This window comes from Nerophis lumbriciformis, linkage group LG36, assembly GCF_033978685.3.
Source record: "Nerophis lumbriciformis linkage group LG36, RoL_Nlum_v2.1, whole genome shotgun sequence".
Taxonomy (NCBI): Eukaryota; Metazoa; Chordata; class Actinopteri; order Syngnathiformes; family Syngnathidae; genus Nerophis; species Nerophis lumbriciformis.
In genome coordinates, this window is record NC_084583.2 from 20,407,726 (window position 1) to 20,511,023 (window position 103,298).

Here is a 103,298-nt window from a genome sequence, read left to right on the forward strand (position 1 = left end):
AGGGCCAAGAACCGAACCCTGGGGAACTCCACACGTTACCTTAACATAGTCCGAGGTCACATTGTTATGGGAGAGATTTTTATGACTTGATGGGGTCCCTGGGACCCCATTTTGGAAAATTCCTAGCGCCAACACTGATTCTGTTCACCGCGTGCGCTGACATGCATCCCTACCCCGCGCCACCGTCGCCTGCTCGATGAGGTCAAATGTGGAATCAAATCAAATCAAATCAACTTTATTTATAGAGCACATTTAAAATTGACCACAGGGGTAGCCAAAGTGCTGTACAATGAGCAGGTTAAAAGATAAAACGAGTACCGAGCAAACACAACACAACACAAACAGAACACGATAAAAAATAAATAATTAAAAGAGAATTAATAAAAACATAAAAACAGGATCACAGCAGGTGTATTATGGGGCGCCATTGCAGGATGGATATCACTCAGTGTTAAAAGCCATGGAATAAAAGTATGTTTTTAAGAGAGATTTAAAAACAGGAAGAGAGGAGGCTTGTCTAACACTCAGGGGTAGGTCGTTCTAGAGCTTGGGAGCAGCAACGGCGAAAGCTCTGTCACCTCTAAGCTTCAGCCTTGTGTCAGGGACCGTCAACAGCAGCTGATCGGCTGATCTTAAGGATCGGGTGGGGCAGTAAGGCTGAAGGAGGTCGGAGAGATAGGTTGGCGCGAGGTTGTTTAGACATTTAAAAACAAATAAAAGGAGTTTAAAATGTATTCGGTAACGCACAGGGAGCCAGTGAAGGGACGCTAAAATAGGGGTGATGTGCTCACGTCTGCGGGTCTGTGTTAGCAGACGAGCAGCAGAGTTCTGCACGAGCTGCAGGCGGGCGAGGGAGGCCTGGCTAATGCCAACATACAGGGCATTACAGTAATCAAGACGAGTCGAGATAAAAGCGTGGATTAATTTCTGAAGATCATGTCTTGATAGAAGCGGTTTCACTTTCGCTATTTGGCGTAATTGATAAAAGCTTTTTTGAACGACGCTGCTGATTTGTTTTTCGAATTTAAAATCTGAGTCAAACTTTACCCCCAGGTTTGTGACAGAGTCGCTGAGATACGGGGTCAGAGTGCCGAGGTCAACGTTGGGGGAGGGAGAGCGACTTGGACCGAACAACATAACTTCTGTTTTATCTTCATTTAGGCTCAGGAAGTTAGCTGAAAGCCAGACTTTGATGTCGTGCAGGCAGTCAATAAGACGTTGAACCGTGTTATTTTGTGCCATGGGAAAATAAATCTGGCAATCATCGGCATAAAAATGAAATGCAATACTGTACTTCCTAAAAATAGAACCAAGGGGGAGAAGGTAAAGCGCAAATAAAATTGGGGCAAGGATTGAGCCCTGGGGGACCCCATGTGGTAAAGGAGCTGTGGACGACATAAAACTGTCTACTTTTACACAAAAACTCCTGTCGGTTAGGTACGACCGGAACCAGTTGAGGGCGGCGCCCTTAATGCCCACACAGTGCTCAAGACGAGTGATTAAGGTGGCGTGGTCGACGGTGTCGAACGCAGCAGACAGATCTAAAAGCACCAGGACAACATATTTACCAGAATCAGTGGACAGGAGGATATCGTTAAAAACTTTTAGAAGCGCTGACTCTGTGCTGTGGAGGGCTTTAAAACCGGACTGGAACAGCTCAGTGATACCATTATCCTCTAAGAAGGGCAACAACTGACTGTAGACAACCTTCTCTAATATTTTGGAAATGTATGGAAGATTAGAGATAGGTCTGAGGTTAGAGAGGAGAGAGGGGTCGAGGCTGGGTTTTTTAAGTAGAGGTCGTACCACTGCATGTTTAAACTCTACTGGAACTATTCCAGAAGAGAGGCTACTATTGATAATGTTATCCATGAATCCATGCGAACAAGCAGGGCCGGCCCGTGGCATAGGCCGTATAGGCAAATGCTAAGGGCGCCGTCCATCAGGGGGCGCCACGCCAGTGCCACAAATGTTGGAGGGAAAAAAAAAAAAAAAAAAAGTTGGTACTATTATTTCTAAATACAAAAAAATAATCCCACGTTAATTAAAATGCAAAGTAAAGCCTATTTAATAGAAATATTATTTGTTACAACATTGCGCCCCCCCCCTCCTCCCCCCGCACGGTGCGCCCTCTCCCTTCCCGTATCATGACTCTTTTAGGACGTCACCACATCAAAAAATCAACACAAGATGCCAAAACTGTCAGGTGCCCAGGGAAGAAAAAAGAGAAAAGAAGAGGAGGAGAAACGAGAAAAGACAGAGGTAGCAGGTAGGTAACGTTAGCCTACATGAAATGATTTGTCTGTTACAGAATGTGATAGTAACCTGGCTTTTTAGCATTAAGCTAATGTTACATGATTCGGCAATTGCTAATCAATAAATCGCTAGTTCTGTTTTAACGTCGGGTTAATATTGTGGAGGGGGCTAAATTGTTTTGGAAAATAATAATGTAACGTTAGGTAATTACAGTACTCCCACCTTACATTCCTCAGGGACATTTCTTTCTTTCTTTAGTTTATTTGGAACATGAACACACTTACATCATAATACATCACACAATTTCATATCATTTCATTTTACATCACGCCCGAAAAGGAGTAGGAAGAAGCAAAGCTTATTTAATCCTACCCCTTTCCCACTTCAAAGCGTTTACAAATATATAGAATCATTTACTGACCTTTTTATATAATAAAATAACATCTATGAATTAGTATACAACAGTTTTGTAATATGTAATTAATTAATTAATTCAGTCATTATTAACATACTGAGATGAAGAATATCTTATTTTCAATAAGGTTGAAAGTATTTCTCATAATTCTTCTTCTTTGTACTCTGTAAGCACTATTATTTTGAACAACCTCTTAAACTGGATCATATCAGTACAATTTTTAACTTCTTTACTTAATCCATTCCATCATTTAATTCCACATACTGATATGCTAAAAGTTCTAAGTGTTGTACGTGCATATAAATGTTTGTATTAGATCTTTTAAGCAGGTGTTTTTTGTTTACATTGTTATATTGCCTTCTGGTTAGCTAATGTTTGCCCTGCAGTTAATCGTCACTTTTCCACCCCTTTATATACAGGTAAAAGCCAGTAAATTAGAATATTTTGAAAAACTTGATTTATTTCAGTAATTGCATTCAAAAGGTGTAACTTGTACATTATATTTATTCATTGGACACAGACTGATGCATTCAAATGTTTATTTCATGTAATTTTGATGATTTGAAGTGGCAACAAATGAAAATCCAGAATTCCGTGTGTCACAAAATTAGAATATTACTTAAGGCTAATACAAAAAAGGGATTTTTAGAAATGTTGGCCAACTGAAAAGTATGAAAATGAAAAATATGAGCATGTACAATACTCAATACTTGGTTGGAGCTCCTTTTGCCTCAATTACTGCGTTAATGCGGCGTGGCATGGAGTCGAAGAGTTTCTGGCACTGCTCAGGTGTTATGAGAGCCCAGGTTGCTCTGATAGTGGCCTTCAACTCTTCTGCGTTTTTGGGTCTGGCATTCTGCATCTTCCTTTTCACAATACCCCACAGATTTTCTATGGGGCTAAGGTCAGGGGAGTTGGCGGGCCAATTTAGAACAGAAATACCATAGTCCGTAAACCAGGCACGGGTAGATTTTGCGCTGTGTGCAGGCGCCAAGTCCTGTTGGAACTTGAAATCTCCATCTCCATAGAGCAGGTCAGCAGCAGGAAGCATGAAGTGCTCTAAAACTTGCTGGTAGACGGCTGCGTTGACCCTGGATCTCAGGAAACAGAGTGGACCGACACCAGCAGATGACATGGCACCCCAAACCATCACTGATGGTGGAAACTTTACACTAGACTTCAGGCAACGTGGATCCCGTGCCTCTCCTGTCCTCCTCCAGACTCTGGGACCTCGATTTCCAAAGGAAATGCAAAATTTGCATGGTTGGGTGATGGTTTGGGGTGCCATGTCATCTGCTGGTGTCGGTCCACTCTGTTTCCTGAGATCCAGGGTCAACGCAGCCGTCTACCAGCAAGTTTTAGAGCACTTCATGCTTCCTGCTGCTGACCTGCTCTATGGAGATGGAGATTTCAAGTTCCAACAGGACTTGGCGCCTGCACACAGCGCAAAATCTACCCGTGCCTGGTTTACGGACCATGGTATTTCTGTTCTAAATTGGCCCGCCAACTCCCCTGACCTTAGCCCCATAGAAAATCTGTGGGGTATTGTGAAAAGGAAGATGCAGAATGCCAGACCCAAAAACGCAGAAGAGTTGAAGGCCACTATCAGAGCAACCTGGGCTCTCATAACACCTGAGCAGTGCCAGAAACTCATCGACTCCATGCCACGCCGCATTAACGCAGTAATTGAGGCAAAAGGAGCTCCAACCAAGTATTGAGTATTGTACATGCTCATATTTTTCATACTTTTCAGTTGGCCAACATTTCTAAAAATCCCTTTTTTGTATTAGCCTTAAGTAATATTCTAATTTTGTGACACACGGAATTTTGGATTTTCATTTGTTGCCACTTCAAATCATCAAAATTAAATGAAATAAACATTTGAATGCATCAGTCTGTGTGCAATGAATAAATATAATGTACAAGTTACACCTTTTGAATGCAATTACTGAAATAAATCAAGTTTTTCAAAATATTCTAATTTACTGGCTTTTACCTGTATTAGGTATAGTTGTAAGTAAAAAAAAAAAAAAAAGGTCAAAGACAAAGCTATTCGGGTTCTTGTGAGTATATACACTTCACTGCCGATGTGGGGGTGCGCCACCTAAAATCTTGCCTAGGGCGCCAGATTGGTTAGGGCCGGGCCTGCGAACAAGCACGGTCCAAGAAGGCGCGGCGCGCTCTGCAGGAAGGCGGGTGAACAGGCGGGGGTGTGACGGGGAAAATGACAGGACGACGCTGAAAGCAAACGTGGGAGTGAATGTGTTGATCAGCCTCCTGTACGGCAGGAAAAAGACATGTATGAAATCCCGCACACCGACCAATGAACGCCCTGTCACACTCAATAGGAACACATCAGTGTCCTTTTAACTTCTCCTTGTGAGCAGTTTCCTGCAGCTGCAGCAGCGCCAGCCTTTCAGGGACTCTCCTCCACCCTCTGGCTTTCATTTGGAAACGACAGCCATTTCTCCTCCTTTTCATGTCTGCCACTTTGCCATATTTCGGGGACACCGGCGCGGGGAGGATGAGGGGGAGGGCGCGAGCGTGTCTCTGTAAAGAGAGGATGCAAGCCAGTTGAGTCATTACAGCGGGCGGAATTACAGTAATTACAGTCAGCGGCGTCATTATCCCGCTATGTGGCATCCTGGCTGCACAGCGAGGCCCTGACAAGCGTGCGTACTCTCGCTTCTCATTACCTGGATGCCTCTCTTTGGCTACAAGTTTCTCTGAAAAGTTCATTTTCATGCAAAAACATCCTCGAGGGTGCACGAGTGTTTCTGATTTCGTCCCCATTCATGCTCATGCATGCAAATGGGATGACGGTGCCCTTGTGAGGCGTTCAGGTGCAGGTGTAAGTTTCACCATCAGCCAGGCTCAACACTTGCTTGTTTGTCTCCTTTCAAGATAACTTATTGTTAATCAATAACAACATGATGAGGACCAGTGGATCATATTGATTTGAATGCAGATCTGAGAGGAGGGAAGAGCCTGACATCTAGTGGCACATGTGGGAAGTACTCTCTCTTTAATATACAGTGGGGCAAAAAAGTATTTAGTCAGAATCAGAATCAGAATCAGCTTTATTGTCATTACGCAAGGTAACGAGGTTGAGGCCATTCCATACAGTGCGATGTGTGCATGCTAGAAAAAGAAAAACAATGTGCAAATATATAGAAATATAAAAAATGTAGAAGTGAATGTGAATGAATATATACATGAAAAAACAAAACAAAAACAGGGTGGTTGGTGGAATGGGTTATTGCACCGAAGAGAAGGCAGTTATGAGGGACAATGGGGCAGTCCGTTCAGGATGGTTATGGCCCTGGGGAAGAAGCTGTTCTTTAGCCTGTTTGTTTTGGTTTTAATGCACCTGTAGCGCTTCCCAGAGGGCAGCAGGTGGAACAGGTCAGAGCCAGGGTGGGTGCTGTCCTTGATGATGGCACTGGCTCTGTTGAGGCAGCGGGAGGTGTAGATGTCCGTCAGAGAGGGGAGAGGGCGGCCGATGATCTTCTGAGCCGTCTTGACCACTCTTTGCAGCCTCTCCCTGTCTGCTGCAGTGCAGCTGCCGTACCATACTGTAATGCAGTAGGTCAGCAGGCTCTCGATGGACGAGCGGTAGAAGGTCAGCAGCAGGTCAGGCTTCAGGTTGTACTTCCCGAGGACTCTAAGGAAGTGTAGCCGCTGCTGAGCCTTCTTGATGATTGATGTGGTGTTGACTGTCCAGGAGAAGTCATTAGAGATGTGGACTCCAAGGTACCTGAAGGTGTGGACCCTCTCTACACGCTCGCCGTTGATGTAGAGGGGGGCAGGGTCGGTGCTGCTCCTCCTGAAGTCGACGATGATCTCTCTGGTCTTGCTGGTGTTGAGAGCGAGGTTGTTCTCCGAAGACCAGGCCGTCAGCTTCAGGACCTCCTCTCTGTAGGCAGCCTCGTCACCCCTGGAGATGAGCCCGACCACTGTGGTATCGTCGGCGAACTTGACGGTAAGGTTGTCACTGTGGGCCGGACTGCAGTCATGGGTGTAAAGGCAGTAGAGGAGGGGGCTCAGCACACAGCCACCGATTGTGCAAGTTCTCTAACTTAAAATGATGACAGAGGTCTGTAATTTTCATCATAGGTACACTTCAACTGTGAGAGACAGAATGTGAAAAAAAAATCCAGGAATTCACATTGTAGGATTTATTTGTAAATCATGGTGGAAAATAAGTATTTGGTCACTTCAAACAAGGAAGATCTCTGGCTCTCACAGACCTGTAACTTCTTCTTTAAGAAGCTCTTCTGTCCTCCACTTGTTACCTGTGTTAATGGCACCTGTTTGAACTTGTTATCTGTATAAAAGACACCTGTCCACAGCCTCAAACAGTCAGACTCCAAACTCCACTATGGCCAAGACCAAAGAGCTGTCAAAGGACACTAGGAAAAGAATTGTAGACCTGCACCAGACTGTGAAGAGTGAATCTACAATAGGCAAGCAGCTTGGTGTGAAAAAATCAACTGTGGGAGCAATTATCAGAAAATGGAAGACATACAAGACCACTGATAATCTCCCTCGATCTGGGGCTCCACGCAAGATCTCATCCCGTGGGTTCAAAATGATCATGAGAACGGTGAGCAAAAATCCCAGAACCACACGGGGGGACCTGGTGAATGACCTGCAGAGAGCTGGGACCAAAGTAACAAAGGTTACCATCAGTAACACACTACGCCGACAGGGAATCAAATCCTGCAGTGCCAGACGTGTCCCCCTGCTTAAGCCAGTGCATGTCGAGGCCCGTCTGAAGTTTGCCAGAGAGCACATGGACGATTGGGAGAATGTCATGTGGTCAGATGAAACCAGAATATAACTTTTTGGTATAAACTCAACTCGTCGTGTTTGGAGGAAGAAGAATACTGAGTTGCATCCCAAGAACACCATGCCTACTGTGAAGCATGGAGGTGGAAACATCATGCTTTGGGGCTGTTTTTCTGCTAAGGGGACAGGCCGACTGATCCGTGTTAAGGAAAGAATGAACGGGGCCATGTATCGTGAGATTTTGAGCCAAAACCTCCTTCCATCAGTGAGAGCTTTGAAGATGAAACGTGGCTGGGTCTTCCAGCATGACAATGATCCCGAACACACCGCCCGGGCAACGAAGGAGTGGCTCCGTAAGAAGCATTTGAAAGTCCTGGAGTGGCCTAGCCAGTCTCCAGACCTCAACCCCATAGAAAATCTGTGGAGGGAGTTGAAAGTCCGTGTTGCTCGGCGACAGCCCCAAAACATCACTGCTCTCGAGAAGATCTGCATGGAGGAATGGGCCAAAATACCAGCTACTGTGTGTGCAAACCTGGTAAAGACCTATAGTAATCATTTGACCTCTGTAATATAACCTTTGTTGGCAATAACAAAGTATTGAGTTGAATTTTTGTTATTGACCAAATACTTATTTTCCACCATAATTTACAAATAAATTCTTTAAAATTCCTACAATGTGAATTCCTGGATTTTTTTTTTCACATTCTGTCTCTCACAGTTGAAGTGTACCTATGATGAAAATTACAAACCTCTGTCATCATTTTAAGTGGGAGAACTTGCACAATTGGTGGCTGACTAAATACTTTTTTGCCCCACTTGTATTTCATGTACAATTAAAACCTTTAAAAAAAGTATTGATTTGAATCTGCAATCATCACATTAAACCTAAATATTTATTTGTATTAAATATTTCATAAATGACTTCGAGTTGTATTATTCGATTTCACCACCAAATTACGTATTCAAGTTTTTTCTTTAAAATATTACATTAAATATTACATTTGAAACCATTTAATACATGCAATATCCGTGAAATAAATCGATAAACCCATTAATTTCATGGGTTATTCTTTTAATTAATTTCCGACCCAGAGGGATGCATATGACAGAGGAAAAACATACAAACCCCGTTTCCATATGAGTTGGGAAATTGTGTTGGATGTAAATATAAACAGAATACAATGATTTGCAAATCATTTTCAAGCCATATTCAGTTGAATATGCTACAAAGACAACATATTTGATGTTCAAACTCATAAACATTTTTTTTTTTGCAAATAATCATTAACTTTAGAATTTGATGCCAGCAACACGTGACAAAGAAGTTGGGAAAGGTGGCAATAAATACTGATAAAGTTGAGGAATGCTCATCAAACACTTATTTGGAACATCCCACAGGTGTGCAGACTAATTGGGAACAGGTGGGTGCCATGATTGGGTATAAAAACAGCTTCAGTCTTTCCCAAGAAAGGATGGGGCGAGGTACACCCCTTTGTCCACAACTGCGTGAGCAAATAGTCGAACAGTTTAAGAACAACGTTTCTCAAAGTGCAATTGCAAGAAATTGAGGGATTTCAACATCTACGCTCCATAATATCATCAAAAGGTTCAGAGAATCTGGAGAAATCACTCCACGTAAGCGGCATGGCCGGAAACCAACATTGAATGACCGTGACCTTCCATCCCTCAGACGGCACTGTATCAAAAACCGACATCAATCTCTAAAGGATATCACCGCATGGGCTCAGGAACACTTCAGAAAACCACTGTAGCTAAATACAGTTGGTCGCTACATCTGTAAGTGCAAGTTAAAGCTCTACTATGCAAAGCGAAAGCCATTTATCAACAACACCCAGAAACGCCGCCGGCTTCTCTGGGCCCGAGATCATCTAAGATGGACTCATGCAAAGTGGAAAAGTGTCACAAAAGAGTCCACATTTCAAATTGTTTTTGGAAATATTCGACATCGTGTCATCCGGACCAAAGGGGAAGCGAACCATCCAGACTGTTATCGACACAAAGTTGAAAAGCCAGCATCTGTGATGGTATGGGGGTGCATTAGTGCCCAAGACATGGGTAACTTACACATCTGTGAAGGCGCCATTAATGCTGTAAGGTACATACAGGTTTTGGAACAACATATGCTGCCATCTAAGCGCCGCCTTTTTCATGGACGCCCCTGCTTATTTCAGCAAGACAATGCCAAGCCACATTCAGCACGTGTTACAACAGCTTCGTAAAAAAAAGAGTGCGGGTACTTTCCTGGCCCCACCTGCAGTCCAGACTTGTCTCCCATTGAAAATGTGTGGCGCATTATGAAGCGTAAAATACGACAGCGGAGACCCCGGACTGTTGAACGACTGAAGCTCTACATAAAACAAGAATGGGAAAGAATTCCACTTTCAAAGCTTCAACAATTAGTTTCCTCAGTTCCCAAATGTTTACTGAGTGTTGTTAAAAGGAAAGGCCATGTAACACAGTGGTGAACATGCCCTTTCCCAACTACTTTGGCACGTGTTGCAGCCATGAAATTCTAAGTTAATGATTATTTGCAAAAGAAAAAATAAAGTTTATGAGTTTGAACATCAAATATGTTGTCTTTGTAGCATATTCAACTGAATATGGGTTGAAAATGATTTGCAAATCATTGTATTCCGTTTATATTTACATCTAACACAATTTCCCAACTCATATGGAAACGGGATTTGTACAATAACAATAAAACAAATATAAGAAATACAAGAAGCAGAATAAAATAAAATATGTTATGTAAGCATTTAAGTCCCATCTTAAAACTCATTTGTATACTCTAGCCTTTAAATAGCCCCCCTGTTAGACCAGTTGATCTGCCGTTTCTTTTCTTTTCTCCTCTGCTCCCCTATTCCTTGTGGAGGGGGGGGGGCACAGGTCCGGTGGCCATGGATGAAGTGCTGGCTGTCCAGAGTCGGGACCCGGGGTGGACCGCTCGCCTGTGCATCAACTGGGAACATCTCTGCGCTGCTGACCCGTCTCCGCTTGGGATGGTGTCCTGCTGGCCCCACTATGGACTGGACTCTCACTATTATGTTAGATCCACTATGGACTGGACTTTCACACTATTATGTTAGATCCACTATGGACTGGACTCTTACTATTATGTTGGATCCACTATGGACTGGACTCTCACTATTATGTTAGATCCACTATGGACTGGACTCTCACTATTATGTTAGATCCACTATGGACTGGACTCTCACACTATTATGTTAGATCCACTATGGACTGGACTCTCACACTATTATGTTAGATCCACTATGGACTGTACTCTTACTATTATGTTAGATCCACTATGGACTGGACTCTCACACTATTATATTAGATCCACTATGGACTGGACTCTCACTATTATGTTAGATCCACTATGGACTGGACTCTCACTATTATGTTAGATCCACTATGGACTGGACTCTTACTATTATGTTAGATCCACTATGGACTGGACTCTCACACTATTATGTTAGATCCACTATGGACTGGACTCTTACTATTATGTTGGATCCACTATGGACTGGACTCTCACTATTATGTTAGATCCACTATGGACTGGACTTTCACACTATTATGTTAGATCCACTATGGACTGGACTCTTACTATTATGTTGGATCCACTATGGACTGGACTCTCACTATTATGTTAGATCCACTATGGACTGGACTCTCACTATTATGTTAGATCCACTATGGACTGGACTCTCACACTATTATGTTAGATCCACTATGGACTGTACTCTTACTATTATGTCAGATCCACTATGGACTGGACTCTCTCACTATTATGTTAGATCCACTATGGACTGGACTCTCACTATTATGTTAGATCCACTATGGACTGGACTCTCACACTATTATGTTAGATCCACTATGGACTGTACTCTTACTATTATGTCAGATCCACTATGGACTGGACTCTCACACTATTATGTTAGATCCACTATGGACTGGACTCTCACACTATTATTTTAGATCCACTATGGACTGGACTCTCACACTATTATGTTAGATCCACTAAGGACCGGACTCTCACACTATTATGTTAGATCCACTATGGACTAGACTCTCACTATTATGTTAGATCCACTATGGACTGGACTCTCACACTATTATTTTAGATCCACTATGGACTGGACTCTCACACTATTATGTTAGATCCACTATGGACTGGACTCTCACACTATTATGTTAGATCCACTATGGACTGTACTCTTACTATTATGTTAGATCCACTATGGACTGGACTCTCACACTATTATGTTAGATCCACTATGGACTGGACTCTCACTATTATGTTAGATCCACTATGGACTGGACTTTCACACTATTATGTTAGATCCACTATGGACTGTACTCTTACTATTATGTTAGATCCACTATGGACTGGACTCTCACACTATTATGTTAGATCCACTATGGACTGTACTCTTACTATTATGTTAGATCCACTATGGACTGGACTCTCACACTATTATATTAGATCCACTATGGACTGGACTCTCACTATTATGTTAGATCCACTATGGACTGGGCTCTCACTATTATGTTAGATCCACTATGGACTGGACTCTCACACTATTATGTTAGATCCACTATGGACTGGACTCTCACACTATTATGTTAGATCCACTATGGACTGTACTCTTACTATTATGTTAGATCCACTATGGACTGGACTCTCACACTATTATGTTAGATCCACTATGGACTGTACTCTCACACTATTATATTAGATCCACTATGGACTGGACTCTCACACTATTATGTTAGATCCACTATGGACTGGACTCTCACTATTATGTTAGATCCACTATGGACTAGACTCTCACTATTATGTTAGATCCACTATGGACTGGACTCTTACTATTATGTTAGATCCACTATGGACTGGACTCTCACACTATTATGTTAGATCCACTATGGACTGGACTCTCACTATTATGTTAGATCCACTATGGACTGGACTCTCACACTATTATGTTAGATCCACTATGGACTGTACTCTTACTATTATGTTAGATCCACTATGGACTGGACTTTCACACTATTATGTTAGATCCACTATGGACTGGACTCTTACTATTATGTCAGATCCACTATGGACTGGACTCTCACACTATTATGTTAGATCCACTATGGACTAGACTCTCACTATTATGTTAGATCCACTATGGACTGGACTCTCACACTATTATGTTGGATCCACTATGGACTAGACTCTCACTATTATGTTAGATCCACTATGGACTGGACTCTCACACTATTATTTTAGATCCACTATGGACTGGACTCTCACTATTATGTTAGATCCACTATGGACTGGACTCTCACACTATTATGTTAGATCCACTATGGACTGGACTCTCACTATTATGTTAGATCCACTATGGACTAGACTCTCACTATTATGTTAGATCCACTATGGACTGGACTCTCACACTATTATGTTAGATCCACTATGGACTAGACTCTCACTATTATGTTAGATCCACTATGGACTGGACTTTCACACTATTATGTTAGATCCACTATGGACTGGACTCTTACTATTATGTTGGATCCACTATGGACTGGACTCTCACTATTATGTTAGATCCACTATGGACTGGACTCTCACTATTATGTTAGATCCACTATGGACTGGACTCTCACACTATTATGTTAGATCCACTATGGACTAGACTCTCACTATTATGTTAGATCCACTATGGACTGGACTCTCACACTATTATGTTAGATCCACTATGGACTGGACTCTCACACTATTACGTTAGATCCACTATGGACTGTACTCTTACTATTATGTCGGATCCACTATGGACTGGACTCTCACTATTATGTTAGATCCACTATGGACTGGACTCACACTATTATATTAGATCCACTATGGACTGGACTCTCACACTATTATGTTAGATCCACTATGGACTGGACTCTCACTATTATGTTAGATCCACTATGGACTGGACTTTCACACTATTATGTTAGATCCACTATGGACTGTACTCTTACTATTATGTTAGATCCACTATGGACTGGACTCTCACACTATTATATTAGATCCACTATGGACTGGACTCTCACTATTATGTTAGATCCACTATGGACTGGACTCTCACTATTATGTTAGATCCACTATGGACTGGACTCTCACACTATTATGTTAGATCCACTATGGACTGGACTCTTACTATTATGTTGGATCCACTATGGACTGGACTCTCACTATTATGTTAGATCCACTATGGACTGGACTCTCACTATTATGTTAGATCCACTATGGACTGGACTCTTACTATTATGTTAGATCCACTATGGACTGGACTCTCACACTATTATGTTAGATCCACTATGGACTGGACTCTTACTATTATGTTGGATCCACTATGGACTGGACTCTCACAATATTATGTCAGACCCACTCGACATCCATTGCTTTCGGTCTCCCCTAGAGGTGGGGGGGGGTTACCCACATATGCGGTCCTCTCCAAGGTTTCTCATAGTCATTCACATCGACGTCCCACTGGGGTGAGTTTTTCCTTGCCCTTATGTGGGCTTTGTACCGAGGATGTGGTTGTGGCTTGTGCAGCCCTTTGAGACACTTGTGATTTAGGGCTATATAAATAAACATTGATTGATTGATTGATTGATTGTTTTTCTTCGAAATGTAAATTGTATTACCACTCCAGTTGTGTTTATAAAGCCCTTTAATGACAGCCACTGTTGGAGAAAAGGGGCTTTAGGTCAAAAAATAAGTACCGTATAGAAACACAAACATAAAAACACACATTAAACCAAGCCTGGGCAATTATTTTGACTCAGGGGGCCAAATCTGGGGGGAAAAAATTTAACATTTTGGTGTCGTTTACTTGAGTCATATTGCAGTCTACACGCATCTCTTAAGTGTGACTGCCATCATATTGCAGTCGACGCGTATCTCTTATGTGTGACTGCCATCGTATTGCAGTCGACACGTATCTCTTATGTGTGACTGCCATCTACTGGTCACACTTATCATTTCACCATGTCCCAATTAAAATAGCTTCGAGGTCGGTAAGCAAAACCAGAATTATTCCATACATTAGGCGCACCGGGTTATAAGGCGCACTGTCGAGTTTTGAGGAATAAAAAATTATTTTAAATGCGCTTTATAATCTGGAATATGCAGTATGTATATATATATATATATATATATATATATATATATATATATATATATATATATAAATATATATATATATATATATATATATATATATATATATATATTTGGAAAATGATGCCTTGAAAGGTGAAGTGTCACTCGTAACGTGAGGAGTTTGACCCGGCGGTAAAACGAGACATGCGCTAATTATTTTGCAAAACAAGTTTGACCCGGCAGTAATTCTAAGCATGTGCTAATTCTAAGCATGCGCTAATTATTTTGCGGAACGAGTTTGACTTGGCGGTAAAACGAGGCATGCGGACAATATATACCCGGCGGCAATTCAAGGAAATACGGTATGCGCCACACTGTGAACCCACACCAAACAAGAATGACAAACACATTTCGGGAGAACATCCGCGCCATAGCACAACATAAACACAACAGAACAAATACCCAGAATCCCATATATCCCTAACTCTTCCGGGCTACATTATAAAACCCCCGCTACCACCAAATCCCCCCGCCCCCTCCGTGCGTCGATTGAGGTGGGTGGGGGGGGCTTTAGTGAGCCAAATTTAGAGGAAAATATTGTGTCTGGGGGCCGGTATATCTTTTTTTAGGAACACTAATACAAAACCTCACAATAATGTCTGATTGAATGCTAAAAACATTATGACAGACCACCTTAAAAAACGGAATGGAATTTTATATTTTTTTACTGAATGAGACACCCAGAATGTACATGAAAATAAAGAATGTGGGATTTACAATATTAACTATGAACTATAAAACACTGAATATTGACAACATATGAACGTCACACCCCCTCTCCATCCACATATTTTACAATCAACCGAAATGCAACAAAACAGTGAAATATGAATGCGAAGGGTACAAATAAACCCAAATACCATCTGATATATGTGATATATCACTAAGCTTTACAACTTTGTTGTAAAAATCTCCTTCCACGTCTGTCCCTGACACCCACATTTCAGGCTCTGGAAACACTCTGTGGAAACGCTCCCCACCCACACTGCTTGGTGCCTGGTCTGAGTTGTTACTGTATATATATTATATATATATACATATATTACAAACGTTTGTAATACTCCTATGTTGAAGCACAGTACAATCCATCAAGCGGTGTGGCTTCATAGCTTACCAAAGTCGTACTTAAAACATGTTGATCGGTTTTTGAGCGCCGTGTGTAATGTTCTATATTTTCAATGGAACATGTAACATTTTGGTGTCGTTTACTTGAGTCATATTGCAGTCTACACTAGTGATGGGTCCGGCAACACCGATGCATCGGCGCATGCGTCGAGTTCATAGAGCAAAACCCTGTGTCGGTGCGCGTACCGCTTTTAGAAAGTCACGTGACCGATCATGAGCTGTTTTGGTCACGTGACCGATACGCCAACTGTGTCGCACTGACGCCTCCTCTGTGCCCTGTGAGCGGGTCTTTTCTACAGCCGGAGAAATAATAACTAAGAAGAGAAATCGTCTAAAATGTAATACGTCGGAAAAACTTTTTTTTATTTTTTTTTATAAAAATGTATAAAAAAATAAAATTAAAAAAATTCCCAGTCCACAATCATCCACAACACGTTCTCTTAGATTTCCATGTTATGATACATGTTCACATTATTTATTGACTGTATCTAAAAAAGATAAAAATATATTTTTATTTAAATGAAGATATGAAATAATCCTAAATGAAATACAATGACTTGGTTTATATTATTGTATATACTAGGGCAGGGGTCACCAACGCGGTGCCCGCGGGCACCAGGTAGCCCGTAAGGACCAGATCAGTCGCCCGCTGGCCTGTTCTAAAAATAGCTCAAAGAGCAGCACTTACCAGTGAGCTGCCTCTATTTTTTAAATTGTATTTATTTACTAGCAAGCTGGTCTCGCTTTGCTCGACATTTTTAATTCTAAAAGAGACAAAACTCAAATAGAATTTGAAAATCCAAGAAAATATTTGAAAGACTTGGTCTTCACTTGGAATAAGCGGTAGAAAATGGATGGATGGATGGGTCTTCACTTGTTTAAATAAATTCATTTATTTTTTACTTTGCTTCTTATTACTTTTAGAAATACACTTTTAGAGAAAAAATACAACCTTAAAAATGATTTTAGGATTTTTAAACAAATATACCTTTTTACCTTTTAAATTTCTTCCTCTTCTTTCCTGACAATTTAAATCAATGTTCAAGTAATTTTTTATTTTTTTTATTGTAAAGAATAATAAATATTTTAGCTTCTGGTTTTTCGACGAAGAATATTTGTGAACTATTTCTTCAAACTTACTATGATTAAAATTCAAAAAAATTATTCTGGCAAATCTAGAAAATCTGTAGAATCAAATTTAAATCTTATTTCAAATTATTTTGAATTTCTTTTAACATTTTTGTTCTGGAAAATCTAGAAGAAATACTGATTTGTCTTTGTTAGAAATATAGCTTGGTCCAATTTGTTAAATATTCTAACAAAGTGCAGATTGGATTTTAACCAATTTAAAACATGTCATCAAAATTCTAAAATGTATCTTAATCAGGAAAAATTACTAATGATGTTCCATAAATTCTTTTTTTAATTTTTTCAAAAAGATTCAAATAAGCTAGTTTTTCTCTTCTTTTTGTCGGTTGAATTTAGAATTTTAAAGAGTCGAAATTGAAGATAAACTCTGTTTCAAAATTTTATTTTAATTTTTTTCGTGTTTTCTCCTAAACCGTTCAATTAAGTGTTTTTTTTCATCATATATTCTCTACAAAAAACCTTCCGTAAAAAGGAAAAAAAAATGTACGACGGAATGACAGACAGAAATACCCATTTTTTTATATATATACATTTATTTATTTAGCTATTCTTGTTTAAATCACACTTACGTGTAACTTACAAATGACAATATATTTATTTATTTAAGTGTGTATCAAACTGGTAACCCTTCGCATTAATCAGTACCCAAGAAGTAGTTTTTGGTTTCAAAAAGGTTGGTGACCCCTGTACTAGGGCATCAAATCAGTGTCAGTTGAGTCGGTCCATAGGTTGCCTGTAGGGATTTTTAATGTCCAGCAGATGTCAGTATTTAGTGACACAGTATCGACACAGTATCAGTACAGTTTTGCAATGTGTCGAAACGCTTCATGACGCCTCATCAACCCATCACTAGTCGACGCGTATCTCTTATGCGTGACTGCCATCATATTGCAGTCGACACGTATCTCTTATGTGTGACTGCCATCTTCTGGTCACACTTATCATTTCACCATGTCCCAATTAAAATAGCTTCGAGGTCGGTAAGCAAAACCAGAATTATTCCATACATTAGGCGCACCGGGTCATAAGGCGCACTGTCGAGTTTTGAGGAATAAAAAAATATTTTAAATGCGCTTTATAGTCTGGAATATGCAGTGTATATATATATATATATATATATATACATTTTGGAAAATGATGCCTTGAAAGGTGAAGTGTCACTCGTAACGTGACGAGTTTGACCCGGCGGTAAAACGAGACATGCGCTAATTATTTTGCAAAACAAGTTTGACCCGGCAATAATTCTAAGCATGTGCTAATTCTAAGCATGCGCTAATTATTTTGCGAAACGAGTTTGACTTGGCGGTAAAACGAGGCATGCGGACAATATATACCCGGCGGCAATTCAAGGAAATACGGTATGCGCCACACTGTGAAGCCACACCAAACAAGAATGACAAACACATTTCAGGAGAACATCCGCGCCATAGCACAACATAAACACAACAGAACAAATACCCAGAATCCCATATATCCCTAACTCTTCCGGGCTACATTATAAAACCCCCGCTACCACCAACCCCCCCCGGGCGGTTGAAATAAAAAAAAATTAGATTTTATCCGCGGGTCGGGTCGGGCGGTTGAAATAAAAAAAAATTAGATTTTAAATAGATTCAGGCGGGTGGCAGTTAAATCAATTCGGAAATATATATACATAGTTAAATGTTGTTACCCACATACGAAAAACGAGCAGGCACCTGCAGCATATGCCACAACAGAAGAAGAAAAAAAAAAAAGAGATGGACACTTTTACGGAGCGGAGAAGGGACGCCTCGCCGGGGTCCGGGACCGAGGCCCCTTCCCCCGAGAGGGCCCCACCGGGAGCCGTAGCTGAGGCGATCCGCGAGAAGGGCCCGACGCACGTCCAGGGTCACCACCGCGCCCACCGCACCGACACCCCGCCTCGTCCGCCTTCGCCGCGGCCGGCGTCACGCGCAGCAGGTAAGCAGCTTACCTGCCCGCCACCCCCGTGGCCGGGGGCTCGTAACAGGGGTCACTCCGCGCGCTCCGCCCGCGCAGCTTACCTGCCCGCCACCCCTGTTGCCGGGGGCGCGTAACAGGGGTCACTCCGCGCGCAGTGCGCTCACGAAAGGGGTGGGGCTCACCCTGGTTGATATAGACAGCAGGACGGTGGCCATGGAAGTCGGAACCCGCTAAGGAGCGTGTAACAACCCACCTGCCGAATCAACTAGCCCTGAAAATGGATGGCGCTGGAGCGTCGGGCCCATACCCGGCCGTCGCCGGCAGCGAGACGCGCTTGGAGGTGCGCTCAGCGCGGCTCCCATATGATTGCGCACTGGTGTGCGTCTGGGTCGTGACAGCGTGGCACGCGAATGTATGTGCTGCATTGGATCAGTCTCCTTTCTTTAACAGGCAAAAGCTTTATAACCTCACTAATGCCTTGCATCGTCGATATTAGATATATAACAACGGGCGGGTGCGGTTCTGATTAAATGTTACATCGGGTGGATGGCGGATGGTTGACGACTTTCTGATGCGGTTGCGGATGAAATAATTGCCTATCCGCGCATCTCTACTGGTTGGCCAGATTAAAAAGCTTAAACGGGCCGCATGTGCGCAGCCTTAATTTGCCCAGGTCTGATGTATATCATACCTCACAAGAATCCTGTTGAATTGAATGGATCTGTGAGGTGCCCAGGTTCCCACCTCTAGTAAACCGTACTAAAACTGTGTTGATGGAAACAGCGTCCACTACATGAAGAATTAAGTAGCATGCTCTTGAGACAGTTTGTTTCACTACAGTTGTGTCCCGTCAGCGTTATATCAGTGTTCAAGCAAATAAAGCCGACGTGCTGACCTCAGAGAAATACTTCATAATAACCCGCTCTTCCTCCCCAAACATGTTTTCCAAGCAGTGATGAGAGCAGGGACTCTGAGATGCACAATAAAAGCTTGGCAGAATTGTGTGCACACAGCTGAACTGATACTGCTGCCTCTACAGTTTTTTTTTTTTACATAAGGCACGGCCAAACACCCTCTTCTGACAATGTGTGCGCTTCCCTTTCTTGTACACATCAATGTGTCCTCCAATATATTAAAAAATGCATTTTCCCCATACAGCCTGCAAACATGCTGATAGTTGCATCATTTGTTGGGTAGTTTAATAAAAGACCAGCGGCGCCTCCAGAAATGTTTCATAGGAGCGGCCAGGTGGGACCAACGTTCCCTCTAATTGTTCATGTGTGTGAGCAAAGGCAAAAAGTCCCTGAGCATTGAGTTGGTTGCATCAGCTGCATTCGGGCGGAAGGCAAGGTACACCCTGGACAAGTCCCCCACCTCATCGCAGGGCCAACACAGATAGACAGACAACATTCTCTTATTATTATAATCAAATGACAGCAGTCATTTCCATTTCTAATATAAGTGTTTAGGCCCACTTACAATGACAATAACAACAAATATTGTTTTTCAAGAACTGTGTACTTGTATTGTTTGTCTGGGTGGAGGTCCTGCTTTGGAAATAATTTGTACCCCTTTCAGACATTGCATTTAGTTCCCATTAAAACATTCACATGTTGCACAATGAGATGTAAGCAGGGGATCATGTGTACATTCCTGCAACTTCCTGTTTGTAAAAAATATATTTTTATTAGAATGTATTTAATATACTAACAGCATTTCATGATTAATATTTATAAATAAACCCGGGAAGTCCTGGGGGAGTGCTCAGAGAGTATGGGGTAACGGACTGTCTTATTGTGGCAGTTCGCTCCCTGTATGATCAGTGTCAGAGCTTGGTCCGCATTGCCGGCAGTAAGTCGGACACGTTTCCAGTGAGGGTTGGACTCCGCCAAGGCTGCCCTTTGTCACCCATTCTGTTCATAACTTTTATGGACAGAATTTCTAGGCGCAGTCAAGGCGTTGAGGGGATCTGGTTTGGTGGCTGCAGGATTAGGTCTCTGCTATTTGCAGATGATGTGGTCCTGATGGCTTCCTCCGGCCAAGATCTTCAGCTCTCACTGGATCGGTTCGCAGCCGAGTGTGAAGCGACTGGGATGAGAATCAGCACCTCCAAGTCCGAGTCCATGGTTCTCTCCCGGAAAAGGGTGGAGTGCCATCTCCGGGTTGGGGAGGAGATCTTGCCCCAAGTGGAGGAGTTCAAGTACCTCGGAGTCTTGTTCACGAGTGAGGGAAGAGTGGATCGTGAGATCGACAGGCGGATCGGTGCGGCGTCTTCAGTAATGCGGACGCTGTATCGATCCGTTGTGGTGAAGAAGGAGCTGAGCCGGAAGGCAAAGCTCTCGATTTACCGGTCGATCTACGTTCCTATCCTCACCTATGGTCAAGAGCTTTGGGTCATGACCGAAAGGACAAGATCACGGGTACAAGCGGCCGAAATGAGTTTCCTCCACCGGGTGGCGGGGCTCTCCCTTAGAGATAGGGTGAGAAGCTCTGTCATTCGGGGGGAGCTCAAAGTAAAGCCGCTGCTCCTCCACATCGAGAGGAGCCAGATGAGGTGGTTCGGGCATCTGGTCAGGATGCCACCCGAACGCCTCCCTAGGAAGGTGTTTCGGGCACGTCCGACCGGTAGGAGGCCACGGGGAAGACCCAGGACACGCTGGGAAGACTATCTCTCCCGGCTGGCCTGGGAACGCCTCGGGATCCCCCGGGAGGAGCTGGACGAAGTGGCTGGGGAGAGGGAAGTCTGGGCTTCCCTGCTTAAGCTGCTGCCCCCGCGACCTGACCTCGGATAAGCGGAAGAAGATGGATGGATGGATGGATGGATGTGCGCGCGCGCACACACACACACACACACACACACACACACACACACACACACACACACACACACACACACACACACACACACACACACACACACACACACACACACACACACACACACACACACACACACACACACACACACACACACACACACACACAGCAGGCCTAGACAGGAGGAGGACAGAGTGTAGGTACACAGAACATCAGAGGGTCAAATGTGCGAGAAAATGAGAGCAGACAGTGTTGACAAACAATGTTGCAACCTTGTGTGGGAAGCGCAGGTGCAGAAACACAAAAGAAGAATCCCTGTGGGATGCAGAAACTGGCAGAGAAATTTTCCGTGCAACATTCATATTGTTGTTACACAGCCAGCGTTTGTGGGTCTGATGGACCCGTTGCATTTTGTGGCTTTTAATGCCTCACAATCAAACACTTTTATGTTAAAATATTGAACAAATGTTTATTGGGATAAGGTAAACATCTGTTCAGTATTTTAACACAAAAGTGTTTGATTGTGAGGCATTAAAAGCCACAAAATGCAACGGGTCCATCAGACCCACAAACTCTATGAACATTACACAAGAATACTGAACTAATGCTGCTTTTGACTGCAATATGTATTAGTTTACCGTATTTTCCGCACTATAAGGCGCACCCTAAAAACCTCAAATGTCCTCAAAAGCTGACAGTGCGCCTTATAATCCGGTGCGCCTTATATATGGGCCAATATTGAGCCACAACAGGTCTCGCAACTACGGTTACTACGCCGACTTCATTATCCCCAGCGCTTCTTCTTCTACGGGGGGAAATGAAGTTGGCGGTGCTTACCGCAGTTGCGAGACCTAAACTTTATGTAAAGACCCAAAAATGGCTCCTATTAAGAGACACGCTTACGACTCAGAGTTTAAAGTCAAGGCGATCGGTCGGACAGTAGAACACGGGAATAGAGCAGCAGCGAGAGAATTTAACATTAACGAATGAATGGTGCGGAAGTGGAGGAAGCAACACGATGACCCGCGCCAAGTAAAGAAGACTAAAACAGAGTTTCCGAGGGAACAAAGCGAGATGGCTACAGTTGGAGGACAAACTGGAACAGTGGCTTGTTGAACAGAGAGCAGTGTCAGTACAATTTGTATTGTTGACATTCCCTTTAGCGCAGCTCCATCTAATGGATGCACAACGTAACCCCAGCCTCTACTGTAGCGTCTATTCCATGCGCCTTATAATGCGGTGCGCCTTATATATGAACAACGTTTTAAAATAGGCCATTCATTGAAGGTGCGCCTTATAATCCGGTGCGCCTTATAGTGCGGAAAATACGGTAGTTTAAATTATTGGTGAGTAGGACTGGACAATTAATCGATTATGGTTTCTCACGGTTATGAAAATATAATAAATCGGGGAAAATAACGATCAATGGGCCGCGCAACATGCATGCAATTTCCTGAGCTTGAAACGGTGAAACAAATAAGGAGCAAATGAGTGGGAAAAAAAGACCACATCTATAAACCCCGTTTCCATATAAGTTGGGAAATTGTGTTAGATGTAAATATAAACAAATAAATATAAGCAAATCCTTTTCAACCCATATTCAGTTGAATATGCTACAAAGACAACATATTTGATGTTCAAACTCATAAACATTTTTTTTTTTTTTGCAAATAATCATTAACTTTAGAATTTGATGCCAGCAACACGTGACAAAGAAGTTGGGAAAGGAGGCAATAAATACTGATAAAGTTGAGGAATGCTCATCAAACACTTATTTGGAACATCCCACAGGTGAGCAGGCAAATTGGGAACAGGTGGGTGCCATGATTGGGTATAAAAATTGATTCCATGAAATGCTCAGTCATTCACAAACAAGAATGGGGCGAGGGTCACCACTCTGTCAACAAATGCGTGAGCAAATTGTTGAACAGTTTAAGAAAAACCTTTCTCAACCAGCTATTGCAAGGAATTTAGGGATTTCACCATCTACGCTCCGTAATATCATCAAAGGGTTCAGAGAATCTGGAGAAAACACTGCACGTAAGCAGCTAAGCCCGTGACCTTCCATCCCTCAGGCTGTACTGCATTAACAAGCGACATCAGTGTGTAAAGGATATCACCACATGGGCTCAGGAACACTTCAGAAACCCACTGTCAGTAACTACAGTTGGTCGCTACATCTGTAAGTGCAAGTTAAAACTCTCCTATGCAAGGCAAAAACTGTTTATCAACAACACCCAGAAACGCCGTCGGCTTCGCTGGGCCTGAGCTCATCTAAGATGGACTGATACAAAGTGGAAAAGTGTTCTGTGGCCTGACGAGTCCACATTTCAAATTGTTTTTGGAAACTGTGGACGTCGTGTCCTCCGGACCAAAGAGGAAAAGAACCATCCGGATTGTTATAGGCGCAAAGTGTAAAAGCCAGCATGTGTGATGGTATGGGGGTGTATTAGTGCCCAAGACATGGGTAACTTACACATCTGTGAAGGCGCCATTAATGCTGAAAGGTACATACAGGTTTTGGAGCAACATATGTTGCCATCCAAGCAACGTTACCATGGACGCCCCTGCTTATTTCAGCAAGACAATGCCAAGCCACGTGTTACATCAACGTGGCTTCATAGTAAAAGAGTGCGGGTACTAGACTGGCCTGCCTCTAGTCCAGCCCTGTCTCCCATTGAAAATGTGTGGCGCATTATGAAGCCAAAAATAGCACAACGGAGACCCCCGGACTGTTGAACAACTTAAGCTGTACATCAAGCAAGAATGGGAAAGAATTCCACCTGAGAAGCTTAAAAAATGTGTCTCCTCAGTTCCCAAACGTTTACTGAGTGTTGTTAAAAGGAAAGGCCATGTAACACAGTGGTGAACATGCCCTTTCCCAACTACTTTGGCACGTGTTGCAGCCATGAAATTCTAAGTTAATTATTATTTGCAAAAAAATAAATAAAGTTTGAGTTTGAACATCAAATATGTTGTCTTTGTAGTGCATTCAACTGAATATGGGTTGAAAAGGATTCGCAAATCATTGTATTCCGTTTATATTTACATCTAACACAATTTCCCAACTCATATGGAAACGGGGTTTGTAGTAGAAGTTTGGGATCTGACCATAGTTGCTACTCTTTATTTGACACAGCACTAATAGGCCTAATCAATAAAGTCAACAAAAAAAGTAAGGAAATATGATTTTCACATTTACATAACCACAGACAGTCACATTATTGGCCAATAAAACAGAATCCGCTGTTAAATGCAGAATATCCGGGAAATTGACATAAATGTGAGTGAAATGTCATTGTGAGGAAAATAACATGTCCATCATCCCAACACCAGTCGCCCTGCCCTAAACTAATCAATGTTGAGGCAGTCACTTGAAACAGCAACTAAACTAGGAAGTGAAAGCCAGCAAGAACGATCCATTCGCCTACGACACCTCATCTCATCTTGTGTCATACCTGCCAACTTTTGAAATCAGAAAAACCTAGTAGCCAGGGTCCAGGGGCCCCCCGACGCAAAATGATTATTAGCATTCAGACAGGTTAAAATGTTGCTAAAACCATCACTTTTCTATCAGTCACAGTGACTTTTCAAAACAAAAATATTACAGCAAAAATCATATGGGTTGATTGACATGTTTATTCTGTAAGCTAACTTCAATAGTTTGAAATTATTTTGCCAGTTAATGCCAGTTATCCTGTCAACCTTTCACAAGACTTCAATTTGTTAATTGAAAGTATAAACAGTATAAACACTTTTAACAGTAAACAAATGGTAAAACAGTACTAAACAATTCCATTAAAAAAAAAATTGGTGTCATTATTAACTTTCTGTCCAAGCTTGTATAATCTACTGCCTTGTTCAATTGTAAAAAATATTCTGTGCCTAAAATTCACATTTCTATCACAATTATCATACTGTAAACATGGTAAGCTAACTTCATTAAAATTAATAGTCCTGTCAATAGCATGGAATTACAATTCAAATGTAGTTTTTTTGGAAGCCTTTCAAAAGAATTCAAAATATGAAAAATTAATGAAAATGAATTTAAGCCATCAGACACTTGAAAAGTGGCACATCACATCTCTAATGTAATCATTTTTAACTTTTCAACAGAAATAGCACTGCAAAAATATTAAGGACATACTTCTGTATTTTGGTAGTTATGCTGTCAACATTTAACAAGATTTCTTCAACTTGGACTTGAAAGCATAAATAGTATAAACACTTTTAACAGTATAACAGTACTAAACAATTCCAATAGATAACATTGGTGTCATTACCTTTTTGTGGCTAAAATCCGAAAAACGTTGAAAGTTTTCCACTTGTATCGCTAGCAACGGCATTAGACTTGTGTTTTTTTGTCCCAACGTGGTCTTTTACATCGCTAATTCCTCCGTGTCCGATCGAAAAATCTTGTCTGCACAAGGTGCAATTCGCGTAGTTTTCACCCTTTTTGGAACGGATAATTATTCCCGGATAGGCTTTTGAATATTCTTTACGGAATGACTGCAGTTTTCTTTTCGGTTTAAGACTCGTTTGCGATGTTTCTCCGGCTGATTCCATGCTCGTTTGGAAACAATGGCAACTGGTGCCTCGTGCTTGGCAGCGGTGCTATAAATAGCCTCGCGCATTTTTAAAAAAAAATTTTTTTTAATTAATGAAAAACCGTATTTTTTATCACTGCAACCGTAACCCGGAATAGGTTGATGAAAACCCTACTAATTACGGGAAAACCGGAGTAGTTGGCAGGTATGTTGTGTTGTTGTGAACGACATCATCGGTGTACGACGCCAGGCTGGCTGTGAATTTGGAATGAAATGCCTAACTGATGCCACGACAACTTATTGGCCGACCTCTAATGTTCTTTGTTGTCATGGATACATAGTCATTATCATCACTTTATTGTATTCGAATGTTAACAATAAAAAACACTGTTTTTGTTCTGCATGCAATTGTCGTAAAAGCACATAACGTTACATCATGTCACATTTCTTTTTACTTTCTACTTTTTACTTAGTGATCTTACTTGTTGAGTGTTCCGAGTATACAAATGTACATTTATAGGGTTATGTTGGTGACGTCATTCATCAGTTGGTTGATCACTTAAGTTCCTCAGTGGAGGATGATGGCGTCTCCGAACCATCAAGGCACTCCTGCAATACAGGAAACGGTGTATAAGCTGCCATTTTGCAAATAGAACACAACATGTGCAAAGCTTACCTTCACCCTGTCCAGCTGTGGTCTGCCTGGGAGAGATTTTTGTGAGGAAAAAGCCTGCAAAAAAACAAACATATGATTATTAAATCAAGTTAGATTCGATGGCAGTTTGGTTCTCACCCTTTTGGTCTGTTGCGTCTCGTCTGTAGATTTGGATCTGTTCTTCATGTGTTTCTGGGGAGAGGTGCTGGTTGTGCACTTGAGAAAAAAAGAAGAGTAGTATTGCAAAATAGAGTTATAGAAATATGTATTATTCCCATACCTCATTTGTCTTCTGCTCCATGGCTGACTTCAGAGCTGAAGGATCACTTCTGATTGAAAACTCGGGCTTCAGACGGATGCAAAAACACAAATATAAAAGTTATCGGATGAAGTTTAAGCCTTTTCATACGAGCTTCAGCACTTCGTAACAGGGAAGAAACCATAACCCGAGATGTTGGGCATATATCATGTATCAACCACAGTTACATGTGATTATAATTGATCATATTACGCCTATACTGGCTCACCTGCACTGGCTTCCTGTGCACTTAAGATGTGACTTTAAGGTTTTACTACTTACGTATAAAATACTGCACGGTCTAGCTCCGTCCTATCTTGTCGATTGCATTGTACCATATGTCCCGGCAAGAAATCTGCGTTCAAAGAACTCCGGCTTATTAGTGATTCCCAGAGCCCAAAAAAAGTCTGCAGGCTATAGAGCGTTTTCTATTGGGGCTCCAGTACTATGGAATGCCCTCCCGGTAACAATTAGAGATGCTACCTCAGTAGAAGCATTTAAGTCCCATCTTAAAACTCATTTGTATACTCTAGCCTTTAAATAGACCCCCTGTTAGACCAGTTGATCTGCCGTTTCTTTTCTTTTCTCCTCTGCTCCCCTGTTCCTTGTGGAGGGGGGGGTGGGGGGGGGGGGGCACAGGTCCGGTGGCCATGGATGAAGTGCTGGCTGTCCAGAGTCAGTCGGGACCCGGGGTGGACCGCTCGCCTGTGCATTGGCTGGGAACATCTCTGCGCTGCTGACCCGTCTCCGCTCGGGATGGTGTCCTGCTGGCCCCACTATGGACTGGACTCTTACTATTATGTTGGATCCACTATGGACTGGACTCTCACAATATTATGTCAGACCCACTCGACATCCATTGCTTTCGGTCTCCCCTAGAGGGGGGGGGGGGTTACCCACATATGCGGTCCTCTCCAAGGTTTCTCATAGTCATTCACATCGACATCCCACTGGGGTGAGTTTTTCCTTGCCCTTATGTGGGCTTTGTACCGAGGATGTCGTTGTGGCTTGTGCAGCCCTTTGAGACACTTGTGATTTAGGGCTATATAAATAAACATTGATTGATTGATTGATTGATAATTATTCTTGCTCATCTGTGCAGACTGGTCGATGGCCAAGAGCAACTGGGCCTAGAATTTGTTGGGTCTCTTCCAGTCTCTGACTGCTCGCCCCCCTACCCCAACAGTCGATGGGCTGGGGCCGTTTTGTCTATGCAATTGTACGCGTACAATATGCATTATTGTTCACTCATTTGTTGGCTTTTCATTGTGTTTTTCTTTTGTAGCTGTATGTAGAAATGGCCTTTGGTTGCATCAGCTCTGTACTCTTAAAAGGACAGGTTGGGTAAATTACATTGTTGCAGTGCAGGTTTTTACATACAGTAACAGAAGCAAAGCGTGATGAAAAACATCAGTAAAATAAATACTACACAGTGACGTGCAGTCACTAGGAAAGAAAAAAAATGTAAAAAGAAAAAAAAAATTAAATTGTTATATGTATCCAGTGATTATACTATAAAGTTATTTTCCATTTAACTTCACCAGTTTTAGATTATTTTTATTTAAAATCGCTGAATTTTCACATTTGCCGTTCAAATACTGAGAAGAGACGGTGCGGTGAACAGCAGCCAGTTGAGGCACGTCACTCAGTGCCTCAACATGGATTGCGCAATGACTCGGCTAACTACTGGCCTGCTGTGCAGTGAGACCGTATTGCTATATGAACTATATTATATATTTCCATAGTTTAGTTAGCTGAGGTATATAATGTACAGTGTATTTTGTCAACAACTGTATGTGTGTAAAGTATTTCTTGTGCAGAGCGATCATAAAACGGCTGCAAAAGACGCACTGGCTGAGGCTCGCCTCCTGCACCCCCGCCGTAGAATTGTTATATCAACTAAAGCCCACACTTAAACTTTCCACGTGCAAGATTGAATCTATTTTTAAAAATTATTTCATAAGAAGCCAAAAAGTGCAAAAACAATCATGTTGGTGTTGGAGGAATTGTGAATGACTGCAGGGACACAACATTAGGTACACCTGCAGACTGCAGGTGTACCTAATTCACAACTCCTCCAACACGAACATTACTGTTTTTGCACTTTTTGGCTTCTTATTAAATAACTTTTGTAACCTATTTTCATGGGCTTTCCTCTTTGTGATGTTAAGTTCCTGTTATGCGCTGTTATACAGTATATGCCTAGAGCTCTTATTTTGAAGGCGCTAAGAGCGGAAGTGATGTCACGTTGCGGAGGTTTTTGAAAGAAGGTAAATAAAGTGGTCCTCGTGTAAACTGGAGCCTCCGTGTTTGTTATTTTGTAGTTTCATACAGTATAGGCGACATTTATAAACCCTCGGTTACACTTTTTTAAATAGATTCAATCTTGCACGTGGAAAGTTTAAGTGAGGGCTTTAGTTGCGGCGCATGGACTTAATTTCTAAGTAAAGGTAAGACCATAATAACGTTTTTTTTTATTAAATGTGCTTTTTTGTGTGCTACAGTTTGTATGTGTAAAGTTAAAGTTAAGTTAAAGTACCAATGATTGTCACACACACACTAGGTGTAATGAAATTTGTCGTCTGCATTTGACCCATCCCCTTGAACACCCCCTGGGAGGTGAGGGGAGCAGTGGGCAGCAGCGGCGCAGCGCCTGGGAATAATTTTTGGTGATTTAACCCCCAATTCCAAGCCTTGATGCTGAGTGCCAAGCAGGGAAGAATGCTGGTATGAGCTTTTAAACATAACCCGTTAACTGCTGCCAATCAAATGGTGAATAAGATACTCTTTAGGGTTCATATGTTTGTAAATCTGACTGTGATGAAGTCAGTGCCTCACCAGCCATCAACCTCACCGCACGTCACTGATACTACATATTGCTCACCAATATGTATCTTATGTCCTTTGATTCCCTCTTGTTGCCATGTGTTTGACAACATTTTTATGTGGACTTTTTACATCTGTAGTGCAACCACATAATTTCCCCGTTGTGAGATAAACGAAGTTCTCAAACTTGTCTTTGCAAGTTCCCCCCTAATGAACATGTATATTTATTATTTTGGCCACTCTGACACTACACACTTTATCTGCAGGCAAGCTACTTTTCAATTGACCAAGTCGAGGGGATCTACCTCATTCATATATATCATTTATATTTATTTGTGAGTGTGAATGTTGTCTGTCTATCCGTGTTGGCCCTGTGATGAGGTGGCGACTTGTCCAGGATTGTAGCTGAGATAGGCTCCAGCGCCCCCCGCGAGCCCGAAGGGAATAAGCGGTAGAAAATGGATGGATTTGTTTATGAAAGAGACGTTTTTGTTAACAAGTTAAAGGCGTTTAATGATAATACATGCATGTTTAACACATATAGATTCCTTTCTTTCAAGAAGACAAGAATATAAGTTGGTGTATTACCTGATTCTGATGACTTGCATTGATTGTAATCAGACAGTAGTGATGATAATGTCCGCATTTTCAAATGGAGCACGCGTCTAATACCACATGAAAGAGGTTGGTTTTTTGCATCTTATTTGTCCAGCTTCCATACTCCTTTTTATACACTTTACAAAAAATACATTGGCGGCAAACTCCGTAGTTTGCTAGCTTTCTGAGACTCTTATTTTGTTAGCACAAGCAGGATGAAGCAGTGCTTTTATTGTGAAGATATGAACTGTCCGGTCGTTCTTTGGAGTTTTAACGGAAAAAGTGTTTCTCGCCTTCCTCCATCCATCCATCCATCCATCTTCTTCCGCTTATCCAAGGTCGGGTCGCGGGGGCAGCAGCTTAAGCAGGGAAGCCCAGACTTCCCTCTCCCCAGCCACTTCGTCCAGCTCCTCCCGGGGGATCCCGAGGCGTTCCCAGGCCAGCCGGGAGACATAGTCTTCCCAGCGTGTCCTGGGTCTTCCCCGTGGCCTCCTACCGGTCGGACGTGCCCTAAACACCTCCCTAGGGAGGCGTTCGGGTGGCATCCTGACCAGATGCACGAACCACCTCATCTGGCTCCTCTCCATGTGGAGGAGCAGCGGCTTTACTTTGAGCTCCCCCCGGATGGCAGAGCTTCTCACCCACTCGGCGGAGGAAACTCATTTCGGCCGCTTGTACCCGTGATCTTGTCCTTTCGGTCATGACCCAAAGCTCATGACCATAGGTGAGGATGGGAACGTAGATCGACCGGTAAATCGAGAGCTTTGCCTTCCGGCTCAGCTCCTTCTTCACCACAACGGATCGATACAGCGTCCGCATTACTGAAGATGCCGCACCGATCCGCCTGTCGATCTCACGATCCACTCTTCCCCCACTCGTGAACAAGACTCCGAGGTACTTGAACTCCTCCACTTGGGGCAAGATCTCCTCCCCAACCCGGAGATGGCACTCCACCCTTTTCCGGGCGAGAACCATGGACTCGGACTTGGAGGTGCTGATTCTCATCCCAGTCGCTTCACACTCGGCTGCGAACCGGTCCAGTGAGAGCTGAAGATCTTGGCCGTAGGAAGCCATCAGGACCACATCATCTGCAAATAGCAGTGACCTAATCCTGCAGCCACCAAACCAGATCCCCTCAACGCCCTGACTGCGCCTAGAAATTCTGTCCATAAAGGTTATGAACAGAATCGGTGACAAAGGGCAGCCTTGGCGGAGTCCAACCCTGACTGGAAACGTGTCCGACTTACTGCCGGCAATGCGGTCCAAGCTCTGACACTGATCATACAGGGAGCGAACTGCCACAATAAGACAGTCCGATACCCCATACTCTCTGAGCACTCACCACAGGACTTCCCGGGGTACACTGTCGAATGCCTTCTCCAAGTCCACAAAACACATGTAGACGGGTTGGGCAAACTCCCATGCACCCTCAAGGACCCTGCCGAGAGTATAGAGCTGGTCCACAGTTCCACGACCAGGACGAAAACCACACTGTTCCTCCTGAAATCGAGGTTCGACTATCTGGCGTAGCCTCCTCTCCCGTACACCTGAATAGACCTTACCGGGAAGGCTGAGGAGTGATAATGATAATACAAGCATGTTTAACACATATAGATTCCTTTCTTTCAAGAAGACAAGAATATAAGTTGGCGTATTACCTGATTCTGATGACTTGCATTGATTGGAATCAGACAGTAGTGATGATAATGTCCGCATTTTCAAATGGAGCACGTGTCTAATACCACATGAAAGAGGTTGGTTTTTTGCATCTTATTTGTCCAGCTGCCATACTCCTTTTTATACACTTTACAAAAAATACATTGGCGGCAAACTCCGTAGTTTGCTAGCTTTCTGAGACTCTTATTTTGTTAGCACAAGCAGGATGAAGCAGTGCTTTTATTGTGAAGATAGGAACTGTCCGGTCGTTCTTTGGAGTTTTAACGGAAAAAGTGTTTCTCGCCTTCCTCCACCCATCCATCCATCCATCTTCTTCCGCTTATCCGAGGTCGGGTCGCGGGGGCAGCAGCCTAAGCAGGGAAGCCCATACTTCCCTCTCCCCAGCCACTTCGTCCAGCTCCTCCCGGGGGATCCCGAGGCGTTCCCAGGCCAGCCGGGAGAGATAGTCTTCCCAGCGTGTCCTGGGTCTTCCCCGTGGCCTCCTACCGGTCGGACGTGCCCTAAACACCTCCCTAGGGAGGCGTTCGGGTGGCATCCTGACCAGATGCCCGAACCACCTCATCTGGCTCCTCTCCATGTGGAGGAGCAGCGGCTTTACTTTGAGCTCCCCCCGGATGACAGAGCTTCTCACCCTATCTCTAAGGGAGAGCCCCGCCACTCGGCGGAGGAAACTCATTTCGGCCGCTTGTACCCGTGATCTTGTCCTTTCGGTCATGACCCAAAGCTCATGACCATAGGTGAGGATGGGAACGTAGATCGACCGGTAAATCGAGAGCTTTGCCTTACGGCTCAGCTCCTTCTTCACCACAACGGATCGATACAGCGTCCGCATTACTGAAGATGCCGCACCGATCCGCCTGTCGATCTCACGATCCACTCTTCCCCCACTCGTGAACAAGACTCCGAGGTACTTGAACTCCTCCACTTGGGGCAAGATCTCCTCCCCAACCCGGAGATGGCACTCCACCCTTTTCCGGGCGAGAACCATGGACTCGGACTTGGAGGTGCTGATTCTCATCCCAGTCGCTTCACACTCGGCTGCGAACCGGTCCAGTGAGAGCTGAAGATCTTGGCCGTAGGAAGCCATCAGGACCACATCATCTGCAAATAGTAGAGACCTAATCCTGCAGCCACCAAACCAGATCCCCTCAACGCCTTGACTGCGCCTAGAAATTCTGTCCATAAAGGTTATGAACAGAATCGGTGACAAAGGGCAGCCTTGGCGGAGTCCAACCCTGACTGGAAACGTGTCCGACTTACTGCCGGCAATGCGGACCAAGCTCTGACACTGATCATACAGGGAGCGAACTGCCACAATAAGACAGTCCGATACCCCATACTCTCTGAGCACTCCCCACAGGACTTCCCGGGGCACACGGTCGAATGCCTTCTCCAAGTCCACAAAACACATGTAGACGGGTTGGGCAAACTCCCATGCACCCTCAATGACCCTGCCGAGAGTATAGAGCTGGTCCACAGTTCCACGACCAGGATGAAAACCACACTGTTCCTCCTGAATCCGAGGTTCGACTATCCGGCGTAGCCTCCTCTCCAGTACACCTGAATAGACCTTACCGGGAAGGCTCTCGCCTTCCTGTCGGTCATTTTTTCTTAATAATGATCTCGCAGCAGCGAGCGTAATCTCACAAGACCCTCGGGTGCCGTGAATGTCAATCAAGTGACGAAAGTGACGTCTTGGTGAAGATTGATGATCGCTTATTTTTAGGTTTATTTTTTTTAATGCCTGGCTGGCGATCGACTGACACACCCTCCACCACCAACCCGTAGCTCATGATCGACGTAATGTGCACCCCTGCTATACACAGTAACAATATTTGAATATTCAATTAAGTGATTCTTCAGCATACCCCTAGATCAGGGGTCGGCAACCTTTACCAGTCAAAGAGCCATTTTTACCAGTTTCACAAATTATAGTAAACAATGGGAGCCGCAAATTTTTTTCGAAATTTTAAATGAAATAACACTGCATACTAAGTTTTTTTTTTACTTTGTGCTATGTATAAGCAGGGGTCTCAGACACGCTGCCCACACCTTTATGTGAAATTTGAAAGCTGGTGCGGCACACAGGTTCTTAATGGATGGCGCTTGTCGGCGTCATGCGTGCCGTGATGGTACAGCATATAGCACCCACTACAGTCAGCGTGCCCGATCAGCCACACGTTGTATGGGGCTTTCGCTTACTCACGTAGGCAACAGCAAGGCATACTTGGTCAACAACCACACAGGTCACACTGACGGTGGCGGTATAAAAAAAAACTTTAACACTCAGACAATTGTGTGGGCATGTTGGTGCTTCCTGCTTTTAAGCAGCCATCTTACAAAAACAGCAGCGCAGCAGCATCAGCGCAGCGATTCTTTGAAGGCTCATAAAAGCAAAACCGGAGCAGTTATAAAAAAAGCGCTTCTGTTGTTGTAATCACAAGGGTTCAATCTCTCTCCTGTGTTAGTTTGAAGGCGAAACGACAAACGCGCTCAGAGGAGTTCGTTTTTGAAGGAAGGTGACCGGTTTTTACAAGAAAATTGTTTTGAAGGGGGAATAGCAAACTTCCTGTTGATTTTTGCTGGGGGTTGTCAATTTATGAAATGTAGGTCTAAGTGAGACCTACATTGAAGTTTTTGTTTCATGTCTCTTCGACCTTCCCAGTGGGAGTTACAGGCAGTTTTGTCAATTTTTTCTTCCGAGGAGCAGTTTTTTCTCCGTTTTATTAAAAAATTGCTCTAGAGCGCAATTTTTAAATTTGGGGTTAGGTTTTTTTATTAGATCGCAATTTCTGCTAGTCCTGATGTGTGTGTTCAGTTCGGTGAGTTTTGAAGCATGTTAAGGGGGTCAAATTACAGCTCAAAGAGGCAAAAGTGACTGTTTTTAGTACTTTTTTGTCTTGAAGGGGGAATTGCCAACTTCCTGTTGATTTTAGCCCGAGGATGTACAATTATGAGAACTAGGTCTAAGTCAGACCTACATAGAGGATTTTGTTTCATGTTTTTCCGACCTTCCTAGTGGGAGTTACAGGCAGTCTAGTTTTTGTTTTTTCCTAGGGGGCGCTAGAGCGCAATTTTGAGTTTTGAGGTTTGGTTTTTTGATAAAAAGTTTTGCCGTATATTACTGATGTGTGTGTAAAATTTGGTGAGTTTTGAAGCATGTTAAGGGGGTCAAAAGTTCTCCCTAACTCTTCCGCTACCAAACCCCGCCCACCTCAACCGACGCACAGAGAGGGGGGTGGGGAAGAGTCAGGGCTGCATGGGATTCTGGGTGTTTGTTCTGTTGTGTTTATGTTGTGTTAAGGTGCAGATGTTCTCCCGAAATGTGTTTGTCATTCTTGTTTGGTTTTGGTTCAAAGTGTGGCGCATTATTAGTAAGAGTGTTAAAGTTAATTTATATGACCACCGTCAGTGTAACCTGTGTGGCTGTTGACCAAGTATGCATTGCTGTCGCGAATGTGTGCAAGGAGAAGATGTATTTTGTATTAAAGTGATAGGCTGGCATGCTGTTAATACAGATTGTAGGGGGCGCTAAATGTTGTACCATCATGGCAAGCCCTTATTATAGGCTCTTATTATAGCCGTAAGGGTGAAAGTCAGTGAATATTAATCCCGGGAGATTTCTGCGAGAGGCACTGAAATCCGGAAGTTTCACGGGAAAATTGGGGGGGTTCAGCAAGTAAGCTGCTGAGCCGCATCAGAGTGATCAAAGAGCCGCATGCGGCTCCGGAGCCGCGGGTTGCCGACCCCTGCCCTAGATGGATCCTGCGTACCACAATTTGAGAATCCCTGGTCTATCCTATCTTATTAAAGTTACTATGTACTATGATAGTGTTGCATTTCAATGAGTGACTTACAGAGGGTTAATTAGGACTGCTGCCCATTTGCTGGCTTGCAAACAATCAATTCTACCATCAATGTACCCTGGAGTGTTACTAAATGTGGACAGCTGACAAATTAAACAAAAATCCTGAATAAAAGAGTGAGGAAATGTGATGGAATGTCCACATTATTGAAAGAGTGGAGTTAGACTTTAGTATGGAAATGTCATTGGAGTGAAAAATTGCTCTTCACCATCATAATCGTCAAGATCCCAAATGATATCCTTATTTTTAGCGGAATCTTTGCACAGGAGTTCAGACTACAGTAAGTTTTCCTGAATTGTAACAATAGGATGCAACTAAATTCCCCCCCTGAGGGCTTAGCCAGCTGCTGTACAGGAAACAATCAGCTCAGAGCTCATTAAGAGTAAATGGAATGCTGATCGACCACCGCAACTCACCCTCTGTGACAGCTGACGTCAAGGCAACATCACATTGGTGGTACCGGGAAGTCAATAAAAAGGTTCCAGGTCGATGTCTCCATACAAAGCATTGAATGATTGGGACGTGCGAGAACGAGCCAGTGGAACACTCCCTGCGGCGCTCATGCATCAGACCCATCATGGCCGTGTAGTGAGCTGGTTCACTTGGCACACTCTGGGGTGTGCACTTAGGACGAAATGGACGTTATGGAGCTTCAAGAGCCTCTGGAGGAGGATCTCGGCAGGACGGTTGAGTGCATTTCTCACCAACTCACTGAGGGAACATGACCTAAATCAGGAAGGTCTTCCCATGACTGTAAATTCCTAAGTTGTCATGACATGGCCAAAACGATGGAGGGTGGTACACATTTGATATATGCACGCACAAACGTGTCTTGTATTATTGTGTGCACATGGGCACACTAAAGCAAGAGACTTGAGTTTTAAAAGTTACTTTACAACTCCTTATGCAAGGCTGAGCAAACACAATGTTGCCTCAGTCTTTTTTTTTCACGCTTTTCTTCGAGCCGTCACCAGTGAGAGGAGACGAAGGTGAAATCAGAGATGCAAAAACAAAAATTGTATAGCTGTACAGTAGAGATGCGCGGATAGGCAATTATTTCATCCGCAACCGCATCAGAAAGTCGTCAACCATCCGCCATCCACCCGATCTAACATTTGATCAGAACCGCACCCGCCCGTTGTTATATATCTAATATAGACGATGCAAGGCATTAGTGAGGTTATAAAGCTTTTGCCTGTTAAAGAAAGGAGACTGATCCAATGCAGCACAGACATTCGCGTGCCACGCTGTCACGGCCCAGACGCACACCAGTGCGCAATCATATGGGAGCCGCGCTGAGCGCACCTCCAAGCGTGTCTCGCTGCCGGCGACGGCCGGGTATGGGCCCGACGCTCCAGCGCCATCCATTTTCAGGGCTGGTTGATTCGGCAGGTGGGTTGTTACACACTCCTTAGCGGGTTCCAACTTCCATGGCCACCGTCCTGCTGTCTATATCAACCAGGGTGAGCCCCACCCCTTTCGTGAGCGCACTGCGCGCGGAGTGACCCCTGTTACGTGCCCCCGGCAACAGGGGTGGCGGGCAGGAAAGCTGCGCGGGCAGGAAAGCTGCGCGGGCGGAGCGCGCGGAGTGACCTCTGTTACGAGCCCCCGGCCACGGGGGTGGCGGGCAGGTAAGCTGCTTACCTGCTGCGCGTGACGCCGGCCGCGGCGAAGGCGGACGAGGCGGGGTGTGGTGGGCGCGGTGGTGACCCTGGACGTGCGTCGGGCCCTTCTCGCGGATCGCCTCAGCTACGGCTCCCGGTGGGGCCCTCTCAGGGGAAGGGGCCTCGGTCCCGGACCCCCGGCGAGGTGTCCCTTCTCCGCTCCGTAAAAGTGTCCATCTCTTTTTTTTTTTTTCTTCTGTTGTGGCATATGCAGCAGGTACCTGCTCGTTTTTCGTATGTGGGTAACAACATTTAACTATGTATATATATTTCCGAATTGGTTTAACTGCCACCCGCCTGAATCTATTTAAAATCTAATTTTTTTTTATTTCAACCGCCCGACCCGACCCGCGGATAAAATCTAATTTTTTTTTTATTTCATCCGCCCGATCCGCGGATAATCCGCGGACTCCGCGGTTGTGCCCGCAAACCGCGCATCTCTACTGTACAGTGTAGTTAGTAGTAAAATGCAGAATAGACTGAAATCTATGAGGTTCTGAACCAATTAATTTGTGAGAAGCACAACCTGACAAGCATTTACAACACGGGTGTCAAACTGGCCAGATCTAGCCAGCCTTATAGTTTGACACGGCCTGTGAAAGGATAGAAATAAAGAACTTTCTAGCAAAATGTATCTGTTCTTTCAAATTTGACAGAAAAATTTTACGGCACGCCATTGCGCAATTTCTAGGCGCAGTCAAGGCGTTGAGGGGATCCGGTTTGGTGGCTGCAGGATTAGGTCTCTGCTTTTTGCAGATGATGTGGTCCTGATGGCTTCATCTGGCCAGGATCTTCAGCTCTCACTGGATCGGTTCGCAGCTGAGTGTGAAGCGACTGGGATGAGAATCAGCACCTCCAAGTCCGAGTCCATGGTTCTCGCCCGGAAAAGGGTGGAGTGCCATCTCCGGGTTGGGGAGGAGATCTTGCCCCAAGTGGAGGCGTTCAAGTACCTCGGAGTCTTGTTCACGAGTGAGGGAAGAGTGGATCGTGAGATCGACAGGCGGATCGGTGCGGCATCTTCAGTAATGCGGACGCTGTATCGATCCGTTGTGGTGAAGAAGGAGCTGAGCCGGAAGGCAAAGCTCTCAATTTACCGGTCGATCTACGTTCCCATCCTCACCTATGGTCATGAGCTTTGGGTTATGACCGAAAGGACAAGATCACGGGTACAAGCGGCCGAAATGAGTTTCCTCCGCCGGGTGGCGGGTCTCTCCCTTAGAGATAGGGTGAGAAGCTCTGTCATCCGGGGGGAGCTCAAAGTAAAGCCGCTGCTCCTCCACATGGAGAGGAGCCAGATGAGGTGGTTCGGGCATCTGGTCAGGATGCCACCCGAACGCCTCCCTAGGGAGGTGTTTAGGGCACGTCCCACCGGTAGGAGGCCGCGGGGAAGACCCAGGACACGTTGGGAAGACTATGTCTCCCGGCTGGCCTGGGAACGCCTCGGGATCCCCCGGGAGGAGCTGGACGAAGTGGCTGGGGAGAGGGAAGTCTGGGCTTCCCTGCTTAGGCTGCTGCCCCCGCGACCCGACCTCGGATAAGCGGAAGAAGATGGATGGATGGATGGCCATTGCACATGTTCTACACTTTAATGCAGACCTGGGCAAATTAAGGCCCGGGGGCCGCATGCGGCCCGTTAAGCTTTTCAATCTGGCCCGCCGGACATTCCCACATACATTTTTTTATATCTTTAAGATGTAAAGTGTAGCTGCCATTATGATGTGCAGTGATGTTTTGAAATTACCTTAAGTCTTGAACTATACTAAGTATTTCAATGGTTCGAATCTGCACGTTTGCATGATATACTAGATACTAGTTACTAGAGATGCGCAGTTTGCGGACACAACCGCGGAGTCCGCGGATTATCCGCGGATCGGGCGGTTGAAATTAAAAAAAAAAAAATAGATTTTATCCGCGGGTCGGGTCAGGCGGTTGAAATTAAAAAAAATTAGATTTTAAATAGATTCAGGCGGGTGGCAGTTAAACCAATTCGGAAATATATATACATAGTTAAATGTTGTTACCCACATACGAAAAACGAGCAGGCACCTGCTGCATATGCCACAACAGAAGAAGGAAAAAAAAAAAGAGATGGACACTTTTACGGAGCGGAGAAGGGACGCCTCGCCGGGGTCCGGGACCGAGGCCCCTTCCCCCGAGAGGGCCCCACCGGGAGCCGTAGCTGAGGTGATCCGCGAGAAGGGCCCGACGCACCGACACCCCGCCTCGTCCGCCTTCTGCCCGCCACCCCCGTTGCCGGGGGCGCGTAACAGGGGTCACTCCGCGGTGGACAGTGGAAGTCGGAACCCGCTAAGGAGTGTGTAACAACCCACCTGCCGAATCAACTAGCCCTGAAAATGGATGGCGCTGGAGCGTCGGGCCCATACCCGGCCGTCGACGGCAGCGAGAGCCGCGAGGGCTAGGCCGCGACGAGTAGGATGGCCGCCGCGGTGCGCGCTGAAGCCTCGGGCGCGAGCCCGGGTGGATCCGCCGCGGGTGCGAGGGACATCGCACCTCCACGCGGCTCCCAGATGATTGCGCACTGGTGTCTCCTTTCTTTAACAGGCAAAAGCTTTATAACCTCACTAATGCCTTGCATCGTCTATATTAGATATATAACAACGGGCGGGTGCGGGCGGGTGCAGTTCTGATTAAATGTTAGATCGGGTGGATGGCGGATGGTTGACGACTTTTGTGATGCGGTTGCGGATGAAATAATTGCCTATCCGCGCATCTCTACTAGTTACTATGGTAATCTAATTAGTTACTATGGTAATCAAATTAATTACTATGGTAATCTAATTAGTTACTATGGTCATCTAATTAGTTACTATGGTAATGTAAGTCACAGCAGCTCAGACGAGGCACCAAGCAGTGTGGGTGGGGAGCGTTTCCACAGAGTGTTTCCAGAGCCTGAAATGTGGGTGTCAGGGACAGACGCGGAAGGAGATTTTTACAACAAAGTTCTAAAGCTTAGTGATATATCACATATATCAGATTGTAGGTGGGTTTTTTTACCCTTGGCGTTCATATTTCGCTGTGTTTGTTGCATTTTGCTTAATTGTAAAATACGTCGATTGAGAAGGAGTGTGACGTTCATATGTTGTCAATATTCAGTGTTTTACCCTTCATAGTTAATATTGTAAATCCCGCATTCTTTATTTTCAGGTACATTCTGGGTGTCTCGTTCAGTAAAAAAAAATTTAAAATTACGTTCCGTTTTTTAAAGCGTTTTTAGCATTCAATCAGACATTATTGTGAGGTTTTGTATTAGTGATCCTAAAAATAGATATACCGGCTCCCAGAAACATTCTTTCTCTAAATTTAGCAATGAGATAACCGTCAATGTTGTGGTCATAAAGAAATCTTGCATGCATGACCACCAAGGTGAGCATGTTAGTAACACCCTGTAAAAATAAAGCTCACATGTAGTCACATTATGCACTGTTTCGTCATATTTTCACACAATATGATGGGGACTGACCCCGACAACTAAGCACATGCTTACACAGAAAATGCATGCATTAAAATAAATACAATTGAGGGCTTCTTTCCTCTGCAGGTGTATGAAAGGTCAGAACTACTGAAGCCTTCCAAAATGCTTGGCTATACGGCATAGGAGTAAGCATAAATGGGAAATAATAAGACCATTTCAGCTCAAAACTGACACTAAAACGAGGGGAAATGATTTACTTCAATACATCAAGAAGCAGGGTGTGACAAGAGGACGGAATCAATGAATACAAAGCAGGCAGATGCATCTTCTAAAAAGGGTGCAGGTGACAAAAAAAATGCAAATACTGTAGCAAATGTTCAGACACTCACCACTTTGTCCTTCCTCTTCTTCCTCGCTCAGTGCAGACGTCCAGCCGAGGAGATGTTCCTCATGTCACTGCTGCCGCTACGGAGTCTGTGAGAGCACACCCCTCTGTGCCCATTCAGCGCTCCGCCGACGCACCATTCATGCATGGATGGATGGATGGACACACGCACAGAATGAGAGTACAGACACCTGGTATGCCCATCATGATCCTGCATGCTAATGTAAGCATCTCGGCAGGAGGAGGTGGGCATGTGACAGACCGACAATGACGCACATAACTATTTTCCCTATTACTGATTACCGGTACTCTGCTGCAAATTGTCTACTTGTAGTTACAGGGTTGAATACAATGCTTAGCAACTCAAACCCCATATGCAAAAGCTCACTTATGGTTCTGCAGTTTTTGCAACTCTCCTAATACAAAGCCAAGATCTTCGGCTACAAAACAAGCCGGTGATCAGATAAAGGATGCAGTAGACAGCAATGAGGTGACAATCACAGCTCGACTAGCGCAGATTCCATCACTACCAGAATACATGGTCACATTATAATTCCAATCCAGGCAACACATGGGGATGTTATGTTATAATAAGTCATGTTTCAAGATTCTACCAAAATACATACCTGCCAACTTTTGAAATCAGAAAAACCTAGTAGCCAGGGTCCAGGGGCCGCAGGCAAAGTCCTGGTGGGGGGTTCCTTCGCCCCCCGACGCAAAATGATTATTAGCATTCAGACAGGTTAAAATGTTGCTAAAACCATCACTTTTCTATCAGTCACAGTGACTTTTCAAAACAGAAATATTACAGCAAAAATCATATGGGTTGATTGACATGTTTATTCTGTAAGCTAACTTCAATAGTTTGAAATTATCTTGACAGTTAATGCCAGTTATCCTGTCAACCTTTCAAAAGACTTCAATTTGTTAATTGAAAGTATAAACACTTTTTACAGTAAACAAATGGTAAAACAGTACTAAACAATTCCATTAAAAAAAATTGGTGTCATTATTAACTTTCTGTCCAAGCTTGTATAATCTACTGCCTTGTTCAATTGTAAAAAATATTCTGTGCCTAAAATTCACATTTCTATCACAATTATCATACTGTAAACATGGTAAGCTAACTTCACTAAAATTAATAGTCCTGTCAATAGCATGGAATTACAATTCAAATGTAGTTTTTTTGTAAGCCTTTCAAAAGAATTCAAAATATGAAAAATTAATGAAAATGAATTTAAGCCATCAGACACTTGAAAAGTGGCACATCACATCTCTAATGTAATAATTTTTAACTTTTCAACAGAAATAGCACTGCAAAAATATTAAGGACATACTTCTGTATTTTGGTAGTTATGCTGTCAACATTTAACAAGATTTCTTCAACTTGGACTTGAAAGCATAAATAGTATAAACACTTTTAACAGTATAACAGTACTAAACAATTCCAATAGATAACATTGGTGTCATTACCTTTTTGTGGCTAAAATCCGAAAAACGTTGAAAGTTTTCCACTTGTATCGCTAGCAACGGCATTAGACTTGTGTTTTTTTGTCCCAACGTGGTCTTTTACATCGCTAATTCCTCCGTGTCCGATCGAAAAATCTTGTCTGCACAAGGTGCAATTCGCGTAGTTTTCACCCTTTTTGGAACGGATCATTATTCCCGGATAGGCTTTTGAATATTCTTCACGGAATGACTGCAGTTTTATTTTCGGTTTAAGACTCGTTTGCCATTTTTCTCCGGCTGATTCCATGTTCGTTCGCTCGTTTGGAAACAATGGCAACTGGTGCCTCGTGCTTGGCAGCGGTGCTATAAATAGCCTCGCGCATGGCATTCGGAATGGCTCGATAGGAAGTTACGGGAAGCAGTGTCGATTGTCATTGTTGTTACGCGATTTCGTGGATAAAACTTTTTTTTTTAAATGTTTTTTTAATGAATGAAAAACCGTATTTTTTTATCACTGCAACCGTAACCCGGAATAGGTTGATGAAAACCGTACTAATTACGGGAAAACCGGAGTAGTTGGCAGGTATGAAAATACAACTAGAAGACGGTAAGGATCACATTTGACAAAATGTTTAATTGTTGATTACCCTTTAACTATTTTGAATATCATACCAACAACCTGAGTCCCAACAGTAGCAAATCATGTCAACTGAAATTGAGTGATAGCAAAACAGGACTTATCCAGCATTTTTGAAAAACGCCATTACAGGAAAATAAAATACATTCTGAAAGAAGAAATCAGGCATTTTTGAAAAATGCCATTACAGCAAATAAAATACATTCTGAAAGAAGAAATCACACAAATTAGAAAACACATTATGAAAACATTCCTAAAAACCACCACAAAACATTCAATAAACTCAAACTGTGCAATATTCTTCAAAAATGGGGGAAGTCCTGTGCAGATATTTTTGTTACATTGCATAATTAAGCATTGACAAATGAAATTTCAAGGAACAAAAGTTAGGTTAACTACAGCCTATCCGTAAGGGCAGTAAAACATTTAGACTTGACTGCTAAGATGTAGGTTGTTTTTAACATTTTGGCTACATTAAAACTATTCATATTGAAAACAATCCTCATAAGGAAGTGTAGTGTTTTCAAACGTATCCTTATGTCTTTCAATTCTTTTTTGTGCCTGAAACTTTAGTAGCAGAGGTGTTGGCAAACTCTGCCATAGAGCTTATTTGCTAGTGACTAAAAAGTGCTGTAAAAAATGTTTTCTTTTTGGAAAAGACTGAATGGTTGTTGGGGATGTTGTTTATCCAACACACTATCAAAGTCTTTCAGACTGACGTTTCCCTAAAGTCTTTGCTTTCTGAGTCACCCAAACTAGAACATGGCTTAATGTTCTCAGAAACCTTGGAGTGTTCAGTAGATGATGTGTCTGTGTTGGACTCCTCTGAGTCTAGGTCCTGTCCCTGGTCTGGGGGACGCTGTAGGAACAGAGGAACCTCCAACTGTTCTCTTGTGAGAAGACCTCGCTGGTCATCGACTCTGCAGCATTGAGCCCTCGACAGCAAGTCCAGGAGCCCTGAGATGATCAGCACAACCTGGTATTTACTTAACATTGTCTTAATTACTGGTAAACAAAGGCTGATTAAGAGGACCAATAATAATGTAATAAAACAAATATACTGTTCCAACAGTCCTAACTGTCCTACATACTGCTCTGTAGTCCTACCATCTATGTCGCGGTTCTTACTGGGCTTTGGTGGAGTCTTGACCTTGTTGGTCTGAGGGGACAACAACCGTGCTTCTGGACCACCTGGTCCTGCCTGGATTCAACAGATACATTTTGTGATGAAAGCAACTGCTGGCAGATTTGAATTCCACAGCATAAAACATTTAGTGTTTTTCTGTAGAGGTAGAAATCCACTTTTCAAATGATTCAAATTGCTGCTTAAATTTTTCCCGATTTTTAAAAGCAATCTCTGTTATCACATAGCAATTTTTTCATTGGAATAGAGTGCACTAATAAAATAATACCAGGCGTTGGCGATTCAGTCTGCACTTTTTTTCCTTCTTCTTCTTTTTTTTTTTAAATAAGTACAGTTGCAAAATAACCCACCGTGGGGCAAAAGAAAGTTGCGAGTTGAAGCTGTTGCGACGTCACGCCAGTGTAATGTGTTGTGCCGTAACACGTGGTATTGCACATGGGCAATTTAATGTAAAATTTGTGTGAGCACAGTTGCCAGTGCAGTCGTTGACAACTTCAGGGCCAGCACTTTGATGAATGTGAGAAACACTATTGAATTCAAGAAAAAACTCAAAGTACAAAGTGGTTCTTCAGTCCCCTCCTTCCTCTCTACTCATTGTCTTCACAAACAAGCTTCAATTTAAAAAAAAAAAAGGTAAAAGTAATATTAAATGTTCATCATTTCAATTTGGTTCTCTATTTGTAGACATTTTTGGGGGTTTTGCATTATTTATGTTCATGTCCAATTTAGTGTAGTTCTTTTTATGTAGACATTTTTGGGTGTTTTGCATTATTAATTTTTACGTTTGTTTTAGTTGCGTTCTTTTTATGCAGACATTTTTGAAAAGTTTTGCATTATTTATGTTCACGTTCAATTTAGTTGTGTTCTTTTTATGTAGACATTAGTGATGGGTCCGGCAACACCGATGCATCGGCGCATGCGTCGAGCTCATAGAGCAAAACCCTGTGTCGGTGCGCGTACCGCTTTTAGAAAGTCACGTGACCGAGCATGAGCTGTTTTGGTCACGTGACCGATACGCGAACTGTGTCGCACTGACGCCTCCTCTGTGCCCTGTGAGCCGGTCTTTTCTACAGCCCGAGAAATAATAACTAAGAAGAGAAATCGTCTAAAATGTAATACGTCGGAAAAACTTTTTTTTTTTTTTTTTTTTATAAAAATGTGTAAAAAAATAAAATTAAAAAAATTCCCAGTCCACAATCATCCACAACACGTTCTCTTAGATGTCCATGTTATGATACATGTTCACATTATTTATTGACTATCTAAAAAAGATACAAATATATTTTTATTTAAATGAAGATATGAAATAATCCTAAATGAAATACAATGACTTGGTTTATATTATTGTATATACTAGGGCAGGGGTCACCAACGCGGTGCCCGCGGTCACCAGGTAGCCCGTAAGGACCAGATCAGTCGCCCGCTGGCCTGTTCTAAAAATAGCTCAAAGAGCAGCACTTACCAGTGAGCTGCCTCTATTTTTTAAATGTCATTTATTTATTAGCAAGCTGGTCTCGCTTTGCTTGACATTTTTGATTCTAAAAGAGACAAAACTCAAATAGAATTTGAAAATCCAAGAAAATATTTTAAAGACTTGGTCTTCACTTGTTTAAATCAATTCATTTATTTTTTTTACTTTGCTTCTTATTACTTTTAGAAATACAATTTTAGAAAAAAAATACCTTAAAAATGATTTTAGGATTTTTAAACACATATACCTTTTTACCTTTTAAATGTCTTCCTCTTCTTTCCTGACAATTTAAATCAATGTTCAAGTAAATTTATTTTTTTTTCATTGTAAAGAATAATAAATATTTTAGCTTCTGTTTTTTCGACAAAGAACATTTGTGAAATATTTCTTCAAACTTACTATGATTAAAATTCAAAAAAATGATTCTGGCAAATCTAGAAAATCTGTAGAATCAAATTTAAATCTAATTTCAAAGTATTTTGAATTTCTTTTCAAATTTTTGTTCTGGAAAATCTAGAAGAAATATTGATTTGTCTTTGTTAGAAATATAGCTTGGTCCAATTTGTTAAATATTCTGACAAAGTGCAGATTGGATTTTAACCAATTTAAAACATGTCATCAAAATTCTAAAATGTATCTTAATCAGGAAAAATTACTAATGATGTTCCATAAATTATTTTTGTTATTTTTTCAAAAAGATTCAAATTAGCTAGTTTTTCTCTTCTTTTTGTCGGTTGAATTTTGAATTTTAAAGAGTCGAAATTAAAGATAAACTATGTTTCAAAATTTGATTTGATTTTTTTTCGTGTTTTCTCCTCTTTTAAACCGTTCAATTAAGTGTTTTTTTTCATCATTTATTCTCTAGAAAAAACCTTCCGTAAAAGGAAAAAAAAATGTACAACGGAATGACAGACAGAAATACCCATTTTTTTTTATATATATAAATTTATTTATTTAGCTATTCTTGTTTGAATCACACTTATGTGTAACTTACAAATGACAATATATTTATTTATTTAAGTGTGTATCAAACTGGTAGCCCTTCGCATTAATCAGTACCCAAGAAGTAGTTTTTGGTTTCAAAAAGGTTGGTGACCCCTGTACTAGGGCATAAAATCAGTGTCAGTTGAGTCGGTCCATAGGTTGCCTGTAGGGATTTTTAATGTCCAGCAGATTTCAGTATTTAGTGACACAGTACATCAATACAGTTTTGCAATGTGTCGAAACGCTTCATGACGCCTCATCAACCCATCACTAGTAGACATTTTTGGGTGTTTTGCATTATTTATGTTTACGTTCCGTTTAGTTTTTAGCTGACCATTTGGAACGGATTATTAATGAAAACCTCACCTGTGTGGCTGCAGCAGTTCCACTAGATCTGGGAATGTTGCTTTGGTCTTTTCCTGCTCAAACAAAACAGTTAAGTCACTTCCTGCTGTGGTAACACACAATATCAAACTCCAATATGCATCTGTGGAGGGGGGCGTGGCCTGCGGGCCTGCCGCGGAACAATGTGTGCCAGGACCGGCCTTGACGACAGGGACAGGTGAGTAGATGGCCCAGGTGGGCCTTGTTATCTAATCACCTGTCGCCTTTATTAGCAGCAGCCGGGAAGAGACACGCGGTTTAAGTTGGAGTGGGAGCCAGAGAGAGAGAGAGACACGAACAAAGAGAAAGACATTTTGCTGGAAAGCAAAAGCCTCTCCACATTTCTGAAAATAAAACAGTGTTGTACCCTGAAATCCGGGCTCTCGTGGCAGTGTGTGGTGGTCCGAGGAACCCACTAGAGGGCAACCTCTACAGCATCATACACTAAAAAGCTAAAATAAAAATATGACTGTCAGAGGTGGGTAGTAAAGCGCTACATTTACTCAGTTACATCTACTTGAGTAACTTTTGGGATAAATTGTACTTCTAAGAGTAGTTTTAATGCAACATACTTTTACTTTTACTTGAGTATATTTATAGAGAAGAAACGCTACTTTTACTCCGCTACTTTTATCTACATTCAGCTCGCTACTCGCTACTAATTTTTATCGATCTGTTAATGCACGCTTTGTTTGTTTTGGTCTGTCATAGTGCCTGCGTTTCAACAAATACAGTCACTGGTGACGTTTACTCTGTTCCACCAATCAGATGCAGTCACTGGTGACGTTGGACCAATCAAACAGAGCCAGGCGGTCACATGACCTGACTTAAACAAGTTGAAAAACTTATTGGGGTGTTACCATTTAGTGGTCAATTGTACGGAATATATACTGTACTGTGCAATCTACTAATAAAAGTTTCAATCAATCAATCAAAAGTGTTAAGTAAAAAAAGACCCTTTTTTATTTCAACCGTACATCCCGTCAAAAGCCTAAAGACTGACTGCACAGTTCCTGTCTTCACAATAAAAGTGCCGCTCCATCGCGCCTGCGCTTTCAAAACAAGAGTCTCCGAAAGCCAGCGCAAACAATGTATTTCTTGTAAAGTGTATAAAAACGAATATGGTAGCTGGACGAATAAGATGCCAAAAACCAACCACTTTCATGTGGTATTAGACAGAAAGGAGGAACTTTTTTTCTCCTCCATTTGAAAACGTGGACGCTATCATCACTACTGTCTGATTACAATCAATGCAAGTCATCAGAATCAGGTAATACACCAACTTATATTCTTGTCTTCATGAAAGAAAGGAATCTATATGTGTTAAACATGCATGTATATTCATTAAAACACCTTTAACATGTAAACAAAAACGGCAAAATAAATAAATATAAATTATATACTGTATATATACAGGTAAAAGCCAGTAAATTAGAATATTTTGAAAAACTTGATTTATTTCAGTAATTGCATTCAAAAGGTGTAACTTGTACATTATATTTATTCATTGCACACAGACTGATGCATTCAAATGTTTATTTCATTTAATTTTGATGATTTGAAGTGGCAACAAATGAAAATCCAAAATTCCGTGTGTCACAAAATTAGAATATTACTTAAGGCTAATACAAAAAAGGGATTTTTAGAAATGTTGGCCAACTGAAAAGTATGAAAATGAAAAATATGAGCATGTACAATACTCAATACTTGGTTGGAGCTCCTTTTGCCTCAATTACTGCGTTAATGCGGCGTGGCATGGAGTCGATGAGTTTCTGGCACTGCTCAGGTGTTATGAGAGCCCAGGTTGCTCTGATAGTGGCCTTCAACTCTTCTGCGTTTTTGGGTCTGGCATTCTGCATCTTCCTTTTCACAATACCCCACAGATTTTCTATGGGGCTAAGGTCAGGGGAGTTGGCGGGCCAATTTAGAACAGAAATACCATGGTCCGTAAACCAGACACGGGTAGATTTTGCGCTGTGTGCAGGCGCCAAGTCCTGTTGGAACTTGAAATCTCCATCTCCATAGGGCAGGTCAGCAGCAGGAAGCATGAAGTGCTCTAAAACTTGCTGGTAGACGGCTGCGTTGACCCTGGATCTCAGGAAACAGAGTGGACCGACACCAGCAGATGACATGGCACCCCAAACCATCACTGATGGTGGAAACTTTACACTAGACTTCAGGCAACGTGGATCCTGTGCCTCTTCCTCCAGACTCTGGGACCTCGATTTCCAAAGGAAATGCAAAATTTGCATGGTTGGGTGATGGTTTGGGGTGCCATGTCATCTGCTGGTGTCGGTCCACTCTGTTTCCTGAGATCCAGGGTCAACGCAGCCGTCTACCAGCAAGTTTTAGAGCACTTCATGCTTCCTGCTGCTGACCTGCTCTATGGAGATGGAGATTTCAAGTTCCAACAGGACTTGGCGCCTGCACACAGCGCAAAATCTACCCGTGCCTGGTTTACGGACCATGGTATTTCTGTTCTAAATTGGCCCGCCAACTCCCCTGACCTTAGCCCCATAGAAAATCTGTGGGGTATTGTGAAAAGGAAGATGCAGAATGCCAGACCCAAAAACGCAGAAGAGTTGAAGGCCACTATCAGAGCAACCTGGGCTCTCATAACACCTGAGCAGTGCCAGAAACTCATCGACTCCATGCCACGCCGCATTAACGCAGTAATTGAGGCAAAAGGAGCTCCAACCAAGTATTGAGTATTGTACATGCTCATATTTTTCATTTTCATACTTTTCAGTTGGCCAACATTTCTAAAAATCCCTTTTTTGTATTAGCCTTAAGTACTGTAATATTCTAATTTTGTGACACACGGAATTTTGGATTTTCATTTGTTGCCACTTCAAATCATCAAAATTAAATGAAATAAACATTTGAATGCATCAGTCTGTGTGCAATGAATAAATATAATGTACAAGTTACACCTTTTGAATGCAATTACTGAAATAAATCAAGTTTTTCAAAATATTCTAATTTACTGGCTTTTACCTGTATATGTGTATATATATATGTATATGTATATAAATGTGTGTATATATATATATATATATATATATATATGATATGTGTGTGTATGTTACTCATCAGTTACTCAGTACTTGAGTAGTTTTTTCACAACATACTTTTTACTTTTACTCAAGTAAATATTTGGGTGACTACTCCTTACTTTTACTTGAGTAATAAATCTCTAAAGTAACAGTACTCTTACTTGAGTACAATTTCTGGCTACTCTACCCACCTCTGATGACTGTGCAGCATGTGCTTGAGGCACAGCACTCTGGGTAAAATAACAAATGTTTCTATGTGAACAATACCCAATTTGTAGTATAGCATTTATTAATTCAGTTAAAAAGCACATTTTGGGAACTAAATTGCAGTCATTTCTTCGACTGAATGAAACTGAACGAAACAAAAGAGGCACTCTCTATTACAGTATACACAAATATTGAGTCTGCCGCTGATTTTCAAAAGCCCTATTTGATAGGTTGATTGGCAACACTAAATTGGCCCTAATGTGTGAATGTGAGTGTTGTCTGTGTTAGTCCAGCAAAAAGGTGGCCACTTGTTTAGGGTGTACCTAACGAAACGGACAAGCGGTAGAAAATGGATAGACATTCTCAGTTTTTTTCAAATGAGTTCTTTTGGGTTACAGCGACGCTATATCCAGATAAGCGTCTCTTCCTATAGACAGTGTGTGAAACTGAGGTGAGGATCACTGATTTGAAGTGAAGTTTGTTCTGGTGTCTTAGCAGTAGGCAAATGAGGTGTGTGATCTTGACATGGCATTCCATTCAACAAAGCAAATGCAACCAGACACTTCAGTATCACAGAGAAGAAACACAAGAGTAAAACAAAGATAAATGCACAGACAGTAATGTGAGAAAAACTAGGACACTGAAAAGACTTTCTTGCCTCGCAGCCAAGAAATGCTGTTATAGTTTTTAAGATCCAATATACAAACAATGCACAGAAAGCCATGGCCACAATACTAGTTGCATACCTGCCAACTTTTGAAATCAGAAAAACCTAGTAGCCAGGGTCCAGGGGCCGCAGGCCCCGGTAGGTCCAGGACAAAGTCCTGGTGGGGGGTTCAGGCTTCGCCCCCCGACGCAAAATGATTATTAGCATTCAGACAGGTTAAAATGTTGCTAAAACCATCACTTTTCTATCAGTCACAGTGACTTTTCAAAACAAAAATATTACAGCAAAAATCATATGGGTTGATTGACATGTTTATTCTGTAAGCTAACTTCAATAGTTTGAAATTATTTTGACAGTTAATGCCAGTTATCCTGTCAACCTTTCACAAGACTTCAATTTGTTAATTGAAAGTATAAACAGTATAAACACTTTTTACAGTAAACAAATGGTAAAACAGTACTAAACAATTCCATTAAAAAAAAAATTGGTGTCATTATTAACTTTCTGTCCAAGCTTGTATAATCTACTGCCTTGTTCAATTGTAAAAAATATTCTGTGCCTAAAATTCACATTTCTATCACAATTATCATACTGTAAACATGGTAAGCTAACTTCATTAAAATTAATAGTCCTGTCAATAGCATGGAATTACAATTCAAATGTAGTTTTTTTGTAAGCCTTTCAAAAGAATTCAAAATATGAAAAATTAATGAAAATGAATTTAAGCCATCAGACACTTGAAAAGTGGCACATCACATCTCTAATGTAATCATTTTAACTTTTCAACAGAAATAGCACTGCAAAAATATTAAGGACATACTTCTGTATTTTGGTAGTTATGCTGTCAACATTTAACAAGATTTCTTCAACTTGGACTTGAAAGCATAAATAGTATAAACACTTTTAACAGTACTAAACAATTCCAATAGATAACATTGGTGTCATTACCTTTTTGTGGCTAAAATCCGAAAAACGTTGAAAGTTTTCCACTTGTATCGCTAGCAACGGCATTAGACTTGTGTTTTTTTGTCCCAACGTGGTCTTTTACATCGCTAATTCCTCCGTGTCCGATCGAAAAATCTTGTCTGCACAAGGTGCAATTCGCGTAGTTTTCACCCTTTTTGGAACGGATAATTATTCCCTGATAGGCTTTTGAATATTCTTCACGGAATGACTGCAGTTTTCTTTTCGGTTTAAGACTCGTTTGCGATTTTTCTCCGGCTGATTCCATGATGGTTCGCTCGTTTGGAAACAATGGCAACAGGTGCCTCGTGCTTGGCAGCGGTGCTATAAATAGCCTCGCGCATTTTTAAAAACTTTTTTGTTTTAATTAATGAAAACCCGTATTTTTTATCACTGCAACCGTAACCCGGAATAGGTTGATGAAAACCGTACTAATTACGGGAAAACCGGAGTAGTTGGCAGGTATGTAGTTGCATTAAAACAGAAGAAAAACAACATACCATACACATTATGGATATGGTACGTTCTTTTATCAGCCATTTATTGCTTTCTTTTTACCATGTTGTTGTGTTGGCAAAAATTATCAACAGTCAAACTCCTCCAGCTAACAAAAGTCAAAGAAGCCTAAAAACATTTATAGAATTGTCAATATACCTTTGACTTTTTCAAGCCTTAGCATCTTATTGGCCAGTCTGAACACAGTAGTGTTCATGTTCACAGCCTCATCACTTCCAACCTACAACAACAAAATGACAAAGCAGTTTCAGTGGAATGACAGCTTTATGATGATCATCAACAGGCACACTGCTGACTTACAAGGTTCAGTTAGCAAAGATACTGTATATACACCAGGGCTGGGCGCTTATAAAAAAAAATCTAAATCATGATTAAGTGAAACTCTTACCTCTATTTCAGTTTATGCACCATAATCCCACTCTCAATTACTCTACTTTTAAATCGATGTTAAAAACAATGTGTTTAAACTAGAGATGTCTGATAATGGCTTTTTTGCCGATATCCGATATTCCGATATTGTCCAACTCTTAATTACCGATTCCGATATCAACCGATACCGATATATATGGTCGTGGAATTAACACATTATTATGCCTAATTTTGTTGTGATGCATTAAACCTGGGGTGCTCATTACGTCGATCGCGATCTACCGGTCGATCTCGGAGGGTGTGTCAGTCGATCACCAGCCAGGCATTAAAAAAATAGTCCTAAAAATGAGCGATCATAAATCTTCACTATGACGTCACTTTCGTCACTTGATTGACATTCACGGCACCCGAGGGTCTTCTGAGATGACGCTGGCTGCTGCCAGCTCATTAAAATGACCGACTGGAAGGCGAGAAACACTTTATTTCAACAGACTCTGGCGCCGTACCTGTCGTCAAAACTCCAAAGACCGACTGCACAGTTGCACAATAAAAGCTCTGCTTCATCCTGCCTGCGCTACCAAAATAAGAATCTCAGAAAGCTGGCGTGCACAAGCTAGCAAGCTACGGAGTTTGCCGACAATGTATTTCTTGTAAAGTGTATACAAAGGAGTACGGAAGCTGGACAAATAAGATGCCAAAAACCAACCACTTTCATGTGGTATTGGACAGAAAGGAGGACTTTTTTTCTCCTCCATTCGAAAATGCGGACGTTATCATCACTACTGTCTGATTCTTATCAATACAAGTCATCAGAATCAGGTAATACACCAACGTATATTATTGTCTTCATGAAAGAAAGGAATCTATATGTGTTAAACATGCTTGTATTATCTTTAACCACCTTTAAGTTGTTAACAATATTAACTATACGTGTTAAACATGCTTGTTTTATCTTTAACCACCTTTAAGTTGTTAACAATATTAACTATTTGTGTTAAACATGCTTGCATTATCTTTAAACACCTTTAACTTGTTAACAATATTAACTATATGTGTTAAACATGCTTGCATTATCTTTAAACACCTTTAACTTGTTAACAATATTAACTATATGTATTAAACATACTTGTATTATCATTAAACACCTTTAATGTATTAACAATATTAACTATATGTGTTAAACATGCTTGCATTATCATTAAACACCTTTAACTTGTTAACAAAAACATATATTTCATAAATAAGTACGACTTGATCAATTGAAAAGTAGCTCGCCTGCAGAAAAAGTGTGAGCACCCCTGCATTAAACAATGTAACAAGGTTTTCCAAAATAAGAGAACAACTTCAACTCAAGTTATGGAAAAAAGTGTCAACATGGCACTGCCATATTTATTATTGAAGTCACAAAGTGCATTATTTTTTTTAACATGCCTCAACGAGCAGCTTGGAATTTGGGACATGCTCTCCCTGAGATAATCCTGATACCCACTACAACTATGGGAAATACTATACTTTGACTTTCACAAAGTCTAAGTCTAAGAAAGTGCATTATTCTTCTTTTTTTTTTAAACATGCCTCAAAACAACAGCTACAAAAACAATGAAGGCACACAGCTTCAGTCCAGAGTATACTAGAGTAATAAAGTAAACAATAACATAGTCCTCATTTAGTGCAAAACTGCCTGGCATACTGTATAACAGGAAATTATCAACTGGGCTCAATCTGCCCTGCTCTAACGTATTTGTATGAGTGTAACAAATGTGCTGCAAGCTAGTGGTGAGTGCTTGAAGTGGCCTAGCAGCTTCTGAAATGCTGCGTTGAAACAGGGCACCTCCATTCACTGCGAGCTGCCAGGTGTGCGCCATGCAGGGCAGACTAGCCACACCAAACTCCACCGTCGTGTGTTGTCCCTGACCACAACGTGACCTTTCGCCTTGGAGTGGTTTTTGTTGTATTTTTGTTTTTTCTCGGCGGAGTCTTTAAGCGACAACTGGGAGATCAAATTGCTCATATTAAAGGAAGACGTCTTGGTTCCTCCTCGCATAACCAACTTTTTGCAGTCATTGCAAATTGCCAGTTTTTTATCCGTCAGACACACTTTAAAATAATCCAAAATCATAGACATGGTGTCGTTAGTCAGTCATCGAGCGAGCTCGCTTGTTAGCCACGGCTACAGCACCGGCAACAACACACTCTTGTTGTTGTTATGCTTCGCTCGCGGCAGTTTGATGAGGTCATCAAGCGTCGTCAGTAAACCTCTCATACTGCAGTCGTCAACTCCTGTGTTGTGTGTGGGAGAGGGGAGAGGGGAGGGGCTGCTGACTGGGTTTATATCCGTGTTTTACCGGATATGTACCGCTGCGTACAACGGCGTTTTAAAAAGTCATTCATTTTACCTTTTGAAACCGATATATTCCGATATCACATTTTAAAGCATTTATCGGACATCTCTCGTTTAAACAACTGGGACATAATTCCTTCAAGGAATATATTTATTGTCAGCTCGGCATTTGAGTAGTGGACACTGGATGGGCTAGTGCAGGGTGTCGGCAACCTTTTGGACCAAAGAGCCATTTGGGCCCGTTTCCACAAAATCAAAAGTGTTGTATGTTATCGTTATATTGAAGTTAATACTACATATAACCTGCTCAGTGGCCTTGTGGTTAGAGTGTCCGCTAGTGATGGGTCCGGCAACACCGATGCATCGGCGCATGCGTCGAGCTCATAGAGCGAAACCCTGTGTCGATGCGCGTACCGCTTTTAGAAAGTCACGTGACCGATCATGAGCTGTTTTGGTCACGTGACCGATACGCGAACTGTGTCGCACTGACGCCTCCTCTGTGCCCTGTGAGTGTGTCTTTTCTACAGCCGGAGAAATATTAACTAAGAAGAGAAATCGTCTAAAATGTAATACGTCGGAAAAACTTTTTTTTTTTTTTTATAAAAATGTGTAAAAAAATAAAATAAAATAAATTCCCAGTCCACAATCATTCACAACACGTTCTCTTAGATTTCCATGTTATGATACATGTTCACATTATTTATTGACTGTATCTAAAAAAGATAAACATATATTTTTATTTAAATGAAGATATGAAATAATCCTAAATGAAATACAATGACTTGGTTTATATTATTGTATATACTAGGGCAGGGGTCACCAATGCGGTGCCCGCGGGCACCAGGTAGCCCGTAAGGACCAGATGAGTCGCCCGCTCGCCTGTTCTAAAAATAGCTCAAAGAGCAGCACTTACCAGTGAGCTGCCTCTATTTTTTACATTTTATTTATTTACTAGCAAGCTGGTCTCGCTTTGCTCGACATTTTTAATTTTAAAAGAGACAAAACTCAAATAGAATTTGAAAATCCAAGAAAATATTTTAAAGACTTGGTCTTCACTTGGAATAAGCGGTAGAAAATGGATGGATGGATGGGTCTTCACTTGTTTACATAAATTCATTTATTTTTTTACTTTGCTTCTTATTACTTTTAGAAATACAATTTTAGAGAAAAAAATACAACCTTAAAAATGATTTTAGGATTTTTAAACAAATATACCTTTTTACCTTTTAAATTTCTTCCTCTTCTTTCCTGACAATTTAAGTCAATGTTCAAGTAAAAAAAATTTTTTTATTGTAAAGAATAATAAATATTTTAGCTTCTGGTTTTTCGACGAAGAATATTTGTGAAATATTTCTTCAAACTAACTATGATTAAAATTCAAAAAAAATATTCTGGCAAATCTAGAAAATCTGTAGAATCAAATTTAAATCTTATTTCAAAGTATTTTGAATTTCTTTTTAAAATTGTTGTTCTGGAAAATCTAGAAGAAATACTGATTTGTCTTTGTTAGAAATATAGCTTGGTCCAATTTGTTAAATATTCTAACAAAGTGCAGATTGGATTTTAACCAATTTAAAACATGTCATCAAAATTCTAAAATGTATCTTAATCAGGAAAAATTACTAATGATGTTCCATAAATTATTTTTTTAATTTTTTCAAAAAGATTCAAATTAGCTAGTTTTTCTCTTCTTTTTGTCGGTTGAATTTTGAATTTTAAAGAGTCGAAATTGAAGATAAACTATGTTTCAAAATGTTATTTTAATTTTTTTCGTGTTTTCTCCTCTTAAACCGTTCAATTAAGTGTTTTTTTCATCATTTATTCTCTACAAAAAACCTTCCGTAAAAGGAAAAAAAAATGTACGACGGAATGACAGACAGAAATACCCATTTTTTTATATATATAAATGTATTTATTTAGCTATTCTTGTTTAAATCACACTTATGTGTAACTTACAAATGACAATATATTTATTTATTTAAGTGTGTATCAAACTGGTAGCCCTTCGCATTAATCAGTACCCAAGAAGTAGTTTTTGGTTTCAAAAAGGTTGGTGACCCCTGTACTAGGGCATCAAATCAGTGTCAGTTGAGTCGGTCCATAGGTTGCCTGTAGGGATTTTTCATGTCCAGCAGATGTCAGTATTTAGTGACACAGTATCGACGCAGTATCAATACAGTTTTGCAATGTGTCGAAACGCTTCATGACGCCTCATCAACCCATCACTAGTGTCCGCCCTGAGATCGGTAGGTCGTGAGTTCAAACCCCCCAGTCTTACAAAGTTCTGCAACAGACATTCAATTCTAGGTGCAGTGTTTCCTGGTGAGAAACCATGACCCTTAACTTGTCATGATTTAGCTTCTTAACTTTGTTGCTAATAAATAATGGTAACTAGAGAGGGATTACGTGGTATTGTAACTGGTGCTGTGTTACAATACTCTAATTGCAAACAAAGAAGGCATTTATGCAAAGGTGGGCAGTATGCCTCATGACTGAATCACATCAACACAGGACAAATACTGCAAGCCAACCAATTGCAGCCTTTGTCACGCCACTGGTACACAAAGTTAGACTTTAAGGGGTACGTCACGCTATACAAGAGGATTTGGAGGAAGACGACAGAGCTCGCCTTAACGCTAGGCCTTATTTCTCACAATGAAACACTGACCAAAGTTAGCGTCTGTCTACAATCTGCAGTCTGAGTGCAATGAGCTGGCGACATGATCTAGATCACCCCAAAAATCGAATCACTTGTTCCTTATCGCATTTCGACATTCCCTGAATGTTGCATCAAAATCCACCCATACCGTTGTGAGCTATGAGACTAAACAATTGACAGAAACCCCAGCAAATACATAACCTCCAGGAGGAGATAAATCTGCAAGAACGAACACAAATAGCCTGCTGAGAAAGTTATAATTAGTAATGTTACTATTTGCCGGTAAGGTCTATTCAGGTGTACTGGAGAGGAGGCTACGCCGGATAGTCGAACTTCGGATTCAGGAGGAACAGTGTGGTTTTCGTCCTGGTCGTGGAACTGTGGACCAGCTCTATACTCTCGGCAGGGTCCTTGAGGGTGCATGGGAGTTTGCCCAACCAGTCTACATGTGTTTTGTGGACTTGGAGAAGGCATTCGATCGTGTCCCTCCGGAAGTCCTGTGGGGAGTGCTCAGAGAGTATGGGGTATCGGACTGTCTGATTGTGGCAGTCCGCTCCCTGTATGATCAGTGTCAGAGCTTGGTCCGCATTGCCGGTAGTAAGTCGGACACGTTTCCAGTGAGGGTTGGACTCCGCCAAGGCTGCCCTTTGTCACCGATTCTGTTCATAACTTTTATGGACATAATTTCTAGGCGCAGTCAAGGCGTTGAGGGGATCTGGTTTGGTGGCTGCAGGATTAGGTCTCTGCTTTTTGCAGATGATGTGGTCCTGATGGCTTCATCTGGCCAGGATCTTCAGCTCTCACTGGATCGGTTCGCAGCTGAGTGTGAAGCGACTGGGATGAGAATCAGCACCTCCAAGTCCGAGTCCATGGTTCTCGCCCGGAAAAGGGTGGAGTGCCATCTCCGGGTTGGGGAGGAGATCTTGCCCCAAGTGGAGGAGTTCAAGTACCTCGGAGTCTTGTTCACGAGTGAGGGAAGAGTGAATCGTGAGATCGACAGGCGGATCGGTGCGGCGTCTTCAGTAATGCGGACGCTGTATCGGTCCGTTGTGGTGAAGAAGGAGCTGAGCCGGAAGGCAAAGCTCTCAATTTACCGGTCGATCTACGTTCCCATCCTCACCTATGGTCATGAGCTTTGGGTCATGACCGAAAGGACAAGATCACGGGTACAAGCGGCCGAAATGAGTTTCCTCCGCCGGGTGGCGGGGCTCCCCCTTAGAGATAGGGTGAGAAGCTCTGCCATCCGGGAGGAGCTCAAAGTAAAGCCGCTGCTACTCCACATGGAGAGGAGCCAGATGAGGTGGTTCGGGCATCTGGTCAGGATGCCACCCGAACGCCTCCCTAGGGAGGTGTTTAGGGCACGTCCGACCGGTAGGAGGCCACGGGGAAGACCCAGGACACGTTGGGAAGACCATGTCTCCCGGCTGGCCTGGGAACGCCTCGGGGTCCCACAGGAAGAGCTGGACGAAGTGGCTGGGGAGAGGGAAGTCTGGGCTTCCCTGCTTAGGCTGCTGCCCCCGCGACCCGACCTCGGATAAGCGGAAGAAGATGGATGGATGGATGGACTATTTGCCACCAAGACTAAGAAGCTCTCTAACAATAACCTGCTATCCAAGAATGTACAACACTTTTTCTCAACAAGAGGAGAAACATAACCTTAGAGGAAAATGAAGTGAAGTGAATTATATTTATATAGCGCTTTTCTCTAGTGACTCAACGTGCTTTACATAGCGAAACCCAATATCTAAGTTACATTTAAACCAGTGTGGGTAGCACTGGGAGCAGGTGGGTAAAGAGTCTTGCCCAAGGACACAACAGCAGTGACTAGGGTGGCGGAAGCGGGGATCGAACCTGCAACCCTCAAGTTGCTGGCACAGCCGCTCTACCAACCGAGCTATACCGCCCCTAAAAAAACAACTAATTTAAAACATTTGTATGCTCGTACAACACTTAAAACCTTTAGCATATCTGTATGTGGAATTAAGTTATGGAATGGATTAACCAAAGAAATCAAACAAAGCAGCAATATGATTCAGTTTAAGAGACTGTTCAAACTACAAGTGTTCACAAAGAACTATTATGATGAACATCTCGAACCCTTTTTTTTTTTTAGATAAATTATTTATGTACTTAATATTTGTTAACTATGTTATATTATTTATCAATTATTTATTTATTCACTGTTCTGTTACAGAGAACAAGGAAATGGGATAAAATTGCTATGGTGTGAAAAGGGGTAGGATTAAATAAGCTCAGCTTCTTCCTACTCTTCGGGCGTGCTGTAATGAAACAACTGAAAATATGTGATGCTTTACATTGTATCGTATGCATGTTCCAAATAAACTGAAACTGAACATCAGTTAATCATAGATACATAGATATAAAAATACTTACAATAGTGACGTGGGCCTCGTGAGGCTTTAGACTATGTTTCTGTAAGACAGTTGAGAGGGCATCTTGCAGTGTCTTACTGGACTTTGCCATTATACCCCCAGTCTTACCCGTAAAGGCATTTTCCAGCCTGAAACACACAAGCAAAGGCTAAAGAAACTAAAACATGTGTGACAGCAACATAATATTCAAATCAGTCACAGAATCAGTGTTTCCCACACATTCATTTATTTGTGGCGGCCCGAAAAGGGCTCGACTTGGAGAGGAGGTAGGCCTACAGTCCGGACCACAGGAGGTTTTATCAAAACGGTGTAGACACTTAGAAATCTCATAAGGAAAGTGAACAGACGTCCATCAGTGTGAAAATTAATTTGCTTCCAATACTTCCAGGCAGGGGCGCCGAAAAGGGGGGGTAAAGGAGACGGATTCTAGGGGCCCATGATGGAGGGGGGCCCAGAGAGGCCCCTAATGATGATGAAATTATTATACAAAAACAATAATGACACTGTGTTGGGGGCCCTGTAAAGATTCTTTTCATGCGGCCCAAAATCCCTAGCGGCGCCCCTGCTTCCAGGCTTCAACTAGTGCCGCAGCTGTGGCAGCTGGCGCAGCTGAGGCAGTAAGAGAGGGTGAGGAGGAAGGGATAGTAAGTACGCAGGGAGATGTTGTAGGAAAGGAGGAAGACAGGCAGCATGTAGAGCCAGCTAGGGCGGAGGGAACAGGTGAGACTCAGCAAACACTGAAAAATAAAGCAGGGGCAGATCAGAAATGTATATTCTTATGTGCCTTATAGACAGGACCACGACAAAACATAGAGCGACTAGCTCCAGTGCGACCTGTTCAGCAGCAGCAGGAGGAGGAGGAGGAGGTTGACTGACTGTGGCAGGACACCTCTGCCTCTGTTTCACTTTATGTTGCTGGTAAATAATATGGTTGTAGTAGTAGGCTAAAGTTAAATTATTTAGTATGCACTAATTAAAGGGGCAGAGCTTTAAGAGACATTTTAGCTTTTATATTTTATAAGATATATTTTTTGTAAGAACCACAATTAATAAATATATTTCAGTGAATAACTAATTGTTAAAATCTGTATATAAATATGTACATAAAGTGTTGTAATTATATTCCAACTCCGCGTTCTTCTTGGTCATCGCCGCTGCCGCCGCCACCCCCGCCCACACCACCACAAATAGATGCCTGTCTGCAGAATAATCAAAATAATTCACATTTACTACATTGCAAATTACGGAAGTCCTTACTGAATCAATGTCAGGTGTTAAAACATGGACTTCCCCCCCAAAAGTAAGGGGTGCCATGTTAAAGTGTCTGCACAAACCTTCTCGGGTGAGCAAGAGTCAATGAAAAAATATATGTGTGTGAATGTTGTCTGTGTTGACCCTGCGATGAGGTGGCAACTTGTCCAGGGTGTACCCCGCCTTCCACCCGAGTGCAGCTGGGATAGACTCCAGCACCCCCCGCGGCCCCGAGAGGGGCAAGCGGTATAAAATGGATGGAAGGATACATAAAAAAAAAAGTGCCAAGGAAGCTGACTCACACAAACGTCACCCGAAGCTCAAGCAAGACCTGCTGATCTCTCAGCACAGAGCAGTCCTGATCCAGAGATAATGGTTGCTGCGGCAGAGACAGAATTTGACTTTCAGAGATGGCGTCATTCACTAAGGCTTAATTTCAAGTTAGTGACGCATGGAGAAGGAAGTCGTCGCATAACGGCTGTTGCTGAGCAAATTTGGGAAAAAGTTAAAAGGACACCATCACCCTGAATGACGTAGTCATGTGTATAAGGCAGCGTGGCCAAGCACTCACTTTGTCCTTGCCATGAAGGTAAATGATGACATCTTTCAACGAGAAGCCTCTCTTCTCACAAAGGCCAGACAGCATGTCTCTGATGGGCACGCCATTATGCGTTGGCGCCAGCGAGGCACTACCATCAGGCAGGTAGACGCAGCAGTAGCCACCTTCCATCCCACAGCGTCCTCCAAGGACACCAGCCTGCTCTGGGGAGCGAGGACTTGCTTGGCCATTCTTAATTGTACATACAAAATAGTTTTAAACAACCAATATTCATTCTCAAAATGCCTTTACGATTAAACATCTTAAGATGCACTGACCTCTATCGTCCTGTAGAGGGAGTCAAGCTCCACATTACTGCTCGACTTCACAGCCTTTCTGACAGAAGGGGAAACATTGCTTTGGGACATATCTGTGGAGATGAGGCAAAGAAAAAAAACAATGAATGATTTCCAAAAGGGCTGACTTGGATGCACAAGCTCTACAAAAAGCAGGCCACACCTCCCCAGGATCCTCTTTTCTGTTGTTTATCCAAGGAGAGCTTGCCACCTGGAAAACTGCCGCAGTGTGACTTGCCCTGTTTGAGAATGTAATATTATTACATACCTGCCAACTTTTGAAATCAGAAAAACCTAGTAGCCAGGGTCCAAGCTCCCCGACGCAAAATGATTATTAGCATTCAGACAGGTTAAAATGTTGCTAAAACCATCACTTTTCTATCAGTCACAGTGACTTTTCAAAACAAAAATATTACAGCAAAAATCATATGGGTTGATTGACATGTTTATTCTGTAAGCTAACTTCAATAGTTTGAAATTATTTTGACAGTTAATGCCAGTTATCCTGTCAACCTTTCACAAGACTTCAATTTGTTAATTGAAAGTATAAACACTTTTTACAGTAAACAAATGGTAAAACAGTACTAAACAATTCCATTAAGAAAAAAATTGGTGTCATTATTAACTTTCTGTCCAAGCTTGTATAATCTACTGCCTTGTTCAATTGTAAAAAATATTCTGTGCCTAAAATTCACATTTCTATCACAATTATCATACTGTGAACATGGTAAGCTAACTTCATTAAAATTAATAGTGCTGTCAATAGCATGGAATTACAATTCAAATGTAGTTTTTTTGTAAGCCTTTCAAAAGAATTCAAAATATGAAAAATGAATGAAAATGAATTTAAGCCATCAGACACTTGAAAAGTGGCACATCACATCTCTAATGTAATCATTTTAACTTTTCAACAGAAATAGCACTGCAAAAATATTAAGGACATACTTCTGTATTTTGGTAGTTATGCTGTCAACATTTAACAAGATTTCTTCAACTTGGACTTGAAAGCATAAATAGTATAAACACTTTTAACAGTATAACAGTACTAAACAATTCCAATAGACAGAGGTGGGTAGTAACGCGCTACATTTACTCCGTTACATCTACTTGAGTAACTTTTGGGATAAATTGTACTTCTAAGAGTAGTTTTAATGCAACTTACTTTTACTTTTACTTGAGTATATTTATAGAGAAGAAACGCTACTTTTACTCCGCTACTTTTATCTACATTCAGCTCGCTACTCGCTACTAATTTTTATCGATCTGTTAATGCACGCTTTGTTTGTTTTGGTCTGTCAGACAGACCTTCAAAGTGCCTGCCTTACTGGTGACGTTTCACTCCGTTCCACCAATAAAATGCAGTCACTAGTGACGTTTGACTCCGTTCCACCAATCAAATGCAGTCACTGGTGACGTTGGACCAATCAAACAGAGCCAGGCGGTCACATGACCTGACTTAAACAAGTTGAAAAACTTATTGGGGTGTTACCATTTAGTGGTCAATTGTACAGAATAAGTACTGTACTGTGCAATCTACTAATACAAGTTTCAATCAATCAATCAAAAGTGTGAAGGAAAAAATACACTTTTTTTATTTCAACCGTACATCCCGTCAAAAGCCTAAAGACTGACAGCACAGTTCCTGTCTTCACAATAAAAGTGCCGCTCCATCGCGCTTGCACTTACAAAATAAGAGTCTCCGAAAGCCAGCGCAAACAAGCTAGCAAGCTACAAAATTTGCCGCCAATGTATTTCTTGTAAAGTGTGTGAAAACGAATATGGAAGCTGGACAAATAAAATGCCAAAAACCAACCACTTTCATGTGGTATTAGACAGAAAGGAGGAACTTTTCTTCTCCTCCATTTGAAAACGTGGACGTTATCATCACTACTGTCTGATTACAATCAATGCAAGTCATCAGAATCAGGTAACACACCAACTTATATTCTTGTCTTCATGAAAGAAAGGAATCCGTATGTTAAACATGCATGTATATTCATTAAAACACCTTTAACATGTAAACAAAAACGGCAAACTAAATAAATATAAATGATATACTGTATATATCAATTTATGTGTATATAAATATATATATATATATACATACATATATAAATATATATATATAAGTATATATATATATATATATATATGATATGTGTGTGTATGTTACTCATCAGTTACTCAGTACTTGAGTAGTTTTTTCACAACATACTTTTTACTTTTACTCAAGTAAATATTTGGGTGACTACTCATTACTTTTACTTGAGTAATAAATCTCTAAAGTAACAGTACTCTTACTTGAGTACAATTTCTGGCTACTCTACCCACCTCTGCCAATAGATAACATTGGTGTCATTACCTTTTTGTGGCTAAAACGTTGAAAGTTTTCCACTTGTATCGCTAGCAACGGCATTAGACTTGTGTTTTTTTGTCCCAACGTGGTCTTTTACATCGCTAATTCCTCCGTGTCCGATCGAAAAATATTGTCTGCACAAGGTGCAATTCGCATAGTTTTCACCCTTTTTGGAACGGATAATTATTCCCGGATAGGCTTTTGAATATTCTTCACGGAATGACTGCAGTTTTCTTTTCGGTTTAAGACTCGTTTGCGATTTTTCTCCGGCTGATTCCATGATCGTTCGCTCGTTTGGAAACAATGGCAACTGGTGCCTCGTGCTTGGCAGCGGTGCTATAAATAGCCTCGCGCATGGCATTCGGAATGGCTCGATAGGAAGTTATGGGAAGCAGTGTCGATTGTGATTGTTGTTACGCGATTTCGTGAATAAAACTTTAAAAAATATATATATTTTAATTAATGAAAAACCGTATTTTTTATCACTGCAACCGTAACCCGGAATAGGTTGATGAAAACCGTACTAATTACGGGAAAACCGGAGTAGTTGGCAGGTATGTTATTACAAGACCATTAAAACTCATATCTTAAAATCAGTTATGTAAACAAAATCACTGACATTCTTTAATTCATTTTCCTTTCCTGCCTGATGCTACCTTTTTATCGCTTAAATTTGGGCTTCTGGAGGCCACATCTTCCCAGGATATTGTGCGGAAAGGTTGTGCAGAGTGCTGAGGAAAACGTTTGCCTTCTACGCTTGCCAAGGTGCAGCTTTGGTAGAGGGACGAGCACACAAAGCGTCTGTAGCTGTCCATCTTCATCAACTTAAAGATCTGGGAAACACGAGGGGGAAATTTAAAAAAACAAAACAATTTGAGTCCTTGTCGGCTTTTGGGAGTGTGTCCAAACAGACCTGTGCTTGAGCCTTGTTAAACATCTCAGGCGTGGGTTGTTCCAAGTCTTTTTTGTCTGTCCTGGCTGTGTCATCAATGTTGACCGAGTGGGGAGCCTTCTCAGACAAGTACATTTCATAGATGGAGCGAGCTTCTGCCTTGAGCTGGAAATACCACCCTTTCATCTTAAAGTGTGAATATAACTTGAAACACGATTCACGTTTAATCTGAATGAAATCATAGAAATTGTAAATTCTCAGAAAAACAAGAAGTCAACAGACTGCTGTGACTTGGATTTTTCTCTGATTAAAGAAATTGTTGATTTTATAGCTGTTCCCTTCACTTATATATGTAATATTTCTTTTATAAAAGGAGTTTTCCCAAAGAAAATGAAAACGGCAAAAGTTATTCCCATCTTCAAAAGTGGAGATAAGCATCAGTTCACCAATTATAGGCCTATTTCTCTACTCTCACAATTTTCAAAAGTCCTTGAAAAATTATTTGTGTCAAGATTAGACAGTTTTATTGATAAGCATCACTTGCTAAGTGAACACCAATACGGTTTTCGACCAAACAGGTCCACTTCCACGGCAGTGATGGAACTAGTTGAGGAGGTAACCACTGCTATTGATAAGAGGGAGTTTGTTGTTGGCGTTTTTATTGACCTGAGCAAGGCCTTTGACACCATCGATCACACATTACTTTTAAACAAAATGCAGAGGTATGGTTTTAGAGGTCTTGCTCATGATTGGTTGAAAAGTTATCTTGGTGGTAGAGAACAGTATGTGCATATGAACAATGTAGATTCAGATAAAAAGATTATAACACATGGAGTGCCCCAAGGTTCTGTACTGGGACCAACATTGTTTTTATTGTATATTAATGATATCCGCAAAATCTTTAAAAAACTCAATTGTATTCTCTTTGCTGACGAAACAAGTCTGTACTGTTCTGGGCAAGACCTTGGCCAACTCTTAGAGACTGTAGAGAGCGAACTCCACATACTAAAGCAATGGTTTGATGCCAATAAACTGTCAATCAACCTAAATAAAACAAAATATATAATTTTTGGAAATAGGAAAAATAACATACAGTGTCATATAAGAATTGATATGGAGATAGAAAGGGTGTATTCAACAAAATTTTTGGGAATCTATATAGATGATAAATTAAATTGGAAACTGTACATAAATATACTTAAGACAAAGATGGCAAAAAATATTGCTATGTTACATAAAATCAAAAACTCCGTAAATCAAAAGGCTCTTAATATGTTATATAATTCTTTCGTACTCCCTTATCTTAATTATTGTGTTGAAATCTGGGGTAACAATTACAAAACAAACATCAACTCTATATTCTTACTTCAAAAGAAAGTGATTAGAATTGTAAATTATGCAGATTATCATGACCATACCAATGCTCTGTTTATTAAATTAAAAACATTAAAACTGCATGATCTTGTTGACCTCAACACTGCTATTGTGACGTACAAAGCTCATAACCACATGCTGCCTCGGTGTCTACAGGAGAGGTTCATACCCAGAGATAATCCCTATGACCTCAGAGGTTCAGATGTCTTCCAGAAAGCTAAGATAAGAACGAGCTTAAAAAGTATATGTGTTTCTGTCAGGGGGGTTCAACTGTGGAACAGCTTGGATGATTCCGTAAAATGTTCCAGGTCCATTCACACATTTAAAAAACACTTTAAGACCAATGTCTTGGAAAAATATATCACTCTTGAATCAACACAGTAGTTAATACTATGATCAATGGTAATTAAAATACTAAATGTGGGATATAAATAATAATGGAAGTATAATTGTTTGTATATAGTATATAAAATGGTACAAAGGTTTAACACGCGTATAAGGATATTTCACATGCCTTTACTGTGTATATAACTGAACAGTGTTCATATTGTGTATAATGTGTATTTATAATATGTTGTACAAAAGACATTTCATAATTTTCGGAAGTTCATCTTGTACTTGACATTGTTTATAGGGTTAGGCGCTATAAGTGTTCAACTTCAGCCTAAACCCTTTCGGTCTGCAACATTTTCATTTTCAATCTATGAATGTACAACTGTTTGTTTATTTTGTTGACCATTGACCGAAGAATAAAACTTTACTTACTTACTATCTGATGACATTTTCTTGACTATAATTAGGGTTATCCAATTTGCTTACTGCAACTACATCATCACACCCGAGTTAAATATCAAAAAAGGAGGGAAATCAGTCATACCTCCTCCAGTGACGTGGCTGAGATCTTCCTGAACTTTTCACATGACTGCCAGAATAAAATGTTCTCCACACTCACCTCAGATCTCAGAAAGGCCTGCAGAGAAATACATTATAGGCACACCTACCAAGTGAAAAGTAAAAAAAAAAAAAGTCTGTTTTAATATATTATCTTACAGTAAAATAGCTGACTCCACAGGGGTCTTCCAGGAGCTTTTCAAAAGAGACAGCCCAGCTTAACACACTGTTAGCTGGGCTGGTCTCTCCGCCTGGGGTCGCAGGGAGGCTGGAGCTGCTGCCTGCACTGCTCCTTGCAGACATATTCAACTCTGCACATAGCCAGAAAACACTCACCTATTTACCCGCACAGCTGAGCGTGACCAAGAATGAGACTGCGATATGATTTTGTTGCATGCATGGGCTTGTTCCACTCCAATGTTGGTAGACATTTCATGCTCACCTCCATCTGACATGGCGAGGCTCTGTTAAGAGAAAGTCAAATATATAAAAATCATTATCTATGTCACAGAGATTCTCAAACTTTTTTCACCAAGTACCCTCCTAATGACCAACATTAAAATACAGTAGCGTAGTAGGTCTAAATATTCATAAAAACAACGCAGAGACTTTTTTAACAAGTATATTTAATATGTTTGGCCACTGTAACATTATACACAATAGTTTGAATATTTAATTAAGTGATTATTTGGTGTACCAAAAGATAGAGTGGTATGCATACTACAGTTTGTGAATCAATAATCTAGAAAATTACTGGGGTGGTACAACAAAATAACGGAGTCATTCGAATTTAATAGCCATTTCAGAAAATGAGAATAAAGGACCCATTGATTTTAGGCCCATCTCTATTGTTTGCAGTAGCACAGTTACACAAAAATCAAAGGCCCTTGAATTTGTACAATTTGATCAAAATTACACTTATCAATCAATCAAAATTTACTTGTTTAGCCCTTTATCACAAATGTCTCAAAGGGCTGCACAAGCCACAACGACATCCTCGGCTCAGATCCCAAATCAGGGCAATAAAAAAACTCAACCCAATGGGAACAACAAGAAACCTTGTAAGGGACCACAGATGTGGGGACCCGCCCCTGGGTGACCAGAGCAATAGATGCAGAGTGGCTACGGTTAATAATGTGAGAGTCCAGTCCATAGTGGGGCCAGCAGGGGATCCTCTTGCATGTAGGCACCAAGGGGCTCAGAGACGTCACGGACTGATGCATAAGGAGTGGTCCAACTTCATAATGTGAAAGACCAGTCCATCCACCAGCAGGGGATAATCTTCAATGGAGACAAGTCAGCAGCGCGGAGACGTCACCAACTGATGCAAAGAGCAGTGGTCCATCCTGGATTCCAACTTTGAACAGCTAGAGGACTCATCCGTGGAGGCTGATCCGTGGTCACCTGATAACTTCTCTACGCAGGAGAGGGAGGCAGAGCAGAAATAGACAGCAGATCAACTGGTCTAAAACGGGTCTATTTAAAGGCTAGAGTATACAGATGAGTTTTAATGGGACTTAAATGCTTCGACTGAGGTAACATCACTAACTGTTACCGGCAGAAAACGCTCTATAGCCTGTAGACTTATTTTGGGCTCTGGGAATCACTAGTAAGCCGGAGTTCTTAGAACGCAAATTTCTGGCCGGGACATATGGTACAATACAATCAGCAAGATAGGCTGGAGCTAGACCGTGTAGTATTTTATACATAAGTAGTAAAACCTTAAAGTCGCATCTTAAGTGCACAGGAAGCCAGTGCAGGTGAGCCAGTATAGGTACATATAAAGGTATATACAGTATAGGCGTAACATGATCAAACTTTCTTGTTCTTGTCAAAAGTCTAGCAGCCGCATTTTCTACCAACTGTAATCTTTTAATGCTAGACATAGGGAGACGCGAAAATAATATTTTAAAGTAATCGAGACGAGATGTAACGAACGCATGAATAATGATAGCATCGACTTATGGAGCATTGCACCCTTCTCTGTGATTGCTGGCAGTCTGGCACTCGACAAGACAGCAGCGGTGCGTGCACACACACACAAACATCTTTCTGTACTATTATCCTCTCTAGACTTTGAAGTCTGTTGAAGTGAACTTAGCACTTATTCTTCTGTTGTTTCAAGCTGCTTACTTGTGCGATGTGCTGCATTTTCAGTCTCTTTCTCCAATTCCACAGGTATATTAAAACACATGGGGTCACCCAGGGCTCAATCCTTGCCTCAATTTTATTTGCGCTTTACCTTCTCCCCCTTGGTTCTATTTTTAGGAAGTACAGTATTGCATTTCATTTTTACGCCGATGATTGCCAGACTTATTTTCCCATGGCACAAAATAACACGGTTCAACGTCTTATTGACTGCCTGCACGACATCAAAGTCTGGCTTTCAGCTAACTTCCTGAGCCTAAATGAAGATAAAACAGAAGTTATGTTGTTCGGTCCAAGTCGCTCTCCCTCCCCCAACGTTGACCTCGGCACTCTGACCCCGTATCTCAGCGACTGTGTCACAAACCTGGGGGTAAAGTTCGACTCAGATTTTAAATTCGAAAAACAAATCAGCAGCGTCGTACAAAAAAGCTTTTATCAATTACGCCAAATAGCGAAAGTGAAACCGCTTCTATCAAGACATGATCTTGAGAAATTAATCCACGCCTTTATCTCGACTCGTCTTGATTACTGCAATGCCCTGTATGTTGGCATTAGCCAGGCCTCCCTCGCCCGCCTGCAGCTCGTGCAGAACTCTGCTGCTCGTCTGCTAACACAGACCCGCAGACGTGAGCACATCACCCCTATTTTAGCGTCCCTTCACTGGCTCCCTGTGCGTTATCGAATCAATTTTAAACTCCTTTTATTTGTTTTTAAATGTCTTAACAACCTCGCGCCAACCTATCTCCCAGACCTCCTTCAGCCTTACTGCCCCACCCGATCCTTAAGATCAGCCAATCAGCTGCTGTTGACGGTCCCTGACACAAGGCTGAAGCTTAGAGGTGACAGAGCTTTCGCCGTTGCTGCTCCCAAGCTCTGGAACGACCTACCTCTGAGTGTTAGACAAGCATCCTCTCTTCCTGTTTTTAAATCTCTCTTAAAAACATACTTTTATTCCATGGCTTTTAACACTGAGTGATATCCATCCTGCAATGGCGCCCCATAATACACCTGCTGTGAACCTGTTTTTATGTTTTTATTTATTCTATTTTATTTATTTATTTTTTATCGTGTTCTGTTTGTGTTGTGTTGTGTTTGCTCGGTACTCGTTTTATCTTTTAACCTGTCCATTGTACAGCACTTTGGCTACCCCTGTGGTAAATTTTAAATGTGCTTTATAAATAAAGTTGATTTGATTTGATTTGATTTGTAAGAAATGTAGTTTATTCGCCACAATTGTGGTGATATTAATTTAAAGCGACCACTATTTATTGAGTATGGACGTACACAAACAGCGGTATTGCAGCTAATAGCAGTCATACTACCGTTTAAGTAGCCTCGCCTGTCAACAAACGGACCAAGCTGCAAAGTATGAGCCATAAATGATGATTTTTGTGATCAGCAGTGAAAAGTATTGATTGGCATCTGGCATCATAAACTTTTCAACAGAAATTGGCCAACAATGATCGGTGGTTGATCAATTAGAACACAGTGGCATCTTTTTCTTTGTGCGCGCTCATCTTCTCTCGACGCATCAATGCAAGGTACATGTCAACGCACCACTGCAGCCCTGTTACTTATATTCTTTACACACACACACACACACACACACACACACACACACACACAATTATAGAATCGACGGCAGCTCTATTGAATCGTTCACTGGTTTGGGTTACCTCTGCTTAATAAATAGATTTAATGCGTTTCCATGGCTTTATGTTCTAGTCGACAAACGGGGTATTGTTGGGATGGCAAGTTTGTCACTTCGATCGTTGATTTGTTGTTCAATATTCCCTCCAACCCTCGTTGTTACTAGTGCACAGTGCAGTTTGTGTTAAGTTTTAAAGAGGTTGAAAATGTTTTATTTTGCTGACCAGTTCCTTTAACTGAGGCCTTGTTTCTTCCGTGTTGGAAGACTTGGGTGTGTGAGCTAGGAGCCCCGCTCCCCTCTGTGCATGGCACAGGAGGGAGGGACACACAGAGTGACACTTCCTCGTGAATCACTTGTCCATTTGGTTATGGTTTAAGTTTATTTCAAACATGCTATACAGATGGGTGAAAACTTTACTCGAGAATGATCAAATTTAGATGGATTTATTTTAGGAGCAAAATGCGACGAAAGGGTTTGAAATCCCAAGTTTTTTTTTCCAAGTTGCAGCCTTTTAGGCGCATTTGCGAGTAAATGTTTTGCACCCCACAGCCCTGATAAGTTAGAACTATATGATACTTTCTACTAGAAATGGCAAAAGCGAAAAATGCATGTGCATGTATGGACCAGTCTGCCCAACAAAGATAGACAAAAAGAAGGAACTAATTGACTACAATGGAAGCCCAGCGCAAAGCTCCTTGGATAAAACTTGACCGTAACCAATGGGAAAAACATCACAAACTGGGAAAATTCCAAACGGCTCATTTAGAGAAAGGATGAAAAAAGGCAAGAATGTTTTATAAATATCTCTGTCACTCCTCCATGGTTTAATTTCTATTTTTTATTTGTTTATGCAGATTTCAAATAAACAAAAACAGGTACCAATAGGTAAGAAAAGTTGGTTTGACCTAATAGGTGATCCCCTTTAAATTGGTGCTTCAAATGCTGGAAACCTATAAATGTTTAACAGGAGATCGGCATAGTTTTTTTTTTTTTTGCTTTTAACAAACAACTTGTGCAAGCATGGGTGCATGCTTGAAAAGACCAAAGATAGGAATATTACAAGATACAAAATGAAGTGGCAATTTCTATAAATAAAAACAAAACACATTGAAGTCTATTAGATAAGCCCCCACTCCCCCACCAGCTTGAACAGAGTGTGCGTTAAAGAAAAGCTTTTATCACACTCGCTGAGTAGAGCCAAGTCGCATACATCCTACACATGACAGGTTGGCAAACAGGCCTCGCTTGGTTTCTAGCGGTTTGTTTTTAGCAGTGTTGAGATACAGCTTGTTTGCTTTTGGCACTGCTGAGAAGGCTGACAGAACAAGATAAAACAAGAAACCACTCGACAGATGCCTTGACGCTATAAGCAAATATGTCATCTTAACATCTCAAAATGGAGACTGTAGGCCAATTTACTTGACCCTTTAAGTAAATCATCCCTGAAAGTCTTACAAACTTACCATATGGCCAACGGGAGACCGAAAAGAATTGCAATTCTTTGCCATGGTAGCCAAGACACCACAGTTGGATGTCAAAGTCTAACACGATGTGGTCCACGCGGCCTGGAAACAGAATGGCGTACTCCACCCAAATACTGATACACACTTCTACAAACCGTCTAAAAACCTCATCACTTGAGTTACTCGGTCACTTCCTGTGTGACGAGGAAGTTTCGCCATAGCAACAAGCCACAAAAGAGGAAGTAAAATTACAGTAATGACACGGTTCTCAACCAAAATCTTGAGAAACAAAAACACAAATAGTGTATAGTACGTATATAAAAAGCATGTTTCTAATGAATCACTATTTAGCTTGTGTACCTGTGATTGCCTCCTGTTTACAATTGACATCATTAAAAGCCTCTTGAATTATATGGGTTTTTTTTCATAATGTTTACTATTGACATCATTAAAAGTCTCTTAAATTATATGGGGTTTTTCATAATGAACAGGTGACAGTCACAAGTGCCTATGTAATATGTATTTTGTAATGTACAGTCAGTTTGTACGTGACAATCGGCCACTGGCCTACTTACCTCCCTTGCAGGGATAGCTTGCGCCTGCTCAGATCAAGGTGGTTGGGGTTGTATTTGGACTAATTGAAGAGCAGAGAAGTTGATAAACGTAATAAACATAGTTTGTATACAGTATATCTGTCCGTATAATCCTAAAATATGGAGTCAATCTAAGCACTGAAATATGTTTTTTGTGCGAGCTAAAACTGAGGCAAGTCCGCCGACATGAAAATTGTGTAATATTACGTCGAGAAAAACTCCACTATGGTCAGATAGTATCAAACAAATGCACAAGTATTCGCTCTAAATAGCGTTTTATTATGTTTTTAAACCATTCAGTTTGTATTTAAAACGTTATGGTTATACCGCAAGTGTGCTTTTGCCGCTAATTAACTAAATAAAATAAACTTAATCAAGTTTTTATCTTTTTCATTGTTATTTTTTTTTAGGTGGGGTGGTTACTGAACTAAGCTATTTGCTTTTTATTTCATGCATTTATGCCAAAAAAGGGAGCTATGATGGTATGAAATTATTTTCCAAAATATAAGTCGTACATTTTTCTATTGTGAATGGATAATTCATACCTGCCAACTTTTGAAATCAGAAAAACCTAGTAGCCAGGGTCCAGGGGCCGGAGGCCCCGGTAGGTCCAGGACAAAGTCCTGGTGGGGGGTTCAGGCTTCGCCCCCCGACGCAAAATGATTATTAGCATTCAGACAGGTTAAAATGTTGCTAAAACCATCACTTTTCTATCAGTCACAGTGACTTTTCAAAACAAAAATATTACAGCAAAAATCATATGGGTTGATTGACATGTTTATTCTGTAAGCTAACTTCAATAGTTTGAAATTATTTTGACAGTTAATGCCAGTTATCCTGTCAACCTTTCACAAGACTTCAATTTGTTAATTGAAAGTATATACAGAATAAACACTTTTTACAGTAAACAAATGGTAAAACAGTACTAAACAATTCCATTAAAAAAAAAATTGGTGTCATTATTAACTTTCTGTCCAAGCTTGTATAATCTACTGCCTTGTTCAATTGTAAAAAATATTCTGTGCCTAAAATTCACATTTCTATCACAATTATCATACTGTAAACATGGTAAGCTAACTTCACTAAAATTAATAGTCCTGTCAATAGCATGGAATTACAATTCAAATGTAGTTTTTTTGTAAGCCTTTCAAAAGAATTCAAAATATGAAAAATGAATGAAAATGAATTTAAGCCATCAGACACTTGAAAAGTGGCACATCACATCTCTAATGTAATCATTTTAACTTTTCAACAGAAATAGCACTGCAAAAATATTAAGGACATACTTCTGTATTTTGGTAGTTATGCTGTCAACATTTAACAAGATTTCTTCAACTTGGACTTGAAAGCATAAATAGTATAAACACTTTTAACAGTATAACAGTACTAAACATTTCCAATAGATAACATTGGTGTCATTACCTTTTTGTTTGCTCAATTATTGCCTCCGTAAATAAAACTTCGGCATTTATCACATCCAAAGAATCTGTTTGGGCGACGAAAAACGTTGAAAGTTTTCCACTTGTATCGCTAGCAACGGCATTAGACTTGTGTTTTTTTGTCCCAACGTGGTCTTTTACATCGCTAATTCCTCCGTGTCCGATCGAAAAATCTTGTCTGCACAAGGTGCAATTCGCGTAGTTTTCACCCTTTTTGGAACGGATCATTATTCCCGGATAGGCTTTTGAATATTCTTCACGGAATGACTGCAGTTTTCTTTTCGGTTTAAGACTCGTATGCGATTTTTCTCCGGCTGATTCCATGATCGTTCGCTCGTTTGGAAACAATGGCCTCGTGCTTGGCAGCGGTGCTATAAATAGCCTCGCGCATGGCTTTCGGAATGGCTCGATAGGAAGTTACGGGAAGCAGTGTCGATTGTCATTGTTGTTACGCGATTTCGTGAATAAAACTTTTTTTTTAAATATATTTTTTTAATTAATGAAAAACCGTATTTTTTTATCACTGCAACCGTAACCCGGAATAGGTTGATGAAAACCGCACTAATTACGGGAAAACCGGAGTAGTTGGCAGGTATGAAAATTGAAGATAAAAAAGCGACTTCAAAAATTTGCAGCGCCCTTAAACTTTGTCCTATCACAATGGTTCAAGTGTCATTGGAAAGTTTTTTCCAAGGTCTTTACAACAGTATGTATTTCTTTGACATATTTTGCATTTAACATTTTTAGCCACATACCTACAGTCAGCGTTTATAGTACATCTGCATAACACAGTATTCATTTTGTAATGCATACATAGCATGTATTATTTGTGCTACGTACACTGTTGCTGCCTTTTCCATAGCCTGGTTCTTAGATATTCTGGAGCATGGATTATTATTAGAACTCTCAACATTGATGCATATGATTAATAAAGAAATGATTGTGTGACCATGGATGAATGAAGACTAATCACAGTGTTTGTTTTGACCGCTGAAAGGTGGTGCGCATTGCACAGGCAGTGATCACGTCGCATGCCAACGTGACGTTAGTTAAAGCGATGTCCTCTGAGCCCTTCAAAACAAACTCTGATGTAACTTTAGATAAAACTGGAGTAGTTAGTTGGTATTGCAGCTAAAAACTTGATCATCTGCACACTTCAAATTCAATTTAATTTAATGAAATTAAACAATGGATGTCCGCTAACTTCTTGCAACTCAACGCCAAGAAAACGGAAATGCTGATTATTGGTCCTGCTAAACACCGACATTTATTTAATAATACCACCTTAACATTTGACAACCAAACAATTACACAAGGCGAATCAGTAAAGAATCTGGGTATTATTTTCGACCCAACTCTCTCCTTTGAGTCACACATTAAGAGTGTTACTAAAACGGCCTTCTTTCATCTCCGTAATATCGCTAAAATTTGTTCTATTTTATCCACTAGCGACGCTGAGATCATTATTCATGCGTTCGTTACGTCTCGACTCCTGTAACGTATTATTTTCGGGTCTCCCTATGTCTAGCATTAAAAGATTACAGTTGGTACAAAATGCGGCTGGTAGACTTTTGACAAGAACAAGAAAGTTTGATCATATTACGCCTATACTGTATATACCTTTATATACATATATATATATATATATATATATATACCTATACTGGCTCACCTGCACTGGCTTCCTGTGCACTTAAGATGTGACTTTAAGGTTTTACTACTTACGTATAAAATACTACACGGTCTAGCTCCGTCCTATCTTGTCGATTGCATTGTACCATATGTCCCGGCAAGAAATCTGCGTTCAAAGAACTCCGGCTTATTAGTGATTCCCAGAGCCCAAAAAAAGTCTGCGGGCTATAGAGCGTTTTCTATTCGGGCTCCAGTACTATGGAATGCCCTCCCGGTAACAATTAGAGATGCTACCTCAGTAGAAGCATTTAAGTCCCATCTTAAAACTCATTTGTATACTCTAGCCTTTAAATAGCCCCCCTGTTAGACCAGTTGATCTGCCGTTTCTTTTCTTCTCTCCTCTGCTACCCTCTATCCCTTGTGGAGGTGGGGTGGACACAGGTCCGGTGGCCATGGATGAAGTGCTGGCTGTCCAGAGTCGGGACCCGGGGTGGACCGCTCGCCTGTGCATTGGCTGGGAACATCTCTGCGCTGCTGACCCGTCTCCGCTCGGGATGATGTCCTGCTGGCCCCACTATGGACTGGACTCTTACTATTATGTTGGATCCACTATGGACTGGACTCTCACAATATTATGTCAGACCCACTCGACATCCATTGCTTTCGGTCTCCCCTAGAGGGGGGGGGGGTTACCCACATATGCGGTCCTCTCCAAGGTTTCTCATAGTCATTCACATCGACGTCCCACTGGGGTGAGTTTTTCCTTGCCCTTATGTGGGCTTTGTACAGAGGATGTCGTTGTGGCTTGTGCAGCCCTTTGAGACACTTGTGATTTAGGGCTATATAAAATAAACATTGAAAATAGTATCTTAAAGCGAAACATGATTGTGATGAATGCTACGATGAATGCTACATGGGCAGCAAACAGAGGACAACAAACTATGTTGGCTGAGTTTACCAATGTTTAGCACAGATAAGTTTAACAATATGCCTTTTCTAATTGGACAGCCACGCATGTAGGACACCTAACATCTGCGAATGGTAAATGGATTATACTTGTATAGCGCTTTTCTATGACGCTATTTCCACATTCACACACTGATGGCGGGAGCTGCCATTCAAGTCCCTAACCACAACCCATCAGGAGCAAGGGTGAATGAAGTGTCTTGCCCAAGGGCACAACGGATGTGATGAGGATGGCGGAAGCTGGGATCGAACCTGGAACCCTCAAGTTGCTGGCGCGGCTGCTCTACCACCCGAGCCACACCACCCTGACCTATAGTGCTGCAAGATGTCGATGTCGCCAACTACTGCGAACAAACTACCCATGGTGTCTTGGAGGGAGTTTGTACAAAAAAAGAGATCAGCGCGGTCATCTGTAAAGGTAAATAGGCTTGCTTGTTTAAAAATCTGATTAAATTAAAAGAGTAAATGCAGATGTAAAGTTGTTTATGGACGACTTTATTACATTATCTATTAATATAATGTACATTTGTATCTAGTTTGCTATATTATTGCAAATACTAGCAAAATGTGCACTTAATTTTTACTACCGTATTTTCCGGACTATAAAGGCGCACTTAAAATTATTTTTTTTCCTTAAAACTCGACTGTGCGCTTTATAACCCGGTGCGCCTAATGTAAGGAATAAGTTTGGTTGAGCTTACTCACCTCGAAGCAATTTTATTTGGTACATGGTGTAATGATAAGTGTGACCAGTAGAGGGCAGTCAAACAGAAGAGATAAGTGTAGACAGCACTATGATTGCAATATGACTCAAGTAAACAACACCAACGTTTTTATATGTTCCATTGAAAATATAGAACATTACACACGGCACTCAAAAATCCATCAAAATGTTTTTCTACGACTTTGGTAAGCTATGAATGTCGGCGCATTAAACATAGGAGTATTATTATGGTGTGTGTGTGTGTATAAGGTAAGCCATTATCTGCCGTTTTGTTTCACAATATTATGCAAAACACGTCTTCCTATGAGGAAGCAGTGCCTGGGGAGTCTGTGGTGGGCTCTCTTATTTCTGGGGCTGAGATTGCTGAGGTAGTTAAAAAGCTCCTCGGTGGAAAGGCCCCGGGGGTAGATGAGATCCGCCCGGAGTTCCTTAAGGCTCTGGATGCTGTGGGGCTGTCTTGGTTGACAAGACTCTGCAGCATCGCGTGGACATCGGGGGCGGTACCACTGGATTGGCAAACCGGGGTGGTGGTTCCTCTCTTTAAGAAGGGGAACCGGAGGGTGTGTTCTAACTATCGTGGGATCACACTCCTCAGCCTTCCCGGTAAGGTCTATTCAGGTGTACTGGAGAGGAGGCTACGCCGGATAGTCGAACCTCGGATTCAGGAGGAACAGTGTGGTTTTCGTCCTGGTCGTGGAACTGTGGACCAGCTCTATACTCTCGGCAGGGTCCTTGAGGGTGCATGGGAGTTTGCCCAACCAGTCTACATGTGTTTTGTGGACTTGGAGAAGGCATTCGACCGTGTCCCTCGGGAAGTCCTGTGGGGAGTGCTCAGAGAGTACGGGGACTGTCTGATTGTGGCAGTCCGCTCCCTGTATGATCAGTACCAGAGCTTGGTCCGCATTGCCGGTAGTAAGTCGGACACGTTTCCAGTGAGGGTTGGACTCCGCCAAGGCTGCCCTTTGTCACCGATTCTGTTCATAACTTTTATGGACAGAATTTCTAGGCGCAGTCAAGGCGTTGAGGGGATCTGGTTTGGTGGCTGCAGGATTAGGTCTCTGCTTTTTGCAGATGATGTGGTCCTGATGGCTTCATCTGGCCAGGATCTTCAGCTCTCACTGGATCGGTTCGCAGCTGAGTGTGAAGCGACTGGGATGAGAATCAGCACCTCCAAGTCCGAGTCAATGGTTCTCGCCCGGAAAAGGGTGGAGTGCCATCTCCGGGTTGGGGAGGAGATCTTGCCCCAAGTGGAGGAGTTCAAGTACCTCGGAGTCTTGTTCACGAGTGAGGGAAGAGTGGATCGTGAGATCGACAGGCGGATCGGTGCGGCGTCTTCAGTAATGCGGACGCTGTATCGATCCGTTGTGGTGAAGAAGGAGCTGAGCCGGAAGGCAAAGCTCTTAATTTACCGGTCGATCTACGTTCCCATCCTCACCTATGGTCATGAGCTTTGGGTTATGACCGAAAGGACAGCATCACGGGTACAAGCGGCCGAAATGAGTTTCCTCCGCCGTGTGGCGGGGCTCTCCCTTAGAGATAGGGTGAGAAGCTCTGCCATCCGGGAGGAGCTCAAAGTAAAGCCGCTGCTCCTCCACATCGAGAGGAGCCAGATGAGGTGGTTCGGGCATCTGGTCAGGATGCCACCCGAACGCCTCCCTAGGACGGTGTTTAGGGCACGTCCGACCGGTAGGAGGCCGCGGGGAAGACCCAGGACACGTTGGGAAGACTATGTCTCCCGGCTGGCCTGGGAACACCTCGGGGTCCCACAGGAAGAGCTGGACGAAGTGGCTGGGGAGAGGGAAGTCTGGGCTTCCCTGCTTAGGCTGCTGCCCCCGCGACCCGACCTCGGATAAGCGGAAGAAGATGGATGGATGGATGGAATATTATGCAAAAGCAACTTTTCTTACCTTCTGGTACCTGCTGATCTGTATTTGGGATCTGTAGAAGTCCTGACAAATTGTGAGCGTCCGCGAGTTGATAAACTTCTTCTTTTTCCCTCTGTCTTCTTGTTATGGGATATTTATCCTCCGCTGTTGCCATTTCTAATATAAAGTAATGTAAAGTTCTTACTTATATCTGTCAGTAAACTCGCCATGAAAGAGCTAAAATATACCGGAGTAGTGAGTTCACATGATTCACCCAAAGAACGTTAGTTATTAAGAGTTCCGGTCGGACAGTTTTTCACGGTACACATTTCCTGTGTTGTTGTTTCCGGATGAGGAGATGCTGCTCCGTTATTGATTGAAGTAAAGTGTGAATGTCATTAAAACAGTTAGCTCCATCTTTTGACACGTCTTCCACTCCCGTCCTTGCACGCTACACCGCTACAACAAAGATGACAGGGAGAAGACGCTGTCGAAGGTGAGGCACGTAAATAAGACCGCCCACAAATCGGCGCATCCTAAAGCGACTGTCAGAAAGCAGCTTGAAGATGATCTGTAAAACATAGTTTATGCAACATTTTGACCAAATAACCACCATTACATGTTATGTAGCCCACAAGGAAGTGTTTAACATTTAGAAAAAAAAAAAGAATATGACTCCATTATCTATAATCCAGTGCGTATAATATATGAAAAAAGATAAAATATAGACCATTCATTGGCAGTGCGCCTTATAATCCGGTGCACCCTATGGTCCGGAAAATACGGCATACTCATACCTGCCAACTTTTGAAATCAGAAAAACCTAGTAGCCAGGGTCAAGGGGCCGCAGGCCTCGGTAGGTCCAGGACAAAGTCCTGGTGGGGGGTTCAGGCTTCGCCCCCCGACGCAAAATGATTATTAGCATTCAGACAGGTTAAAATGTTGCTAAAACTATCACTTTTCTATCAGTCACAGTGGCTTTTGAAAACAAAAATATTACAGCAAAAATCATATGGGTTGATTGACATGTTTATTCTGTAAGCTAACTTCAATAGTTTGAAATTATTTTGACAGTTAATGCCAGTTATCCTGTCAACCTTTCACAAGACTTCAATTTGTTAATTGAAAGTATAAACAGTATAAACACTTTTTACAGTAAACAAATGGTAAAACAGTACTAAACAATTCCATAAAAAAAAAAAATTGGTGTCATTATTAACTTTCTGTCCAAGCTTGTATAATCTACTGCCTTGTTCAATTGTAAAAAATATTCTGTGCCTAAAATTCACATTTCTATCACAATTATCATACTGTAAACATGGTAGGCTAACTTCGTTAAAATTAATAGTCCTGTCAATAGCATGGAATTACAATTCAAATGTAGTTTTTTTGTAAGCCTTTCAAAAGAATTCAAAATATGAAAAATTAATGAAAATTAATTTAAGCCATCAGACACTTGAAAAGTGGCACATCACATCTCTAATGTAATCATTTTAACTTTTCAACAGAAATAGCACTGCAAAAATATTAAGGACATACTTCTGTATTTTGGTAGTTATGCTGTCAACATTTAACAAGATTTCTTCAACTTGGACTTGAAAGCATAAATAGTACAAACACTTTTAACAGTATAACAGTACTAAACAATTCCAATAGATAACATTGGTGTCATTACCTTTTTGTGGCTAAAATCCAAATTGTATCGCTAGCAACGGCATTAGACTTGTGTTTTTTTGTCCCAACGTGGTCTTTTACATCGCTAATTCCTCCGTGTCCGATCGAAAAATCTTGTCTGCACAAGGTGCGATTCGCGTAGTTTTCACCCTTTTTGGAACGGATAATTATTCCCAGATAGGCTTTTGAATATTCTTCACGGAATGACTGCAGTTTTCTTTTCGGTTTAAGACTCGTTTGCGATTTTTCTCCGGCTGATTCCATGATCGTTCGCTCGTTTGGAAACAATGGCAACAGGTGCCTCGTGCTTGGCAGCGGTGCTATAAATAGCCTCGCGCATCGCATTCGGAATGGCTCGATAGGAAGTTACGGGAAGCAGTGTCGATTGTCATTGTTGTTACGCGATTTCCTGAATAAAACTTTTTTTTAAATATTTTTTTTTAATTAATGAAAAACCGTATTTTTTATCACTGCAACCGTAACCCGGAATAGGTTGATGAAAACCGTACTAATTACGGGAAAACCGGAGTAGTTGGCAGGTATGCATACTTACTATTATCATGTGTTGAGCTAATCAATGATTTGCAGTTCAGTAAAACGTTTAAAAAGCATTCCTGTATGACATTCAGACTACGAAATTGCATTTGGATCCAAATAATGGGGTATTTTCTGAAAAAAAAGTTATTCATGCAAGCAATATCTTGTGTGTGTAAAAGGTAGCACAGGTCGCTTGTAAGAAGATGACACTTGTTAAAAGTAGCATCAAACTGTTATTATTAGCATTGGAAAAAAATTATTACTTGACAGCCCTAATTATTATATATCTAGTATTAACGGGTAAGCATGAGGCTTAAGGCTCTTTTTAAAAGTAAATGACTTTACTTATTAAAAAAATAATTATTTCATGGTTCGGTCCACAGTTTTAGAATAGCTTCATCCACATAGTAGAGGTCATAGACATCTTATAAGTAGACACAGCATTGGCTGCTGTGACCCGAGAAATTCGGCCGCCATCTTGAAGTGGTGACGAGGAGCGGGCAAGTAGCCTAAACTGACAGTTGACAGGTAGAAAACAAAGATGGTGTTCAGCGTTTTCTTGCTCAAATGAGCGGACTGTTGAGAATAGGAATCGGGGGATTACTTTTCACAAGTAAGATTTAACATTAATGTATTATTGGTTGTATTTTGTGAAAAGAATATTACCACAGAGTTGAGAAGGAGCAAAGATCTTCAATAGTACTGAAATCGTAGCCACCACTGATTATGATGCATTCTCATTTTAGGCAAAGAATAAGACAATACTTTCTTAACAGTATAATTGTAACCAGGAATAAGTCTTCAAGTAACAATATTCAAATCATTGTATTCCGTTTATATTTACATCTAACACAATTCCCCAACTCATATGGAAACGGGGTTTGTATAACCTAATCATATTGTTTCTTGAATTTAAAAATAGCTGACTGTTTTTTTCCCCTTTCTCTGGGATGTTATTCCCAGTTTTGATCTCGGACGTCTGGTCACTTATAGCAGTGGTCCCCAACCACTGAGCCGCGGCCCGGTACCGGTCCGTGGCTCGATTGGTACCGGGCCGCACAAGAATTAAAAAAATTTAAAATAAATAAATGAAATTTTTATTTTTATTAAATCAACATAAAAAACACAAGATACACTTACAATTAGTGCACCAACCCAAAAAACCTCCCTCCCCCATTTAAACTCATTCACACTCATTAGCACAAAGGGTTGTTTCTTTCTGTTATTAATATTTCTGGTTCCTACATTATGTATCAATATAGATCAATACAGTCTGCAGGGATAGTCCTTAAGCACACATGATTGTATTTTTTTATGACAAAAAATTAATTAATAAATAAAAAAAATCCCTCCCGGTCCGTGGGACAAATTTTCAAGCGTTGACCGCAGTTACAAAAAGGTTGGGGACCACTGTCTTATGGCCAGAGGTGGGTAGTAACGCGCTACATTTACTCCGTTACATCTACTTGAGTAACTTTTGGGATAAATTGTACTTCTAAGAGTAGTTTTAATGCAACATACTTTTACTTTTACTTGAGTATATTTATAGAGAAGAAACGCTACTTTTACTCCGCTACTTTTATCTACATTCAGCTCGCTACTCGCTACTAATTTTTATCGATCTGTTAATGCACGCTTTGTTTGTTTTGGTCTGTCAGACAGACCTTCATAGTGCCTGCGTTTCAACAAATACAGTCACTGGTGACGTTCACTCCGTTGCACCAATCAGATGCAGTCACTGGTGACGTTGGACCAATCAAACAGAGCCAGGGGTCACATGACCTGACTTAAACAAGTTGAAAAACGTATTCGGGTGTTACCATTTAGTGGTCAATCGTACGGAATATGTACTGTACTGTGCAATCTACTAATAAAAGTTCCAATCAATCAATCAAAAGTGTGAAGGAAAAAAGACCCTTTTTTATTTCAACCGTACATCCCGTCAAAAGCCTAAAGACTGACTGCACAGTTCCTGTCTTCACAATAAAAGTGGCGCTCCATCGCGCTTGCGCTTTCAAAATAAGAGTCTCCGAAAGCCAGCGCAAACAAGCTAGCAAGCTATGGAGTTTGCCGCCAATGTATTTCTTGTAAAGTGTATAAAAACGAATATGGAAGCTGGACGAATAAGAAGCCAAAAACCAACCACTTTCATGTGGTATTAGACAGAAAGGAGGAACTTTTTTTCTCCTCCATTTGAAAACGTGGACGTTATCATCACTACTGTCTGATTACAATCAATGCAAGTCATCAGAATCAGGTAATACACCAACTTATATTCTTGTCTTCATGAAAGAAAGGAATCTATATATGTTAAACATGCATGTATATTCATTAAAACACCTTTAACATGTAAACAAAAACGGCAAAATAAATGAATATAAATTATATACTGTATATATCAATGTACCGTATTTTCCGCACTATTAGCCGCACCTAAAAACCACAAATTTACTCAAAAGCTGACAGTGCGGCTTTTAACCCGGTGCGCTTTATATATGGATTAATATTAAGATTCATTTTCATAAAGTTTCGGTCTCGCAACTACGGTAAACAGCCGCCATCTTTTTTCCCCGTAGAAGAGGAAGTGCTTCTTCTTCTACGCAAGCAACCGCCAAGGTAAGCACCCGCCCCCATAGAACAGGAAGCGCTTCTTCTTCTACTGTAAGCAACCACCCGCCCGCGTAGAAGAAGAAAAAGCGCGCGGATATTACCGTACGTTTCATTTCCTTTGTGTGTTTACATCTGTAAAGACCACAAAATGGCTCCTACTAAGCGACAGGGATCCGGTTCATGAAAAGACGCAATCTCTCCATCCGCACACGGATTACTATTTCACAGCAACTGCCTAAAGACTTTCAAGAAAAGCTGGCTACTTTCCGTGCATATTGTAAAAACAAGATAGCTGAAAAAAAGATCCGGCCAGAGAACATTATCAACATGGACGAGGTTCCACTGACTTTTGATATTCCTGTGAACCGCACTGTGGATACAACGGGAGCACGTACGGTGAATATTCGCACCACAGGGAATGAGAAGTCATCCTTCACTGTGGTTCTAGCTTGCCATGCTAATGGCCAGAAACTTCCACCCATGGTGATATTCAAAAGGAAGACCTTGCCAAAAGAGACCTTTCCAGCCGGCGTCATCATAAAAGCTAACTCGAAGGGATGGATGAAGAAAAGATGAGCGAGTGGTTAAGGTAAGTTTACGCGAAGAGGCCGGGTGGCTTTTTTCACGCAGCTCCGTCCATGTTGATATACGATTCCATGCGCGCCCACATCACGCTGGTTTTAATATATTATTAAAGTTTGACTGACCTATTTGACTGTTTTTTTGACATTCCTTTAGCGCAGTTAGATGCGGCTTACAACACGGGGCGGCTTATAGGTGGACAAAGTTTTGAAATATGCCGTTCATTGAAGGCGCGGCTTATAACCCAGGGCGCCTTGTGGTGCGGAAAATACGGTATGTATATATATGTGTATGTATGTATGTATATATATATATGTGTGTGTGTGTGTGTGTATATGTTACTCATCAGTTACTCAGTACTTGAGTAGTTTTTTCACAATATACTTTTTACTTTTACTCAAGTAAATATTTGGGTGACTACTCCTTACTTTTACTTGAGTAATACATCTCTAAAGTAACAGTACTCTTACTTGAGTACAATTTCTGGCTACTCTACCCACCTCTGCTTATGGCATATAAGAATATTCTATTACTGTTAAGCAAACTATGAATAATAAAACACGCCAAAACATGTGTCCTTTATCATAGCTACACATCTAACAAATCAGTGGTATTCAGTGAGGTAAGATGAATTAAATGCGCTGACAGTTCATTGCTCCTGCCAAATGAATTGCACTGAGTGGAGCGGATCACCACTCCAAGATGGCGGCCCCGCGTCTCGTCAGCGCCAGTAGGCAGTAGCGCTCCATGCTAACCCATAAGATGTCTATGGTAGAGGTAGCCTAGCCAGCAATTAGACTACACCACACCTAACGGTTACTTTGTGTATGTATACTTAATTGAAACTACCTTTTCACTTGGCAATTCCCTCGCTCTCGAACGCCATTCATCACATTTTCTCAGCTGCTTGGATGCCGTCACCTTCGCCAGGCGGGAGAAGCGATGGCAGAGAACCTTGAAAGCGACCATGTTGCGTCGTTCAAAACCCGAAGAGACGCGGGCCGGAAGTGATTGATTACCGGCTTTGATTGGCGCCAATCAGTCGGGACATGCGCAGTCGTCTGCTGCGCAGGTGCCATAGAATTGCTGGTGAGCTTGCAACATTAGCTTTAGGATAATGTCAAATGTTGTGTGTGGAACAAAATACTGAAGCCTACTTGGTAAGTACTATAGTTTACACTAAGATGCATCAACAATAAGATGGATGTGGTTGTGGGTACGGTACTCAACTAACACTGTTTATTATTCATTTACGATTTTTTATCTTTTTGTCCTGTCCAGCTTCTCAGGCAAATCATATATATTTGATGTAGATGCCCATATCGGCTGTACAAATGTACTTTACAAAAGAGAAGTGTGGGATACTTCCAGGGGCGCCGCTAGGGATTTTGGGCCCAATGAAAATAATCTTTACAGGGCCCCCTACACAGTGTCATTATTTTTTCTATATTATAATTTCATCATCATTAGCCCCCTCCATCATGGGCCCCTAGAATCCGTCTTCTTTACCCCCCCTTTTCGGCGCCCCTGGATACTTCTCTTGTTGCCTTATTTGTACAAACCCCGTTTCCATATGAGTTGGGAAATTGTGTTAGATGTAAATATAAACGGAATACAATGATTTGCAAATCCTTTTCAACCCATATTCAGTTGAATGCACTACAAAGACAAGATATTTGATGTTCAAATTCATAAACTTTATTTATTTTTTTGCAAATAATAATTAACTTAGAATTTCATGGCTGCAACACGTGACAAAGTAGTTGGGAAAGGGCATGTTCACCACTGTGTTACATGGCCTTTCCTTTTAACAACACTCAGTAAACGTTTGGGAATTGAGGAGACACATTTTTGAAGCTTCTCAGGTGGAATTCTTTCCCATTCTTGCTTGATGTACAGCTTAAGTTGTTCAACAGTCCGGGGGTCTCCGTTGTGCTATTTTAGGCTTCATAATGCGCCACACATTTTCAATGGGAGACAGGTCTGGACTACAGGCAGGCCAGTCTAGTACCCGCACTCTTTTACTATGAAGCCACGTTGATGTAACACATGGCTTGGCATTGTCTTGCTGAAATAAGCAGGGGCGTCCATGGCAACGTTGCTTGGATGGCAACATATGTTGCTCCAAAACCTGTATGTACCTTTCAGCATTAATGGCGCCTTCACAGATGTGTAAGTTACCCATGTCTTGGGCACTAATACACCCCCATACTATCACACATGCTGGCTTTTCAACTTTGCGCCTATAACAATCCGGATGGTTCTTTTCCTCTTTGGTCCGGAGGACACGCCGTCCACAGTTTCCAAAAACAATTTGAAATGTAGATTCGTCAGAACACAGAATACTTTTCCACTTTGTATCAGTCCATCTTAGATGAGCTCAGGCCCAGCGAAGCCGACGGCGTTTCTGGGTGTTGTTGATGAACGGTTTTCGCCTTGCATAGGAGAGTTTTAACTTGCACTTACAGATGTAGCGACCAACTGTAGTTACTGACAGTGGGTTTCTGAAGTGTTCCTGAGCCCATGTGGTGATATCCTTTACACACTGATGTCGCTTGTTGATGCAGTACAGCCTGAGGGATGGAAGGTCACGGGCTTAGCTGCTTACGTGCAGTGATTTCTCCAGATTCTCTGAACCCTTTGATGATATTACGGACCGTAGATGGTGAAATCCCTAAATTCCTTGCAGTAGCTGGTTGAGAAAGGTTTTTCTTAAACTGTTCAACAATTTGCTCACGCATTTGTTGACAAAGTGGTGACCCTCGCCCCATCCTTGTTTGTGAATGACTGAGCATTTCATGGAATCTACTTTCATACCCAATCATGGCACCCACCTGTTCCCAATTTGCCTGTTCACCTGTGGGATGTTCCAAATAAGTGTTTGATGAGTATTCCTCAACTTTATCAGTATTTATTGCCACCTTTCCCAACTTCTTTGTCACGTTTTGCTGGCATCAAATTCTAAAGTTAATGATTATTTGCAACAACAAAAAAATGTTTATCAGTTTCAACATCAAATATGTTTTCTTTGTAGCATATTCAACTGAATATGGGTTGAAAAGGATTTGCAAATCATTGTGTTCCGTTTAGGGCAGCACGGTGGAAGAGGGGTTAGTGCGTCTGCCTCACAATACGAAGGTCCTGAGTAGTCCTGGGTTCAATCCCGGGCTCGGGATCTTTCCGTGTGGAGTTTGCATGTCCTCCCCGTGACTGCGTGGGTTCCCTCCAGGTACTCCGGCTTCCTCCCACCTCCAAAGACATGCACCTGGGGATAGGTTGATTGTCAACACTAAATTGGCCCTATTGTGTGAATGTGAGGTTGAATGTTGTCTGTCTATCTGTGTTGGCCCTGTGATGAGGTGGCGACTTGTCCGGGGTGTACCCCGCCTTCCGCCCGATTGTAGCTGAGATAGGCTCCAGCGACCCCGAAGGGAATAAGCGGTAGAAAATGGATTGATGGATGGATGTATTCCGTTTATATTTCCATCTAACACAATTTCCCAACTCTTATGGAAACGGGGTTTGTTTGTCTAATTATGCAAAAATATATTATCAAACATTCAAACCTTTTTTAAATATAAATAAATACTAATAATAATGATTTCAAAGCAAGTTATCCATCAAAGTGTGCAATGTAAAAGTAGCAATAGATTAAATGGTAAAATTGTGAAATTTACTGTGATTTGTATAGCATTTTTCTCTAACTGAAAAAAAACTTCACCTTCTATACTCTACTAAACTGTGGTGCCATTTTTGGCATTTACATTAATGCCCCCAAAAATCTACAGTTGTTGATTTGCGGTAAAAAAAAAAAGAAAGAAAAAAAAAACTGGCAGCTCAGGTGCCAAAATTTTACTGTAAAATTGCATTTTTTTTTCATTTACAGTAAAAAAAACAAATGTACATTTCACAGTAAAATTCTGGCAACTTTTTACCATAAAAACAGCAGTACTGTTTTTCCATTTACAGTAATATACACTACATTTTGAGATTAAATTATTGCAACTTACCTTTTTTTTTTCTCTTTTTTTTACATTTTAGTTTAAAAAAAAAATCAACTAATAAAATACATTAAAAAAAACTGTGTAATAATATTATTCACTGCTCTGGGGCCAAACATGGTGGCCCTCGGTGAAAACGATTTTTACGCCTCTGTTGTAGGTGATGGGAGTAACAGACATGACCGCACACATTTCCTGTGGCAGTTTTAAGTCTTGGCCACAAGATGTCGCTGTAAACAGTAAGTAGAGCACCCTGTGTTTATTACACATTTTAACACGTCCTGTACACTGACACACTCCTTCATTATGAGCAGAGGTGTGGACTCGAGTCACATGACTTGGACTCGAGTCAGACTCGAGTCATGAATTTGATGACTTTAGACTCGACTTGACAAAATGTAAAAAGACTTGCAACTCGACTTAGACTTTAACATCAATGACTTGTGACTTCACTTGGACTTGAGCCTTTTGAATTGACATGACTTGACATGACTTGCTACTTTCCCCAAAACCCAAAGATGAAAAAGTTATTCGGGAGCGCTCCGTATTTTTCATTGTGTACTTGTCTATCAGCGTTGCGTGTGTCAGCTGGTGTGCTCTCAGTACAACAGCCAATCAAATTAGATCTACTTTGTTTTCATCACACAGCATTCATCCAATCAAATTGCAGGACAACCAACGAAGAAGACATGTCCAAACCACACGCCAGTGAACAAAAAATGATACCTAAAATAATTTTGTTTGGGTATAAAAATTACGAGGTGGTCAACACAAAACGGTTTGCAGTATGCAACACATGCGGTTCGAAAATGACTGATGGAGAGGCAACAACTTCCAACTTCGTCCGGCATTTGAAGTTGCACAAAGAACGGTAAGTTTTGAATGTAAGATAACGTTTATTGGCTAAGTAACGTGACTTTTATTTGCTGTGTAGTTAAATCAGTGAGGCTGTAAACTCACTGCTAACGTTATAACGTTATTGCAAACACGGGAATCTGTTGCAGTTCACTACCTTATTCATACTTTTTGTTCAGTGATTTTTTTTTAAGCAGGGTTACGTTAGTCAATATATCACACGTAACGTTAGACGGCGGTCAGCAGCACCGCGTATTTTAGCCACCTAAAAAAAGACAAAAATAGTCAAATAAAGGTCAGTTAAAATATATACTATATTATGAATAAGTGTACCGTTTTAGCTAGCTTTCTGACATACTGTTGGTTGTTTACCTCAGTGGTCCCCAACCACCGGGCCGCGGCCCGCTACTGGTCCGTGGATCGATTGGTATCGGGCCGCACAAGAATTTTTTTTTTTTTTTTTTTTTTTTAATTAAATCAACATAAAAAACACAAGATACACTTACAAGTAGTGCACCAACCCAAAAAAACTCTCTCCCCCCTTTTGTTCTGGGCATTGAACATGAAGACTCTTCCTTCACTGTTACGAGTGGCCATGAGAGTCTTGGCAGTGCCTGCCTCCAGTGCTCCAGTGGAGCGAGTTTTCAGCCATGGTGGCATCATACTACGCCCCCATCGTGCACAAATGACTGACAGACTCTTGGCTAATTTGGTCTTTTGCAAATGCAATGCAGCATAGGGCCCTGACATATAAAAAGTACAACTTTTTTGTTACGTTCACGTATATGTCATGTTTTTTCAATGTTAACACTTTTGTACAAATAAGTACATTTGCACTTTATTTTTCAATGTGTTTGTTCTGTAAAGGAATGAGTTAATGTTTAAAATGACTGGTTAATAGTGCTATTATAAAGTGCAATGTCAGCACAATTTTCTTTCCTGCAATTTAAAATGCACTTGTTTTAATAAATAAATACAGCGTTTGAAAAGCATACACAATCTGTGTTAATATATTAGTCTGTGGTTAAAAGGACTTGAAAGGACTCGAAACTCAAAATGCAGGACTTAGGACTTGACTTGAGACTTTCCAGTCTTGACTTTGGACTTGACTCGGGGCTTGCCTGTCTTGACTCGGGACTTGACTCGGACTTGAGGGCAAAGACTTGAGACTTACTTGTGACTTGCAAAACAATGACTTGGTCCCACCTCTGATTATGAGCACAATAATACATGCAGAAGTGATATCTGACGGTGGCTACATCTGCACAGTGCAATACAAACAATCCAATATCTACTTCTTTTTTCATCTGGATTGCACCAATATTTAATGGCTTTTGCTTAGTATGACAATTGAAACATTCCATTTGTGTTCATAAAACATTGAAATGCATAGATAGCATGGATATTACATACCAGGGATGTTCATATCAGGGTTTTATGATTCTGATACCCATCATCCATGACTGATACCATGCAATCACGTGTATTAACTGTACATTTTTAAAATGTATTTATGGTCAGTGCTTTTGACAGATTTAACAATATCAACACAATATTTAAACTACTCTTTTACAGTGCATCCAGAGAGTAATCACAGCGCTTCACTTTTTCCACATTTTCTTATGTTACAGCCTGATTCCAAAATGGAATAAATACATTTTTGGCCTCAAAATTCTATAATCCATATGACAATGTGAAACTGTTTTAAAAAAGAAACATCACATGTACGCAAGTATTCGCAGCCTTTGCTCAATACTTCATACCTGCCAACTACTCCGGTTTTCCCGTAATTAGTACGGTTTTCATCAACCTATTCCGGGTTACGGTTGCAGTGATAAAAAATACGGTTTTTCATTAATTAAAAAAAAAAAGTTTTTTAAAGTTTTATTCACGAAATCGCGTAACAACAATGACAATCGACACTGCTTCCCGTAACTTCCTATCGAGCCATTCCGAATGCCATGCGCGAGGCTATTTATAGCACCGCTGCCAAGCACGAGGCCATTGTTTCCAAACGAGCGAACGATCATGGAATCAGCCGGAGAAAAATCGTAAACGAGTCTTAAACCGAAAAGAAAACTGCAGTCATTCCGTGAAGAATATTCAAAAGCCTATCCGTTGATAATTATCCGTTCCAAAAAGGGTGAAAACTACGCGAATTGCACCTTGCGCAGACAAGATTTTTCGATCGGACACGGAGGAATTAGCGATGTAAAAGACCACGTTGGGACAAAAAAACACAAGTCTAATGCCGTTGCTAGCGATACAAGTGGAAAACTTTCAACGTTTTTCGTCGCCCAAACAGATTCTTTGGATGTGATAAATGCCGAAGTTTTATTTACGGAGGCAATAATTGAGCATGGACTAGAATAAATGTGGATTTTAGCCACAAAAAGGTAATGACACCAATGTTATCTATTGGAATTGTTTAGTACTGTTATACTGTTAAAAGTGTTTATACTATTTATGCTTTCAAGTCCAAGTTGAAGAAATCTTGTTAAATGTTGACAGCATAACTACCAAAATACAGAAGTATGTCCTTAATATTTTTGCAGTGCTATTTCTGTTGAAAAGTTAAAATGATTACCGTATTTTCCGCACCATAAGCCGCCCTGGGTTATAAGCCGCGCCTTCAACGAACGGCATATTTCAAAACTTTGTCCACCTATAAGCCGCCCCGTGTTATAAGCCGCATCTAACTGCGCTAAAGGAATGTCAAAAAAACAGTCAGATAGGTCAGTCAAACTTTAATAATATATTAAAAACCAGCGTGATGTGGGCGCGCATGGAGTCGTATATCAACATGGACGGAGCTGCGTGAAAAAAGCCACCCGGCCTCTTCGCGTAAACTTACCTTAACCACTCGCTCATCTTTTCTTCATCCATCCATCCCTTCGAGTTAGCTTTTATGATGACGCCGGCTGGAAAGGTCTCTTTTGGCAAGGTCTTCCTTTTGAATATCACCATGGGTGGAAGTTTCTGGCCATTAGCATGGCAAGCTGGAACCACAGTGAAGGATGACTTCTCATTCCCTGTGGTGCGAATATTCACCGTACGTGCTCCCGTTGTATCCACAGTGCGGTTCACAGGAATATCAAAAGTCAGTGGAACCTCGTCCATGTTGATAATGTTCTCTGGCCGGATCTTTTTTTCAGCTATCTTGTTTTTACAATATGCACGGAAAGTAGCCAGCTTTTCTTGAAAGTCTTTAGGCAGTTGCTGTGAAATAGTAGTCCGTGTGCGGATGGAGAGATTGCGTCTTTTCATGAACCGGAAACCTGTCGCTTAGTAGGAGCCATTTTGTGGTCTTTACAGATGTAAACACACAAAGGAAATGAAACGTAATATCCGCGCCCTTCTTCTTCTTCTACGGGGGCGGGTGGTTGCTTACAGTAGAAGAAGAAGCGCTTCCTGTTCTATGGGGGCGGGTGCTTACCTTGGCGGTTGCTTGCCGTAGAAGAAGAAGCACTTCCTCTTCTACGGGGAAAAAAGATGGCGGCTGTTTACCGAAACTTTATGAAAATGAATCTTAATATTAATCCATATATAAAGCGCACCGGGTTATAAGCCGCACTGTCAGCTTTTGAGTAAATGTGTGGTTTTTAGGTGCGGCTAATAGTGCGGAAAATACGGTACATTAGAGATGTGATGTGCCACTTTTCAAGTGTCTGAAGGCTTAAATTAATTTTCATTAATTTTTCATATTTTGAATTCTTTTGAAAGGCTTCCAAAAAAACTACATTTGAATTGTAATTCCATGCTATTGACAGTACTATTAATTTTAATGAAGTTAGCTTACCATGTTTACAGTATGATAATTGTGATAGAAATGTGAATTTTAGGCACAGAATATTTTTTACAATTGAACAAGGCAGTAGATTATACAAGCTTGGACAGAAAGTTAATAATGACACCAATTTTTTTTTTAATGGAATTGTTTAGTACTGTTTTACCATTTGTTTACTGTAAAAAGTGTTTATACTGTTTATACTTTCAATTAACAAATTGAAGTCTTGTGAAAGGTTGACAGGATAACTGGCATTAACTGTCAAAATAATTTCAAACTATTGAAGTTAGCTTACAGAATAAACATGTCAATCAACCCATATGATTTTTGCTGTAATATTTTTGTTTTGAAAAGTCACTGTGACTGATAGAAAAGTGATGGTTTTAGCAACATTTTAACCTGTCTGAATGCTAATAATCATTTTGCGTCGGGGGGGCGAACCGGAACCCCCCACCAGGACTTTGTCCTGGACCTACCGGGGCCTGCGGCCCCTGGACCCTGGCTACTAGGTTTTTCTGATTTCAAAAGTTGGCAGGTATGATACTTGGTTGATGCACTTTTGTCAGCAGTTACAGCCTCAAGTCTTTTTGAATACGATGCCACAAGCTTGGCACACCTATCTTTGGGCAGTTTCGCCCATTCCTTTTTGCAGAACCTCTCAAGCTCCATCAGGTTGGATGAGAAGCGTTGGTTGTCATCCAGGACGTCTCTGTATATTGCTGCATTCCTCTTTCCCTTTATCATGACAAGTCTCTCGGTTCCTGTCGCTGAAAACCACCCCCACACCATGATGCTGCCACCACCATGCTTCACTGGAGGGATGGTATTGGCCTGGTGATGAGCGGTGCCTGGTTTACTCCAAACATGATGCCTGGCATTTACGCCAAAGAGTTCAATCTTTGTCTCATCAGACCAGAGAATTTTGTTTCTCTTGGTCTGAGAGTCTTTCAGGTCCATGTTGGCAAACTTTTTTCTAAGAAATGGCTTCCGTCTGGCCATTTTACCATTCAGCCCTGATTGGTAGATTGCTGCAGAGATGGTTGTCCTTCTGGAAGGTTCTTCTCTCTCCACAGAGGAATGCTGTAGATCTGACAGAGTGACCATTAGGTTCTTGGTCACCTCTCTGACGAGACCAGTGGTTCTTAACCTTGTTGGAGGTACAGAACCCCACCAGTTTCATATGCGCATTCACCGAACCCGAACCGTAATCATAAAATGATGTTATTATATTAAAGAAATACTAATAAAGATATATTTTACAAACAGAACGTTACAGGAATGTACACATAATCCCATGTTTACATCTCATTGTGCAACATGTGAATCCATCCAAACTGATTGAGTTTGAGAGGTGCTGCAAAGAAGAATGGGCGAAACTGTCCATAAATAGGTGTGCCAAGCTTGTGGCATCATATTCAAGAAGACTTGAGGCTGTAATTGCTGCCAAAGGTGCATCAACAAAGTACTGAGCAAACGCTGTGAATACTTATGTACATGTGATATGCTGTATGTATATATATATATATATATTTATATATATTTACATTTTTCCGTCAATTTATTATTAAAAAAATAAAAATAAAAAAATAAAAAATAATATATATATATATATATATATATATATATATATATATATATATATATATATATATATATATATATATATATATATATATATATATTATTATTTATTTATTTTTTTAATTTTTTTTTTTTTTTAATAATAAATTGACGGAAAAATGTAAGAAAAAACATTCACATTGTGATTATGTAGACAAAATGTATGTATTCAATTTTGGAATAAGGCTGTAACATAAGAAAATGTGGAAAAAGTAAAGCACTGTGAATACTTTTCGGATGCACTGTATGCCACCTGGAGTTTATGCATACTGCTTTTTCGAATTTTCGCCACAAGTGGGCAGTATACAAGTGCGTACAAAATGCTTTAAAAAGTTTTGACAGGTATTTTATCATAGTAAAAAATGTATATCTAACCTACTTACAGTTTAACAGGATGAACCTTGATGATGAAATGATATGGTACTGCAAAAGAATGGACTCATAAATAACTGATGAAAAATGTATTTACCGCACATACAATTACCCAGTGCTGAAAGAAATAATAATTTAAAAAACTAAATTATAATAAGTAATAATAACAATAATAATACAATTGAGGGGGGCGTGGCCTGCAGGCTTGCAGCGAAGCGGGACGTGCCAGGACCGGCTTCGAAATCAGCGACAGGTGCGTAGATGGCCCACCTGGGCCTGGTTATCTAATCACCTGTCGCTCTGTTAAAAGGCAGCAGCCGGGAGGCGAGAGTTGTTGGAGCTGGAGTAAGAGCGAGAGCGAGCCTGACACGGACACAAAAGACAATTGCTGGAAAGCAAGCCACAGACTTTATTGCAAAATAAAACTGTATTGTGAACCTGAACCGGGCTATCATGTCGGTGCTTGGTGGTCCGAAGAACCCCCTGGAGGGCAACCTCCACAACAGCTTTTTCCACTTTAGTCATAATTCTTGTACTTAAGAAACTTCTCGATGACTTTAGCTCCAGACTCCTTCTGTCAGTTTGAGATTGTCTTTACTTCCACCAGTGTTGGAAAAGTATATTACAACTAGGCTTGTACGGTATACCGGTGCTAATGAATCAAAAACGGTACTATACTCTGTTAGAAAAGTACCGGTTCGCCATATTTGTTTTTTTACACGCATGACGGCGCGTCGTCACGTCGTGTCATTGCGGGTTTTTACGAGCAGAGGAGCATTTTCGGCAGCGCACAATCACGGAGTACTTACAAGCAGACACAGTGTGTAGACAGAAAAGGGAGAATGGACGCATTTTGGCTTAAAAACTAACGATATAAGTGAAGCTATAACACTGAAACACCCAAAGAAAGCGGTGCTTTAAAATATGGCTAGCTAGTTAGCGGCTAATGTCCATCCGCAATCGGCAGTGTTTTAGCTACTTCTAAATCACTAATCCTCGCCTCCATGAATTACCATGAAGTGGCTGATTGGCAACACTAAATGGTCCCTAGTGTGTGAATGTTGTCTGTCTATCTGTGTTGGCCCTGTGACGAGGTGGCCACTTGGCCAGGGTGTACCCCACCTACCGCCCGAATGCAGCTGAGATAGGCTCCAGCGACCCCCCGCAACCCCAAAAAAGGGACATGCGGTAGAAAATGGATGGATGGATGGATGATTAACGTGGACCCCGACTTAAACAAGTTGAAAAACGTATTCAGGTGTTACCATTTAGTGGTCAATTGTACGGAATATGTACTGTACTGTGCAATCTACTAATAAAAGTCTCAATCAATCAATCCATGGCGACAAATAAAGTAAGTTTCTTACAAGTATCATCCCTGCAGGAATAGCTAAACATGCTTCACTACACACCATAGGAGGATACAATAGCTCATTGGTGTCACAATGTAAACAAACGCCATGGGTGGATCTACACCTGTCATCCACTGTAATGATACCAAGTACAGAAGCGTATCTAGTCCATACTACTATGATTACATCGATATTGTTTATCATCACAAAATCTTTTTACTTTTTAAAAGAAAATTCATATTATATTCATAAACTCAGGAAATACGTCCCTGGATTCACACTTTAATTATGATCAATGTATGATTCTGTAACTACTTGGTATCGGATCGATACCTACATTTGTGGTATCCTCCAAAACTAATGTTCACTATTTTATATAAGGACAACAGTGTTCTTGGATTGCAATAAGAAACATATGTTTAATGTACCCTAAGATTTTTTTTGTCAAAATAAAGCCATTAATGCCATTTTTCTGTGGTCCACTTTATTTAGAAAAGTATCAAATTACATTTTGGTACCGGTACCAAAATATTGGTATTGAGACAACCCTAATTACAACTGAGTACTGCGCATCAATGGGCCCCGGCCTTATGGTTAAGACCAGAGGTGGGTAGAGTAGCCAGAAATTGTACTCAAGTAAGAGTACTGTTACTTTAGATATTTATTACTCAAGTAAAAGTAAGGAGTAGTCACCTAAATATTTACTTGAGTAAAAGTAAAAAGTATGTTGTGAAAAAACTACTCAAGTACTGAGTAACTGATGAGTAACATATACACACACATATATATATATATATATATATATATGTATATATATATATATATATATATATTAATATATATATACAAATATATATATATATATATACACATATATAAAACAAGAATATAAGTTTGTGTATTACCTGATTCTGATGACTTGCATTGATTGTAATCAGACAGTAGTGATGATAACGTCCACGTTTTCAAATGGAGGAGAAAAAAAGTTCCTCTTTTCTGTCTAATACCACATGAAAGTGGTTGGTTTTTGGCTTCTTATTTGTCCAGCTTCCATGTTCGTTTTTATACACTTTACAAGAAATACTTTGGCGGCAAACTCCGTAGCTTGCTAGCTTGTTAGCTTGTTTGCGCTGGCTTTCGGAGACTCTTATTTTGAAAGCGCAGGCGCGATGGAGCGGCACTTTTATTGTGAAGACAGGAACTGTGCAGTCAGTCTTTAGGCTTTTGACGGGATGTACGGTTGAAATAAAAAATGGTCTTTTTTCCTTCACACTTTTGATTGATTGATTGGAACTTGTATTAGTAGATTGCACAGTACAGTATATATTCCGTACGATTGACCACTAAATGGTAACACCCGAATACGTTTTTCAACTTGTTTAAGTCAGGTCATGTGACCCCTGGCTCTGTTTGATTGGTCCAATGTCACCAGTGACTGCATCTGATTGGTGGAACGGAGTGAACGTCACCAGTGACTGTATTTGTTGAAACGCAGGCACTATGAAGGTCTGTCTGACAGACCAAAACAAACAAAGCGTGCATTAACAGATCGATAACAATTAGTAGCGAGTAGCGAGCTGAATGTAGATAAAAGTAGCGGAGTAAAAGTAGCGTTCCTTCTCTATAAATATACTCAAGTAAAAGTAAAAGTATGTTGCATTAAAACTACTCTTAGAAGTACAATTTATCCCAAAAGTTACTCAAGTAGATGTAACGGAGTAAATGTAGCGCGTTACTACCCACCTCTGGTTAAGACACACTGCATTACCCGACAAAAGCGATCACATACTTTTTCACAAATATCGTTCGATCGTCTGATCAGTGCAAAATCGATCAGCACATCTCACATTTTTACATGATTTAGTGCAGGTGAATGTTTCCCATGGCTGATTGGGGGTGGGGGGCTTTTAAAGTCAACACCTTCCCCAGCTTGAAAACACAGTTTGAAAAAAAAAAATCATGATTTCACTCAAAAGAACAACAATTAAAAAATATTACCAATTTAAAAAACGGCCTGTGTTTTAGCTCAATAGTAGTACGCTGGTCTCTCACACAGGCATACCTGCCAACTACTCCGGTTTTCCCGTAATTAGTACGGTTTTCATCAACCTATTCCGGGTTACGGTTGCAGTGATAAAAAATACGGCTTTTCATTAATTAAAAAAAAATATTTAAAAAAAAGTTTTATTCACGAAATCGCGTAACAACAATGACAATCGACACTGCTTCCCGTAACTTCCTATCGAGCCATTCCGAATGCCATGCGCGAGGCTATTTATAGCACCGCTGCCAAGCACGAGGCACATGTTGCCATTGTTTCCAAACGAGCGAACGATCATGGAATCAGCCGGAGAAAAATCGCAAACGAGTCTTAAACCGAAAAGAAAACTGCAGTCATTCCGTGAAGAATATTCAAAAGCCTATCCGGGAATAATTATCCCTTCCAAAAAGGGTGAAAACTACGCGAATTGCACCTTGTGCAGACAAGATTTTTCGATCGGACACGGAGGAATTAGCGATGTAAAAGACCACGTTGGGACAAAAAAACACAAGTCTAATGCCGTTGCTAGCGATACAAGTGGAAAACTTTCAACGTTTTTCGGATTTTAGCCACAAAAAGGTAATGACACCAATGTTATCTATTGGAATTGTTTAGTACTGTTATACTGTTAAAAGTGTTTATACTATTTATGCTTTCAAGTCCAAGTTGAAGAAATCTTGTTAAATGTTGACAGCATAACTACCAAAATACAGAAGTATGTCCTTAATATTTTTGCAGTGCTATTTCTGTTGAAAAGTTCAAATGATTACATTAGAGATGTGATGTGCCACTTTTCAAGTGTCTGATGGCTTAAATTAATTTTCATTAATTTTTCATATTTTGAATTCTTTTAAAAGGCTTACAAAAAAACTACATTTGAATTGTAATTCCATGCTATTGACAGGACTATTAATTTTAATGAAATTAGCTTACCATGTTTACAGTATGATAATTGTGATAGAAATGTGAATTTTAGGCACAGAATATTTTTTACAATTGAACAAGGCAGTAGATTATACAAGCTTGGACAGAAAGTTAATAATGACACCAATTTTTTTTTTAATGGAATTGTTTAGTACTGTTTTACCATTTGTTTACTGTAAAAAGTGTTTATACTGTTTATACTTTCAATTAACAAATTGAAGTCTTGTGAAAGGTTGACAGGATAACTGGCATTAACTGTCAAAATAATTTCAAACTATTGAAGTTATCTTACAGAATAAACATGTCAATCAACCCATATGATTTTTGCTGTAATATTTTTGTTTTGAAAAGTCACTGTGACTGATAGAAAAGTGATGGTTTTAGCAACATTTTAACCTGTCTGCGGCCCCTAGACCCTGGCTACTAGGTTTTTCTGATTTCAAAAGTTGGCAGGTATGCACAGGTATTGTGGCTCGAGCCTCACTCGGGGCAGTAGGAAAAAACCACGGAGCCAAGAGAGAGAGTACACGATCGCTGGATGAAGCTGAGCTGTTTGTGATTGGCACTTATGAACAGTGTTGGGACTAACGCGTTACAAAGTAACGCGTTACTGTAACGCCGTTAGTTTCGGCGGTAACTAGTAATCTAACGCGTTATTTTTTATATTCAGTAACTCAGTTACCGTTACTACATGATGCGTTACTGCGTTATTTTACGTTATTTTTCATGTAGTATCGGATAGAAACAGAAGATCTGAGTGTGTTTTATTGCAGCGGTGGAAAAGAAAAGGCGTGCTTTGTGTGGGTGGGGGCGGGGAAGACTACCATACCGCAGTTGAGGAGCGCAAGGGAGACGTTCCTCCAGGGCCTATGTACGTCTTCGGGGCTAACAACCTTCACTTTACCCGGAAGTGGGTCTTTACAGCTGAAGGTGAATGACAAGACGGGCGGTTTGTTGCAACTTTGTGACTTTATTGGACGCAGCCATCCACCATGCTAGAGCACCTGCACGCACTCACTGTTGCCGCTCTCTCACCTCTCTCGCCCACTCACTCACTGACGTCACTCACCTCACACGCTGTCATATCTTAAAGGGCCACACACACACACACACATACGCGACATCATGGCGAAGCCAGAAGTCGAGTTTTTTTTTAACATGGAGACATTCTCAATACTTTTCTTTTGTCGAGCACAAAGAAAATAACATTTTAGTTAAATGTAAGTTGTGTCTTGGATCAAAGATCCTATCTACTTAAAGTTAAAGTTAAAGTGCCATTATGTTGCAGCTATTTAAAATAGTTTTGTCAATTTGTTCTGGCCTGAAATAAATTGGCCCTTTGAAACATATCTTTGTCTTTGTGTGTTGTATGTAGACCACATTGCTTAGCAGAGTTGAGTGATGCAAATGTATGTCAAGTTGATCAACACATTGTATTATTCTCCAGTGCAATAACAGTACTGAAATGAAGGCTAAAAGGGCATTAATGGGAGGCTTAAAAAGGGGGGGGGAAAGAAGTAACTAAATAGTTACTTTTCACAGTAACGCATTACTTTTTGGTGTAAATAACTGAGTTAGTAACTGAGTTACTTTTGAAATAAAGTAACTAGTAACTGTAACTAGTTACTGGTTTTCAGTAACTAACCCAACACTGCTTATGAACACCAGTCATTGCGATCCGCCGTCAAAATGGTGGGCCCCTGATAAGGTGGGGGCCCTTGGGCTTCAGCCCAGGTAAGCCCGTGCATTAGGGCCGCCTCGGCTGCACCCGTTGTGTAACGCAGCACTGGCCACACCCGCTGAGCAAAAGAAACCACGAAATATTGTAATCCAGACACAGACCAGCCGTGCCGAAACTAATCCCGCTGAATGCTCCCAGAGCAGCTTTGGTATAGATGGACGTGATATGACG

General features: G+C 41.2%; 1 protein-coding gene and 1 long non-coding RNA gene across 4 annotated transcripts; both read right to left on the reverse strand.

Moving 5' to 3' along the window:
• Positions 1–26,592: 26,592 nt before the first annotated feature.
• LOC133577036 (uncharacterized) lies at positions 26,593–41,868 on the reverse strand. Its single transcript, XR_009811694.2, has 5 exons — positions 41,657–41,868; positions 27,187–27,252; positions 27,045–27,122; positions 26,928–26,981; positions 26,593–26,860 (listed from the first exon to the last, which is right to left on the reverse strand). It is a non-coding gene; the product is annotated as an uncharacterized lncRNA (long non-coding RNA).
• A 1,847-nt stretch (positions 41,869–43,715) lies between these two features.
• Positions 43,716–87,442, reverse strand: rgs14b (regulator of G protein signaling 14b). 3 transcript variants are annotated; one of them, XM_061930511.2, is made up of 15 exons: positions 87,284–87,442; positions 68,993–69,014; positions 68,710–68,861; positions 68,537–68,629; positions 66,307–66,450; positions 66,050–66,226; positions 63,201–63,276; positions 63,020–63,111; positions 62,715–62,933; positions 62,446–62,522; positions 60,894–61,020; positions 53,269–53,350; positions 47,704–47,756; positions 44,867–44,939; positions 43,716–44,695 (listed from the first exon to the last, which is right to left on the reverse strand). In XM_061930511.2, the coding sequence occupies exons 1-15, from the start codon at positions 87,401–87,403 to the stop codon at positions 44,448–44,450; spliced, it is 1,755 nt and encodes a 584-aa protein (XP_061786495.2). In that variant the 5' UTR covers positions 87,404–87,442; the 3' UTR covers positions 43,716–44,447. The 3 variants fall into 3 exon arrangements, with proteins under 3 accessions (XP_061786495.2, XP_061786494.2, XP_061786496.2); XM_061930510.2 differs by having other exon boundaries at positions 44,846–44,939; XM_061930512.2 differs by lacking the exon at positions 87,284–87,442 and adding an exon at positions 73,813–73,949 and having other exon boundaries at positions 44,846–44,939.
• Between the last annotated feature and the right edge of the window lie 15,856 nt (positions 87,443–103,298).

Coding starts and splice junctions, on each gene's coding strand:
- rgs14b (XM_061930510.2), bottom strand. CDS start 87,403: ATGGTCGCTTTCAAGGTTCTCTGCCATCGCTTCTCCCGCCTGGCGAAG. Junction 68,630..68,709: donor GTGGAGTCAGCTATTTTACT/GTAAGATAATAT, acceptor ATTTCTCTGCAG/GCCTTTCTGAGATCTGAGGT. Junction 63,277..66,049: donor CAAATTTAAGCGATAAAAAG/GTAGCATCAGGC, acceptor ATTCTCAAACAG/GGCAAGTCACACTGCGGCAG.